At 35.5% G+C, this 144179-nt stretch overlaps 6 protein-coding genes, 1 non-coding gene and 7 pseudogenes across 8 annotated transcripts; 9 read left to right on the forward strand and 5 right to left on the reverse strand.

Annotated features, from left to right (window-relative positions):
* Window positions 1-257: 257 nt before the first annotated feature.
* On the forward strand, window positions 258-2707 carry LOC116139010 (60S ribosomal protein L18a-2). The gene is made up of 4 exons (XM_031424688.1): window positions 258-314; window positions 406-521; window positions 1056-1119; window positions 2186-2707. Exons 1-4 carry the CDS (start codon window positions 300-302, stop codon window positions 2525-2527), a joined length of 537 nt encoding a protein of 178 aa, XP_031280548.1. The 5' UTR covers window positions 258-299; the 3' UTR covers window positions 2528-2707.
* Window positions 2708-5169: 2462 nt separating this feature from the next.
* On the forward strand, window positions 5170-7727 carry LOC116139017 (cytochrome P450 CYP72A219-like). Its single transcript, XM_031424697.1, has 5 exons — window positions 5170-5443; window positions 5753-5970; window positions 6385-6629; window positions 6765-7152; window positions 7236-7727. Exons 1-5 carry the CDS (start codon window positions 5170-5172, stop codon window positions 7659-7661), a joined length of 1551 nt encoding a protein of 516 aa, XP_031280557.1. The 3' UTR covers window positions 7662-7727.
* A 2566-nt stretch (window positions 7728-10293) lies between these two features.
* Window positions 10294-12459, forward strand: LOC116139033 (annotated as a pseudogene).
* Window positions 12460-18075: 5616 nt separating this feature from the next.
* LOC116139042 lies at window positions 18076-20177 on the reverse strand (annotated as a pseudogene).
* Window positions 20178-20351: 174 nt separating this feature from the next.
* LOC116139003 lies at window positions 20352-22770 on the forward strand (annotated as a pseudogene).
* A 2829-nt stretch (window positions 22771-25599) lies between these two features.
* On the forward strand, window positions 25600-28390 carry LOC116139004 (cytochrome P450 CYP72A219-like). Its single transcript, XM_031424682.1, has 5 exons — window positions 25600-25950; window positions 26260-26477; window positions 26892-27136; window positions 27272-27659; window positions 27743-28390. The coding sequence occupies exons 1-5, from the start codon at window positions 25677-25679 to the stop codon at window positions 28166-28168; spliced, it is 1551 nt and encodes a 516-aa protein (XP_031280542.1). The 5' UTR covers window positions 25600-25676; the 3' UTR covers window positions 28169-28390.
* Window positions 28391-43837: 15447 nt separating this feature from the next.
* LOC116139052 lies at window positions 43838-47046 on the forward strand (annotated as a pseudogene).
* A 3389-nt stretch (window positions 47047-50435) lies between these two features.
* LOC116139053 (cytochrome P450 CYP72A219-like) lies at window positions 50436-52940 on the forward strand. Of its 2 annotated transcripts, XM_031424730.1 has the most exons (5): window positions 50436-50944; window positions 51014-51234; window positions 51331-51575; window positions 51922-52312; window positions 52387-52940. In XM_031424730.1, the coding sequence occupies exons 3-5, from the start codon at window positions 51334-51336 to the stop codon at window positions 52813-52815; spliced, it is 1062 nt and encodes a 353-aa protein (XP_031280590.1). In that variant the 5' UTR covers window positions 50436-50944; window positions 51014-51234; window positions 51331-51333; the 3' UTR covers window positions 52816-52940. The 2 variants fall into 2 exon arrangements, with proteins under 2 accessions (XP_031280590.1, XP_031280589.1); XM_031424729.1 differs by lacking the exon at window positions 50436-50944 and having other exon boundaries at window positions 50955-51234.
* A 19051-nt stretch (window positions 52941-71991) lies between these two features.
* Window positions 71992-74620, forward strand: LOC116139019 (cytochrome P450 72A15-like). The gene is made up of 5 exons (XM_031424701.1): window positions 71992-72360; window positions 72961-73181; window positions 73266-73510; window positions 73607-73994; window positions 74080-74620. Exons 1-5 carry the CDS (start codon window positions 72081-72083, stop codon window positions 74503-74505), a joined length of 1560 nt encoding a protein of 519 aa, XP_031280561.1. The 5' UTR covers window positions 71992-72080; the 3' UTR covers window positions 74506-74620.
* Window positions 74621-77459: 2839 nt separating this feature from the next.
* Window positions 77460-79604, reverse strand: LOC116139009 (annotated as a pseudogene).
* A 6413-nt stretch (window positions 79605-86017) lies between these two features.
* On the reverse strand, window positions 86018-87611 carry LOC116139008 (annotated as a pseudogene).
* Window positions 87612-98013: 10402 nt separating this feature from the next.
* Window positions 98014-100287, reverse strand: LOC116139007 (cytochrome P450 CYP72A219-like). Its single transcript, XM_031424686.1, has 5 exons — window positions 99908-100287; window positions 99568-99785; window positions 99209-99453; window positions 98651-99038; window positions 98014-98567 (listed from the first exon to the last, which is right to left on the reverse strand). The coding sequence occupies exons 1-5, from the start codon at window positions 100218-100220 to the stop codon at window positions 98142-98144; spliced, it is 1590 nt and encodes a 529-aa protein (XP_031280546.1). The 5' UTR covers window positions 100221-100287; the 3' UTR covers window positions 98014-98141.
* Window positions 100288-103563: 3276 nt separating this feature from the next.
* Window positions 103564-105497, reverse strand: LOC116139043 (annotated as a pseudogene).
* Window positions 105498-133262: 27765 nt separating this feature from the next.
* On the forward strand, window positions 133263-133369 carry LOC116139057. Its single transcript, XR_004129380.1, has one exon. It is a non-coding gene; the product is annotated as a small nucleolar RNA R71 (small nucleolar RNA).
* Window positions 133370-144179: the final 10810 nt, after the last annotated feature.

Below are 144179 nucleotides of genomic sequence, written 5' to 3' on the forward strand. Positions count from 1 at the left end.
TTGGGTCGGAAAATTACTTCCATTTTTATTTCTCCTTTCAAGGATACCGGGCCAGCTTCTCCTTTGACGGGTTTACGTTGGCCCAATAAATCTTTTGATGGGTTTACTTTGGCCCAATAAATCACCGAGCCAGTACATAAAAAATCCAACAAACAAAGCCCAAATATTACAAATAAACCAAACACAGCCTAGGGTTTTGGCATCAATCACACAAGACGCCGCATATAAACCCTCTTGTTTCTTCCTCCTTATTCCTGTATAGAGTCAGAGATCCTTCTCATTTCATCTGCAGAATCAAAATGGTTACTTTCAGGGTAAGTATATTTTTATCTATTTTTTCTCTCTACACTTATTTGGACTGTTGAAAGGTTGATGTTTTGATGTGGGTTTTGTTTGGAATTGCAGTTTCACCAGTACCAGGTGGTGGGAAGAGCTTTGCCTACAGAAAGTGATGCGCAGCCCAAGATCTACAGAATGAAGCTCTGGGCCACCAATGAAGTTCGTGCCAAATCCAAGTTTTGGTCTGTAATATTCAATTTCATATTTTTCTTTACTTATTTCTTACTTTAATTTAGAATTTAGAATATATATCATTTACAATACATGTCATTTGTATTATGAATCCTGTATGTTATGTCAAGTGTTTTAAAATGAGAATGAATTATAATTTTCAATCCCAAACATGGACATATATGCAGAATTGCTGTGTTGGGTTCTCGCGTTAATCTTATGATGTATAACTGTGCACGTGATACAAGCATGAAGTGTCGTGTGATTGAGTTTTAGAATTGCTTATAATGAGTGACGTTGTCTCTAAATAGTGTGATTTTCTTGGCATGATGCCTAAAGTTTAATTTTATGACATTGCATAGACATGTCTTACGTGTACAGTTATGCATCATAAGGTGGACAATGGTGTCCATCATAGCAGTCTAATTAGATAATGGTGTCCATCATATCGTATATTTGCTAGTGATTTGACAAGAATTATCTGGCTGATTGAATGTTTTCTGGTAATGACATTGCCTTTTTTTTTTTTTTCATATTCTGTCTAGGTATTTCTTGAGGAAGTTGAAGAAAGTTAAGAAGAGCAACGGGCAGATGTTAGCAATCAATGAGGTATGTATAAGTATATTTTGAAATGAAATATATAATGTTTTGCTTTGATGGTGTCTAGTGCATTATAGTATTTTATACACGGCTCACAATTAGCGAACATGTAACTGTTACTTTCAATGGGCCACTTTGAATATTGGTTCTTTTGAAAACCTCTATATGTATATCGATGGACACCTCCTAAACATGTGGTATACGCTATTAGAGAATTATAGTATCCAAAAGACTTGAAATGAAATTTTTATCATGCTAACTTTGTCATAACTTCTTTTCTCTTGTTTTTATGCAAATGAAGACTTGAGTGTATCTATAGGCATTTTTACGGTTTATTGTTGGTTATTTTTTAATTCCAAGGTTTGGGTTCTGTGGTTAAGACCTTTGGTTTCAACCAAGAGCTCCTTGGTCTTTGACTTTAGCTTGGCTTCTGCTAGAATTTTTAACTGCCTTAATGGGAGAAGTTATGGTTTTAAAGGCTTTAATTTTAGTGTTGTGCCAGCGAAAGTAGAGTTGTTTATATGTATTCTTTAGTAGTGAATAAGATGGCATGATTTTTGGAAAGAAGTTCAGGAAGGGAACCAATACATATGAACAGTAGCATTTTCACATCATTTGAAATGATTGGTGGAAAATGTTTTTCACTTTCTAAAATGAAAGGCTTTTGAAGCATTTCTTAGTAGGGACCAGATATAGATGATCATTCTGTTTTGTACCATTCCTAGAATTATTGATGGCTTTTCTGATCTCCATTGTCTATTGGAATTGAATAGCCTTTGTATCCTGTTATATATTTGTTTGGTCTTCAAATCATGATTAGTAATTTATGTACCATATGTCAGCTTCCGGAAATTATACGAATGAATGTAACTGATATGTCGACATGTTATACGGATTTCAATAATAGCATTTAATCCTGAAAGGATGTTTACCATGTAGTCTATCCTTAAAGAGTGAATGTGAATCTCAAAAACTTAAAACATTTTTTTTTTTTTTATTATTATTTTTTGAAGGTGAAAGGCTTTATTTTTGTATGAAAATATTGTATCTAAAACTTATGGTACTTATACTGCAGATCTTTGAGAAGAATCCTACCAAAGTTAAGAACTATGGTATCTGGTTGCGATATCAAAGCCGAACTGGGTATCACAATATGTACAAGGAATACCGAGACACAACTCTTAACGGTGCTGTAGAACAAATGTACACTGAGATGGCTTCTCGTCACCGAGTGAGGCATCCATGCATTCAGATTATTAAGACAGCCACCATACCCGCAAAGCTTTGCAAGAGGGAAAGCACCAAGCAGTTCCACAACTCCAAAATCAAGTTCCCTCTGGTTTTCAAGAAAGTCAGGCCACCTACGAGGAAGCTCAAGACTACATACAAGGCAACAAGGCCTAACTTGTTTATGTAACTGCCCTGTGTTTCTTACTTCCTCCTATTGCCTGTTTGGGGCTATATGCTATGGATTAATGTTCGTCTTTGCATTTTTGCCCTGCTCATATTGGTTCTATTAGATGTGACTTCAGAAGATGATTATGAACCTTCTTTGGGAAAAATTAAGTTGTTCTTATGAAGGTATTTAGCTTTGACATGATTTTGGCCATGTAAAACTTTTACAATTTTATCATTCTCTTTGTTCTTTCTTTTTTGGGATGAAATGACACAGTGTAGCATTAACAGCCTTGTTTCTAGGCCAATACAAGGAGTAATTGGCATGCTTTCAACTTGGAAATTATAGTTTGAATCCATATCAAATACTGTGGTGCTACAATTGGAGTATGGGATTATAGGATATAAGATTTAATTCAATTGTTATGTCATTTGGGATTGGGATAAACATTATCACTTCCGCTGGACCATTGTGTTGAATTTTATTAATGTGTTTGTATGGGATCCAATGGTCCCAAAGCCTTCTGAGTATGAGAGAATGGTGAGTAAAATCAGCAGTAGCATTGTATTTGTAGGAGTAGGCTTGCAAACGAACAGAACATGAACGAACACCTTCGTTCGAAACTCGTTCGATCGGCACCAAGGAGTGTTCAAAATTGTGTTTGAACTTGAACGAACACAGAATGATTGTTCGAGTTCGTTCGATTAGCAAAAAGATCTGTTCGTGATAGTTCGATTAATTCGTAAATACTTGTTCGAATAACTCGTTCAAATACTTGTTCGAATTAAAAATATGCACCAATTTTCCAATTCATGCTCTAAAAAACAAATATACACCCATATAATTTAGCATTTGAAGAAAATGTAGCTCGAGCTAAAGATAACTAAAACTGAATTTTTCTGTATTTAATGAATAAATGTACAAAAATAGAACAATCCGTTCTTTTATGACAAATACAAAACTCACCGTTTAGTCACCACTTTTAGACTTTACAAAATTATATATATATAATGAGTAATTATGTATATACAAAATTATTATCATACATATATTAATCATAGATTAAATATGTTTAATATGTTATTAAATTATCAAAATTATAGGTTATCATATATATATTATCATTACTGTTTACATATATATTTTATATTAACACCCATAAATTCATAATGGTATGAGGGTCTATTGTAATATATGATCAATATAAATGTGTGATTAATTTTGGTTTAATTAAACTATTATGTTATTAAATTTGTTATGCTATATATCACTTGATTATACAATATGTTATGTTCATAAATTTGACATATTGTATTTAATTAAACTATTATATTATTAAAATTGTCATACTATATATCACTTGAATATACAATATGTTATATTTATCAATTTACAACACTATATTTAATTAAGCTATTATGTTATTAAATTTGTCAAGTTAAATATCACTTGATTATACAATATGTTATGTTCATCAATTTACTATATTATATTTATTATTTATTAGTTGAAATGTTATCTCATAATATTTAATTATTGATTACATTTGAAAAAATATGAAGCTATTATATTATTAGATTTATTATGTTATATATCACTTGATTATACAGTCTATTATGTTATTAAATTTGTGATGCTATGTATCATAATAATTTATTATTTTTTAATTAAAATACTATATAGTTATATATTTAATTATTGATGACATTTGAAAAAAAAAATCCAAACATATTATATATATAAGAAAAACAAAAGTATCATAATATTTTATTATTGATTACCATTAAAAAAAATTCATCTAAATTAAACCAAACATAATATAAAAAAGAAAAAAAATATAAATATATATAATAATGTATAACATGTTTTTCAAACATAAACGAACGAATAATCAAACAGATTGTTCACGAACGGATGGATCGGTTAGTCAAACGTATTATATTCGTGAACATAATCGAACGAACATCCTATATTTGAACTCGAATCAAACATATTATACGAATATAATCGAACAAATATCCTATATTTGAACTAGAATCGAACATATTATCAAACGAGTATTAAACTATTTGTAAATAGTTTCTTATGGAGTAGGGGCAAATAGTTATCGAACAAACATCGTTCACGAACAGTTTGCAGCCCTACGTAGGAGTGATGAGAAAAGGTAGCCACTGATACGTGTGCTACTGAACAATTGGCATTCCAGAAACTCTCACGGGATCTTCACTTCTCAAATGTCAGTCTCCTATTCTGACATCATTGATAACGTTAAGCCCTTCTCAGTTACAATTCCAAAATGAAAAAGATAAAAAAACGTTTTAATGAACTGTCTTCTCAAATTTGACCGAGGTAGATACATAGAATATAACTGAGATTCGAGACTGATATTTTCGTTGGAATTTTGGACATATTTGTTGATGAATACACGCCGGTAGAATCGATCAGTCATCATCAGAATTCGAAGACCACACACGTCTTTATCAATTACTTCTTCATCAAGGGATGCTTCCGAAAGGATTATGTTCCGCATTCCATTTATTTTTCTAATCTCCACTTGTTTTCCACCATAACTTAAGATGGCTTTATCTGTTTTTTTTTTTCTTTCTTATTTCATCACTCTTGCACAGACACATCCTGCTTCAAGGGGTCTCTCTCTTTGAGAAATGAAATATTTATTATCCGTTGCAGTCTCCGTTGTTTTGGTTACAGTAGTAACGTTGGCATGGAGAATTCTGAACTGGGTATGGTGGAGGCCAAAGAAGCTGGAGAGATATCTGAGACAGCAAGGTCTCTCGGGTAAACCTTACAGGCTTCTGTATGGGGACTTGAAGACGACCTCAATTATGCTAAAACAAGCAAAATCCAGACCCATCAATCTCGGTGATGATATTACACCACGTCTTGTTCCATTCCTCCATAAACTGGTTAAAGATTATGGTATGCCAATCTCCATTTTCTCTTATAACTTTAATTTTCTCTTTCAGGTTTGCAATTATCTATAGTGCATTGAAGTTAATATTTGTATGTTATATATGTGTGGTCAAAATTTATTCTTTTCTTGTATTTCTTTTTTTCAGCAAAAACTAAATGAAATTTGTGTTTAGGAGAAAATCCTGATCCTAATTTGATACTCAGCATACTTCTTGTACATGCCATATGTTTTTTAATAACTTTAGAATTAGATTATGAACACTGATGAACTGTATCTTCTACTAAGATTTGTGCATATTTTGAAAAAAAATGCAGGTAAGAATTCTTTTATGTGGATAGGGCCTGTACCGAGGGTGAACATCATGAATCCTGATCAAATAAAAGAGGTATTTACAAGGACCAGTGATTTTCAGAAAACCAGGTTGAATCCACTGGCCAGGTTGCTGGCAAAAGGACTTGCAACCTATGAGGGTGAGAAGTGGACTAAACATAGAAGGATTATCAATCCAGCTTTCCATCAAGAGAAGCTGAAGGTCAATGTCTTTACAATATATATAAATATTTTTCTATCTGCTCATCTCATTTATTGTAAAATTTTACGATTATATTTGTTGACGGTTGTTTTTCTATTGAAATTGAGAATGCATACTTCCACTGCCGTCTATCGCTTAGAACTAAGTAACAAGGTTGTTGAGAATATCTTAACTTCAAAGTGTGAATGCCAGTGTGCGCTCAGTGCTTTCTTACAGAACATAATGAAGATTTTTTCGACAACTTTGTTACCAAATTCCAAGTGACAAGTCCTTTCACTTTCAATCAAAAAACAACATTAATAGTACAGAATTCACTGTTTTCTTGCTAGTATAAACTTGACAGGACAAAAAATGTAAATATTTGACAAACGATGCTTAGTGCTTACTATTTTATTTTCTGTGTACATGGTACAGCTTATGTTACCTGCATTCTATGAAAGTTGTAATGAGATGATTTGTAAGTGGGAGAATTTGGTCTCGGGGGAGGGATCCTGTGAATTGGATGTATGGCCATATCTTGTTAATTTAACTGGCGATGTTATTTCAAGAACTGCATTTGGAAGCAATTATGAAGAAGGAAAGAAAATATTTCAACTCCAAACTGAACTTGCGGAACTCACAGTGCAAGTTATGCGGTCGGTTTACATTCCAGGATGGAGGTACTTATATATATAGACCATAGTTATTTGCTTTAGCTCAAAGTGTTACATAATTTAACATGATCGTGTTTTAATATTATAATTTTGTAAGAAAACTAATATTTCAGATAATTGATACTGCTTATATATATGTAGATTTTTGCCTACTAAAAGGAACAAAAGAATGAAGGAAATTGACAAGGAAATTCGAGCTTCACTCCTTGGCATCATAAAGAACAGAGAGAAGGCAATGAAAGCAGGAGAAGCTGCGAAAGATGATTTATTAGGCATACTTCTGGAATCCAATTTCAGAGAGATTGAAGAACATGGAAACAACAAAAATACTGGAATCGCTATCAATGATGTGATTGAAGAATGCAAGCTATTTTACTTCGCCGGGCAAGAGACCACCTCAGTTTTGCTTGTTTGGACTCTGGTTTTGTTGAGTATGCATCAAGATTGGCAAGCTCGCGCAAGAGAAGAGGTTTGCCGAGTCTTTGGCAATAACAAGCCTAACTATGATGGGTTAAATCACTTAAAAATTGTACGTACCACGAAAGATTTAACAAAAATTTTCCTTCCTTTAATTTATTCTTTAATATGTTAATTTTGATTTTAAATGCTCAGGTTCCGATGATATTTTACGAGGTTCTTAGATTATACCCACCAGCAGTTGTTCTTACTCGAGCTGTTCACAAAGAAACCAAACTTGGAAACTTTTCGCTGCCTGCTGGATCGGAGGTGTTATTGCCGATCATCCTGGTTCATCATGATAAGGAATTTTGGGGTGATGATACAATGGAGTTCAAACCAGAGAGGTTTTCGGAAGGAATTTCAAAGGCGACGAAGCATCAAGTTTCTTTTTTCCCTTTCGCTTGGGGTCCTAGAATATGCATTGGACAGAACTTTGCTTTGATGGAGGCAAAAATGGCTTTGGCATTACTTCTACAGAAGTTCTCGTTTGAGTTATCTCCATCCTATATTCATGCTCCTCGTCTTGTTCTCACTGTTCATCCCGAATATGGTGCCCGCTTGATTTTGAAGAAACTATAGAATATGAAAGCTGTCTATTGTGACAAATAACAGTTGGTATAAAAATATTAAAACACATTTGCATAATCCTGAATATGTAGAATACTTTCCAATATGCCATGGATTTGTGCTTGGACTTGGCATTTTTGTTCTGCTTATATCGTTTTCTATTGTGTGATTTCGAAAGATAATCAAAATCCTTCTTTGGGAAAATGAAGTTGTTTTTGTGAAGATATTTAGCTTTGACATATTATAATATGGAATGCAAAAGTTTTACAATCATCTTTTCATAAAATTACTTGATCAAAACAGGAAAAATTAATTAAAATGCTATTTCAAGTTTGGAATAAATTAAATAGTTGAGAAGTTTTGAAACTTTTTACTAAATGATAATTTAAGCTTAAATGATCTTTTAAGCAATAAAATTCATGACTATTTAATTAATTCCAAACTTGATCATTGTAAACCTTTTTAGAAAAAGAAAAATTGGTGTTTCTAAGTTTCAATCTTAGGCAACATAGGAATTTAGTTGCCAAATTGTGGTGGTGAAGAGATGAAAATCTAACGGTTCCTTGGGATATTTTGGCGATATTCCAGTGGAGGTAGGAGTTTAGTTGCCCGATTTTGTAATTGAATTTTGTGATGGTGAAGGGATGAAAATTCTAATAGTTCTTTGGGAGATTCTGGCAATATCCCGGTGAGATTTTGTATCAGCGGAGGCAAAACTTTTTCAAATTCCAGCAATATTGTCATTGGAATAGTGTTCTATCGTGGATTAGTTTTGACTTTTACGGAATCAATGTGTTAAATTAATTTGATTTTTTATTTGAAAAAATCTATTAAATTATGACTGAATAAGCGCAATGAGATCATCCTGGAGTGTGCTCCTGCATGCAAGGCGGTAATGATTTAAATTACTCGTAGCCGGTTAAAAATTTATTTAATATTCAACATTGTATTGTGTTGGAAAAAATTTTGGATTCCGACCTGACATTTGCGTTGATAGAAAACGGATTGGAAAAACACATTTTTTCTCACAATGCTCTTTCCTGAGAGTGTAACATCTTCATTTTGTGTGGCCCTTGTTTGCGAAGCTTTGAGTTGGTGATTTACAGTGATTATGGCGGGAGCCATATTGGTTTTCCTCGGAGGCTAGAGAAACTCTGCCGTTTCTTCTTCCAGCAGGAACATCAGCTAAACCCCCAGTCTGCATAAAAATATAGATCAGTTTATTTATTAACCACACAAGATCTTTCATACAACAGTGTATAAACTACAATACAATAAGCTAGCGAAAGAGCAAGTGTTTCTAATTTCTACTCGTTGGTGCTACAAATCTGTTGTTACAAAAATTCGCAACACCCAGTGAGACTCGATTGACCTGGTTAAGATTGAATAAATGAGTGCATGATTACATCACCCAGTAAGTGAGACGAACAAGTTGAAAATGAAAGATGAACAGATCGAAAATAAGTAGAAACAAAAGAGGATTTTTAAAGAGGTTCGACGGGTTAACTCTTAGCCTCCGTCCTCTTTTACTTTATTGCTTAATACTAGTCTTACATCCAGGACAATTACAGCGGAAATGGTATCAAATGGGTGACATCGAGGTGACCCTAAGCTGTTCCCTGTCTTTGTCTCTCTAGACTAAATATTTTCTTCTGTAATGGTGTGATTGAATGAATTGTCCTCTGTTTGAAATGGAAGTGGCTTCCCTTTTAAAGGAGAGTCTTTCTGTGCTGTGTTTGGGGAGTAGAATCCAGCAAAACAGATGCAGCACAAACCTATAAAAACATAACAAATCCATTAATGATATATTATTATTATAAATATAATATTAGTTAATGATAACCAAAGATTAATTGCATTACTAATTTACTTACTCCTACAAAGCAGTCATAAAAATGGATTCTCAAAAGACAGCAGCCACACCTCTATCCTTGAACAATCCTTTTCTATCTTCATCTCTAACAATTAATGACTCAGCAAATCAAAACCCAACTTGAAGCTGAGAACTAACACTTGTATAAATATAACGACAAACAAAGTTAAAATAACTTGAACGTTTAACAAATCGGACTCATTTCTCTACAAGTTATTTTAATGATGTTTATAACATCTATAAGCCATGCATATTTAGAGAATAAAATAAATTTTTTTAAGAAAATAATTCATCATATTAATTTTGCATGTGGATTGAATTATGGTTTATGTTACGACTCTTGTAATAATGAAATCACTAATGAGCTTGCATTGTATTTAATTTAGGATTCCTGTATCTGGTGTCATCGTGTTAAAATATCACAATTATGAATACTGTATAAACATCACGTTTTGGTTTATTTTATTTATTTTATTACGTTTTATTTGGTCGGAAATTTACTTCCTTTGTTTCTCCTTTCAAGGATACCGGGCCAGCTCTCCTTTGACGGTTTACGTTGGCCCAATAATCTTTTGATGGGTTTACTTGGCCCAATAATCACCGACCAGTACAGAAAAGCCCAACAAACAAAGCCCAAATATTACAAATAAACCAAACACGGCCTAGGTTTTTGGCATCAATCACACAAGACGCCGCATATAAACCCTCGTTTCTTCCTCCTTCTTCCTGTATAGAGTCAGAGATCCTTCTCATTTCATCTGCAGAATCAAAATGGTTACTTTCAGGGTAAGTATATTTTATCTATTTTTTCTCTCTACACTTATTTGGACTGTTGAAGGTTGATGTTTTGATGTGGTTTTTGTTTGGAATTGCAGTTTCACCAGTACCAGTGGTGGGAAAGCTTTGCCTACAGAAAGTGATGCGCAGCCAAGATCTACAGAATGAAGCTCTGGGCCACCAATGAAGTTCGTGCCAATCCAGTTTTGGTCTGTAATATTATTTCATATTTTCTTTACTTATTTCTTACTTTAATTTAGAATTTAGAATATATATCATTTATAATACATGTCATTTGTATTATGAACCTGTATGTTATGTCAAGTGTTTTAAAATGAGAATGAATTATTTTTCAATCCCAACGGGCATATATGCAGAATTGCTGTGTTGGGTTCTCGCGTTAATCTTATGATGTATAACTGTGCACGATACAAGCATGAAGTGTCGTGTGATTGAGTTTTAGAATTGCTTATAATGAGTGACGTTGTCTCTAAATAGTGTGATTTTCTTGGCATGATGCCTAAATTTATTTTATGACATTGCATAGACATGTCTTACGTGTACAGTTATGCACTAAGGTGGACAATGGTGTCCATCATAGCAGTCTAATTAGATAATGGTGTCCATCATATCGTAATTTGCTAGTGATTTGACAAGAATTATCTGGCTGATTGAGTTTCTGGTAATGACATTGCTTTTTTTTTTTTTTCATATTCTGTCTAGGTATTTCTTGAGGAAGTTGAAAGTAAGAAGAAGAGCAACGGGCAGATGTTAGCAATCAATGAGGTAGCATAGTATATGTTGAAATGAAATATATAATGTTTGCTTTGATGGTGTCTAGTGCATGATAGTATTTATACACGCTCACAATTAGCGAACTGTACTGTTACTTTCAATGGGCCACTTTGAATATTGGTTCTTTTGAAAACCTCTATATGTATATCGATGGACACCTCCTAAACATGTGGTATATGCATTAGAGAATTATAGTATCCAAAGACTTGAAATGAAATTTTATCATGCTGACTTTGTCATAACTTCTTTTCTCTTGTTTTTATGCAAATGAAGACTGAGTGTATCATAGGCATTTTTACGGTTTATTGTTGGTTATTTTTTAATTCCAAGGTTGGGTTCTGTGGTTAAGACCTTTGGTTTCAACCAAAGCTCCTGGTCTTTGACTTTAGCTTGGCTTCTGCTAGAATTTTTAACTGCCTTAATGGGAGAAGTTATGGTTTTAAAGGCTTTAATTTTAGTGTTGTGCCAGCGAAAGTAGAGTCATAATATTGTATTCTTTAGAGTGAATAAGATGGCATGATTTTGGAAAGAAGTTCAGGAAGGAACCAATACATATGAACAGTAGCATTTTCACATCATTTGAAATGATTGGTGGAAAAATTTTTTCACTTTCTAAAATAAAGGCTTTTGAAGCATTTCTTAAGTAGGGACCAATATAGATATCATTCTGTTTTGTACCATTCCTAGAATTTTTGATGGCTTTTCTGATCTCCATTGTCTATTGGAATTGAATAGCCTTTGTATCCTGTTTATATTTGTTTGGTCTTCAAATCATGATTAGTAATTTATGTACCATATGTCAGCTTCCGGAAATTATACGAATGAATGTAACTGTATGTCGACATGTTATATGGATTTCAATAATAGCATTTAATCCTGAAGGATGTTTACCATGTATGTCTATCCTTAAGAGTGAATGTGAATCTCAAAACTTAAAACATTTTTTTTTTTTTTATTTTTTTTTTGAAGGTGAAAGGCTTTATTTTTATGAAATATTGTATCTAAAACTTATGGTACTTATACTGCAGATCTTTGAGAAGAATCCTACCAAAGTTAAGAACTATGGTATCTGGTTGCGATATCAAAGCCGAACTGGGTATCACAATATGTACAAGGAATACCGAGACACAACTCTTAACGTGCTGTCGAACAAATGTACACTGAGATGGCTTCTCGTCACCGAGTGAGGCATCCATGCTTCAGATTATTAAGACAGCGACCATACCCCAAAGCTTTGCAAGAGGAAAGCACCAAGCATTTCCACAACTCCAAAATCAAGTTCCCTCTGGTTTTCAAGAAAGTCAGGCCACCTACGAGGAAGCTCAAGACTAATACAAGGCAACAAGGCCTAACTTGTTTATGTAACCCCTGTGTTTCTCACTTCCTCCTATTGCTGTTTGGGGCTATTGCTTATGGATTAATGTTCGTCTTTGCTTTTTGCCCTGCTCATATTGATTCTATTATATGTGACTTCAGAAGATGATTATGAACCTTCTTTGGGAAAAATTAAGTCGTTCTTATGAAGGTATTTAGCTTTGACATGATTTTGGCCATGCAAACCTTTTACAATTTTATCATTCTCTTTGTTCTTTCTTTTTTGGGATGAAATGACACAGTTTAGCATTATCAGCCTTGTTTCTAGGCCAATAGCAATTGGCATGCTTTCAACTTGGAAATTATAGTTTGAATTCATATCAATACTGTGGTGCTACAATTGGAGTATGGGATTATTGGATATAAGATTTAATTCAATTGTTATGTCATTTGGGATTGGGATAACATTATCACTTCCGCTGGACCATTGTGTTGAATTTTTTTAATGTTTTTTGTATGGATCCAATGGTCCCAAAGCCTTCTGAGTGTGAGAGAATGGTGAATAAAATCAGTAGTAGCATTGTATTTGTAGGTAGGCTTGCAAACGAACCGAACACGAATGAACACTCCTGTTGAAACTCGTTCGATAAGCACCAAGGAGTGTTCAAAATTGTGTCAAACTTAACGACACACAGAATGGTTTGTTCGAGTTCGTTCGATTAGCAAACGATCTGTTCGTGATCGTTCGATTAACTCATTCAATTATTTGTAAATACTGTTCGAATAAAAATATACACTAACTTCTAATTCATGCTCTAAAAAACAAATATAACTCATTTAATCACATTTGAAGAAAATATAACTCAAGCTGAAATAACTAAACACTGAATTTTTTCTATATTGAATGATAATGTACAAAATAGAACAATCTGTTCTTTTATGACAAATACAAACTCCACCGTTTAGTCAATCCTTTTAGACTTCATATATATATATATATATATTATAATTATATATAAATGATTCATAAATATTTTAAATGTGTACTATATTTGTATCAACTCATAAATTCATAGTGAAATGAAGGTCTATGTAATAATGATCATACATAGGTGTGATTAATTTGTTTTATATATATATATATGTTCATTATGTTATACAAAATTATTATCATACATATATTAATCATAGATTAATATGTTTATATGTTATAAATTATTAAATTATAGGTTATCATATATATACATTACTGTCTACAATATTTTTGTACCACACTTATAAATTCATAGTGTATCGAGAGTCTATTGTAATGTATGATCAATACGTACGTGTGATCAATTTGTTTATATATATATTTATACAAAATTATTATCATACGTATATTAATCATTGATAAATATGTTTAATAATTTAAATTACAAAATTATAAATTTTATATATATATATTATCATTATGTCTACATATATATTTTATATCAACACCCATAAATTTATAGTGGTATGAGAGTCTATTGTAATAAATTATCAATACAAATATGTGATTAATTTAGTTTAATTAAACTATTATGTTTTTAATTTGTCATGCTATATATCACTTATTATACATATGATATGTTCATAAATTGTCATATTATTTTAATTAAACTTTATATTATTAAAATTGTCATGTTATATATCCTTGATTATACAATATGTTATATTCATCAATTACCATACATATTTAATTAAGTTATTAAATTGTCATGTTATATATCACTTTATTATACAATATGTTATGTTGATCATTTATCATATTATTTTATTATTTATTAATTGAAATTTATCTCATATATTTAATTATTAATTATATTTAAAAAAATATAAGTTATTATGTTATTAGATTTATTATGTTATATATATTTGATTATACAATCTATTTATTATTAAATTTGTGATTTATGTATATAATAATTATTATTTTTAATTAAAATGCTATATAGCTATATATTAATTATTGATGGCATTTGAAAAAAAAATCTGAATATATTATGTATATAAAAAATAAAAATCATAATATTTTATTATGATTATCACTAAAAAAATTCACCCAAATTAACCAAATTATATAAAAATATATATATATATATTATATAATAATATTACTATGTTTTTTTATTAACAAACAAATAATCAAATAGATTGTTATGAATTAGTTACCTAAACATATATTATGTTATAACATAATCGATCCAACATCTTATATTCGAACTCAAATATTATCATGATAGAAAAGGTGGCCATCGATACTCAGATCGCTGAAACAGAGTTGAGTTGCGTGTTGAGTTGGTTTGCAGCCCTATGTAGGAGTGATGAGAACAGGTGGCCACCGATACGTCAGATGCATGAAAACAGAGTTGAGTGCTGTGCTACTGAACAATGGTATTCCAAAACTCCACGGGATCTTCACTTCTCAAATGTCAGTCTCCTATTCTGACATCATTGATAACGTAAGCCCTTCTCAGTTACAATTCCAAAATGAAAAAGATAAAAAACGTTTTAATGAACTGCCTTCTCAAATTTGACCGAGGTAGATACATAGATATAACTGATTCGAGACTGATATTTTCGATGGATTTTGGACATATTTGTTGATGAATACACGCCGGTAAATCGATCAGTCATCATCAGAATTCGAAGACCACACACGTCTTTATCTATTACTTTCATCAAGGGATGCTTCCAAAGGATTATCTTCCGCATTCCATTTTTTTCTAATCTCTTCACTTGTTTTCCACCATAACTTAAGATGGCTTTATCTGTTTTTTTTTTCTTATTTCATCACTCTTGCACAGACACATCCAGCTTCAAGGGGTCTCTCTCTTTGAGAAATGAAATATTTATTATCCGTTGCAGTCTCCATTGTTTTGGTTACAGTAGTAACGTTGGCATGGAGAATTCTGAACTGGGTATGGTTGAGCCAAAGAAGCTGGAGAGATATCTGAGACAGCAAGGTCCTCGGGTAAACCGTACAGGCTTCTGTATGGGGACTTGAAGACGACCTCAATTATGCTAAAACAAGCAAATCAAGACCCATCAATCTCGCTGATGATATTACACCACGTCTTGTTCCATTCCTCCAAAACTGGTTAAAGATTATGTTATGCCATCTCCATTTTCTCTTATAACTTTAATTCTTTCTTTCAGGTTTGCAATTATCTATAGTGCATTGAGTTAATATTTGTATGTTATGTATGTGTGTCAAAATTTATTCTTTTCTTGTATTTCTTTTTTCAGCAAAAACTAAATGAATTTGTGTTTAGGAGAAAATCCTGATCCAAATTTGATACTCAGCATACTTCTTGTACATGCCATATTTTTTTTAATGACTTTAGAATTAGATTATGAACACTGATGAACTGTATCTTCTACTAAATTTGTGCATATTTAAAAATGCGGTAAGAATTTTTATGTGGATAGGGCGTACCGAGGGTGAACATCATGAATCCTGATCAAATAAAAGAGGTATTTACAAGGACCAGTGATTTTCAGAAAACCACGTTGAATCCACTGGCCAGGTTGCTGGCAAAAGGACTTGCAACCTATGAGGGTGAGAAGTGGACTAACATGAAGGATTATCAATCCAGCTTTCCATCAAGAAAGCTGAAGGTCAATGTCTTTACAATATATATAATATTTTTCTAGCTTAATACTGAACTGCTAGAATTCTGTTTCCATTGTTTGTTGGGTGCTTCTTGTTTTACATTTTGGTGTCCAAAATTTCTTTGTAACTTTTTAATTATGATTGTTTTATACAATTGAAGAGGGGGCAGGCAGGAGAATACAGAGGGGGAGGGGGAGGGGGAGGGGGAGGGATTGAGTGAAGCATATTGCTCACTACCAAGTTTGCTTTCATTTTATTAATCTCTTCTTATCAAACAAATAATACTACGGTTACCAAGACTTTTATGGTAGATGCATTCGCTGCTTTTCACATCATTTTCTACCAATCTGGTGAAGAAGTATTGCTACCCATATTGTTACCAAGTTCCTGAGTTATTCCACCTTTTTGTTTGGCAGTTTTTGTGTTGCACACTGCTTAGACTAAAAAAATTCTGTTCATAAGTTTCTGCAAGCATGTTGATGATTTAATTTAAGGATGTTCCATGCCGGCTTCTTACCTTTAGCATTTTTCTTTGTGGTATGCAAATCGTCAAACATTATATTCTTTTAGATCGGCATTAGCTCTACCTTGATCACTATCAATAGATTCCGATTATAAGCCTTTGTTTTATGCTCTTTCAATATTTGCTTGTATTGTTACTATAAATGCTAATTGTTGGCCTAGCTTGCATTTTAACCTATCATTGAATTCAATAATTTGAATTGTTTTGCCCGTACTGGAAATGTAAACACAATGTTTTCTTTAAATTTTGTTTGCGAGATTCTCATTTATTTCTCTGGTTGTATGTGCAGGCTGTTCTTGCTACCATTGCAATTATTCTTGGTGTATCGAAGGGAGCTGATGACTGGTAGCTGTATAGGTATATAGCCGTGACCGAACTTCTGAACTCGATCTGGATTTTGAACATGGTCTGAATTTGTGAAGACAATCAGTAGTCCTTTTGAGTGTTAATAATATAGTTAATGGTACTGCCTTGTGCAATGCAATTTGTTAGTATTGATCTTGTTTATTAATATATATATATATATATATATATGTTCCACGGATTATGTGAAAATGAATAATCAGTTGCACAGAAAATTGAGTTCTTCAGGCTTCCCGCAATAAAACCCAATATTTTAAAACTAGGCCCGGCTGGTTTAACCGGTTCAATCGAGACTCGGAAACTTCAACGGAATAGGTTTATATTTTTCTTATTCCCCAAAACCCTAGGATTTGGGATGATGATCGGCGAACAATTGACAGTCGGGATGTTGGGGTTTTTTGAAGAGAAAGTGTCGGTGAATGCAATGGTGGTGACGGAGTTGATTTTCGGTGAGTAAATCGACTGGAAATCAAACAAAACTGGTAGTGGCAACAATTGGCTTTTGCCAGCGATTGGCGAGGCTAATGGGGGTGGGGTGAGGTGGGTTTTGGTCGAGAGGAAGAGGGGAGTAATTTCTAGGTGATGGGGAGGGTTGTCGACATCGACATCGATGAGATCTGGCCTGGAATGTCGACACTGGAGTTGGTGAGAGCGGACAGAAATCGAACCTATTTTGGCCAGATCTTAGGTATATTTTAAGGGGAATGAGCTCAAAGGACGATTGGGGTTGCATCTGGGGTGTCGTCGTGGGTCGATTTGTATTTGGGGTGTGTTTGCCAAATTTCAAACTTATAGGAACTTAACATAATTTTTAGGGGTATATTTATTGAATTTTAAAAGTTTTTATCAATCAGTTTGACCGCCAGTCAAACCGGTTAAATCGGTTAATCTGGGACCCAGCAACTTTGTCAAGTTTCACCCAAGTTGGGTTTTAAAACATTGATAAAACCAATTAGTTCAAGAAACGAGTACACACTTGGTCGTTAATTTTACGAGGAAACAATAAAAAAATTATAAAAAAAATAAACATAAACGAACAAACATTTTATATTTTATGAGGAAAAATGAAAATAAAAAATAGAAACAGACACGTAATGGAACTGGGCGTTAATTTTCAACCTGTAATGTACACACCTGCAGATTAATCAATAAAATTATTCTTCCAAAGGAGAGATCTCCTCGCATTTTGATTCAGTTGGCTTGCTGTTTCTGGGTTTGTAAGCAAAGTTTTTATTTTTTTTTTTTTTAACCGAGGGTATCCGAGTTATCTTGCGTGTATTTTAACTAGTCTCTCGACTCCGAATAAGGCTTCTGATACAGGGCAAATCTTACTGTTCATGACCAATAATTTTAGTAACTGTTCTTGTGATTCAAATCTGAGACCACAAGGAGAGCAAATCTCTTGACCCCAAGCCTTTTAACACTCGGCTATTGTTGGTTTTTGTAAGCAAAGTCTGGTCTGATGTGAACAAGCCTCGGTTGTTTAGAATATCAACATAGCATCTATCATCCATTGCGTTCGGACTCGAAGGGTTGATTGGAGCAAACAAAATAGGATCGGTGCTGCCTAGTGGGCACTGTCTCTTCAACTGAGCTGCGCACAGGGAGTCTAAGTTGGGTCCTGAGTATTTCTTCCATTAAAATTGTATAATCTGTCACTGAATGAAGCGCAATGAGATCATCCAATGGAGTGTGCTCCTGCATGCAAGGCGGTAATGATTTAAATTACGTCGTAGCCGGTTAAAAAGTTAATTTAATATTCAAACATTGTATTGTGTTGGAAAAAAGTTTTGGATTCCGACGCTGACATTTGCGTTGATAGAAAACTGATTGGAAAAACACATTTTTTCTACAATGCTCTTTCCTGAGAGTGTAACTATTTCTTCATGTGTGAAGCCCTTGTTTGCGAAGCTTTGAGTTGGTTGATTTACAGTGATTATGGCGGGAGGCATATTGGTTAATTACTCGGAGGCTAGAGAAACTCTGCCGTTTCTTCTTCCAGCAGGAACATCATAGCTAAACCCTCCAGTCTGCATAAAAATATAGATCAGTTTATTTTATTAACCACACAAGATCTTTCATACAACAGGATATAAACTACAATACAATAAGCTAGCGAAAGAGCAAGTGTTTTCTAATTTCTACTCGTGTTGGTGCTACAAATCTGTTGTTACAAAAATTCGCAACAACCAGTGAGACTCGATTGACCTGGTTAAGATTGAATTAAATGAGTGCATGATTACAATCAACCAGTAAAGTGAGACGAACAAGTTGAAAATGAAAGATGAACAGATCGAAAATAAGTAGAAACAAAAGAGGATTTTTAAAGAGGTTCGACGGGTTAACTTCTTAGCCTCCGTCCTCTTTTACTTTATTGCTTAATACTAGTCTTACATCCAGGACAATTACAGCGGAAATGGTATCAAATGGGTGCACATCGAGGTGACCCTAAGGCTGTTCCCTGTCTTTGTCTCTCTAGACTAAATATTTTCTTCTGTAAGTGTGTGATTGAATGAATTGTCCTCTGTTTGAAATGGAAGTGGCTTCCCTTTTAAAGGAGAGTCTTTCTGTGCTGTGTTTGGGGGAGTAGAATCCAGCAAAACAGATGCAGCACAAACCTATAAAAACATATAACAAATCCATTAATGATATATTATTATTATGAAAATATTAATATTAGTTAATGATAACCAAAGATTAATTGCATTACTAATTTACTTACTCCTACAAAGCAGTCATAAAAATGGATTCTCAAAAGACCAGCAGCCACACCTCTATCCTTGAACAATCCTTTTCTATCTTCATCTCTAACAATTAATGGACTCAGCAAATCATAAAACCCAACTTGAAGCTGAGAACTAACACTTGTATAAATATAACGACAAACAAAGTTAAAATAACTTGAACGTTTAACAAAATCGGACTCATTTCTCTACAAGTTATTTTAATGATGTTTATAACATCTATAGAGCCATGCATATTTAGAGAATAAAAATAAATTTTTTTAAGAAAATAATTCATCAATATTAATTTTGCATGTGGATTGAATTATGGTTTATTGTTACGACTCTTGTAATAATGAAATCACTAATGAGCTTGCATTGTATTTGTAATTTAGGATTCCTGTATCTTGGTGTCATCGTGTTAAAATATCACAATTATGAATACTGTATAAAACATACGTTTTGGTTTATTTATTTATTTTATTACAGTTTTATTATTGGGTCGGAAAATTACTTCCATTTTTGTTTCTCCTTTCAAGGATACCGGGCCAGCTTCTCCTTTGACGGGTTTACGTTGGCCCAATAAATCTTTTGATGGGTTTACTTTGGCCCAATAAATCACCGAGCCAGTACAGAAAAAGCCCAACAAACAAAGCCCAAATATTACAAATAAACCAAACACGGCCTAGGGTTTTGGCATCAATCACACAAGACGCCGCATATAAACCCTCTTGTTTCTTCCTCCTTCTTCCTGTATAGAGTCAGAGATCCTTCTCATTTCATCTGCAGAATCAAAATGGTTACTTTCAGGGTAAGTATATTTTTATCTATTTTTTCTCTCTACACTTATTTGGACTGTTGAAAGGTTGATGTTTTGATGTGGGTTTTGTTTGGAATTGCAGTTTCACCAGTACCAGGTGGTGGGAAGAGCTTTGCCTACAGAAAGTGATGCGCAGCCCAAGATCTACAGAATGAAGCTCTGGGCCACCAATGAAGTTCGTGCCAAATCCAAGTTTTGGTCTGTAATATTCAATTTCATATTTTTCTTTACTTATTTCTTACTTTAATTTAGAATTTAGAATATATATCATTTATAATACATGTCATTTGTATTATGAATCCTGTATGTTATGTCAAGTGTTTTAAAATGATAATGATTTAATTTCATATTCTGACTAATCAAAAGATCTTAGAAAAAAGGACTAAAGATAAATTAAACAAAAAAAAAAAAAAAAAAAAACTGCAATATGAATCTGAAAAAAAAAAAAAAACAAAAAAAAAAAAAAAAAAAAAAAAATAATTTTCAATCCCAAACATGGACATATATGCAATTGCTGTGTTGGGTTCTCGCGTTAATCTTATGATGTATAACTGTGCACGTGATACAACATGAAGTGTCGTGTGATGGAGTTTTAGAATTGCTTATAATGAGTGACGTTGTCTCTAAATAGTTGTGTTTCTTGGCATGATGCCTAAAGTTTAATTTTATGACATTGCATAGACATGTCTTACGTGTACAGTTATGCATCATAAGGTGGACAATGGTGTCCATCATAGCAGTCTAATTAGATAATGGGTCCATCATATCGTATATTTGCTATTGATTTGACAAGAATTATCTGGCTGATTGAATGTTTTCTGGTAATGACATTGCTTTTTTTTTTTTTTCATATTCTGTCTAGGTATTTCTTGAGGAAGTTGAAGAAAGTTAAGAAGAGCAAGGCAGATGTTAGCAATCAATGAGGTATGCATAAGTATATGTTGAAATGAAATATATAATGTTTGCTTTGATGGTGTCTTTGCATGATAGTATTTATACACGGCTCACAATTAGCGAACATGTAACTGTTACTTCAATGGGCCACTTTGAATATTGGTTCTTTTGAAAACCTCTATATGTAATCGAGGCACCTCCTAAACATGTGGTATATGCTATTAGAGAATTATAGTATCCAAAAGACTGAAATGAAATTTTATCAGGCTGACTTTGTCATAACTTCTTTTCTCTTGTTTTTATGCAAATGAAGACTTGAGTGTATCTATAGGCATTTTTACGTTTTATTGTTGTTGTATTTTTAATTCCAAGTTTGGGTTCTGTGGTTAAGACCTTTGGTTTCAACCAAGAGCTCCTTGGTCTTTGACTTTAGCTGGCTTCTGCTAGAATTTTTACTGCCTTAATGGGAGAAGTTATGGTTTAAAGGCTTTAATTTAGTGTTGTGCCAGCGAACGTTAGAGTCATAATATATGTATTCTTTAGAAGTGAATAAGATGGCATGATTTTGGGAAGAAGTTCAGGAAGGGAACCAATCATAGAACAGTAGCATTTTCACATCATTTGAAATGATTGGTGGAAATGTTTTTCACTTTCTAAAATGAAGCTTTTGAAGCATTCTTAGTAGGGACCAGATATAGATGATCATTCGTTTTGTACCATTCCTAGAATTTTTGATGGCTTTTCTGATCTCCATTGTCTATTGGAATTGAATAGCCTTTGTATCCTGTTATATATTTGTTTGGTCTTCAAATCATGATTAGTAATTTATGTACCATATGTCAGCTTCCGGAATTATACGAATGAATGTAACTGATATGTCGACATGTTAGTTTTCAATAATAGCATTTAATCCTGAAAGGATGTTTACCATGTAGTCTATCCTTAAGAGTGAATGTGAATCTCAAAAACTTAAAACATTTTTTTTTTTTTTATTATTATTTTTTGAAGGTGAAAGGCTTTATTTTTGTATGAATATTGTATCTAAACTTATGGTACTTATACTGCAATCTTTGAGAAAATCCTACCAAAGTTAGAACTATGGTATCTGTTGCGTATCAAAGCCGAACTGGGTATCACAATATGTAAGGAATACCGAGACACAACTCTTAACGGTGCTGTCGAACAAATTACACTGAGATGGCTTCTCGTCACCGTGAGGAGGCATCCATGCATTCAGATTATTAAGACAGCGACCATACCCCAAAGCTTTGCAAGAGGGAAAGCACCAAGCAGTTCCACAACTCCAAAATCAGTTCCCTCTGGTTTTCAAGAAAGTCAGGCCACCTACGAGGAAGCTCAAGACTACATACAAGCAACAAGGCCTAACTTGTTTATGTAACTGCCCTGTGTTTCTCACTTCCTCCTATTGCTTGTTTGGGCTAATGCTATGGATTAATGTTCGTCTTTGCATTTTTGCCCTGCTCTATTGATCTATTATATGTGACTTCAGAAGATGATTATGAACCTTCTTTGGAAAAAAAGTCGTTCTTATGAAGGTATTTAGCTTTGACATGATTTTGGCCATGCAAAACTTTTACAATTTTATCATTCTCTTTTCTTTCTTTTTGGGATGAAATGACCCAGTTTAGCATTATCAGCCTTGTTTCTAGGCCAATAGCAATTGGCATGCTTTCAACTTGGAAATTATAGTTTGAATTCATATCAAATACTGTTGTCTACAATTGGAGTATGGGATTATTGGATATAAGATTTAATTCAATTGTTATTTCATTTGGGATTGGGAAAACATTATCACTTCCGCTGGACCATTGTGTGAATTTTTTAATGTTTTTGTATGGGTCCAATGGTCACAAGCCTTCTGAGTGTGAGAGAATGGTGAATAAAATCAGTAGTAGCATGTAGATTGTAGGTAGGCTTGCAAACGAACCGAACACGAATGAACACTCCTGTTTGAAACTCGTTCGATAAGCACCAAGAGTGTTCAAAATTGTGTTCAACTTAAACGAACACAGAATGGTTGTTCGAGTTCGTTCGATTAGCAAAACGATCTTTCGTGATCGTTCGATTAACTCATTCAATTAATTTGTAAATATCTGTTCGAATAAATATACACTAACTTTCTATTCATGCTCTAAAAACAAATATATACTCATTTAATTCAGCATTTGAAGAAATATAACTCAGAGCTGAAAATAACTAAAACTGAATTTTTCTATATTGAATGAATAAATGTACAAAAATAGAACAATCTGTTTCTTTATGACAAATACAAACTCACCGTTTAGTCAATACTTTTAGACTTCATATATAATATATATATATATATAAATATTATATAAATGATTATCATAAATATTTTAAATGTGTACATTATTTTTGTATCAAACTCATAAATTCATAGTGAAATGAAGGTCTATTGTAATAAATGATCAATACATAGGTGTGATTAATTTGTTTTATATATATATATAATGTGTCATTATGTATATACAAAATTATTATCATACATATATTAATCATAGATTAAATATGTTTAATATGTTATTAAATTATTAAAATTATAGGTTATCATATATATAATCATTACTGTCTACATATATATTTTGTACCAACACTTATAAATTCATAGTGATACGAGAGTCTATTGTAATGTATGATCAATACGTACGTGTGATCAATTTGTTTTATATATATATATATATACAAAATTATTATCATACGTATATTAATCATTGATTAAATATGTTTAATATATTATTAAATTATCAAAATTATAAATTTTATATATATATATTATCATTATTGTCTACATATATATTTTATATCAACACCCATAAATTTATAGTGGTATGAGAGTCTATTGTAATAAATTATCAATACAAATATGTGATTAATTTAGGTTTAATTAAACTATTATGTTTTTAAATTTGTCATGCTATATATCACTTTATTATACAATATGATATGTTCATAAATTTGTCATATTATATTTAATTAAACTATTATATTATTAAAATTGTCATGTTATATATCACTTGATTATACAATATGTTATATTCATCAATTTACCATACTATATTTAATTAAGTTATTAAATTTGTCATGTTATATATCACTTTATTATACAATATGTTATGTTGATCAATTTATCATATTATATTTATTATTTATTAATTGAAATGTTATCTCATAATATTTAATTATTAATTATATTTAAAAAAAATATAAAGTTATTATGTTATTAGATTTATTATGTTATATATAATTTGATTATACAATCTATTATATTATTAAATTTGTGATGTTATGTAATATAATAATTTATTATTTTTAAATTAAAATGCTATATAGCTATATATTTAATTATTGATGGCATTTGAAAAAAAAAATCTGAATATATTATGTATATAAAAAAATAAAAAATCATAATATTTTATTATTGATTATCACTAAAAAAAAGTTCACCCAAATTAAACCAAATATAATATAAAAAATATATATATATATAAATATATATAATAATATATACTATGTTTTTTTAATATAAACAAACAAATAATCAAATAGATTGTTATGAATTAGTTACCTAAACATATATTATGTTTATTAACATAATCGATCCAACATCTTATATTCGAACTCAAATATATATCATGATGAGAAAAGGTGGCCATCGATACGTCAGATGCATGAAAAGCAGAGTTGAGTTGCGTGTTGAGTTGGTTTGCAGCCCTATGTAGGAGTGATGAGAACAGGTGGCCACCGATACGTCAGATGCATGAAAAGCAGAGTTGAGTGCGTGTGCTACTGAACAATTGGTATTCCAGAAACTCTCACGGGATCTTCACTTCTCAAATGTCAGTCTCCTATTCTGACATCATTGATAACGTTAAGCCCTTCTCAGTTACAATTCCAAAATGAAAAAGATAAAAAACGTTTTAATGAACTGCCTTCTCAAATTTGACCGAGGTAGATACATAGAATATAACTGAGATTCGAGACTGATATTTTCGATGGAATTTTGGACATATTTGTTGATGAATACACGCCGGTAGAATCGATCAGTCATCATCAGAATTCGAAGACCACACACGTCTTTATCTATTACTTCTTCATCAAGGGATGCTTCCAAAAGGATTATCTTCCGCATTCCATTTATTTTCTAATCTCTTCACTTGTTTTCCACCATAACTTAAGATGGCTTTATCTGTTTTTTTTTTTCTTTCTTATTTCATCACTCTTGCACAGACACATCCAGCTTCAAGGGGTCTCTCTCTTTGAGAAATGAAATATTTATTATCCGTTGCAGTCTCCATTGTTTTGGTTACAGTAGTAACGTTGGCATGGAGAATTCTGAACTGGGTATGGTTGAGGCCAAAGAAGCTGGAGAGATATCTGAGACAGCAAGGTCTCTCGGGTAAACCGTACAAGCTTCTGTATGGGGACTTGAAGACGACCTCAATTATGCTAAAACAAGCAAAATCAAGACCCATCAATCTCGCTGATGATATTACACCACGTCTTGTTCCATTCCTCCATAAACTGGTTAAAGATTATGGTATGCCAATCTCCATTTTCTCTTATAACTTTAATTCTTTCTTTCAGGTTTGCAATTATCTATAGTGCATTGAAGTTAATATTTGTATGTTATGTATGTGTGGTCAAAATTTATTCTTTTCTTGTATTTCTTTTTTTCAGCAAAAACTAAATGAAATTTGTGTTTAGGAGAAAATCCTGATCCAAATTTGATACTCAGCATACTTCTTGTACATGCCATATGTTTTTTAATGACTTTAGAATTAGATTATGAACACTGATGAACTGTATCTTCTACTAAGATTTGTGCATATTTTGAAAAAAAATGCAGGTAAGAATTCTTTTATGTGGATAGGGCCTGTACCGAGGGTGAACATCATGAATCCTGATCAAATAAAAGAGGTATTTACAAGGACCAGTGATTTTCAGAAAACCAGGTTGAATCCACTGGCCAGGTTGCTGGCAAAAGGACTTGCAACCTATGAGGGTGAGAAGTGGACTAAACATAGAAGGATTATCAATCCAGCTTTCCATCAAGAGAAGCTGAAGGTCAATGTCTTTACAATATATATAAATATTTTTCTATCTGCTCATCTCATTTATTGTAAAATTTTACGATTATATTTGTTGACGGTTGTTTTTCGATTGAAATTGAGAATGCATACTTCCACTGCCGTCTATCGCTTAGAACTAAGTAACAAGGTTGTTGAGAATATCTTCACTTCAAAGTGTGAATGCCAGTGTGCGCTCAGTGCTTTCTTATAGAACATAATGAAGATTTTTTCGACAACTTTGTTACCAAATTCCAAGTGACAAGTCCTTTCACTTTCAATCAAAAAACAACATTAATAGTACAGAATTCACTGTTTTCTTGCTAGTATAAACTTGACAGGACAAAAAATGTAAATATTTGACAAACGATGCTTAGTGCTTACTATTTTATTTTCTGTGTACTTGGTACAGCTTATGTTACCTGCATTCTATGAAAGTTGTAATGAGATGATTTGTAAGTGGGAGAATTTGGTCTCGGGGGAGGGATCCTGTAAATTGGATGTATGGCCATATCTTGTTAATTTAACTGGCGATGTTATTTCAAGAACTGCATTTGGAAGCAATTATGAAGAAGGAAAGAAAATATTTCAACTCCAAACTGAACTTGCTGAACTCACAGTGCAAGTTATGCGGTCGGTTTACATTCCAGGATGGAGGTACTTATATCTATAGACCATAGTTATTTGCTTTAGCTCAAAATGTTACATAATTTAACATGATCGTGTTTTAATACTATAATTTTGTAAGAAAACTAATATTTCAGATAATTGATACTGCTTATATATATGTAGATTTTTGCCTACTAAAAGGAACAAAAGAATGAAGGAAATTGACAAGGAAATTCGAGCTTCACTCCTTGGCATCATAAAGAACAGAGAGAAGGCAATGAAAGCAGGAGAAGCTGCGAATGATGATTTATTAGGCATACTTCTGGAATCCAATTTCAGAGAGATTGAAGAACATGGAAACAACAAAAATACTGGAATCGCTATCAATGATGTGATTGAAGAATGCAAGCTATTTTACTTCGCCGGGCAAGAGACCACCTCAGTTTTGCTTGTTTGGACTCTGGTTTTATTGAGTATGCATCAAGATTGGCAAGCTCGCGCAAGGGAAGAGGTTTTCCGAGTCTTTGGCAATAACAAGCCTAACTATGATGGGTTAAATCACTTAAAAATTGTACGTACCACGAAAGATTCAACAAAAAATTTCCTTCCTTTAATTTATTCTTTAATATGTTAATTTTGATTTTAAATGCTCAGGTTCCGATAATATTTTACGAGGTTCTTAGATTATACCCACCAGCAGTTGTTCTTACTCGAGCTGTTCACAAAGAAACCAAACTTGGAAACTTTTCGCTGCCTGCTGGATCGGAGGTGTTATTGCCGATCATCCTGGTTCATCATGATAAGGAATTTTGGGGTGATGATGCAATGGAGTTCAAACCAGAGAGGTTTTCGGAAGGAATTTCAAAGGCGACGAAGCATCAAGTGTCTTTTTTCCCTTTCGCTTGGGGTCCTAGAATATGTATTGGACAGAACTTTGCTTTGATGGAGGCAAAAATGGCTTTGGCATTACTTCTACAGAAGTTCTCGTTTGAGTTATCTCCATCCTATATTCATGCTCCTCGTCTTGTTCTCACTGTTCATCCCGAATATGGTGCCCGCTTGATTTTGAAGAAACTATAGAATATGAAAGCTGTCTATTGTGACAAATAACAGTTGGTATAAAAATATTAAAACACATTTGCATAATCCTGAATATGTAGAATACTTGCCAATATGCCATGGGTTTGTGCTTGGACTTGGTATTTTTGTTCTGCTTATATCGTTTTCTATTGTGTGATTTCGAAAGATAATCAAAATCCTTCTTTGGGAAAATGAAGTTGTTTTTGTGGAGATATTTAGCTTTGACATATTGTAATATGGAATGCAAAAGTTTTACGATCATCTTTTCATAAAATTACTTGATCAAAACACAAAAACTAATTAAAATATTATTTTAAGTTTGAAATAAATTAAACAGTCGTAAAGTTTTAAACTTTTTACTAAATGATAATTTGTTTAAATGATCTTTTAAGCGATAAAGTTCATGACTATTTAATTAATTCCAAACTTGATGGTTGTCAACCTCTTTAGAAAAAGAAAAATTGGTGTTTCTAAGTTTCAATCTTAGGCAATATAGGAATTTAGTTGTCGGATTGTGGAGGTGAAGAGATGAAAATATAATGGTTCCTTGGGATATTTTGGCGATTCCAGTGGATGTAGGAGTTTAGCTGCCGGATTTTGTAATTGAATTTTGTGGTGGTGAAGGGATGAAAATTCTAATAGTTCTTTGGGAGATTCTAGCAATATCCCAGTGAGATTTTGTATCAGCGGAGGCAAAACTTTTTCAGATTCCAGCAATATTGTCATTGGAATGGTGTTCTATCGTGGATTAGTTTCGATTTTTACGGAATCAATGTGTTAAATTAATTTGATTTTCTATTTGAAAAAATCTATTAAATTATGAGCAATATTCTACTTACAACTTACAAATGAGTTATATATCCGAATCATACAAATAAACAAAAAATAAAAGACAGAGTAATTATTTTACATAAATTTTACATATTTTTTATTAATTTATGAATAAAACATTATTGTTAGAGTTATTATTGTGCTGTGATACTAATTTCATGGATAACAATATTCCAGGAGGTGAGGTTGAGGCAGACTCTGTAAAAATGTCTAAATAGACTTTGGTCTCTGTACAAAGACAAACAGTTGTTTTCTCATTTGAGTAAATAGAGAATGAATGAATCAATGAGTGTCTTTCAAGGGTCTATGTCCATCAAAGTTAACGTCGTTTGACATTTGGATTTTGTCATTATATCATCACCAAGATTCTACTTAATCTTTGAACTTAAGACACCACAGAAAGTTAACATATATAATCGGTTGACATTTGGATTTGTCATTATATCATGACCAAGATTGTACTTCATCTTTGAACTTACTTAAAGACACCAGAGAAAAGCTGAAGCAAAAGAAATAGACATTTGATTAATTTATAAAATCTTGAACCAGAGAGAGTTGCGTAAGTCATTTAATTAAATTTATAAAATACAGCAGGACGTAATTAACAAGACAATACACACGCAATCTGCTATGGCACTTCCACATCGACCTTTTAAATTTTCACACGAAACTCAATGATAACGTTAGAATGTCAATTATTGCTATTGCGTACTATATACAGCCTCTCGGCTCACTTGTTCTTATCAATAATATTATTTAATTTTGGACTAGTTACAGACACTGCTAATATGCACAGACTAGTTAATTTTGGAGAGTTGAAAATATTTTCATTTTTTAAAGTATAAATAATTGATCCGTCAATGTCATATGGAGTTATGGACATCTATAACGTGGCCCCTGGACGGCACTACCCTACAAAATTGTAAACAAAAAATTGATACTACCAATATATGAAATGACATTTTAATCATTTTATCTTTCCAATTACTTCATTGAATAAATAAAATTGCCTCTTTCGAAAGTCAATGATATCTATAATTAAGATCACTAATTGCCCCTCATTTCACTCGATGCACAATATGTGAGTTATTGTGTGGATTAATGGAGTTGTATGATCTGAAATCAATTGCCGTCTCCATAGTTTTGGTTACAGTAGTAACATTGGCATGGAGGCTACTGAACTGGGTATGGTTTAGGCCGAATTAGTTTGAGAAATATCTGAGACAACAAAGTTGTTGATGCAACGATTTGCACCAAAAAGAAGTACATAGGATTTTAGGTGAATCTACGCAAGAGCTTGTTTAAGACCTAAAGGTTTGATGTAGAATCAATGAATGTAAAGACAGATCAAAGAATAAAATGACAAAAAAGATTTTTAAAGTGATTCGGATGCTGAAAATAAATCATACGTCCACTGTTATGTTGTTGCACTTGTTGTCTAACAAGCTTATTACAATGTGTTTCTTTTGAGTATTTTGTGACCTAATTTTGTCCCTCCGCCCCAAGATTGATTAGTATGGGTTTATATAGGGCCAATTACATGTTTGAATTGAAAATAAACACTGAAACTTTCAAAACAAGAGAACAACTCGATCTTCAACTCTTATTCGAGAATCTAAATGTTGTAATTGAAGTAGGAATTATCCTCTTTTGACTTATTGCACTATGAATTGGAAATAAAATCAAACTTCAATAAATCAGGAAAGCGATGCGATATTCGGTCTCGATTCCGGAAAGATATCTTTGTTCTAAATTGGGATTTATCCTTTCCAAATTGCTCGCACATCATTAAATGTCATGACATGTGGCGCAAATCTATGCCTTGTTTCGATTCATGCCACATGGAAACGAACAATAGTTGGGATTGAATTCTTTCCCGCTCACGATTACTTCACTATAAATCGAGACCCAGACTGTTCTTCTTCATTCTTGGCTGATACTTTGTGTTTTTCATTCCTTGCGATTTTCTTTGAAACAAAGTTAAAAACTTTTGCAATCACCTTGGTGGTTTTTCTCAGCCAATCAACCCTTTACAAGGTTTGTCACCATTCCCGCACTGTTGATGGTATAATGGTCGGTGTTACATAAATTGTATCATACGCTCTTTCGTGTCTTCTGTAGATGTCTATCGATAGCCGTGGTTCTGATGGGGTTAGTGACTATAGTGATGGCTTGCATTTGTCTTCTTCAAGTTCCCAAAGTAGTCGCCATGTTCGTTTTGCCCCTTTCCCTATTCATTATGCCCTTCGATTTCTTACCAACAAAACTTCACCTAGGAGGCTTTCGATGACAATAGTGATGGCCTTGAAGATAAGGCCAACTCAATTGCTGTGCCCCGTGATTCGCCTAGGTGAGGCCTCGACATCCTTGTTGCTGGCACATCCCTCATCCGGCAAGTGACGGGGGTAAGAAGACACTTTGATGACCGAGGGAAGGCTCCAGTGAGCTGTCCCCCTCAAAAAGAGAAAAAGGACAAGTCCTCCTGCCTCCGAAGGGAGGCTTGTCTTTGAAGGCATTGATAGGCCTTCTCATGGCTCTAAGAGAAAGACTTCTTAGGATGCTATCACAGTGCTTCCGAGATACTTGAGTGTTCCGACATTTGCCTTACTTGAATGTGTCTTGGGGGCATCTTAGGATTGCTTGCCCTGTTGTAGAAGGTGGCTGACATGAAGGCTCAAGTATGCTTGCTTTTGACTGCTATTTCTTCTAAACTTACTCCTAACCTTGGTGTAAAGCTTCTTTGCGATGGCGCTCCTTTTCCAAGAGATTTATTCTTCTCTCCTGGGCCAGAATACCTTTAGCGAGTAGCTCTCAAAGTCCAGGGAGAAGCTCAAGAGGTCAAGGAGTGCGTTGGCCTTACTGTAGTCCCAACTTGTAACGAAGAAGTACCATATGCTTCTCGAAGTAGATGACAAGGACATGCAAATATTTTCCCTTGTTAGGGATGCAGTGCTTCCAGTCGGGGTTGTAATCAATATAGAAGGCAATGGATGATCTTACTCTGCAACTGCGTATGCTTTCTAACAAATAGAAGATTTCTGAGCAGTATGCAGTAGAAGCTTTGGCTACCAAGGATCGGCTTTTAGAGGAGAAGAGCAAATCCTTGGAAGAGAAATCTGTAGCCCTTCAAGAAGCTTTGAAGGCAAGGACATAGGCATTGAAAGAAGTCACAACTCTAAAGAACAAGTTAAGGGGAGCAGAATCTAGTGCCTCGTCCCCCTTTAGTGGGAGATATCGAGTTTTTTGCATCGAGCTGAATAGCTCATATTGCACTATGTTTTCCTTCTAGGAAAGCCGCTTTTTTTGTTTTGTTTTGTTTTTTTTTTTTTTTTTCCCTTTCTACAACAATATCTCAAAAAAGGAAAATGTACTTTTATTAATTGATAGAAACTTACCATCTTTGGTAGGTGCCCTAGAGCCAATCTAACTATGGTAATTAACTACTAGTAAAAACATGTTGATATTAATAGAAGACAATTTGACTATATTTTGTAAATCATATTTCACATTTGTTATGATATATGCCATTTGAATGGTAGAATCGTAATGAGGGTATCAAGTGCTTTAAATCTTGATTGTAAGAACCCGATGATCATATTAGATGATCATTCTAGAAATCGTTCATAGCCCCAAATTATCCTGAAGTAAAGACACATATAATACGGTAAGACTATCATAACGTTGAACAACCCTATTGAAAGATAGTAACAGATCTTGTTTGTTAAAGTTGTTTGGTCACAACTTGGTGCAACACATGCATGGGTGCTTGTAGTTGGCAAATTCAATGGATTGACCAACCAGAGGATTCCATATAGATGATAACCCTAATATCTATGGAGTATATCCTCTAATGGATGGTGATGCATATGATCCTTAGACTTGAGATCACCAGAACGTCGTGTGTAAATATTAATGTAGCTTGACGCTGGCCTAACGTAGTCTTATTTAGGGTTATCAGTACAGGAGTGATTGACTACATTGTGTAGTACACTATGGCTATGGTGGATCAACACAAGATTCATCACTCTTAGGTACAAGAGAATTTATCTTGTTGAGTAATTCGGTAAATAACAAAACTGTGACCATAGTGAAATTGAGTTGGTGTTCAAGTTCGATTAAATCGTTAACTTAATTACTGAATACGAACATATCAAGGTAGTATATTTGAAGTTGACATTATTTTTGTACTTCAAACCTTAATGAGATAATAGTTGATGAAAGGATTCGATTGCATGGTAACCATACCGTTGACAAGTAGCTGATATGTTGAATCCGAATCTATCGGGTGGCCACGATTTCTGGCCAAAGGCCAATCTGGGTCGGTGTGTAGTGAGACAATTGATTGAGTGTCAATTGCTATATTACCCACTGCCGATATGATAAGGAGTCTGCAGGTCACACACTTAAAAGACAAATCAAAGAAGACTTAGAATAAGGGCAATTTCATCATTTCAAGGTGAATGGGTATTTTGGTAATTCTTATAGTGCAATTAAATTTGTTGAAGGTTGTCGCCTATGTCCAATTTTAATATTGGATTTTAATCTATAAGATTACATATTTATTTTAAATACATATATTGGTGTATATATATTTTAAATGAATAAATAATCATTATTTAAATTTATATATTGGTGTATATACTTTTTTAAATAGTGAATTGTTATTGAATAATTAATCAATAATAATAAAATACCAAACCGATTTTTTCTTGCACATTAAGCAAAGTCTAATTATTTAGTTATAAATAATGGATATTAATGGAGAATATTCTTGAAATATGCCAAAAGAATATTAAGGTTAGGGTTTCCCTGTAAGATGGGGCCTTCACCCTTATTTCCATGATTAGATAGTCTTGCCTCCCAAGTAAAAGTTGTAAAAAGAAAATTTTTTAGAAAATTTTCTTATCTTTTTCTTATTTGAACCTTCACTCTCAAACTAGCAAATTGATCGTGTGGATGTTTTTGTCTTTTTGTGGATTACCATTCGTTCACTTCTCCTCTTGCAGCGGTAACGTTTTTGTACAATCAAAATCGAAGGAACCTCCAATCAAAGGTTTGATTATAATGATTCCTTAATCTTTTATAAATGTTTGTTTTGAATGAGTTATTAACATCAATCTATGATCCAAAATTAAATGGGTTTCAAATAAAATTTTTGTTTATTATTCTGTACTTTATTCAATTAAATCCCTACATCTTTGACATGATTTGGCCACAAGAGGCCTTGACCGCTTTATATAGCAGCAAACTATTTGGACTAGCTTTGAGCTTTAGATGAGCTTGTGCAATTACTGATAGTAGTAGCGTAAATGTTTGGCATTCAAGCCTGAGGGATCTTTGTTCCGTTGAGTCGCTTTATTCGAACTCCTAAACTAGGAGGACATAAAGTTTTACTAGGATTCAAGCCTACTAGGCTCACTATATAAACATGGGTCAAGCCTCTTATTATTCATTTAGATATAACCCATAGCTTTAGCTCTCAAAGTTCTTATTCTCAAGAATCGCCTCCTTTTCCTGCCGTAAAGCTTAGCTCCGACTAACTTTACTTCCCTTAGCCGCCGTAAAGTCGTGCTCCAACCATTTTACGATAGCCTTGCCTTAGCCACATTATTATGGTAAACCTTTTCCTGCTCTCAGCCCTAACTAAATTGCCTTCAACTGTGTAGACTTAAGCATCTGAGTGCCAACAATAGACAGTACGGCGGTGTCCTCTGAGCCTTCACTTTCGTTCTCTTTGTCTTTGCAGGTCTATACGATTGTTAGTGGCTCATTCCTCACAAGATCTTTCACTTCCGAATCAACCGTAGATTTTACCGTCTACAACTAGCAGGATGATTATCCCTTGGGGGAAAACTTACTAATTTTAATTTAGTATCTTAATTCGTTGTTTGTTAGACAAATTAGAGCTAGCAGGAATGAATTATGATGTTGCAGACACAAATTAGAACTTACTAATTTTAATTTAGTATCTTTATTCCCGTCATCTTTGTTACTTTCTTCTTCTTGCCAACGGATTTTGATGTTAGAGGTGAGCAAAAAGCTCGGGCCCAAAAGGGTTGGTCCCAAGGCTCGGTTGGGCCCTAGGGAGGAGTGATCGGGCCTAGGCCCGATTATACTAAATTAACAGGCCTGCATAGGACCAGTCCTAGGACCGTTCCTATACAAGCCACACTCATGTTTGGGATTGATTTGAGCCCTCACAAAAGTGACAGGCCCAGGATCAGTCCTAGCCAATTTGGGCGAGGTCCTCGTTTGCCCACCTTTATTTCATGTTGTGGCTTAGTAATTCTTTTTCAATATTTCTTATAATTCAACAAAAATATAGAGAAAGAAATATAAGAATAGTGTGTTTATGTGGATCAAAAACTTAAATAATGATAAATATTTTACAAATATGTACGTATATATGCATTTTAGCCAACCTATAACAATTAATTAATGGTCATATGTTTAATTGAAATTGCGATTTTCTCAATATTTATTTTTTCTTAATTAATATATAATTTATTAATTTTCTTCTTACTTAAGTATGTAAGGCCTAGAGTAGTTGTTTGATTATTATTTAGAAAAGAAAATAGAAAACTCTGAAATCAGTATTTGATTAGAAATTATTGGTGTTTAGACACGTATATTAACTTTACTAATATCTTTAAACAATAAAAAATAATTATTTTGCATATAATTTATAACTTCACCCCAACACCACCTACCGTGAAATTACACCACCACTAACAAAATTCAAACAAAAACAAATTTCTATCTTTTCAATTACGCCTCACCCGCCACCATCGACACCCACGGATAACAAAATAAATTAAAACCCACACATTCATCAGCATCAAAATCCAAAATATATATATATTAGAGATGAGCTTTTTACCCGTCTCGTCAAGGCCCTACCCCAAATAGGTCGAGGATTCCCCAAACATCTCAGGGATAAGGTCGGGGATAGGAAGAAGAAAATTCTCTGGGGGCGACAAGTTTGGGGATGAGTGTGGCCTTACCCTGACTCGTAAAATACTCACCCTGCCTTGAAAATATATAATTAATTAATTAATTATATGTTTTATAAAATTTTGTGTTAAATGATCATATTATGAATCATGTGATGCAACCAAATTTTGTAATTATTATCTTAAATTTATTATTGAATATTTTAATTTATGTAATAAAGTTAACTATAAGACATAAAGTGAATATATTTTGACGTTGGATTAAATATTAATAATTTATTATGTTTTATAAAGATACTTACTACTTTTGAGTAAAAATTAATAATTCAGAATGATCTTAGTAATATATTCCTCTCTTAGTCTCTCTCTAACTAGCAGTTTAAATAATTTATTTATCTGTTATAAGATGTGTTTGAGTAATTTATTTATCTGTTATAAGATGTGTTTGCGTTTGCATATGTTATGTGATTGATTTCCCTTATTATTTAGTGCCAAATATAATTACCATAATTGTGCAATTTGAAAAAAAAAAAGTAATAAAATATGTAAATGTTAATCTATATGGTATGTTAATATATATTAGATAAATTATAAATATTTTATATATTCTTGTAAATAAAAAAAAAAATAATCAAGGGAAGGAAATAAAATTTCATTATATTTTAATTACTCCCATTTTGGGGGAATTCCCCTTTCGGGGATTAATCCCAGCCCCGGGGGAAAAAATCCCCCGTGGGTACCATTACCCTAAAATCCCTGCTCTTCGGGTCGGGGTGGGTTATTCTCCAACACCCAACTCGGCGATGGGTGCTCCCCCAAGGGTTCGCGGGAACCATCCCCTAGCCCTGACCGCCCTCACGCCCATCTCTGACCACTGGATAAACTCAGCCACTGCATTTCTCAATTTTAAACCTGGGTAGTGGAGTTTCAGTTCCATCACCATTCAAATCATTGAAAAAAAATAACTTGCACTTGATGGAGTTTTGTTTAGATAAAGATTCGAATAAGAGATTTTTTTCTTCATTATAAAGACAGATTGCAGAAATAGAAAAGAAAGAGAGAGTGATTGAGAAGGGAAAAAGAGGGATAAAAAAAAGAGTTTTCTTCCTGGAAAATAGTTCTTTTTTTTTTTTTAGAAAATAGGTTTAGTCACTTTCGATAATATAAGTTGGTGTCAAATTACGCATGTACCCTTCATCAATATCATTTGACAGTTAGAAAACGGTGACCAGGTGAGTTAGTTGAGAAAGTAGAAGCCTGAAGGGAGGTTTTTGAGAATTTCTGAGATGTATGGTGGTACTTGGGGGAGATGAAACCTGAAGGGAGGTTTTTAATAAGCTCTATTTATATAAATAAATACAAACATTAAGGCTGAGCAGAGTTGTGTAAGACAAAAAAAATACACACGTAATCTGCCAATTCCCCATCAAACTTTCGAACTTTCAAATTTTCACACGAAAAAGGAAGCACGTATTGGGTTACAATATTATCCGATGTTTATTCCAATATATACTAAAAATTTTATCTATTTAAAATATGAATGATATAATATTATCTATTTAAAATATAAATGATATATTATTAAAAAATTGTTTAAAAACAATTAAATTTTGTCTCATGATTTTATATTTGTTTTAAAAATCTAAATCGAGAATTGATTTTGAAAACATTCTAATTTATTTCAATTCAACATCACTTTTTATTATTTATTATTTATTATTTTTCAAAATAAAATAATATATAATTATTTTATGTCTAACAGCTTTTACATTTTATATGCAGTTTTCTTAAATAAATTTTATCAATAATAATATTTAATAGTTAATACTCCATATTTATTGTTGAAGTATAGATAATTGATCAGTCGATGTCATCGATCTAGACAACAATATTATAAGGTGGCCCCTGCACTGCACTACCTAAAAAATTGTAAATAAGAAATTGATACTACAGAGATAAGATATGAAATATCATTTGCTGTATAGAGTGTGTTTGGTCAGAACTAGAGGGTGTGTTTGGTTGGTGCTAGTGAGAGATTACTAAGGTAATGTCATCTTATATTACTTAATTACTATATTTGATTGTCAAGTAATAGAGTATTTCGGTAATCTTCTAAAACCAATAATAATTACTGTTGGTTACATAAAAGGTAATCTGATTACCTCTATTTTCTTAGGTTTTTTAAGATTACTTGATAATTTTAATTTTGCTATAATTTTATCCTTTAGGGGCCGTTTGGATCGGGGGTGAATAATATAACAAGGGTAATATTTGTTTATTTTGCAAGATTCATGTATTTGGTTTGCAAGTAATAAAATATTACGGTAATCTTTTGTTACAAATAGTGATTATTGTTGGTAATGTAGAGGATAATCATATTACCTTTCTAGAGGCTATTATTAAAACATTATCGGAATAATATGATTTTTCTTCTCATTTTGCCCTTAATTAAAAACCATTTCGGACATAATTGCCCTCAAATGTCTACCAAATAACAATTATCCAGCCCCCATATATTTGAGAAATTAGCTAAAATATCCCAACCACAAAAAGTTTAAAAGTTAACAAAATACCCTAAACCACCCAAGACCATTGCCGGTCGTGACTCACCACTGTCAGCCGCCAGCGTTAGTAGCTATAATGGTGCACAACTAGCGGGATCTAGCCGGTCATGCTCCGGTACGGCCTTTTTGGGCTATTGATTACAGATCCATGGCCGAAAACGGCCAAATCTAGCGTTTCTATGGTTGTGAAAAGGCCAGATCTTTGGTTGTGACATTTCACTGCCAACAATCTGGCCTTTGCACTGCTAGATCTATGGCCGTTTCACAGCCACGTCTTTGGTCATGAAAAGGCCATGGATTTGTGATCCGTCGGCGATATATGGCTAGTCGTGCACCATTCCATCGACTGTCGGCGATGGTGGCTAGCTGTCGACACTAGCTTGGGGTAAGTGCGGGTGATTTTGCTACAAATTAAAGTTTTATATGGCTGGAGTGTTTTAGCAAAATTTCAAATGTAGAGGGTTAAAAGAATTATTCAAAAGATAATAATAAAAAATACTATTATATTAATATTTAAAAAGGAGGACAATTTAGTAATCTATATAACATACTCATCCATTTATCCTCCCAACCAAACATATTATTCACCAATTTATTCGAACTAACCAAACACATTTTCTAAACATTCACAGTAATCTTCAAGGTGATCTTTGTTTCCGTTAATATAATATAACACTATAATAAAACATTATATGATCCAAACACCCCTTTATTATTAAATTTTTTGGACAATAGTACCCTTATTTTGAAATTAATTTACAAGAACCCTACCATTATAATTTTACCCCTAAATAATTAAAGTTCTGGACAGTAATGCCCTTGTTTTAAAACAATTTACAAGCCACCCAAGAGAACTGCTGGTAGTCAGCCACCATCGACCAATGTCGTCGAAATGGCACACGATCAGTCGGATCATGCTATTTTTGACCAAATGGCCATGGATCTGGGATTTTTTAGGTTGGGCAGCTGCCAGTATTAAGCCCGATCTAGCCTGATTTCGGCATTACCATAGGTCCCAACCACCACCATCTTACACCTCTGGTTTTCCTCTTCAAATCACACCAAACCCCATCACCAAAGCTGCCTCTAATCACTGGCAAAGTCCATTGTTTTTCAACGTGACTTCCCTTTTTCTCAGTGCTTTTCCGATCGTGTTTTCTACCAGAAATCACCCCTACTTGCACCAATCGACTCCCCTTCACCTCCTCTTCAAAACCCCTCAAAGAACATCTCTGTTGCATTTCCTGATCGATGGCTGGCGGTGGTTTAGGTGACCAGCAGTGGCTTGGGTGGGTGGGGGTGTTTTTGTTAAAAAATAAACTTTTATGTTGCTGAGGTGTTTTAGCAAAATCTCAAATATAGGAGGTTAAAATAAATGTTTCAAAAAATAATAATAAAAATAATATTATATTAGTATTTTAAAGGGAGGGTAATTTAGTAATCCATATAACATATGATACCCACCAATTTATTCCTCCCAACTAAACATATCCATTAATTTATTCCAACCAACAAAACACATTTTCCTAAACATTCCTAGTAATCTTCAAGGTAATCTATTTTTTCATTAATATAACATTCTCAGTAATACAACATTCCCTAAACTAAACGCGCCCAAAATGTTATATTAAAGAGAAGATAGATTACCTTAAAAGATTACTGAGAATGTTATATTAATGTGTTTGGTTGAGAGGAATAAATTGGTGGGCATGTTATGTTTATATGTTTGGTTGAAAGGAATAAATTGATTGGTATGTTATTTAAATTACTCAATTGCCCTCTTTTAAATATTATTATTTAGATTATTGTTTATAACACCCTACATTTAAAAATTTAGCTAAACCACCCTCATAATAAAAGTTTAAAAATCAAATAAGACGCCCCGACTCACCCAGCCACTACCGACTGTCCTTTGGAAATCAATTTATTATTTATTATTTTTCAAAATAAAATAATATATAATTATTTTATGTCTAACAGCTTTTACATTTTATATGCAGTTTTCTTAAATAAATTTTATCAATAATAATATTTAATAGTTAATACTCCATATTTATTGTTGAAGTATAGATAATTGATCAGTCCATGTCATCGATCTAGACAACAATATTATAAGGTGGCCCCTGCACTGCACTACCTAAAAAATTGTAAATAAGAAATTGATACTACGGAGATAAGATATGAAATATAATTTACTGTATAGAGTGTGTTTGGTCAGAACTCTGGGTGTGTTTGGTTGGGCTAGTGCGAGATTATTAAGGTAATGTCATCTTATATTACTTGATTATTACGTTTGATTATCAAGTAATAGAGTATTTCGGTAATCTTTTAAAACCAATAATAATTACTGTTGGTTATATAGGAGATAATTTGATTACCTCCATTTTCTTAGGTTTTTTAAGATTACTTAGTAATCTTAATTTTGTTATAATTTTATCCTTTAGGGGCAGTTTGGATCGGGGGTGAATAATATAATAAGGGTAATATTTGTTTATTTTGCAAGATTCATGTATTTGGTTTGCAAGTAATAAAATATTACGGTAATCTTTTATTACAAATAGTGATTGCTGTTGGTAATGTGGAGGGTAATCATATTACCTTGCTAGAGGCTATTATTAAAACATTATCGGAATAACATGATTTTTCTTCCTATTTTGCCCTTAATTAAAAACCATTTCGGACATAATTGTCCTCAAATGTCTACTAAATAATAATTACCCAGCCCCCATATATTTGATAAATTAGCTAAAATACCTCAGTCACAAAAAGTTTAAAAGTTAACAAAATACCCCCAACCACCCAAGACCATTGCCGGCTGTGACTCACCACTGTCGACCGCCAGCGTCAGTAGCCGTAATGGTGCACGACTAGTAGGATCTGGCCGATCATGCTTCGGTAAGGCTTTTTTCGACTATTGATCACAGATCCATGGTCGGAAACGGCCAGATCTGACGTTTCTATGGCCGTGAAAAGGCCAGATCTTTGGTTGTGACATTTCACGGCCAACGATCTGGCCTTTTCACTGCCAGATCTATGGCCGTTTCACAACCACGTCTTTGGTCATGAAAAGGCCATGGATTTGTGATCCATGACCATTTTCGGCTTTGCCGAAGCACGATCGGCCATATATGGCCAGTCGTGCACCATTCCATCGACTGTCGGCGATGGTGGCTAGCTGCCGACACTGGCTTGGGGTAAGTGGGGGTGATTTTGCTACAAATTAAAGTTTTATATGGCTGGAGTGTTTTAGCAAAATTTCAAATGTAGAGGGTTAAAAGAATTATTCAAAAGATAATAATAAAAAATACTATTATATTAATATTTAAAAAGGAGGACAATTTAGTAATCTATATAACATACCCATCCATTTATCCTCCCAACCAAACATATTATTCACGAATTTATTGGAACTAACCAAACATATTTTCTAAACATTCACAGTAATTTTCAAGGTGATCTTTGTTTCCGTTAATATAATATAACCCTATAATAAAACATTATATGATCCAAACGCCCCCTTATTATTAAATTTTTTGGACAATAATACCCTTATTTTGAAATTAATTTACATGAACCCTACCATTATAATTTTACCCCTAAATAATTAAAGTTCTGGACAGTAACGCCCTTGTTTTAAAACAATTTACAAGCTACTCAAGAGAACTGCTGGTAGTCGGCCACCATCGAGCAATGTCATCGAAATGACACACGATCAGTCGGATCAGGCTATTTTTGACCAAATGGCCATGGATTTGGAATTTTTTGGGTTGGGCAGCTGCCAATATTAAGCCCGATCTGGGCTGATTTCGGCATCACCATAGGTCCCAACCACCACCATCTTACACCTCTGGTTTTCCTCTTCAAATCCCACCAAACCCCAGCACCAAAGCTGCCTCCAATCGCTAGCGAAGCCCATTGTTTTTCAACGTGACTTCCCTTTTTCTCAATGCTTTTCCGATCATGTTTTCTACCAGAAATCACCCCTACTTGCACCAATCGACTCCCCTTCACCTCCTCTTCAAAACCCCTCAAAGAACATCTATGTTGCATTTCCTGATCGATGGCTGGCGGTGGTTTAGGCGACCAGCAGTGGCTTGGGTGGGTGGGGGTGTTTTTGTTAAAAAATAAACTTTCATGTTGCTGAGGTGTTTTAGCAAAATCTCAAATATAGGGGGTTAAAATAAATGTTTCAAAAAATAATAATAAAAATAATATTATATTAGTATTTTAAAGGGAGGGCAATTTAGTAATCTATATAACATACCCACCAATTTATTCCTCCCAACTAAACATATCCACTAATTTATTCCAACCAACAAAACACATTTTCCTAAACATTCCTAGTAATCTTCAAGGTAATCTATTTTTTCATTAATATAACATTCTCAATAATACAACATTCCCTGAACTAAACACACCCAAAATGTTATATTAAAGAGAAGATAGATTACCTTGAAAGATTACTGAGAATGTTATATTAATGTGTTTGGTTGGGAGGAATAAATTGGTGGGCATGTTATGTTTATATGTTTGGTTGGAAGGAATAAATTGATTGGTATGTTATTTAAATTACTCAATTGCCCTCTTTTAAATATTATTATTTAGATTATTATTTATAACACCCTACATTTAAAAATTTAGCTAAACCACCCCTATAATAAAAGTTTAAAAATCAAATAAGACGCCCCACTCACCTAGTCACTGCCGACTGTCCTTTGGAAATCAAATGACGTAATGGCCAGATCGATGGCCGTTAACAGCCACAAATCTGGCAGTTTCCAGCCAGATTTAATCTCGTCGAAAATGTCCAGAAGTAATCTGGTCGTTTTTTGACAGATTTAATGATCTGGCCGAAAACGACCATAATAGATACGGCCGTTTTTCGACCAGATCGGCGTCGGCCGCCAACGGAGATGGTCGGCGATGGTAGTTTTGGTGGGTTGGAATTTGTTTCAAATAAAAGGGCATTAATGTCCAAAAACTTAATTAATTAGGAGTAGAATTGTAATGACAGATTCATGTAAATTAATATAAGAATAAGGGTATTTTTGTCCAAAATTTTTATTAATAAAATATAAAATTCTAATAAAAATAAAATTACCAAGTAATCTTAAAATATCTAAAAAAATAGAAGTAATCAGATTTTTTAAAAATTAGAGAAATCTTATGTTATTTGATAGCCAAACATAATAATCAAATAATATAAATTATAAAATGGCTAATCTATCGTTAGCCCCAGCCGAACACACCCGACCTTTCCAGAGTGTCTAAAACGACTTTTTAATTTATTTTATATACTTTATTAAGTAAATAAAATTGGTTCTTTCCAAACTCAAGGATATCTAATTAAGGTCATAAATGCCCCTCGTTTCATTCTATGCTTCTGTGAATTAATGGAGACGTATGATCTGAAATCAGTTGCAGTCTCCATAGTTTTGGTTACAGTAGTAACATGGGCATGGAGACTACTGAACTGGGTATGGTTTAGGCCTAAGAAGTTTGAGAAATATCTGAGACAGCAAGGTCTTAAAGGCAAACCTTACAGGCTTCTTTATGGAGACTTGAAAGAGAACTTAATGATGATAAAAGAAGCTAAATCCAGACCCCTCAATCTCTCAGATGACGTTGTACCACTTGTTCTTCCATTCATCGATAAACTGGTCAAAGAATATGGTATGTAATCAATCTTCTTTTCTTTAACTTTGTTTCTCTCTTTCTTTCATGTCGCAGATTCCAAGTCGCCTGAGTGAGAAGGTGAGTTTTTCGTCCTTATTTGATTGGAAAATGATAGATATGATAAAACTTACTAATTTTAATTTAGTATCTTAATTCGTTGTTTGTTGGACAAGTTAGAGCTAGCGGGAATGAAAATGAGGCTCAAGATCTGAAATCTTTAGTTAAAGAACAAAGTAGAACTAAGTAGAAGAATTTGTGGAAAGTTGTTCAGCTTTCTTTACTGAATATGTTTGTATTTGTGTTGATTTTCTTTGTTGAAGCTTTTCTCTCTTTTCTTCTTTTTGTTTTCTGGTTGTTTTACTGTGCCGACTTTATCTTGACTCGGGTTCACACAATACTCACTTGTTTCCAGTTGCATGTACCACTAACTCGAATCAAGTTCATAGACAAGGTAATATGACCGAAGACTAACTGCAGTAGCTGGTACAACACATTGACATTTACAGTTTCTGACTCAGCTGGTTTCAAGGAAGTGAAGGATGGGGAGCATTTGCTCCCTCTAGGATTTTACCTGGTTCACCAGTGATTAATACCTTATTATTGCTTAATGTTTTTGAAATTTTAAAGCACATTTAATGCTTTTAATTTCTTTTAACAGTGTGTACATATATCACTATAAGTTATTATATATGGTGGTCTTCTTCTCTTTTGGTTACAAAAGTGCTGGATAGAATTAATCCTTTGATTTATGGTTGTTAACTTCAATATGAACAATGCGATCTGTCTTACTTTATGCATTATGTTTGTCAAGTTTAATATGAACAACGATGATCTTTCTTCTACTAATCATTTCTACTGTTCTACAACTTTGTTAAAAATGCAGGCGACAATTCTTTTACATGGTTTGGCACAGTACCCAGGGTGGTCATCATGAATCCTAATCAATTAAAGGAGATATTTACCAAGATAAACCATTTTCAGAAATCCAAGGCCACAAATCCACTTGTTAAATCAGTAGCAACTGGGCTTGCGGAGTATGAGGGTGAAAAGTGGACTAAACATAGAAGGATTATCAACCCAGCGTTCCATCAAGAGAAGTTAAAGGTCAATTCATAAGTATTAATGAATATGACATTGTTTATTTGCAAGCAAGAAAAAGAAATCAGATATATGGTAAAATTAATGATGCTAACAAATTTTTATTTTGATGATTATTTTTGCAGCTTATGTTACCTGCTTTCTCTAAAGTTTGTTGGGAGCTGATTAGCAAATGGGAAAAGTTGGCTTCTAAAGAAGGGTCATGTGAATTCGATGTATGGCCTGAGCTTCAAAAATTGACTGGTGATGTGATTTCTCAAACTGCTTTTGGAAGCAACTATGAAGAAGGAAGGAGAATATCTCAACTCCAAATAGAACTAGTTGATCTTGCAATGCAAGCTGCACAGTCACCTTACATTCCAGGATTGAGGTATACATATACATGATGCCAAAATGCGAAAAATTCTATGATACTCTGATGTGTTTGATATTGGGTACTTAACTTTGGAGAGGGAGTTGTTTTAAATGTTATTGGGAATTTACAAATACGCTGGCGCCAGAGTTTTGTCGGCTCTGTTGAGTGGGCAGGTAATTTCTGCTGCCGTCCCGATGAAAGCAGGTGGCATTGGTGAACGCCTCCCCTGACACAATCTATGTCGGGTTGCACGTCGGTGTATTGTTTAAGGTTTGGCGCCGGTCCTCGGTGTCAGGGCACTGCAAGTTTGCTGTAGTTTTTTAAATTTCTATCAATTTGCCGGTTTAATAAATATTATTAATGAATTTTTATTGCTTTTCTATATATATGTAGGTTTTTACCTACTAAGAGGAATAAGAGAATGAAGGAAATCGACAATGAAGTGCGGGCTTTACTCATGGGTATCATTAAGAATAGAGAGAAAGCAATGAAAGCAAGTGAAGGTGCAACAAATAATGACTTATTAGAAATACTTATGGAATCCAATTTTAGAGAAATTAAAGAACATGGGAGCAACAAAAATGTTGGTATGACTATCCATGATGTGATTGAAGAGTGTAGGGTATTTTACTTAGCCGGACAAGAGACCACCTCAGTTTTGCTTGTTTGGACTCTGCTTTTATTAAGTAAGCATCAAGATTGGCAAGCTCGTGCAAGAGAAGAGGTTTTTCAAGTCTTTGGAGAGAACAAGCCTAATCAAGATGGGTTGAATCGCTTGAAAGTTGTAAGTGCCTTAATATATAATATCACACAAAAGGTGTCACATTATATCATACGAAATTCTCGCCATTCATTTTACATATTAATTAATACTAATTTTCAATGCAGGTCTCGATGATATTGTACGAGGTGCTCAGGTTATATCCACCATTAGTTACTCTTCCTCGAGCTGTTTACAAAGATGTCAAACTTGGAAACTTATCGTTACCGGCTGGAGTAGAGATCTTCTTGCCAGTTATCCTTCTTCACCATGATCAGGAACTTTGGGGGGATGATGCAAAGGAGTTTAAACCAGAGAGGTTTTCGGAAGGCATTTCAAAGGCGACAAAGAATCAAACTTCATTTATCCCATTCGGATGGGGTCCTAGGATATGCATTGGCCAAAATTTTGCTCTGATGGAGGCAGAAATAGCTTTGGCGATGATTATCTCCATCCTATGTTCATTCTCCCAACAAAATCCTTACTATTCATCCACAGTACGGTGCCCAGTTGATTTTGAAGAAAGTTGCGTGAAAGTTTTTAATTATTGTAAAATAAGATTGGCGTCAAAATGATAATTATCATGCTGTTGTAACTTAAATTAGTTTAAATAAATAGATGGATGATTGAGTTCGAGTTTACTTGTGGATGAAGTAATTAATTCATATAAATTTTACATATATGAATTTTCTGACACGAACAAAAACTGATTGCGTTATTATATCATGACCAGGATTCTACTTCATCTCTGAACTTACAAAAATGCTATGACTATAACATCTTTTCATAAACTTTCTCACATAATTTTGATATGATAGTTTGTGATTAGTAAATTTGTAAATTAATAAGTATGACTCATAGCAAATAGATCGGATCTATTTGCGAGCCGATTAATCGTGAACTGTCAGATTAAAATTATGAGAGAAAGTTTGTGAAAAGAGATTGTAAACGTAATATTACCGGTGAACTTAAAGCACAGTCAAAAATTAAAGTTGAGGCATATTCAAAGAGATAACTAGAATGGAGCAGTTGAACAACTATCATATTAATTATTAATTATAGGCTAGAACCTAGAAGGGAACAGTTGAACAACTATCATATTAATAATTAATTATAGGCTTATTTCAAGTTCCTCCCCTTAGGTTTCATTGTTTCATTACCACCCAAAATTTACAGAAATCATAAACCGCCCCTATGTTACCACTTTTCTCCACTATCTCCCTGGGCACCATTTTCTTAAGGAGCATTCCAACTGAAAACGTCAAAAGTCAATAATAACCCTAATTTAAAGTTGTTCTATCCCATTATTCTTTTTCAATATTCCTTATAATTCAACAAAAATAAAGAGAAAGAAATATAAAAATAGTGTGTTTATGTGAAGATCAAAAACTGACAATAATGATAAATATTTTGCAAATATGTATGTATGCATTAGCAACCTATAAAATAATTAATAGTCATATGTTTAGTGAAACTGCAATTTTGTGAATATTTATTTTTTCTAATTAATATATATTTTAGTAATTTTTTTTTTTTAAATATGTACAGCCTAGAGTAGATTGTTTGATTATTATTTAAAAAAGAAATAAGAAAACTCTTAAATGAGCATTTGATTGAATCGGGTGTATATATATAAAATAGTAATCAAAGCCCCATGTCCATCATCACCCAATGACCAAAAAAAAAAAAAAAAAAAAAAAAAATCCTAGAGATCATGATTAACTAGGGAAATAAAACAAGCAACATAGAGATCAAAATTAACTAAGAAAATCAAATAATTCATCATAGTCAAGCGGATCCAAAAATTTTTTTAGGATGGGTCAAAAAAAAACTAATTATATATTAATATTTTTGTTAGGATAGGCAAAAATTAAAAATTATTATTAATATTTTAAAAAAAAAAAATTGAGGTGGCCCACCCAAAAGTGGGCTGGATCGCCTCTGACCACAGTTGCAATTTTCCTCTGCCGCTAACCACTAGATAACTCGACCACCGCTTTCTCAATTTGAAACCAGGAAGTGGAGTTTCGGTTCCAACCATTCAAATCATTGAAAAAAATAACTTAAAGAAATAATGCACTTGACAGAGTTTGTAGAGATAAAAATTCGAAGACGAAATTTTTTTTTCATTTAAGACGTACTGCAGAGGTAGAGAATAAATAAGAGGTGATTGAGAAGGGAAAATGAGGGAATAAAAAAAAAAAAGTTTTCTTCATGTAAAATAGGTTTAGTCACTTTGATAATATAAGTTTGTGTCAAATTACGCAGTACCCTTGGTCAATATCATTTGACTGTTTGAAAACGGTGTCTAGGCGAGTTAGTTGAGAAAGTAGAAACCTGAAGGGAGGGTTTTGAGAATTTCTGAGATGATGGTGGTACTTCAGATAAGATGAAAACTGAAGGGAGGTGTTAATAAGCCTTACATATACATAAATACAAACGTTGAGGGGAGCAGAGTTGCGTAAGACAAAAAAAATACACATGTAATCTGCCACTCCCATCGAACTTTCAATTTTCAGTCGAAAAAGAAGCACATATTGGGTTACATATTATCCGACGTTATTTCTATATAAGCAAGCGACAACTTCCACCCAAAGTTTAGTCAAATTCCAAGTTCACCTGGTTCTACGCTTCATTTTTATTTCATCCACCCAACCACCACCATCCACCAAACCCACTCGATCATGTTTATACCCAATTTGGCTTGATTCAATGCCGATTGACAAACCTAACACAACCATTAGGATTCTCTCATCTCTATATATATAATTTAAAATTAACTTACTAGTTATATAAAAGTGAGAATATAGAATAAATAGAACTAGAGATATGAAGTTAAGATTTGGTTAACATATATATATATATATGAGAGAAATTTTTTTATCTATTTAAAAATGAATGAATAATATTAAAAATTATATTAAAATAACTAAATTTTGTATATGATTTTATACTTGTTTAAAAATCTAAGTCGAAAATGATTTTGAAAACATTCTACTTTATTTCAACCAGACATCACTTTTATGATTTTTTATCTTTTTTTTTTTTTTCAAAATAAAATAATATACAATTATTTTTTGTCTAACAGCTTTACATTATATGCCGTTTTCTTAAATAAATTTATCAATAATGAGTTATAAACTGCACAGAGAAGTAAACATTTAAATGTGGAGAGTCGGAAAATTATATTTATCGTTAAAGTATGGATAATTGATCAGTCGATGTCATTTATGTCATCGATTTAGAAAACAATATTATAAGGTGGCCCCTAAAAAATTGTAAATAAGAATTGCTACTACAACTACAAAGATAAGATATGAAATATAATATAGTGTATAATGTATACAAGTAACTTCCACACCGTTGAAAGTGACTTTAATTTATTTTCAATACTTTATTAAGTAATAAAAATTGGTGCTTTTCAAACTCAAGGAATCAATTAAGATCACTAATTGCCCCTCATTATTCTATGCTTGTGTGAATTAAGGAGATGTATGATCTGAAATCAATTGCAGTCTCCATAGTTTTGGTTACAGTAGTAACAGGGCAGGAGACTACTGAACTGGGTATGGTTTAGGCCTAAGAAGTTTGAGAAATATCTTAGACAGCAAGGTCTCAAAGGCAAACCTTAGGTTCTTTATGGAGACTGAAAGAGAACTTAATGATGATAAAAGAGCTAAATCCAGACCCCTAATCTCTCAGATGACGTTGTGCCACTTGTTCTTCCATTCATCGATAAACTGGTCAAGAAGTACGGTATTGTGATCAATTCTCTTCTTTAACTTCTTTTTTCCTCTTTCATGTTGCAAATTCCAAGTCGCCTGAATGAGAGGTGTGGCACTATTAGTTTTTTTTTTTTTTTTTTTTTTTTGTGGAAAACAGAGAAATTCTAATTTTAATTTTATTGTGTTATTGTATCTTAATTCGTTGTTTGCTGGACAAATTATAGCTAGAGTTATGTAGTCCTAGCTATCTCCTTGATGATTTTGACACAACTGGGTTTATTGGGATTTTTTTTTTTTTAATTTTGGGTTAAAAGCAATAAAAGAATAATTTATAACAGCAAACAGAGAAGAGTCCTACTCTTGAATATTTGGTTTCAATGAAGAGAAGGGTGGGGGGAGCATTCATCCCCCCACGGGGGGATATTTACCTGTTGAACCAGTGATTATTCTTGCTTAATGATTTTTCAAATTCTAAAGCACGTACATTTAATGCTTTTAGTTTTTTATTTTTTTCTTTTAATTTTGTGTAGATGAATAAGTTATTGTGGTGGTCTTCTTGTCTTCTGGTTACAAAAGCGAGGGATGGAATTAATCCTTCGATTTGTGGCTGTGAACAATGCGATCTGTCTTACTTTATGCATTAAATTATTATGGTGACCAATTTCAATATGTTGATATTATTCCGACGTTATGTGCCTGCGTTGGAGGAATTCCAGTACTACCCTGATGACGGTGGCGTTGGGGCATTCCAACTACATCGATGCCAGGTTCAGTCTTCGGGCTTGGCGTTGGTGTAGGCAGGTTTTCCTATAATGTAAGTTTAATATGAACAATGATGATCTATCTTCTACTAATCATTCCTAAAATATTGTTAAAAATGCAGGTGACAATTCTTTTACGTGGTTTGGCACAGTACCCCGGGTGATTATCACGAATCCTAATCAACTAAAGGAGATATTTACCAAGATCAACCATTTTCAGAAATCCAAGGCCAGAAATCCACTTGTTAACTTAATAGCAACTGGACTTCTAGAATACGAGGGTGAGAAATGGACTAAACATAGAAGGATTATAAACCCAGCATTCCATCAGGAGAAATTGAAGGTAAATTTACAAGTATTCATATAAAACAGAAATTATGTATATGTGCATACATAATGAATGATGCTAACAATTTTACTTGAACAATATCTGTTACAGCTTATGTTACCAGCATTCTCTAAAGTTTGTAGTGAGCTGATTAGCGAATGGAAGAAGTTGGTTTCTGTAGAAGGATCATGTGAAATTGATGTATGGCCGGAGCTTCAAAGATTGACTGGTGATATGATTTCTCAAACAGCATTTGGAAGCAACTATGAAGAAGGAAGGAGAATATTTCAACTCCAAACAGAACTAGTTGATCTTGCAATGCAAGCTGCACAGTCATTTTACATTCCAGGATTGAGGTATACATATATGACGGTAAAAAAATGTGACTTGTCTGATATTAGTACTTATGTTTGGATAGCAGTTATTTTAAATCTTATTGGCAATTTACGTAAATATGCCGGTACCGCAATGATGCATCAGCTCTGTTGAGTGGGCATGTAATTTCGGCAGCTTTTACCGACGCAAGCAGTTGGTGTCGGTGAATGCCTACCCCAACGCAAAAAATGTTGGGATAAGGAAACTGTATGCTGATACGGTTGTGTGTCGGTCAAGGCATTGCAAGTTTCCGATGACCGATATTCTATCAATTGGTCGGCTTCATAATTGTTATTTAACTTTTATTGCTTTTCTACATATATGTAGGCTTTTACCAACTAAGAGGAATAAGAGAATCAAGGAAATTGACAATGAAATGCGAGCTTTACTCATGGATATTATTAAGAATAGAGAGAAAGCAATGAAAGCAAGTGAAGCTGCAACAAATAATGACTTACTAGGTATTCTTATGGAATCCAATGTTAGAGAAATTAAAGAACATGGAAACAACAAAAATGTTGGGATGACTATTAATGAGGTGATTGAAGAGTGTAAGGTATTTTACTTAGCCGGGCAAGAAACTACCACAGTTTTGCTTGTTTGGACTCTGCTTTTATTGAGTAAGCATCAGGATTGGCAAGCTCGCGCAAGAGAAGAGGTGTTTCAAGTCTTCGGAGATAACAAGCCTAACAACGATGGGTTGAGTCACTTAAAAGTTGTAAGTGTCACAATATTTTTTCTGCTGCGATATTTGCTATATATTTTACATATTATAATTAATTTTCATCGCAGGTCTCGATGATATTGTACGAGGTACTGAGGTTATATCCACCAATTGCAACTCTTCCTCGAGCTGTTTACAAAGACATCAAACTTGGGAGCTTATCGTTACCCCCTGGAGTAGAGATCTTCTTGCCAGTTATCCTTGTTCACCATGATAAGGGACTTTGGGGTGATGATGCAAAGGAGTTTAAACCAGAGAGATTTTCGGAAGGAATTTCAAAGGCGACAAAGAATCAAGCTTCATTTTTCCCTTTTGGATGGGGTCCTAGGATATGCATTGGACAAAACTTCGCTTTGATAGAGGCAAAAATAGCTTTGGCGATGATTCTACAAAAGTTCACGTTGGAGTTATCTCCATCCTATGTTCATTCTCCTCACAGAATAATTACTATTCATCCAGAGAACGGTGCCCAATTGATTCTGAAGAAAATTGCTTGAAAACTTTCAGTTATTGTCAAATAAGATTGGTGTCGAAATGATGGAACATTAATTAGCATGCTGTTGTAATTAATTAATAGCCATAAATAATATTTTAATAGATGGATGATTTGAGTTTGAGTTTATTTGTGGATTATCCATTTAACGCAAATAGAGTTTCATGTTTTCTAGGCCTAATTATTTTTAACTAGTGAGTATAATCATCAACTTTCCAAATTGCTTCCAAATGGATTTGCAAAGTGTTGGTGAAAATGAAATAAATAACAATTTTATTTTAAAGAGATACAATGATGAATAAAGAAGATTACATGAAAACTAATACTAACAGGTTGTGGCGTGGATATCTCGTTTTCTTTAAGGAAATTCGAGCTCTTTACATTTAGCAAAACTTAAAAAACCGATGTAGTAAAGAAACATTTTGACTTGTCCCCTTCGAGATACAACATCCTAATAGTCTCGTTGTTTGGTTGACAACAACTCTACACAAATTGCTCCATCCAAGCTCCTCCAAAAGGAACACTTTTCTCTAGCTAGTATTTTCTCTAAACATAATGGATGAAGGTAGAAAAAATGTGTGTGATGAATAAATATAAGAGACATTTATATACAGCTCTTTACGTACTCCATCTTTTCATATTCATAACTCATCCTTTAATTCAATTAAAAACACCATAACCACCTCCGATTCAATGACTTACTCCCATCATCTTTAGTCTTCCAAGCTCTCATCATCTTTAATCTCCCGCCTTCCATCTTCCATCATCCATCTTCCAACCTTCCATAATAATAAATATAGATAAAAATAAAAAATGTAAGTCAACGTTTGAAACATAACCAGTAGTAAGAAGAACACATGATAAATGTGTTCCATATTATCACAATACCTTCAAGTAAAGCAGGATATTTTTTATGAAAAAAGCCATAATTTTTAGTAGCAGATAAATATTTCATAATCCTTTCCACCATCTATAGCGAAAGAAGCGGCTTGTAGCATACTTCTTTGCACCTGCTTGCTCGGTATCATATTAAGTTGCAAAGCCTTCCAAATCTTTTTGGCAGAAGGGTAAGTATTTTCATAGTATCCTAAAACTGATCAAAAGACAATTCAAAAGATGATAACGACAATTATACTAATCTATCTCATTATTGGCAAATCTTTCCACGTGCTCAACTTGCTCTTCCTCGGTCATGCCTCCGACATTCTCTTTGTGTGGGTTCTTTTCGGTGAGAACATAAGTACATTAGGGGGTTGAGATAGAATAACACCTTGCCTTCCACCTCTTGAAATGGGCACCATGAAACTTAAAAAGGCTTGATCTCCTTTGATTGACGAGTTTGTCTTGTGCACCCTCCATATTGATCGAATAACCTTAAAATCGTTGATGAAAATAAAATAAATATAATTTCATTTCAAAGAGAGAGATATATGAGATTGCAGAAACAAATTACAGGGTGTTGTTATGATTTTACGTAACAACTAGTGAAACCCAATTGATCTTGGTGAATCAGATTAGATGTATGCATGATTAATGAAAATGCAAAGGGAACAAGCAAAGAACACAACAAGCACTTTTTTAAGGGTGCGTTTGGTTTAGTATTTTGGATAGGATTTTAAGGGTAGTATTGGGTTATTGGATATGGGAGTATTACGAGGTAAATTTTAAAAAATTTATAAAAACGCCCTTAGGTTTACTATTTACTAAAGACCCTAACATGTAAATGACAAAACACCCCACCACACTGCAGTGTTCAATTCCGGCCACCACCGCCAATCTGACCGAAAATTTCGTTACGGCACAGACTTGTCGGATCTGTGCCGTAACACATCGTTATGGCCTTTTCCGGCTAGATCCTATGTAGATCTGGCCGGAAAAGGCCAGATCTATGTTGTTTTTTTTGGCCGTCGACGGCCGGCAAAGGCCAAACGACGGCCATCTTTGCCGTCAGCGACGGCCAAAGATGTGGCCGTCGTTTGTTTCGATCGACACGGCCAAGATTTGGCCGTCGTTGACCGTCAACGACGGCCATTTCTTTGGCCGTCGCTGACGGCCAGATCTGGCCTTTTCCGGCCAGATCCGTTTGGGATCTGGTCGGAAAAGGCACATCGGTGAACTTCCGGCCATTTCTGGTCGGAAGTTTGGCCGTTGTACAGATTCCGGCTATCACCGACGGTGGTTGCCGGAATCTGACAAGTTGGGTTGATGGGGGTGTTTTTGTTAATTTTAAACTTTTTTTTCAGGGGGTATTTAGTGAAATTAATAACCTTATGGGGTTAAAATGTAATTAAAAAAAATAGGGTAATATTTTGAGAATATTGTACCAAACGCGATTTGAAAAATAGGATCCAGAATAGGGATAAAAATATTAAACCAAACGCATACTAAGTGATTCGACAAGTTATAAATTCTTAGGCCTACATCTACTATTCTCTTATTGATGCTTTGAATACAAGAATAAGTTTTATTTCTCTCTAGAATTACTAACCCCTTATAATGAATTTTTTGGGGTTATTTATACAAGAAGTTGGTGATGGTAAGTGAGTGATTTTAGGGATCATCGCTCAATCATAATCATGGGAAGTTAATCCCATGATTGGCGTGATCACGTCAAATATGGGATTGGATGATAAAATTCTGAAATCCTCTCATTGATATTAGGGGATAAGGCTTATCAATAATCCATGAGTCAACTGTCCATTCAGCTTGCTCCTACGAGCTTAGCTAGTAGCATTAAGCTTCGTTTTCCCCGAGCTGCCATTACTTCCAAGCTTGGCAAAAACTCTTGCACAACATTTGCCCCCAGTTTTTGGAGTTGTGTCAAGCTTCTAAAACTAAGGGTGCTCAAAGACATGCTATCTAGGTGCTAGCTATTGACTAGAGGCCTCTAATTGGCGAGCTGTTGATGCCCAGTAGATGATATGGGGCGAGCTTTGACATGCAAAGAACATATTTCACCAAGTGATGTAGCCTAGACTTGAGAAATAAAACCCTACTGACTTTAGTTTGATTTGGTCTTCGTGGGCAAGAATGTAATTTTTGAGAAAACACATCATGCATTTAATGCGGCTGCAGGTGAACAGTCGCCCTGGCTACGCATTTAATGTGATAGGCACGTGCACTATCAAATACAAAGTTTAATCTTTCATAAGTGCACGAGTTGCAATCGCAGTATAGTGCATGAGTAAGGGGCGATCCCACAGAGACTGGAAGTGCTCTCGTGATCCTAGTAATATGCCTTGTGAAAACAACAAAAATTGAATAAAGAAAACATATAAACAACATTAAAGTAAATCTAAATGTAACTATCTACAAAGGGTCCTAGGGCTTTAGCTCCATCATAATCATCAGACTACGTGTTCATCATCAAACTATAGTTCTCTCCACTCCATTCTAGAGTTCGTACATCATCGGGTTCAACCTAGTGCTTTCATCATCTAAACTAGCTAGTGGCGTACAGCCTAGTCTAAATAACAAATGAACCAATTCGCACAAACACAAATCATCCATTCATAGAGCTAACCAAGATAGGCACGACGTCTTTCATTTCTAAGGTATTACCACAGCCATTTAGAATAATTTAGTGTTTCCATCAACTAAACTAGCTAGTGGCGTATAGCCTAGTCTAGTAACGAAAATCCAATAAGCGCAAGACAGTCTTAAAGACAACAACCAATCTATACCCAGGCAGAGCTACAAATCAATCATTCCACACACAATCTTGTCTCATACAATCAATTAACTAACATCAAGGTTGATCAAGCCCTAATATCAACTAAAGATTGAATTAAACACAATGAATGAATTTGGAACATAATCAAATGGTTCAAACAAATAGATTAACAATAAAACACAAGCCTTCAATTAGATTACATCAAACTCCTAGAATAAAAACTAACTACATGAAAGAAAATTAAAGATTACACTTGGAAGCCATGAAAGTCTATGAAGAACAAAGGAGAGGAAGAGAGGGAGAACCTCCCCTTCTTTCCAAGCTATTTCCAAGCCCCCCATTTTCCTCTCTTCAAGTTAATTGATATAATAAAACCCTAACTGACTAAAATATTGGTAAGGACCTTTATTTATAGTAGTAAGGCCATGAAAGTATTATGGTAACAAGTCACTTCAATTAAAATCACATAAAACACATATGCTTGTCTTCCATGCACTGACGTAACTTTCAGATCCATTTTTAACAAATTTACAGTCAAACTGAGCCACAATTAAAAAATAAGAGTTGTAGCTCTGTCTCTTCGCTTTGAAATGCCTCAAGAATCGGGTCAATCAAAGTTGTGTAGCTTAAGTTATGCTCATTTTAGTGCAGCATATTTTGGCAGAAAAATTCCCAAACATAAAATTCACGAATTGCGTCGCGGTGCCAATCTTCTGCCAAATCTCCTCGGCTAAAAGTCCTAATCATGCTGTAGCACAATTTTTTGGTGCTATGGCACAATTTATAGTTCTACTGCGGTGAACAATCTTAAAAAAATCATGACTTCTTTGTTTGAGCTCCGACTCATGAACCATTTGTTTCCACATGATTCTAATTCTTTGCTCTTCAATACACATATATGAGATCCTCGTTTTTAGCACCTAAATACCTAAAAATTCACAAAACATACCCGTGATTCTAGAAAACAAAAGAGATATAGAAATTTAAGTAAATTAACCAATTAAACTTAATTCCCACACAAAAAACCTTTAAAATCACTAAGTATGAGTGCACTTCCAAGCACTCATCATGCACATAATGATTGAAATGAGGGGATGCAATGTTTCTTTTCCGAAATAGTGGTACCTACCTTCACAGATCGCTGCCACGTGGCCAAAATGATCGGATAAAACCACTGGAGGGACTAAATGGCAGAGATCATTTATGACAAAAAAAAGGGCCATGATCGACTCCGGCTCGAAGTGACTTGCTATAAAAGAGACCCTTGGCCAAAAGCTAAAAAACCCTTATGAAATCCTTTCCTCTTTACTCAGCGAAATTTTGCTTCAGTCTTGATTTTCACAGCAGTTTTTCGAGTGACTCCTTTTAGTTTCTATCCTCAAGTAAGTTTCTATTTTTCTCAACTCTTTTCTTTCTTGTTTTTGTTTAGCATTGTTGTGGTTGTGATGTTTGTAATGAAGTGAGTTGAATGGGAATTAATGCTTGGTGAGTTTTTGATTAGGAAAGCTATATAAGGTAACCAGAGTTTGCTGTTGGAACTTGGGTTGGTTGTGATGGGTCATCATTGGCTGTTCACTCTAGTGCACCCCAGAAACTTGGGACTAAAGGCAAGTGTAGTTACGCTAGTGGTCTCGGCTTGTCCTTTCATGTTTCAAGTATTTGAAGACGAGTATATCATCATGGCCTCTAACAATCGGAATACTGGAAAAGCTATATAGGAAACCTCCTTGGCACGCCGTACTCAGTATGATGAGAGAACTCTGGTTGATGTTCTCGTTGTCGAAGTGATTGAAATTAGGACAATGGTGTTGAAGTGGACCCATTGACCATTGATTATGAGTTCGACAAGGAACCGGAACCTGAAAATATGGAGCTTGTCTCCACAGTTAAAACTAAGAAAAAGCCTACTTCCGCAATCTCTTAGGAAAACTTAGATCGCATTAGGGATGAACACGTAATCACCTACCCCCTTTGCCTCACTGGGGGTTACTCGTCTAGGACTCCACTCTTTGGCTGGGTGGTGACCTCCGAGGTGCTCTTCAAATGTGGAGCATTAGTGCCACCTTATCTTTTCATCGCTAAAGTCTTGGAGTGCTGTAATATCACCCCACTTCAGCTTATGATGAACTCATACTTTTACGTAATTGGCATGTAATCGCTTACATGAAAGGTGGCTTAGGCGAGCTTTCAATGGATGAGCTCATTCACTTATATTGCCTGAAAATGTCCCAAGGAAGAGACACTTAATATCTTTCCAAGGCAAAAAGGGCAATGTCAAAGGCTGGGAAGGAATCTCGAACAAAGCTGAGGGTTGGGATTCCAGCCAGTAAACCCATCCACTTAATCAAAGTAAATATAATCCTTAGAAAAACCCAATCACTTTCATTCTTCATTTCAATGCCTGATTCTCTATAATCCCTAACATTGCAAAATCCCCAATTTACCTCTTATTCTTCACTCTAAACCAAGGTTTTGAAACTTGCTCGAAATTGAAGTTCTTTAAAAAAAGCAACTTCAACATCGAGCGAATCCAGTTCAACTTCAACGTGAGTAAAAAGGAGATCAAAATTGAATCTAGTTCAACTTCAACGTTGAGCGAAATAGTACTTTGATAATGCTTTTCTTCCTTCTCTTATCTGGCTTCTGAACTTTGATAATACTTTTATTCCTTCTCTTTTTTTGGCTTCTGAACATTGATAATGCTAATGTAGTGGTGATTTTAGGGGTGGGATGTGGTGTGGTTGCAGTGTAGATGGACAATGATTTGGGTGAACTTTGGGAGTTATTGGTGGGGGTTGACGGAGGAAAGGTTACAAAAATGAAAGAATAGGCAGAGGTGATTTAAAGAATGGTGGTTGGTGGTGATGGTCCACTAGACTGTGATTTGGGTGAACTTTGGGAGCTATTGGTGGGGGTTGAGAGAGGTAAGGCCGCAGAAATGAAAGAATAGGCAAAGGTGATTTAAACAATGGAGGTTGCCGGTGATGGGTAAAGGGGTAGGCTATGAGTGGATTGCTGTGATTTTATGGGTTAACATTGTGTCAGGGAAGTGGGTAGGGGGCAAGGTAGTGGTTTTAGGTTGTTGTGTTAAGTTTTTTCTTAAACTTGTATATATATATATATATATTTTTTTTTTGTTTTCTTCTAAATAAACTTTGGGCCTAGGGTGACATTACTGGTCCAACTGGCTGATCAAATTGATTCGACTGCTCGGCCTGAGACCCGATCACCTACTGAGTCACTACCTAGGCCGGGTTTCAAAACCTTGCTTATTTGTTTAAATATTATCTCCTTTTCCTTCACATCGTCATTTTAACTCTTATTATATTGTGTGTAATCACTCAAGTGTCAATAAAATTTTGTGTTTTTTGAGAGCTTTGCACATATAATATTATAATTGTTGTGTGTGATTTTTTCATTAAGCTTGGAGAAATTAGTGTTCTACGAGGTTATCGTCCGACCTAAAATCAGTTCGGCTCAAGCAATTGTCCAACCCCACATAAGCTCGTCGAGACATAACTCAACCCAGCATAAGCCAGTTGCGACCAATCTCGGCAGTTGTTCAAGCAGATCACAAATAAGCTTAGATCTCAGATATTTTGGAAGGGATTAGATCAACAGCAATAATGGCATGATCTTAGCACTTAATCGCGAGAATATCGGAATTGCATTTCAATGTTAATTGTAATTCCTTTAATTTCGCTATTTCCTTTGTAAAAAAAACTTGTATATAAACTCCTTCCAACGATGGAAAACAGGTTAGCAAATTGTTCTAGGAATTATACTATTTACTTGTAAGCTCTTTTAGTAAATAAGAAAAACAGTGGATGTAGGCTCAAGATCTAAACTTGCCAAACCACTTTAAAAATCCTCTATGTTCTTTACATTATTACAAATTTTTTTACATTCAATTGCTGGTTACCTTTAATTACACACACACACACCTTTTCGATTCCACCAAGGAATTAGATCACTTTGGTTAGTGTAAATTTTGCATCAACATTTTTGTGCTAGAAGGAGGGCCCCAACCTACTTTCAAAATTTATGACAAACAATCTCAATGACCCGATCACTCAAGGCTTACAATGGTTCATACCTGATCAAAAACCACCACCGAAAACTACAACAATGTGGAATCCACCCACCATAAGGGACATCAAGACGTTGCTGGGCATCGACCACCAATACTGCCAACACAACAAGACTCAAATCAGTTAGGGGCAGGGACATCTAATCTTGAGAATGGCTAGTTGATGGAAATGATAAGGATGATGGTTGCACAGGCAGTGCAATAGAATGTGGCTGAGATAAGAAATGAGCAACAGACCAACCAGAACCTCGATTAGCCATGCTTCATAGAAGGTACTCCTTGGGGAGGGAACAACTCTACTGACAACCAATCAAGTTCGTTGGCACCGAGGAATAACAAAACCCCTAACATTGCCTAGCACCCTCTAGTTAGGAGCGTGAGTCCCATGAGCAAACTAACCCTAGAAGGCAACTAGGCAAACAACCTATGGGGGAGAATGAAGGCAATGGTCGCCCAAGGGATGGTCGACCATATCTCCAACTTCGGTGTGCTGGTTTTGACCCATGCCAAGGACGAGCTCAAGCCTTGCAAACTTGCAAGGTTAGCCATGCACATAAATCTGGCAATAATTAATATTCCAATTTTAACCAACGTCACGAGCAACGTACCGAGGAGAATGATAGCACTTACTATCCTAGCCATCATGACTCCACCTCGTACATTGATGCACACGATAAAGCAAGCTCACAAGCAACTGATCTCCGAGCTCACTTGCTCGAGGTAAGGCTAAACAAGGCTCATAACCAAAATGCTCCTCATGGAGAAGATATAGATCAAGTTTAGAAAATGCTTGACGATCTAAGAGCCTGCCAAAATAACTCGGTAGAAGAGATAGTAGCTTCTCCGTTCATAGAGGAAGTTCGCTAAGCCTTGCTTTCCTAGGGATTCAAGGTACCATAGAGCAAGTTTGACAGGAAAAGAGATCCTAAAGACCGCCTGGACTCTTTCAACGACCTGATGGAGCTACATCAAGTCTCTGACTTAGCAAAATGTTGATGCTTTACGGTCACTTTAGTAGAGGATGCCAAGAGGTGGTATAAGAGTCTCAAGGCAAACTCAATATAGTCTTGGTAATAGTTCTCCTTGTTGTACTTACAACAATTCCAGCGAGGAGACAGTTCGCAATACTGTTTAGCTATCTAAGCAATATTCATCAGGAAAGAGACAAAACCTTGATCTCGTACATATCGAGGTTCCAGAATGAACAAGCAAAGGTTGCGGATGCACTTAAGGAATCAATCCGAACTTTGCTAATAGTGGGAATAAGGCTGCAAACAGAGTTATGGAAAGAGCTCTAGAGCAAAGACCATGTGAGCCTGGCCAAGTTCTATCAAATGGTCGCTAAACATCAGTGAGTGGAAAGATCTTTGGCGGCCTTAGCTAGAAGCTTGCCAAGAAGAGCCCTTGATAGGCGAGAAGATCACCCAACAGACAAACAGAGGGGCTAAGATTGCAATGATAGAGACCAAAATAGGTTCCAAAAGAGATAGAAAATAGAGAATCACAGAGAAATGCAGCCTTTTTTGTGATATGCATAGTACACCCCCTTGACTTAAGATGTAGCCCACATCTATGAAGTCTCTTGCGAGGCTAAGAGACTGCTGGCTATGCCAAAAAGAATGAGGAAGGGGGGAGGGACCAGGCATAAGAGATTGCCAGAAATACTGTCGATACCACTGAGACATTGAGCACAACACCAATGAGTGTTGGGCTCTAAAGGATGCCATTGAAGATCTGATCAGAAGAGGCCACTTGAAATAATTTGTCAAAGAGGCACCCGCTCACGAAAATCTAAACGAGTAGAATAATCAAGTACAACAAGCTCCGTCGAACAGCGATCTATTGGTGGGTATGATCTACGGGGGGCCTGACATTGTAGAGAGCTCAAGACACTATCATGGGCAATATATGCGGAAGGCCAAGACAGACTCGATCCCTTGAGTAATGAGCTATGAGCAAAAGCCGCTAAAACATTCCAAACAAGAAGGCGAGGTGATAGGATTTACCAAGGGAGAGTGTGACCAATCTTCTTACCATAACCATGATGCGATTGTAATCACAGCGAGGATCGGTAATGTCTGAGTGCTTAGGGTGAGGATCAATAATGGAAATGCAACAAACATCATCTTCTTAGGTGCTTTCCAATAGATGAGATTCACCGAACAAGACTTGAGTGCATGTCTGTCACCCCTGCATGGATTCACTGGGGATAGCTTAGTCCCAAAGGAAACAATCGAGTTACTCGTGACTATTGGGGAAGAACCTTGGATAAGGATAGTGATGATTGAGCTTTTAGTGGTGGACTACTCAACCACTTATAATGTCATTTTGGGAAGGTTGATCCTGGATGACCTAAGTGTAGTCACCTTAGTGCACTACCAAGCAAAGAGATTGCTAACTCTAAATGGGGCCATAATAATCAGAAGTTATAGAAAAGATTCTTGGGAGTGTAACAATCAGGTTATTCATGCTGCACAAAAATAGTCACTTTTGAGAACCATGGTCATTGTTAAGTTCGAGCAAAAGTTCGGACCATTAGAAGACACCATAGATCCCCATATCCATAAAGAAGAGCCTACAGTATGGCCCACTGAAGAGTTGCGAGATCTATCAGCGAGGAAGATCCCACTTGCATGCTGAAAATTGGAAGCATTCTAAGCGACGAGATGGCAAACAGTCTAGTGGGGTTCTTAAAGAAAAACCTCAACGTGTTCGTTTGGGTAAGTGTGGACATGGTGGGGATCAACCCCAAAGCAATGTGTCATAGATAGAACTTTGACTTAGGAGCTCGACCAATAAGACCGAAGATAAAATCTATGGATGCTGAGTGATCCAGAGCACTCAAGGATGAACTTGATAAGCTCTTAAACATCAACTTCATCTAGGAAGTAAAGTACCCAAACTGGCTCGCCAACTCGATCTTGGTGAAGAAGTTGAATGGCAAGTGGTCGACTTACATTGACTTCACTAATCTGAACAAGGGTTGTCCTAAAGACAGCTTTCCACTACCTCAGATTGATCAACTAGTAGATGCGATAGTTGGGAACACACTACTAAGCTTTGTGGATGTATACTCGGATATAAACAAATCCCAATGTATCAGCCCGATGAATAACATACCTCCTTTATTACTGACTAAGGTATTTATTGTTAGAAGGTTATGCCATTTGGCTAGAAGAACGTTGGAACGACCTTTTGACATTTGGTGAATCAAATGTTTGCCCAACAAATTGGTAAAACAATAGAGGTTTACTTTGATGACATGCTCGTTAAGTAAAAGATTGTTGAAAGCGACATCAAGCACCTCGGGGAAATGTTCAACATTCTCAAAAAATATCGAATGAGATTAAATCCTCTGAATGTGCTTTCGAGGTAAGCTGGGGAAGTTCTTGGGTTTCCTAGTAAATCAACGAGATATTGAAACCAACCTAAACAAGATTCAAGCTCTCTTGAACATGAAGAGCATGGCTAGTATAAAATAAGTTCAGAGTTTAACAAGGCGAGTGGCCGCACTAAGCAGTTTCATTTCCCGAGCTATAGATAGGTGCTTACCTTTCTTCCAAACCCTGAAAGGTAACAAGAGTTTCAAGTGGACAGAGGAGTGCGAGAAAGCATTCCAATAGTTGAAGAAACACTTGGGGTAGCTTCCTTTGCTATCAAAGCCCATCCTAGGCGAGCTCCTACTATCATAGTTATCAGTATTTAAGTCTAAGATCAGCACAACTTTGGTACGTGAAGAAGGGGGAGTACAGTGGCCAATGTACTATATGAACAAGAGATTGCTTGATGACAAAACAAGGCATCCCGAGATGGAGAAGCTAGCCTATGCACTCATCATAGCTGCTTAGAAATTACGGCCCTATTTTTAGGCACATTCTATACATGTCTTGACAAATTTTCCACTGAGAAAGATAACGCAGAAGCCCGAGGCATTGGGTAGATTAATTCAGTGGACCATGGAAATGAGCTAGCACGACATCACGTACATTTTAAGAACCACAATTAAGGGACAAGCTTTAGCTGATTTCATTTTAGAATTCTTCTATCAACCCGAGGGGGAAGTAAGCCTGCCAGAAGCGAGCACCTCGAAAGAAAACAAGCCAATGAAACCAAAGCTTGACAGTCTATGGTAGTGGACCTTGTACATAGATGAGTCTTCAAATGAAAATGAGGCCCTTTGCCTCAAGGAAAAGGAGGTCTCAAATTTGTGGTGGAGTTGATTACTTTACCAAGTGGGCAGAAACCGATCCTTTAGCCAGCACCACTTCGAACAAGCTGAAGGATTTCATCTACAAGAACATCATTTATAGATTCAGGATCTCCCATACCATCATAATCGACAATGGGAAATAGTTCAATTGCGAAGACTTTCAATCATTCTGTGACAGGCTCGAAATCAAGAAAAGCTTCTCTGTTGTCTGCCAACCCTAAGCCAACGGTCAAGTAGAAGCTATTAATAAAGTAATCAAGCACACTATTAAAAAGAAGCTTGACTCTCTCAGGAGAAGATGGGTTGATAAATTGCTCGAGGCCTTATGGTCTTACAAAACAACAGCAAGAAGCTCGACAAGAGAAAGCCTTTTCTCACTTTTGTATGGATGCGAAGTAATGGCCTCGGTGGAAGTGAAGATTAGTTTGTTTTGGAGAGAAGTTTTCAATAAAGAAACAAACGAAGATCTTCTCTACTTAAGGTTGGATCTTATCGAAGAACACCGGGCCAAGTCTCAACTAAGACTTGCTTCCTATCAACAACAAACCAAAAGGTACTTCAACTCAAGGGTTAAGAACTGAGACTTTAGGGTGGGCAACTTAGTTCTCAGAAAGATTATCTCGGGCGCACAGAACCTGATGTTCGGTGCACTTTGGCCCAAATAAGAAGGACCTTTTAGGATCTCTGAAAAGCTCGCACTAGGAACTTTCCACCTGGAACACCTTAATGGTGAAGCTGTATTACGAGTATAGAATGCTGAGCATTTGTGAAGGTACTACCAATAAGCAGCTTGATTTTCAGTTTTGTTCTATTTTGTTACCCTAATCAGTGTAAGGTCTCTTACAACCAAATTCCATTTATCAAAAAAGAGGTATTACTTAGAATTGTTTATCTTTGTTTATAATTGATTAACTGTTGTTCCAAAATCATGACTAAAGCGATCAGATCTAAATAACTCAAAGTCAAGAGTTTGAAAAAAGGCAAGATAACTTTTTAAGCCACGCCAAAATTCAACTCATTAAGGGAGAAATTCCCTGAATCGATGAAGTTAAAACTCGGAGAACACTCGAGTAAAACACATTGAAGGAAAATCGATCATAAATCGACGACCAAAAACTCGAGACAGACAATTGGTCCACACTTGACGTTGTCGCATGAAAGATTTTCTTTTTTGTTTGAAAATTTCTCAAAGAAGCAAGCTATGCATAACTTGTGGCCAATTCGTTCCTAAAGAAGCGGGTTATGCATAACATTGAGCAAATTCGAATTTTCTATGTTAAGTTCGATCAGAACAATTAAAATGACTTTGCAGAAATGAAAATGTTGCTCGACAAAAATGGGAAAACCAAACTTCCATTAATTGATGTAGTTTAGTTACAACCTAAACTAAAATATAAAAAATCTAAATAGTGGGAGTAGGAGCATCGTTGATAGCAGGAGTGTGAGCAGCTTCCTCGGGGGCAAATACTAGGACATCTTTGGGAGGCTCGGCTAAGGGAACATCATCGACAACAACCGAGAGCGAGGCCAGATGAGTCGGGTCTTCAACCTCTTGTTTGACCTCATCTTGTTCTTCCTCTTCCTCGATCACCTTCTCATCCTCGCTGTCAGACTCATAGTTGTCTAAATAAACAAACTCCAAGCCCTGTGCCTCATCTTTCTTCCTTTCAATCTGTTTTTGATAGACCGTAGGAAGGTAGGAAAAGTCAAGTGAGGGATAGGCTTCCCATATCTACTAAACAAGGTAGACTGAGGTGTCTTAAATATGGCTCGTGATTATTGATCTCAGCTCCTTAGCATTGATCTTGAGTCGGACGGCCATTGACTCAACCTCTTTGTGATCTTCCTTCTCTTTGAAGAGATTGCCTGAAGTCTCCATATACTTGGCTTCCCATTCCGACATAGCCTTTTGAGCTATGGCGAGCTCAGAATTCAACTTGTTATTGACACCCCACTATTGTGCTAGACTCTTCTCCATCTTGACCAAGTTCATCTCAGCCTTTGCTAAATTGACCTCATTCCCCTTGAGTTTGTCAATAAACTCTCTTTCCTTAACCATGAGGGCCTCAACCTCTTTCTTCAGCTACTCAAGCTTAGCCTGTGGCAAGTCCCTTTCCTTCTTTGCCACCTTGGCCCTAACCAAGGTGTCCTCTTTCATCTTTTCTACTTCTTGCCACCCTATGTGGTTACCCTCCAAGGTAAGATAACTCTCATCAAGGAGGAGTTTGGTCGCCACGCAAGACTGAAAAGAAAGAAGCAATTAACAAAATAATAAAGGGGAAAACCCTTGAGTAAAGAAAGAAAGGCAAACTATCAATACCTTGGTAACATAATTGCAGGAGTGAGCAAGCTGCTCGTGATAAGGGGCGTCTCTGAGCGTCTCATAGGTCTATGGTGAGATGGCCTCCTTGGCTGTTGAGGCCCCAACACCTATGTGTTTTATGAGTCCGTCAATTCTCACGTCGAGCGTAGCCCAAGCTACCTTATCTACTTGCCCTTTGCCACGTCATAGAGGCGAGCTAGACAAACTTCCAATGAGGATAATGACTTCACTCCTTGGAATGGACTTCTTTTTTGCGAAACCTTTGGCCGAGGTATCCTTTGGGCCACCAGCTTGTCCGACGACCTTCTTGCCCAAGCCTCCCTAATGCTCGGTGATCTTTTGCTTTCTTGAGCTTCCCTGCTGCTTGGTCAACTTTTTCTTGCCTAAGCCCTCCTATTGCCTAAGCATCTTCTTCTTGCCATATCCCTCTTGTTGCTCGAACATTTTTTTCTTCCCTGAGCCTTTAGCTTGCTTAGAGATTTTCTTTGTTGAGCCCTTTGGGGGCTCGGGAACGCTCTTCTGCTCGATTGCCTTGGAAGTAGTCACGGGCTTTTTTGCACTTGGGCCTTCCCCAAGTTTGCCACTCTTGTACTTGAGGGACAAGCGCGAGGAGCCTTGCTCAACTGCCTTGGCAGTGTTTGTGGGCTATTTCTTCATTAGGAAAATTGGCGCCTTTTTGGTAGCTCTGTGGGCTAGTGCTTTTTTCTTCAAGCCGTTTGGTTTTTTGGCCCACATATCTACAAAGAAAAGGAAAACAAGTTGTTAGCGACCTAATGAAGCAAGATTAAAACAACGAGCTATCAAGCACTTGCCTTTTTAAAAAATGATGCAAAACTTGGCTTAGTTGACGTAGAAGTATACGCTTTAAATCGAGAAAGTGTGATGAGCTGGATAACGTTACGCTCACTGTTAGGGAGATTGCTAAGAAGCTGAAGCCACTCTAAGCTCGCTTCAAGGAGGAAGTTCTACTCGACCTTTACTGCAAAACAAAAGGAATATAAAGTTAGTTCGCTTGCTGAACTAGTAAATATTCTTTAGTCACATGAAGAGCGGAGTCTTACTAGCTTTTAAGGCGAAAGTACCGATCTCCCCAAACTTATTGAAAAAATATTTTGAGTCCCAGTTTGGAATTTTCTTTGGGACTTCGGCTAAACCGTTACAATGTACTTTCCTTGCCTTTGAGAGATAGTACGTTTGGTCCTCACTCTTCTTCAGTCTATATAAGTGGACGAGCTCCTCTACAAATGGCTCGCCCAGATTAGCTATCATGTACGCTATGTAAATGCCTACTATTATTATATATAAGTTCCCCATTAATTGAAGGGAAGCAATGCCAAACCTATTTAGGACATTGGTGATGAAAAAATGAGGGGGAACAAACATCCCACACCTCAAGAGGGTATCTAAAATTGGTCCAACCTTCGGGGGATTTTTTCTTGAGATTTCTCTCGAAGCCCTCAAGGGACGTTGAGTTGTATAAACATTTGTTATGCGTTTAATATCTTCGGCCCCAATCAAGGAACTTGGTTCCTTTCGAGGCCTATGTACCAGAGACTTATTTGGTGGATGGGTCTCCGTGGAAGCATGATCTAAAGAGCTCGCAGCGTTGCTGTCCAAGCTCCTCAATATGAAATCCTTAGAAACCTCTCAGACTACTTCTCCACAAATAGCCGAGGTCGTAGGGGAATCGGACAATCGATCTAAGCTATAAGTGCTGGAAGAAGACATGATGGAAGTTCACCTCTGGGTACCTGAAATGAAAGCGACCAAGTGTTAGAGCTTGAAAATTCAATGATCAATCCACACTTTGCTTTCAGTTTAGGCACCCAGGGTAGCTCGCATCGATCTATAGATGCAAGCAAGCTACCAGAATTTTGGCAGCCACCTCCTTAAACCTTTCTAAAACCCAAAACCGACGGAAATACTCAAAAACCCAAAAAAAAATGATAATGTGGCCACAACAATGGCCACCCTCAACGAAAAAGAATTTTAAAGTAAGAGAGGAGAAAAGAGCCTTATTGGAGTCGGAGCGTAGAAGTGGTGGGAGTTCATCGTGAAATTGAGAGAACAATGACGGAGCAAAAACAACAAATAAAGCTCTGAAAATATTTCAAGTGTATGTTCTGATGAAGAATGTCTGCTTTTATAATAGTGTGCATGGGAGACGAAGAGGCCGGATTCGACCATAACCGTTGATCTACAACAAATCTCAGCCCCCCTTCGTCTAGCAATCTTGATCGTTCTACGTGGCCACGTGTCGATCATCCACAAGGGACAATCAACCTTTAGAGTACTACAATCATAACCGTCATCATATGTCGCCTCAATTTTGAGCGTGGACAACTATAAATGCCCATGGTTGACGAAAAATAACTGCATTTAATGCTACATGACTGTGTAAAAATTACTCGCATGCCCCTCGATTCAAATTCCAAGTTTATCGAGAATGTCACAACAAAGAAAAGACCAAGTCTTGTTCAACTCGACAAAAATGAAGTTCGACTCAGGAAGCTTGACAAAATATGCATTTAACACACAACCTATAAAGTTCAAGCTTGGCATGAAATCGAGCAATTAGTCTTCGAAGCTCGAAACACTATAGGCAGATGTTGTGTGTGATTTTTCCATCAAGCTCGAAGAAGTCAGAGTTCTATGAGGTTATAGTACGACCCAAAATCAGTTCGGCTCAAACAATTGTGCAACCCGGCGTAAGCTCGTCGAGAAATAACTACACCTAGCATAAGCTAGTGGTCACCAATCTCGGTAGTTGTTCAAGAATATCACAAATAAGCTCAGATCCCGGATATTTTGGAAGGGATCAGATCAACAGCAATAATGATGCGATCTTAGCGCTCAATTGCGAGAATATCAGAATTGCATTTCAATCTTAATTGTAATTCCTTTAATTTCGCTCTTTCTTTTGTAAAAAACTTGTATATAAACCCATTCCAATGATGGAAAACGGGTTAGCAAATTATTCTAAGAATTATACTATTTTCTTGTTAGCTCTTTAAGCAAATAAGAAAAAAAGTGGATGTAGGCTCAAGATCTAAACTTGCCAAACTACTTTAAAAATCCTTTGTGCTCTCTACATTATTATGCATTTTTTTTTTTTATATTCAATTGCTGGTTACCTTTAATCATACACACACTTGTTCTGATTCCACCAAGGTCAATCAGATCACTCTGGTTAGTGTAAATTTTGCATCAACAATAATAAATGAAGGAGAGCAAAGTTGCATTGAGTTATTTAAATTAGTGCACAAGCACAACTTTAGTAGGCACTTCAATTGCCAATCCCTCTTTTTAGTCTTGTTTTCTAGAAAAGGAATTAATTGTTTTCATCTCATTGAAGGGAAAGTTACTAACACCCTCAAATATCCTTAAATGGAAGCTTAGGGTCTGTTTGTTTTATTATTTTAGATAGGATTTTTGAAAAAGTAAGAGTTGAGTGGTTATTACGAGGTAGGATTTATAAATTAACAAAAACACCCCATAGGTTTGTTAATTTAACTAAACACCCCTGCAATAAAACATTAAAAATTAACAAAAACACCCCTATTCACCCATTAAATGCTAGCAATTGGCCACCACCACTTGAGGGTGGCCAGAGTCGCCGTATCGGTGCATGACCGATGGGATGTAGTCATTTGTGTGCCGATTCTGGCCAGATCCACAGTGGATCTGGTCGAAACAGGCCAAATCTATGGCCAGATCTGGCCACTTGACGACGACCAAAGGTATGGTCATTGTTGATGACCAGCTACGGCCAAAGATGTGGCTGTCAACGACCAAATCTTTGGCCGTAAATTTGGCCTTTTTTGACTAGATCTACGGTGGATTTGGCCGGAAAATGCTAAATCGGCACACTACTGGCCAAATCTAGTCGGTTGTGCGCCATTATACCAGATTCCGACCATCTTTCAACGGTGGTGGCCTGAATATGACAAATGTGGGTGGGTGGGGGTTTTTTTTCTTAAATTTCTAAACTTTTTTTTGGGTGTTTAATTAAATTATTAAACTTAGAGAGTTTAAAATAATTGAATAAAATATAATATGATTTTCAGAATAGAGAAACAAGCGTGTATTTTGGGTTGGATAGGAATAGGATAGTGCAAAAATAGTTAAATAAATAGGCCCTAATTATTACAAAAATTTAGTAAGTGCTTCTCGATTAACCCCTTAACTGAATCTATTCCGGATCAATCTTTGGCTCTGATTCATGTCTCTTAGCTTCCCATGACTCTTAAAATCCAAGTGATTTGAAATGCTATGGCATCTTTATCTACAACTCAATAAAATTGTTGAATTTGTTGCTAATTGGTTTGGTTTGGATTGGGGTATAAAAGTTGCACATTTTAGTTTACCCTAGTGTAAACTAAAATGTCATATATATTTGTTTTCAATGCATCAGTCCATATATATATATAGAGGAACAAAAAATTGTATGGACAATTATTAAGTTGGGTAAAGATATTTGTAAACTTTTAGTATAAGGAGAGTTTGTACAAACTAACATAATATATCATATAAGTATCACATAATAGGAGAGTTTACATAACATTAATATGATATTAAGTTATGTGGGTCTCAGAATTATATGACATACTTTATTATATATCGCATTAATTTCTACAAAATTAAGAGTTTGCAATAATAGGATTATCGTATTAAGTCGGTGTCACATGAACCTCCGGAAGGTCGGTTGGGCTTGGACCACACACCATCTGCATTATCTGCAGATAATTCAAAGATCCGAAATATTAAAATGATATAATTCCCGTATACCTCCAAAATGAATATTAAATTCATTTTATCTGCCCAAAAATTTAGATAGACAGAAGTCAAAAAACATCACTTTCTCAGCCACGAGAGACGACTCTTCTTTCAACTATAAATTAATCAATGATCCCTTGCTCTTGTAGCAAAATTTCATTCTCAACACAAACTTAGCTCTGTTTCACTGTCATGAAATGGAATTTTATGATCTGAAATCGATTGCAGTCTCCATAGTTTTGGTTACAGTTGTAACATGGGCATGGAGTGTGCTGAACGAGGTCTGGTTTAGGCCAAAGAAGCTGGAGAGGTATCTGAGACAACAAGGTCTTAAAGGCAGACCTTACAGGTTTATGTATGGAGACATTAAAGAGAACGCCATGATGTTAAAAGAAGCTAAATCCAAACCCCTCAGTATCTCAGATGACATTTCACCAGTCGTTCTTCCATTCCTGCATAAATTGGTCAAAGATTATGGTATGTAATCAATCCCCTTTTCATATAACTTCCTTTCATGTCTGCAAATTCCAAGATGTGTGAGTGAGATGCTGAGCACTAAACTTTTCTTTTTTCTCCTTTTAATTACTTTTTAAGGAAGCTCTAGATAAGGGAGCCTTATCTATAGGTAAATCTCATTAAGAATCAAGACTCAGCGCAATTAATCAAGAGAAAAAATAAGTCAACCAAGAGGTGAAACATCAAGAAATTAAGAACAGTATTAAGTGAAATGATAGGCAGGAATTTCACAACTATCTTTAAAAATGATCCGAGCAATGTTCGTAGGGGGAGCACCGGCAACACAGTTGCCTTCAGAAAAAAAAATGTGTAATTTTGAAATTAAATTGGATTGCTGTCAAGCAATTGTACCACATAATTAAGTAGAGTTTTTTTTTTTTTTTTCTTTTCAAATGATAGATGATGATGAAATTTACCAAGTTTCTTTACTGCAAACAGAATTTATTGTTTTCAATGGACAAAGTAATTATTATAATTATAAGTAGGAGAGATTGTTTTCCATATTTGAGATCTTAATTATGAGACTATCGTAATTGATCATGTTTGTTAACTAAAATGCAGGCCAGAATTCTTTTATGTGGTTTGGTCCAGTACCCAGAGTGACCATCATGGATCCTGATCAAATCAAAGAAATATTTACCAGGATCAATGAATTTCCGAAACCGAAGGCCATAAACCCTATTTCCAAGTTGCTGGCAACTGGACTTGCAAACTATGGTGGTGAGAAGTGGACTAAACATAGAAGGATTATCAACCCAGCATTCCATCTTGACAAGTTGAAGGTCAACTTTTTATTATTATTTTTTTAATTTTCTCATATTTCTAATGATATTGACAATTTGACTCTCGATGTATGATTGTTACAGCTGATGTTACCAGAATTCTACAAAGTATGCAGTGAGATGATTTGCAAATGGGAGAAGTTGGCGTCTAAAGAAGGATCATGTGAATTGGATGTATGGCCCTATCTTGTAAAATTGACTGGTGATGTGATTTCTCGAACAGCATTTGGAAGCAATTTTGAAGAAGGAAGGAGGATTTTCCAACTCCAAACAGAATTAGCTGATCTCACATTACAAGCTATTCAGTCTGCTTACATTCCAGGATCCAGGTTTGATGTTGGGAATGTAAAATTCTATAATCCTCTGATGTGTTTGTCACTGAGTGATAAAATTTTATTTTGTTTTATTTTTTTCCTCTCATATAGGTTTTTGCCTAGTGAGAGTAACAAGAGAATGAAGGAATTGGAGAAGGAAATACGCGCTTTACTGATGGGTATTATCAAGAACAGAGAGAAGGCAATGAAAGCAGGTGAAGCTACAAAGAATGATTTATTAGGCATACTTATGGAATCCAATATTACAGAAATCAGAGAAAATGGAAACAACAAAAATGTTGGAATGACTATCAATGATGTGATTGAAGAGTGCAAACTATTTTACTTTGCCGGGCAAGAGACCACCTCAGTTTTGCTCGTTTGGACTTTGGTTTTATTGAGTAAGCATCAAAATTGGCAAGCTGGTGCAAGGGAAGAGGTTTTGCGAGTCTTTGGCCATAACAAGCCTAACTATGATGAGTTGAATCACTTGAAAATTGTAAGTACCCGCAACATAGTGTCGGAAAATTCTCTTTCTTTTGTTTTGAAGAAATTGATTTTACCTAATAATTTTCAATGTTCAGGTGTCGATGATATTGTATGAGGTACTAAGGCTATATCCGTCAGTAGTTATGGCTCCTAGAGCTATTGACCGAGAAACAAAGCTTGGAAACTTGTCATTACCGGCTGGCGTGGAGATAACATTGCCGATTGTCCTTGTTCACCATGATCAGGAACTTTGGGGTGATGATGCATTGGAGTTTAAACCAGAGAGGTTTTTGGAAGGTATTTCTAAGGCGACAAAGAACCAAGTTTCATATTTCCCGTTCGGATGGGGTCCTCGGATATGCATTGGACAAAATTTTGCTCTGATGGAGGCAAAAATGGCTTTGGCGTTGATTCTGAAAAACTTTACATTCGAGTTATCTCCATCCTATGTTCATGCTCCTCGTAAGATTTTTACTGTGCATCCAGAACACGGTGCCCATTTGATTTTGAAGAAACTATAGAGCGAAAACTGTCAATTATTGTTAAATAAGATTGGCTGAACTCTTAGAACATTATATATGATACTCTGTACCAAAAATATATAGTATAACTTTAATTCAGCCTACAGTGTGCATACATTTGAGACTCCAAGCAAGTGTCGAAGACAAAATTATGCTGACTTACAAACCATGAATATATAAACTGTTTGTTATTGTTTGCAGTAATTTCAGCTTCGATTCATACACACAGTATACAAGGAAATGAGAGTGAAAGTGTTTAAGAATTCTCTGCTCTAAACAGAGGAATAACATCTGACACAACTAATAGTTCATTCCTGTTCAACCTAATCTAATACATAAACCATCCGAGTCCCATAAAATTAATCCATAAAACAACTTAAAGAAAATTATGCTGCTTCAGAATTCCAAATAGCTGATTTTCAGGTGGTGTTGATGATATCAATCAGTGTGATGCAGCCTCAACTTTGAAAATCAGTTACAACTTGTTTGTTTCAGCTTACTTTACATTCTCTCTTAATTTTTCTTCCAAACGGTTCAAACTATAGCCGGCACTTCAACCCCCAATCACTCTTTTTTATTTTGGTCAGTGTCACATGATGAACAAGGTCGGTTGGACCACACGCTATCTGCATAAAAATTGTAAGTAGATAGTAAAAACGATCCGAAATGTTAAAATGATGTAATTCTATATAGTATAGTCCAAAATGACTTTTAAATTCATTTTATCTGCCCAACAAACATGTCTTTCTCAGTCATAATTCTCGTTTCTAGTATAAATTTATTAGTATTGTTAGCTCGATCTTCTAGCTAAATTTTACTGCCTTGAAATGGAATTGTATGACCTGAAATCAATCTCAGTCTCCATAGTTTTGGTTGCAGTAGTAACATGGGCCTGGAATGCTCTGAACGGGGTCTGGTTTAGGCCGAAGAAGCTGGAGAAAGCTACGCCATGATGTTAAAAGAAGCTAAATCCAAACCCCCTCAGTCTCTCTGATGACATTTCATTCATCCACGAGGCACGAATACACCACATGGCTTGTCCATGTAGGAAGCCAAATACAACCTGACACCCTCCATGTGGCTGGTCCACGTGGCCCTTCCAAGTAGATGCCAACAATTTACGTGGCTAGCCCACATAGGCAGCTAGGTACAATATGGTACCCTCCACGTGGCAGTTTCAACTCACATTTCAATCCACGTATATGTCATATATGCATACACGTAGATGCCCAATGCCAGGTGCGGCATATCCATGTGGCCCAGAGAATCCGCGTGGCAATGTCAACAGTCAACATGGGCATACTATCCATCTGGCGCGAGGATGCGGGGCAACCATCAACGTGGTTACCCTTCCACCTCATCCCCGACCTGCCCCTCTGATACAACTTCTTTACAGGTTTGTACTAATTGATTATGTTTGCTAACTTTAATGCGCGCAATAATTGTTTTATGTGGTTTGGCCCAGAACCCTGGGTGAATATAATGGATCCTGATCAAATTACCAGGATCAATGTTTCCAAAAATCCACTTTGGCCCTTTCCCAGTTGTTGGCAAAAACACTTGCAAACCATGAGGACATACAAGGATTATCAACCCAGCATTCCATCTTCACAAATTGAAGGTCAATGTATTCATTTTCTTTGCTTATACTTCTAATGATATTAACGATTTGACTTTCGATGTCTTTCTTTTGTTTTTAAAAATTTGATTTTACAGAATACTTTTCAATGCACAGGTGTCCATGCATGATATTGTCTAGGGCTGTTATCCGAGAAACAAAGCTTGGAAACTNCATAATTCTCGTTTCTAGTATAAATTTATTAGTATTGTTAGCTCGATCTTCTAGCTAAATTTTACTGCCTTGAAATGGAATTGTATGACCTGAAATCAATCTCAGTCTCCATAGTTTTGGTTGCAGTAGTAACATGGGCCTGGAGTGCTCTGAACGGGGTCTGGTTTAGGCCGAAGAAGCTGGAGAAAGCTACGCCATGATGTTAAAAGAAGCTAAATCCAAACCCCCTCAGTCTCTCTGATGACATTTCATTCATCCACGAGGCACGAATACACCACATGGCTTGTCCATGTAGGAAGCCAAATACAACCTGACACCCTCCATGTGGCTGGTCCACGTGGCCCTTCCAAGTAGATGCCAACAATTTACGTGGCTAGCCCACATAGGCAGCTAGGTACAATATGGTACCCTCCACGTGGCAGTTTCAACTCACATTTCAATCCACGTATATGTCATATATGCATACACGTAGATGCCCAATGCCAGGTGCGGCATATCCATGTGGCCCAGAGAATCCGCGTGGCAATGTCAACAGTCAACATGGGCATACTATCCATCTGGCGCGAGGATGCGGGGCAACCATCAACGTGGTTACCCTTCCACCTCATCCCCGACCTGCCCCTCTGATACAACTTCTTTACAGGTTTGTACTAATTGATTATGTTTGCTAACTTTAATGCGCGCAATAATTGTTTTATGTGGTTTGGCCCAGAACCCTGGGTGAATATAATGGATCCTGATCAAATTACCAGGATCAATGTTTCCAAAAATCCACTTTGGCCCTTTCCCAGTTGTTGGCAAAAACACTTGCAAACCATGAGGACATACAAGGATTATCAACCCAGCATTCCATCTTGACAAATTGAAGGTCAATGTATTCATTTTCTTTGCTTATACTTCTAATGATATTAACGATTTGACTTTCGATGTCTTTCTTTTGTTTTTAAAAATTTGATTTTACAGAATACTTTTCAATGCTCAGGTGTCCATGCATGATATTGTCTAGAGCTGTTATCCGAGAAACAAAGCTTGGAAACTTGTCGTTTCCGGCTGGAGTGGAGATCACCTTGCCGATGGTCGTTGTTCACCATGCTTTTGTATGTATTGTATTACTAAAAAAATATATATATTGTTCTAAAACAAAATAATTGAGGAGCCATAATTAAATAAATAAAGTAAGTGTTACCCTTTATTCAAATATCTCTAACAAACACAATTATAGCTTATTTTTCATACCAACAGAATCACACTAATGTTTAACAGTTTAATGCCTATTTTATTAGTCTACAATTGACAGTTTCACACTATAGTTTCTTCAAAATCAAGTGGGCACCATGTTCCGGATGAACAGTAATAACCATATCAGGAGCATGAACATAAGATGAAGATAACTCAAATGCGAAGTTTTGCAAAATTAAAGCCAAAGCCATTTTTGCCTCCATAAGAGCAAAGTTTTGTCCAATGCATACTCTAGGACCCCATCCAAAAGGGAAGAACGAAACGGCTTGACTCTTCGTGGCTTTTGAAATTCCTTCAGAAAACCTCTCCGGTTTAAACTCCTCAGCGTCATCCCCCCAAAGTTCTTGATCATGGTGAACCAGGATAATTGGCGTTCTGAGCTCAATTCCAGCAGGCAGAGACAAGTCTCCAAGTTTTATCTCTTCGTCAACAACTCGATCAAGAGTAACTATTGGAGGGTACAACCTGAGCACCTCATATAGTATCATTAAGACCTGAGCAACCAAAATTAAAGTTAATATATTAAAAATCGAATTCGAAAGAACAAAAGAGAGAATTTTTGTACTATATATTATGACACTTACAACTTTCAAGTGATTCAATTCATCATAGCTAGGCTTCTTATCACGAAATACTTGGAAAACCTCTTCTCTTGCACGAGCTTGCCAATCTTGATGCTTACTCAATAAAACCAAAGTCCAGACGAGCAAAACTGAGGTAGTCTCTTGACCAGCAAAGTAAAACAGCTTACACTCTTCAATCACTTCATCTATAGTCATTCCAACATTTTTGTTGTTTCCATGCTCTTCAGTTTCTCTAAAATTGGATTCCATGAGTATACCAAGTAAGTCATTCTTTGTAGCTTCACCTCTTTTCTTCTCTTTCTCTCTATTCTTAATGATACTCATAAGTAAGGCGCGTATTTCAACGTCCATCTCTTTTAATCTCTTATTCCTCTTTGTAGGTAAAAACCTACATATATTTAAGCAATAAAAGTAAATTAAGATATTATTGAAATAATATTCTAGTTTCAACATTAGATATTGTTTTACCTCCATCCGGGAATGTAAACGGATCGTAGAACATCTTGTGAAATATAACCTAATTCTGTGAGGAGTTGGAATATCTTTCTTCCTTCTTCAAAATTGCTTCCAAATGCTGTTTTAGAAATCACATCACCTGTCAAATTAACAAGATAGGGCCATACATCCAATTCACATGATCCTTCTACAGAGACCAACTTCTCCCATTTGCTAATCATCTCACTACAAAACTTGATAGAATTCAGGTAACATAAGCTGTACCAAGTTATGAAATCAAAATTAATTGTCATTATAACATTAGGCATGTATCTAAGATAAAAAAAAATGTCACATACAAGTTTACAATACATATTAGTAAATGGAAAAAATAAATGAATTATTGACCTTCAACTATCGAGATGGAATGCTGGGTTGATAATCCTTCTATGTTTAGTCCACTTCTTCCCTCATACACTGCAAGTCCACTTGCAAGATACTAAAAGTGGGTTTGGCCGAGGTTATGAAAATCTTAAGTCTGGAAAATATTTCTTTTAGTTGTTCAGGATTCATGATGGTCACCCTGGGTACTGGACCAACCCATACAAAAGAATTTTACCTGCATTTTTGACAAAACGTACAATGTTAGAAGAAGATAGAGATCATCAGTCTCACATTAAGTTAACGCCATAAGAAATATGGAAGAAGTCTCCAAGAATTGCAGATATGCACGAAAAAATTATTAAAGTTTATAAGAAGATTGGGGCTTGACATACCTAATCCTTTACCATTTTACGGAGGAACGGAACAAGACGTGGAGTAATGTCATCAGAGACATTGAAGGATCTGGATTTTGCTTGCTTTAGCATCATTGAGGCCTCCGTCATGTCTCCATACAGAAGCCTGTAGGTTTTCCAGAGAGACCTTGCGTCTCAGGTATCTCTCTAACTTCTTTGGCCTCAACCATACCCAGTTCAGCACTCTCATGAGAGTGTTACTAACTGTAACCAAAACAATGGAGGCGTAATGGAATTCAGTGATAATTCCATTTCAGAATGAGTGAAATAAGACTATTGCGACAACTGTACGTGCTTCGAATGAAATGACAGAGAACCTAATGCTCTTATTTATGTACTAAAAAGAGACAATGAAAGAGCATGAAAAATCTTTTGACTTTCCTGAGATTTTCTATTGTAGCCTTTCTAGTTTAGATTTTTCAAACAGGATTCAAAGACTTTTGTGGTCGTTTAATAGTCAAGAGTCACTATCTAGATGGCTAAATATATATAATAATTTAGTGGTTTTTGTATATAATTTTTATTAAAGGATTGTTGCTACAACATTATTTGTAAGGCGCAATTTGATAATGAACTTTAAAATAAAATATAAGATTTTTTTTCTTCTAAAAAGTAAAATAAAAATCAGCCACCTCTGCCCTTTTAGGCTGCTACTTGATCACCAAGGATTTAACTTGGTCTCCAAGAATTCTCTTAGAATGATCCTAGTAAACCTCACCATCAAGCTAAACACACCATAGTTTTTTAATATTCTTTATAATCACAATATTACCCTATAATAAATGCCAAATTTTAACAAATTTATTTTTTATCAATATTTTTTGCACCCATATCATAATAATTATATATATATATTTATATATAATATATATATATGAACCCTAATTTCTCATATTTAAAGATTTCTATAAGGTTTTCTTTTATTCTTTTTTAATAAATAGAATCCATTTATACTGAAATTCGTAACATATGGAGTGGTGGTAGGATTTGGGTCCCAAGATAACTGAGTGTGGACAAAAAAAAAAAAAAAAAAAAGAAGAATGGTAGTAAGAAACAATACAAGAGTGAAGGTTATGGAATCCGCCATGACTCAATGGGTGTTCCGAAAAAATGTTGGCCGCCAATGTTTGTGGTGAAATCCAATGGTAAAACAAAAATCAATGAGTTTGTGATTTTGAAACGGTTACTTTGACTGTTTCTCCTTTTTCTTCTCTCCTTCATGCATTCCTTCAAATGCTAACACTTCATCTGGGTCATGTGGGTCTCTTACATGTGTCCCATTCATTCTCTTTTAACGTACTATATTGTCTGGATAAAGGTAGAAAAGTAACCCGTCCGGCCCGGCCGCGGCGGGTTATGAAGTTTGGCGGGCTAGGCCTATCCGCCTGCCTGTTAGGTCGCCATTTTGGAGAAAATGGCTGGCCCAGCCCGACCCGCGAACCCTAACCCACCGGGTTAGGCGGCGGTCCAGGCCGGGTTAGCTTGATTTTCTTATTTTTTTTGTTTTTTTAATTTAACTTTTCAAATAAATAATTATAAATATAATTTTTTTTAGTAACTTTTCAAATATCAATACAATTCAATTTCATTTTTTTTTTTTAACATTTCAATATTATTCAATTTTAATAATAAAATGTAATATAAGAAAAATTAGACTATTATTTATCAAAAAATAAAATAAGAATTACAACAATTATTGCCTCGTTAAAAAACCTCACCAAGAAAAACCCAATGGGAGAAAAACCCGGTAAAAAAAAAAGAGTGCAATAATTGACAATATTTACAAATTACATTTTACAAAACAACTAATTGGGGGTGGTTCACTAGGACCTCCCTCATCTATATCCTCTATATTCACAAATTGAATGATTTCTACTAAAGTATTGTCGATAACCTCGTATTGATCTTGATGGCACGATCGTTCCCAATCTCGAAGAAATGTAAGGACTCAATCATTTTGGAGCAAGTTAGTCTCATTATTTATTTAAAATCCTTCCATTGCACTAAATATTTGTTCGGATGAGACGTTGAGACAGGAACAGCGAAAACATCCAAGGCAAGCTTGATAATACGGAAAAATACATATTCTGGCTTCCCAATACTCTGATATCAAAGTGACCTGCTGAAAACATTTCGGGGGTCGCCAAATATTGTTGAAGTTCATTACTCTGCGACTCCCTAGAGGAAAGTATATTAGTTATTGTTGTTGGTGCTTCTGAAGAGGAGGCTGTGCTTCGATTCAGGTCCTCTTCGGCCTATTCAGTGCATCCAAGAGTAAAGTCTTTATTTGTTTGTTTCTTCTGATACAGCTTCTCTGGATATTGTCGCCCTTTGCGACTGCAGGTTCCCATCCTGTTTCATATTGGAAATATACTTCGAAAAGACTATTTTTACCTCTCCTATTTGATTGACATATGATTCGGTTTGTAAATTTTCACTTAAATTGTCAAAACATTTTCTAAACGTGCTAATTAATTCTAAGATCAAATATAGCACCTAAACAATAAAAAAAGGAATGGGTTCCCAATATTTCAAAAAAATATTTCCATTGCCTTTATTGGTGCATGTAAAATTTCATTGTCTTTGTTTTTTGTAAATAATTCGGAAATTTTTATAATTGTATGTATTACCAAGGACTAGTAGGATAATACACACCAGAAAGTTGTAAAGTGGGATTGGTAAAACGTTTGAGAAAAGAATAAAAACTTTAGCTATCTTCCAATCATTTTCTACCAAATAATGAGGACCTCTATATTGCTACAAAATAACTAATTATATTAGACATAAGGTAAACATGAATAAAACATTAAATAATACTATCCATCTAACAGGCATATCTAATGCAAAAGTTCTAGGAGACATATTTGATTTTTACAAGATTCTGAAATTCAGCATTTCTTTTATTATACCAGTAATCCAAGCTAAAGATTCCCTAATTCTATCAATTTTTTTAATTGTTTTCATACCACTTTTCACAATTAAATTAATAACATGACATGCACAACGTTGGTGAAAAAACTTCAAATTGTATATAAAGGATAATTATTTTGAAAAAATATTAACTTTACATTAGAACTTGCATTATCTAAAGTAAACTTATCACTTTATCAATAATATCATAATTTTCTAAAACTTCAAACAATTTATTATAGATTTCTAAACCACTATGATCCACATCATTAATCTAAATCCTAATAAAGATTTATTTAATTTAAATTCATTATCAAATAATGACTAGTCACACAAATATAATCTTGTTTTAGCTCACCTCTCTAAATATCGGCAGTTAGAGCCACACTAATATGACGAGTATGAAATTTATTTTTTATTCTAATTTCATTTTTTAAACAATTTTATTAAATCATTTCTAGTTGCAGTTTAGAATAACTTTAAATCTTGGAAAAAATGAATTTTGAACAAATCTTTCAAAATATTTATCTTCTGCCATATTAATAGGTTGATCAGATGCTGCAATATATAAAGCTAACTGTTCCCTATATGCCCAGAATTGTAACGCCAAGTAGTACCCATATTAGTTATTTGAGTTTGATTGCTCTCTCTTTTCCATGTTGATTAATATGTTTATCAGCATGCCTTTTTAAAGTACTAGTACATATACCTGAATCAGCTTTAAAACATTTGCACAATATTTGCATCTTGCTTTCTTGACTTAAACGCTATTTTCTGTCTCGTAAACTTGTGAAATGCGCCCAAACGTCTGATGTGTGCCTGTCTTCGGTTTCGACGGCAGTTGAGAACTTGTCTCAATGAGATGAAGTTGGACGAGGACGACTTCTAGAACCACCGGGAGCTGTTGGAATCGCGACATATTTTGAGGTGTATTGGATTCTGAGACTGGGATGGGATAGCGGGACTATTTGAATCTCCGTGATTCATAGTAAAATCAGCGGAACTAGGACTAGGATAGTAGTTTTCTTCATCATTGAAATTGATGGGAGAGAAATATCTATCCATTGTAGACTTGTAGTTGAAAAAAAAATTGATGTAGAAGAAATAAAATTAAAGAAAGAGAATTGGGATATGGAATTGGAATTGAAAATTGGAAATATGAATTGAAAATTGCAAAAACTAATAAAAATTAAAATAGAGCAAATTGATAACAAAAGATTAAGAGAATAAATGAATAATTGAGAGAATGAGAAATTAGAGAATATGAGAGAATTTGAGTTGTGAGAAAATATGAGAGTTTAGGGCCAATTATATGAAAAAAATGGGAAAGAAATGACGAAAAAGACCCTCCAAGGCTATAATTTCAAGGGTAAAAGGGTAATTTAAAAAAATAAATTAATTTATATTTTTTTAATTTATTTTTGGCCAACCCGGCGGGTTGGCCGTTGCTAATAGCCACCCGCATGCAACCCGCGGCGTTGGCGGGTCCTCCTGCAGAGAGGACAAAATAGCAACCCGCGGGCGCCGGGTTGCCATTTTGCAACCCGGCCTGCGGGGGTTGCTGGCAGGTTGAAACTCTCTTCATACAGGCCGAGTTAGCGTTGGACTCGCCTACCCGGCCCATTTGTTATACCTCTAGTCTTGGATTCAATAGCCTACCACTCAATTGGTCAATTTTATGCTATAAGAAATATGAGCGAGTCATATTACGAGTAATGTGAGGTTCACAATCTAATTTTACAATCTTCTCTCACAATCCTAATGTGACAGTTCATTAGTTAGTTTGTCATTAGGGGGTGTTCGAGCTAGTTTACGTGCAATCAACTAATTCATCGGGCTTTGAAACTATCGATCGTGTAAGAATCCTATAGTCATCCTTATTAGTGCCTAAGGACTCAAACTCAAGAGTTCATGAAAACTTATTTTGGTCTTTTACTACCCAATGGTGGTTTGGTATATCTATGTCACTAACATAGTAAGAAGTAGCTCTTGATATTTTGTTCTGATTCGATACCTCAATTAGCATACCCTATTTCAATAACACAAAAGGGTGTTTGGATTGGGGGTAAATGAGATAACGAGGGTAATCTTTGTTTATTTTAAGATTCTTGTGTTTGTTGCAAGTAATAAAATATTATGAGAATTTTATTGTAAATAGTAGTTATTTGTTAATGTGGGGGATAATCTTATTACCTTACTAGGGGGTGTTATTAAAACATTACCAGGTAATTTATTTCAACCCATTTTGCCCTTAATTAAAAACTATTTGGACACAATTGCCCTCAAATGTCTACCAAATAACAATTACCCAACTCCTACATTGAAAAATTAGCTAAAATACCCAACTAAAAAGTTTAAAAGTTAACAAAATACCCAAACCATTCAAGACCACCTAGCCATGGGCATCAGTCGCGTGTCCAGCCATAGATCACAGATCCAGCACAAACGACTAGAGATCATAGATCCATGGCCGAAAATGACCAGATTTGGCATTTCTATGGCCGTGAAAAGGCCAAATTTGGCTGTGCCATTTTACGGCCAAAGATCTGCCTTTTCACAACCAGATTGTGGCCGTTTTCCAATCATGGCCATGTTTCGGCTTTGTTAGTGCATGGCCAATCGTGCGCTATTTTGTCAACTGTCGACAGTGGCTTGGGGGGGTGGGGTGATGATTTGCTATAAATTAAAGTTTTAATAGTGTGGTGTTTTAGCAAATTTAAATGTATAGGGTTAAAAGAAATAATTCAAAAAATAATATAAAAAAATACTATTATATTAATATTTAAAAAGGAGAAATTTTAATATATATAATATATCTACCAATTAATCTTCTAACCAAAAATATTATTCATCAATTTATTGATCAATAAAACAATTTTCTAAAATTCTCAATAATTTTCAAGATAATCTTTTTTTTATTAATATATATAATCTTATAATAAAATATTATATGATTTAAAAGTCTTAAGAGGGAAAGATTATTCCACAAGTTTTAGTTTTTTGGTTCTTTCCGAGCAGAAAATAATCTCTAAAATTTGAGAAAAACTTGCGTGAGCCTGTCTCACCATGTTATTATCTTGATAGGTGAGACATCCAATAAAAATTTGCCACGTGTTCACTTACTGTGAATTATAAAATAAATAAAATTTTAATTTTTTTAATACTATTTATTTTCCTTTCGCTTTAGCTAAACAAACAAAGTTTCTCTCTCTCCTCGCCAATGTTATCTGCCACAAATCGCCATTAATATTTTTTCGTCAGGTTGTCATCCTCCTAAACTTGCCAGTCAACTCACAACAATTCCCCCACCCCCCCGCCCCCTTTTTGTTCCGACATTTGTTTTGATTGTTGGAGCCTATCAGGTAAGATATCAAGTGTTTAATATACAAAAATCCAGATGATTAATGGCAGTTCTAAATTTATATTTTATTTACAGATCTGAGGGTTATAGCCATGGGCTTGGTGAGTGGTAATAGGCTTTGCATCAGATACTTTAGTACAAGGAAAATGAAAATGCGTTTCTTCGGAGAGAAAGAGAAAGAGGAAAGAGAGAATATCAAGCCGAAAGATAATTACGGAAGCAAAAATTAAAATTAATAGTCGTTGTTTATTTCTAATCGCTAACAATGGAGAGGAAGATAAATGAAAATATTCTTTATTCAAACAATCACAATAACTACCACATCATGCTAACAATTAACAGTTGGTGCAATATTCTTATTCAAACAATCACAACATTAACACAATTTTTTTTCCTATAGTTTCTTCAAGATTAAGTGGGCACCATGTCCGGATGAAGAGTAATAACTGAACGAGGAGCATGAACATAAGATGGAGATAACTCCAAGCGAAGTTTTGCAGAATTAAAGCCAAAGCCATTTTTGCCTCCAGAGAGCAAAGTTTTGTCCAATGCATATCTAGGACCCATCCAAAAGGGAAGAACGAAACTTGACTCTTCGCGGCCTTTGAAATTCCTTCAGAAAACTCTCCGATTAAACTCCTCCGCGTCATCACCCCAAAGTTCTTGATCATGATGAACAGGATAATTGGCGTTGTGACTTCAACTCCAGCAGGCAGTGACAAGTCTCAAGTTTTATTCTTCGTGAACAGCTCGATCAAGACCAAGCACTGGAGGGTATAACCTGAGTACCTCATAAGTTCATTGAGACCTGAGAAAATGACATTAAAAATTATCTACAAAATTCCAAAGAACAAAAGAAATACTATTTTTTCCAACATATTTATACTTACAACTTTCAAGTGATTCAATTCATATAGTTGGCTTCTTATCACCAAATACTTGGAAAACCTCTTCTCTTGCACGAGGCTTGCCAATCTTGATGCTTACTCAATAAAATCATAGTCCAGACGAGCAAAACGGAGGTAGTCTCTGACCAGCAAAGTAAAACAACTTGCACTTTCATCACATCATTGATGGTCATTCCAACTTTTTGTTGTTCCATGTTCTTCAATCTCTCTGAAATTGGATTCCATGAGTATACCCATAAGTCCTTCTTTGAGCTTCTCTGCTTTCCTAACCTTCTCTCTATTTTAATGATACCAACAAGTAAGGCTTGTATTTCCGCGTCAATTTTCTTTAATCTCTATTCCTTTAGTAGGTAAAAACCTCATAATATAAATAAACAATAAAAGTTAATTCAAGAATGAAATGAACTACTATTTGTGTTTGAATGGACGGTGATTATCCAAAGGATTTCAAGCATTCAGTATATCAAACACAGTCCAATATCAATGAAATAGTTTCTATTTCTAACACTAGATATTGCTTTACCTCAATCCGGGAATGTAAACGAATGTAAAACTTCTGTCATAAATCAGCTAATTCTGTCAGGAGTTCAAATATCTTTCTTCCTTCTTCGAAGTTGCTTCCAAATGCTGTTTTAGAAATCACATCCCGTCAAATTTGCAAGGGAGGGCCAATCATCCATTCACATGATCCTTCTTCAGAGACCAATTTCTCCCATTGCTAAGCATCTACTACAAACTTTAAGAAGGCTGGTAACATCAGCTGTAGCAAGTTATGAAATCAAAATTAATTGTTAGTATATTAGGCATGTAATTAATGTCAACAAAAAAGTTACATAAATAAATAAATGGAAAAAAATAAATGAATTGACCTTCAACTTTCGAGATGGAATGCTGGGTTGATAAGCTTCTGTGTTTACTCCTTGTCCCCCTCATAGTCTACAAGTCCAGATGCAAGATACTTCAAAAGAGGGTTCGCCTTAGGTTTATGAAAATCATTATGTCTGGAAAATATTTCTTTTAGTTGATCAGGATTCATGATGATCACCCTGGGTATTGGACCAATCCATGTAAATGAATTTTTCCGATTTTTGACAAATATGTACAAATGTTAGTAGAAGATTATTCGATTGTGTTCAAAAGGAATATATCTAACATGGATGAAAGAATTATGATTATGAAAGAAGATTTGGATTGACATACCATAATCCTTGACCACTTTATGTTGGGAATGGAACCAGACGTGGTTTAACATCATCAGAGACATTGAAGGATCTGGATTTTGCTTGTTTTAGCATCACTCTGGTCTCCTTCAAATCTCCATAAGAAGCCTGTAAGGTTTGCCAGAGAGACCTTGCTGTCTCAGGTATCTCTCCGCTTCTTTGGCCTCAACCATACCCAGTTCAGAATTTCCATGCCAATGTACTACTGTAACCAAAACTATGGAGACTGCAATGGATATCAATGATAATTCCATTCAGAATGACTATGAAATTTCAAAGAATCGTTAATGATACCAAGTACGTGGTTAATGCTCTCAATTATATAGTACTGAAAAAAGTGACTCTGACTGGAGCATGAAAAATAAAATCTTCTTGGATTTTGCTGATAATTTTGATTTTTTTTTTTTTTTTTTTTATTATTCAAAAGATTATGAAAAAAGTTGTGGTGTCCACCGTTAGAGTCTTTTTTATTATAATTAATGTGTTTTTTTTTTTTTATATATTATTAAAAATATTATTTTATAAAGATTCTATGAAGAAAATTATTAAAATGACGTCATTTAAAGAAAAAAAAAAAAAGAGCTGAGATAAAATCTATAAAAAATTCAGGTAAAATTTTGTACTTCTCTTTATATGTGATATTTCTAAAACGTTGTTTGTTATTTATATAAAGATTGCTGCTGCATGAGATGCAATTCCATCATGTTTCAAGCGGTCAAAAAACTTTTAGTAAACTGTTACAATTCATTGGTGAAGAATTTTGATAGTGAAATAAAAATTTATTTCTCCTCTTAGCCGCTGCTCACTTGATCACCAACGATCTATTTGGACTCAGGAGCTTTCTTCACCTCCAAGCAAAACAATTAATATATTATAACACTTACATTGAATAGTAAGTAAACCAAAATTGTATTTTATTCAACAATTGTGGAAAAAAAAAAATGGATGTACCACTAAGGACTTTTCCTCTAGTTCTTTCTCTTTCTAATTATAAACTCTGAATACCTTTTATTTAGAGTATAAATACGTAAGAGATAATATTATTGTTAAAAGATTGATTAACTTATAACCTAAAAAGACATGTGGTAAAAGTATTCTCTATCAAAGAGTTTCGATATTTATTCTCTCAAACTTATAAATTTGAAACAAACAACTTCTCCTTATTAAGTAAAAACTAATCCTCTAGTTTGTTGCCAAACGAGATAATATTTTGCCAAAAATATAAAATTTTTATTTTTAAAAACATCTATATATATACAATAAAACTCTTTATAGTGATACATATATAAGAATAAACTCTAATAGTATAAAAATTTTTCTCAATTTGGGATAGTTATAAATAGAATAAAACTCACATTGATAACTTATAATTTTTCTATTCTCGTCTTAAGAGTTGCTCCAATAGTAATAATTATGGTATATTGCAAAAAAAAAAAAAAAAAAAAAAAAAAATATTTGGTACATTAAAGGTTTAAGATGGATAAAATATTTATCTAAAGTGTTGGAAGAAGATTTATGCTTTAGAGTTGTTACTACATCTTTAACTTGTGGGTTATATACTCGTTAGCATGATCTCTATTGAAGCCAAAATATTATAGTTCTCAAGCATGTTTAGAGCTTCTTAGCACGGAATTTTTGTATTTTCGTACTATCATCCTCATGATTTTCCTTCTCTCTTGTGTAATTGTAGTAATGATTCTTCTTCAGCTCAAAACATACATGACTGTTATCATTGAATGATTGAGGAGGACATTAATATCCTCGATTAGTATAGTGAAGTTATCAAATGGTCACTCAATTCTACAATGACTCTGATTCTTCTTTACTTTATTTATAACTTGATTCATCGACATCAAGGGTCCTATTTATAATGCTTAAAACAAATGTGCAATGTTGTGGTTTCACATCAATTTAACCATGCAATAACTGTATTTACAATTATCAAGGACATTATCTTTGTTGGTTCCAAGACACGATCTTTTATTGTTTTAAAAAGTAGCAATTGAAGCTGAATGAAATCCTATACTATTAAAACATGAATTGAAATCCTAATGTGTACTCTAAAACATTAATTATAAAATAAGAAATTTTATAATTACATCTCTATTAAAATATAACCTTTCATAATAATAAAAATAATTGTCTCACCATTATGACTATAGAGAGGATTTACTCTCTGTGTGTATATAGTGTGTATATTATATATATATAAAAGGATAAATGTTTTTGGTTAGAAACAGTAGAATTTATAATAATATTATTGTAATGCTTATTTCTCTTTACTCTAGAAAATACATTTCAATTTAATTGGACGAGTGGTAAACAAATTCCAATTGGATTCAGAAGATTTTGACACCACTGTAATGCAAAGAGAGGCGTGAAAGGCTTTTGTTTGAATGACAACTTATAATTGCATTGATTGAAAACACTAACTCTTTGCCGATTGCATTATTTGAAGTGGCATAAAATTCTGTCAAGCAGGAGGTACACGTGTTGTCACGGACTGTTCATATAGTTTGCTCTTCTAGAATGCCTACTGTGTGTCTGGACTAGCTTGTTCTTCTAGAGAAAAGGATTGGTTTTTGTGACTCATGGCTGAGCTCATCTCTCCTGTCTTGTTGCTGAGGAGTTGGTTGGACTTATCCATGGCTTTAGGCTCACTGGTCCAAGTCTTGTGACCGTACTTTGCTCAGCTGGAATGTCTACTGTGTCTGGATTAAGCTTATTCTTCTAGAGAAAAGGATTGGTTTTTGTGATCATGGCTGCAGCCCGGGTCAGCATGGAACGGGTAGTTGTTACATTCAATTTTTGAATAGATTTTTAGTTGAATAAGATAGCCATGTATTTAGGATTTTTTACTTGGGGTTGAATGCGTATTTTGATTTGTTTAGATTTGTTTAGATTGTTGAACGTGTTTTACTATTTAGTAGGGAAGTATGGTTGTAAGATACTATAGACTTCGTTTGGCACATTATTATTAACATATCCTATTCCACTATCATATCCTAAAAACCAAAAAATACATTTGTTTTAGCATTTTAAAAATCCAATCCTATTATATTCTACTCAAAATATTTAGATTATTTTTAACCCCCAATGTTTGTTAACTTAACTAAACACCTACAACAATAAAAGTTTATAAATTAACAAAAACACCCCTACCCACCCACATATTGCCGGTAGCCCGCCATCACTGTCGGAAGGTGGTCGAAATCTGTTGGAATGGCGCACGACTGATTGGATCTGGTCAGACACAGATATGGCTGTCGTTTAGCTGTCATCGATGACCTCTTGGCCGTTGTCAACGGCCAGATGTGGCGACGGCCAGATCTTTTCCAGCCAAATCCACAAGGGATCTGGCGTGTAGATTTGGCCAGAAAAGGTCAGATCAGTGCACGACCGGCTAGATCCATTCCAACAGACTCTGGCAGTGGTGGTCGACTGTCGGCAATATGTGGGTGGGTGTGGGTGTGCGTGTTTTAGTCCATTTATAAACTTTTATTGTGGGGGGTGTTTAGTTAAATTAACAAACCTAAGGAGTTAAAAGTAATCTACATATTTTCAAAAAATACTATTAAAAATGTACCAAAAACTTCTCAGAATTCGATCCTATTTTCCAAAAATGCGATTTTCCAAAAATGCTATTGTAAATAATGAACCAAACAGACCCATATATTTCCTAGATTTCTATTGGAATGGATATGATGATTATTTGCATAAAGGTTCTATTGAACTCGGGAGGTTTCTAGCTCCCTTAAATGAGCAATAATTGCTTTCTTCTATATTTAATTTCAAAATAGGTCAAGGAAATAAAACTTCTTTAAGCATGTCTGTACCAAAGTGGCATCAAAGCATAGGCATGGATCAGAGAGTGGATCAATTGGAAAAAGGAAGTGGAGTCTTTATCAAGGGGACAACAAACCATTACCAATCAACTAAAAGAATTATTTTCCTAACTCAACACACGAATTGATCAAATTTCAAGGCAAGAAGGAGAAAGTTCCGCAGCAAAGACCCGCTTCAAGGCGGCTCATGGTAGTAGTAGTGGGGATGGCTCTCACTCCACGTACACACCAAAGTTAGTCAAATTGACTTTCCCTCGCATTAACAGCCAAGAGGATCTTACCAACAGGGTATGTTGAGTTGAGAAAGTTTTTTCAATTTCATGAAACTCCATCAACTGATAAAGTGTTGCTTGCATCATATGACTCAGAAGGGGATGCCCAATTATGGTATCAACTCTCGAAGCAGGAAGCACTGATTATTACTTGGGAAGAATTCAAACATGGGCTTCACTCTTGTTATGGTCCAAATCAATATTTTGATTTCTTTGGTGAACTCACCAAATTGCAGCAACAAGGATCCATTGAGGAATATCAATCTAAGTTCGAAAAATTGCTTTCCAAAATTGGATATTTGGCACTCGAAAGGCAGGTCAATTGTTTCATCAATAGATTAAAACAATCTACAAAATTCCAAAGAACAAAAGAAATACTATTTTTATCCACATATTAACTTACAACTTTCAAGTGATTCAATTCATCATAGTTTGGCTTCTTATCACTAATACTTGGAAAACCTCTTCTCTTGCACGAGCTTGCCAATCTTGATGCTTACTCAATAAATCATAGTCCAGACAGCAAAACGGAGGTAGTCTCTGACCAGCAAAGTAAAACAACTTGCACTCTTCAATCACTCATTGATGGTCATTCCAACTTTTTTGTTGTTCCATGTTCTTCAATCTCTCTGAAATTGGATTCCATGAGTATACCCAATAAGTCCTTCTTTGAAGCTTCTCCTGCTCTCCTAACCTTCTCTCATTTCTTAATGATACCAACAAGTAAGGCTTGTATTTCCGCGTCAATTTTCTTTAATCTCCTATTCCTTTTAGTAGGTAAAAACCTCCATAATTATAAACAATAAAAGTTAATTCAAGAATGAAATGAACTACTATTTGTGTTTTTGAATGGACGGTGATTATCCAAAGGATTTCAAGCATTCAGTTATATCAAACACAGTCCATATCAATGATAGTTTCTATTTTCTCAACACTAGTATTGCTTTACTCAATCCGAAATGTAAACCGAATGTAAACTTCTGTCATAATATCAGCTAATTCTGTCAGGAGTTCAAATATCTTCTTCCTTCTTCGAAGTTGCTTCCAAATGCTGTTTTAGAAATCACATCACCTGTCAAATTTGCAAGGGAGGGCCATACATCCAATTCACATGTCCTTCTCAAGACCATTTCTCCCATTTGCTAAGCATCTCACTACAAAACTTTATAGAGGGCTGGTAACATCAGCTGTAGCAAGTTATGAATCAAAATTAATTGTTATTATAATTAGGCATGTAATTAATGTCAACAAAAAGTTCATAATACATTAAATAATGGAAAAAATAAATGAATTGACCTTCAACTTATCGAGATGGAATGCTGGGTTATAAGCTTCTGTTTTTACTCCACTTGTCCCCCTCATAGTCTACAAGTCCAGATGCAAGATACTTAAAGAGGGTTCGCCTTAGGTTTATGAAAATCATTATGTCTGGAAAATATTTCTTTTAGTTGATCAGGATTCATGATGATCACCCTGGATGGACCAATCCATGTAATGAATTTTTTCCTGCATTTTGACAAATATGTACAAATGTTAGTAGAAGATTATTCGTTGTTGTTCAAAAGGATATATCTAACATGGATGAAAAATTATGATTATGAAAAGATTTGGGATTGACATACCATAATCCTTGACCACTTTATGTTGGAATGGAACCAGACGTGGTTTAACATCATCAGAGACATTGAAGGATCTGGATTTTGCTTGTTTTAGCATCACTCTGGTCTCCTTCAAATCTCCATAAAGAAGCCTGTAAGGTTTGCCAGAGAGACCTTGCTGTCTCGTATCTCTCCAGCTTCTTTGCCCAACCATACCCAGTTCAGAATTCTCCATGCCAATGTTACTACTGTAACCAAAACTATGGAGACTGCAATGGATATCACTGATATTCCATTTCAGATGACTATGAAATTTCAAAGACTCGTTCATTGATACGATAGTACGTGGTTATGCTCTCAATTTATAGTACTGAAAAAAGTGACTCTGACTGGAGCATGAAAAATCATCTTGGATTTTGCTGATAATTTTGTTTATTTTTTTTTATATATTCAAAAATTATGAAAAGACTTTTGGGGTGTCCACCATCTAGAATGTCTTTTATATTAATTTAATGGTTTTTTATATTATTTATAAAAAATATTTCTTATAAAGACCGATATAAAGAAGACTATAAATAACATCATTAAGAAAAAAAAGAAAAAGAGAAAATAAAATCATAAAAAAGGATAGAAATTTTTTGTATACCTTTTTGTATGTATTTTGTAAAACTAACATTCCTCTCATTATTATATATATATAATATTATAAGCTAAGTTTACCAGTTGAACGCTTGTTCCCATTTGATGATGTGATTCATAACCAACCACCGCGCTGCTTGTCTGCTTGTTCTGCCCTCGCTTCCACATCTACTTAGCAAGTCTACTTAGCTTCGTTGCCTGCTCTCCTCTATCGAGAATGGGTCTCTCACACTGTCCTGTGGAAACGGATGCCGCTCTTCTGGTAACGTTCTTTGCTTCATCGCTTTCAGTATCCTTTGCTTGGTTAATTTCTTCCCGCTTACTGACCTTGATTACTTGAATAACTAATAAGGCCCTCTTTTCTTATTAGCACGATAGGGGGGTAATCCTTCTGTTATGAGTGAATCTATATGATGATTGTTACTGCAGGATGCAATTTCCATCATGTTTCAACGTCAACAACTTTTAGTAACTTGTTACAATGTCATTGTGAATGAATTTTGTAGGTATAAAATATTATTTCTCCTCTTAGCCGCTGCTCACTGATCACCAACGATCTAGTTTGGACTCAGGAGCTTTCCTTCACCTCCAAGCAAAACAATTAATTATTATAACACTTCTTGTAATAGTAAGTAAACCAAAAATGTATTTATTCAACAATTGTGGAAAAAAAAAATGGATGTACCACTAAGGACTCTTCCTCTAGTTTTCTTCTTTTCTAATTATAAACCTAAATCATACTAAATACGTCGTAATTTTACTTTTATTTAGAGTATAAAATACGTAAGATATATATTATTGTTAAAAGATTGATTAACTTATAACCTAAAAAGACATGTGGTTAAAAGTATTCTCTTATCAAAGAGTTTCGATATTTATTCTCTCAAACTTATAAATTTGAACCAAACAACTTCTCATCTTATTTAAGTAAAAACTAATCCTCTAGTTTGTTGCCAAACGAGATAAATTTTGCCAAAAAATAAAATTTTTATTTTTAATGAACATCTATATATATACAATAAACCTCTTTATAGTGATACACTATATAAGAATAAACTACATGTTATAAAAAATTTTATTCCAATTTGGGATAGTTATAATAAGAATAAACTCACATTGTAATAACTTTAATTTTTCTAATTCTCGTCTTAAGAAAAGTTGTCTCCACATAGTAATAATTATGTGTATATTGCAAAAAAAAAAAAAAAAATTATGGTACATTAAAGGTTTAAGATGAAATAAATATTATCTAAAGTTGTTTGAAAGAATGATTTATGCTTTAGAGTTGTTACTACATCTTTTAACTGTGGGATATTACTCGTTAGCATGATCTTCTTATTGAAGCCAAAATATTTATGCTTCTCAAGCATGTTTGAGCTTCTTAGCACGAATTTTTTTTTTTTCGTACTATCATCCTCATGATTATTTCCTTCTCTTCTTGTGTAATTGTAGTAATGATTCTTCTTCAGCTAAAACATACATGACTTGTTGCTCATTTGAATGATTGAGGAGGACATTAATATCCATTCGATTAGTATAGTGAAGTTATCAAATCTGGTCCTCAATTCTACAATGACTATTTGATTCTTCTATCTACTTTATTTATAACTTGTAATTCATCGACATCAAGGGTCCTAATTTTTAATGCTTAAAAAATTGCAATTGTTTGTGGTTTCACATCAATTTAACCATGCAAAATGTATTTACAATTCTCAAGGACATTTATCTTTTTGTGGCCAAGACAGATCTTTTTTTCGTTTAAAAAGTAGACAATTGAAGTGCTGAATTGAAATCCTAATACTATAAAACATGAATTGAAATCCTAATGTTGTACTACTAAAACATTAATTATAAAATAAGAAATTTTATAATACTCTCTATTAAATTATACCTTTCATAATAATAAAATTAATTGTCCCACTTTATGACTATAGAGAGGATTTACTCTCTTCTCTTTTATATATATATATATATATATATATTTAAGGTGTTCGAGCTAGTTTACGTGCAACTCAACTAATTCATCGGGGCTTTGAAACTATCGATCGTGTAAGAATCCTAGTAGTCATCCTTATTAGTGCCTGGAATGACTCAAACTCAAGAGTTCATGAAAACTTATTTTGGTCTTTTACTACCCAATGGTGGTTTAGGGTATATCATGTCACTAACATAGTAAGAAGTAGACTCTTGATATTTTGATTCTGATTCGATACCTCTAATTAGCATTACCCTATTTCAATAACACAAAGAGGCTGTTTGGATTGGGGGTAAATGAGATAACGAGGGTAATCTTTGTTTATTTTATAAGATTCTTGTGTTTAGTTTGCAAGTAATAAAATATTATGAGAATTTTTTATTGTAAATAGTAGTTACTATTGTTAATGTGGGGGATAATCTTATTACCTTACTAGGGGGTGTTATTAAAACATTACCACGGTAATTTGATTTTTCAACCCATTTTGCCCTTAATTAAAAACCATTTTGGACACAATTGCCCTCAAATGTCTACCAAATAACAATTACCCAACTCTCCTACACTTGAAAAATTAGCTAAAATACCCCAACAATAAAAAAGTTTAAAAGTTAACAAAATACCCCAAACCATTCAAGACCACCGCTGGCCACCAGCGTCCGTCGTCGTTCCAGCCATAGATCACAGATCCATGGCACAAAACGACTAGAGATCATAGATCCATGGCCGAAAATGACCAGATTTGGCATTTCTATGGCCGTGAAAAGGCCAGATCTTTGGCTGTGCCATTTCACGGCCAAAGATCTGCCTTTTCACAACCAGATTTGTGGCCGTTTTCCAAATCCATGGCCATTTTCGGCTTTGTTAGTGCATGGCCAATCGTGCGCTATTTTGTCAACTGTCGACAGTGGCTTGGGGTGGGTAGGGGTGATTTTGCTACAAATTAAAGTTTTAAATAGCTGTGGTGTTTTAGCAAAATTTTAAATGTAAGGGGTTAAAAGAAATAATTCAAAAAATAATAATAAAAAATACTATTATATTAATATTTAAAAAGGAGGATAATTTAATAATATATATAATATATCTACCAATTAATCTTCTCAACCACACATATTATTCATCAATTTATTTGAGTCAATTAAACACATTTTCTAAACATTCTCAATAATTTTCAGGATAATCTTTCTTTTTATTAATATAATATAATCTTATAATAAAATATTATATGATTTAAAAGTCTCTTAAGAGGGAAAGATTAATTCCACAAGTTTTAGTTTTTTTGGTTCTTTCCGAGCAGAAAATAACTCTCTAAAATTTGAGAAAAACTTGCGTGAGCCTGTCTCACCATGTTATTATCTTGATATGGTGAGACATCCAATAAAATTTTGCCACGTGTTCACTTACTGTGAATTATAAAATAAATAAAATTTTAATTTTTTTTAATACTATTTATTTTCCTTTCGCTTTCTTAGCTAAACAAAACAAAGTTTCTCTCTCTCCTCGCCACTGTTATCTGCCACAAATCGCCATTAATATTTTTTCGTCAGGTTGTCATCCTCCGTAAACTTGCCAGTCAACTCACAACAATTCCCCCCACCCCCCCGCCACCCTTTTTTGTTCCGACATTTGTTTTGATTGTTGGAGCCTATCAGGTAAGATATCAAGTGTTTAATATACAAAAATCCAGATGATTAATGGCAGTTCTAAATTTTACTATTTATTTATTTACAAATCTGATGGGTTATAGCCATGGGCTTGGTGAGTGGTAATAGGCTTTGCATCAGATACTTTAGTACAAGGAAAATGAAAATGCGTTTCTTCGGAGAGAAAGAGAAAGAGGAAAGAGAGAATATCAAGCCGAAAGATAATTACGGAAGCAAAAATTAAAATTAATAGTCGTTGTTTATTTACTAATCGCTAACAATGGAGAGGAAGATAAATGAAAATATTCTTTATTCAAACAATCACAATACAGGCTACTTACACCATCATGCTAACAAATTAACAGTTGGTGCAATATTCTTTATTCAAACAATCACAATACATTAACACAATTTTTTTTTCCTATAGTTTCTTCAAGATTAAGTGGGCACCATGTTCCGGATGAAGAGTAATAACTGAACGAGGAGCATGAACATAAGATGGAGATAACTCCAACGCGAAGTTTTGCAGAATTAAAGCCAAAGCCATTTTTGCCTCCAAGAGAGCAAAGTTTTGTCCAATGCATATTCTAGGACCCCATCCAAAAGGGAAGAACGAAACTTGACTCTTCGCGGCCTTTGAAATTCCTTCAGAAAACCTCTCCGGATTAAACTCCTCCGCGTCATCACCCCAAAGTTCTTGATCATGATGAACCAGGATAATTGGCGTTGTGACTTCAACTCCAGCAGGCAGTGACAAGTCTCCAAGTTTTATTTCTTCGTGAACAGCTCGATCAAGACCAAGCACTGGAGGGTATAACCTGAGTACCTCATACAGTATCATTGAGACCTGAGAAATTAACATTAAAATTAATCTACAAAATTCCAAAGAACAAAAGAAATACTATTTTTATCCAACATATTTATACTTACAACTTTCAAGTGATTCAATTCATCATAGCTTGGCTTCTTATCACCAAATACTTGGAAAACCTCTTCTCTTGCACGAGCTTGCCAATCTTGATGCTTACTCAATAAAATCATAGTCCAGACGAGCAAAACGGAGGTAGTCTCTTGACCAGCAAAGTAAAACAACTTGCACTCTTCAATCACATCATTGATGGTCATTCCAACTTTTTTGTTGTTTCCATGTTCTTCAATCTCTCTGAAATTGGATTCCATGAGTATACCCAATAAGTCCTTCTTTGAAGCTTCTCCTGCTCTCCTAACCTTCTCTCTATTATTAATGATACCAACAAGTAAGGCTTGTATTTCCGCGTCAATTTTCTTTAATCTCCTATTCCTTTTAGTAGGTAAAAACCTCCATAATATAAATAAACAATAAAAGTTAATTCAAGAATGAAATGAACTACTATTTGTGTTTTTGAATGGACGGTGATTATCCAAAGGATTTCAAGCATTCAGTATATCAAACACAGTCCAATATCAATGAAATAGTTTCTATTTTCTCAACACTAGATATTGCTTTACCTCAATCCGGGAATGTAAACCGAATGTAAAACTTCTGTCATAATATCAGCTAATTCTGTCAGGAGTTCAAATATCTTTCTTCCTTCTTCGAAGTTGCTTCCAAATGCTGTTTTAGAAATCACATCACCTGTCAAATTTGCAAGGGAGGGCCATACATCCAATTCACATGATCCTTCTTCAGAGACCAATTTCTCCCATTTGCTAATCATCTCACTACAAACTTTATAGAAGGCTGGTAACATCAGCTGTAGCAAGTTATGAAATCAAAATTAATTGTTAGTATAATTAGGCATGTAATTAATGTCAACAAAAAAGTTCACAATACATATAAATAAATGGAAAAAAATAAATGAATTGACCTTCAACTTATCGAGATGGAATGCTGGGTTGATAAGCTTTCTGTGTTTACTCCACTTGTCCCCCTCATAGTCTACAAGTCCAGATGCAAGATACTTCAAAAGAGGGTTCGCCTTAGGTTTATGAAAATCATTATGTCTGGAAAATATTTCTTTTAGTTGATCAGGATTCATGATGATCACCCTGGGTATTGGACCAATCCATGTAAATGAATTTTTTCCTGCATTTTTGACAAATATGTACAAATGTTAGTAGAAGATTATTCGATTGTTGTTCAAAAGGAATATATCTAACATGGATGAAAGAATTATGATTATGAAAGAAGATTTGGGATTGACATACCATAATCCTTGACCACTTTATGTTGGAATGGAACCAGACGTGGTTTAACATCATCAGAGACATTGAAGGATCTGGATTTTGCTTGTTTTAGCATCACTCTGGTCTCCTTCAAATCTCCATAAAGAAGCCTGTAAGGTTTGCCAGAGAGACCTTGCTGTCTCAGGTATCTCTCCAGCTTCTTTGGCCTCAACCATACCCAGTTCAGAATTCTCCATGCCAATGTTACTACTGTAACCAAAACTATGGAGACTGCAATGGATATCACTGATAATTCCATTTCAGAATGACTATGAAATTTCAAAGACTCGTTCATTGATACGATAGTACGTGGTTAATGCTCTCAATTTATAGTACTGAAAAAAGTGACTCTGACTGGAGCATGAAAAATCATCTTGGATTTTGCTGATAATTTTGATTTTTTTTTATATTATTCAAAAATTATGAAAAGACTTTTGTGGTGTCCACCATCTAGAAGTCTTTTTATATATTAATTTAATGGTTTTTTATATTATTTATAAAAAATATTATCTTTATAAAGACCGATATAAAGAAGACTATAAAATAACATCATTAAGAAAAAAAAGAAAAAAGAAAATAAAATCATAAAAATTAAGGATAGAAATTATTTTTGTATACCTTTTTGTATGTATTTTTGTAAAACTAACATTCCTCTCATTATATATATATATATATATATATAAGCTTAAGTTTACCAGTTGAAGCGCTTGATTCCCATTTGATGATGTGATTCATAACCAACCACCCGCGCTGCTTGTCTGCTTGTTCTGCCCTCGCTTCCACATCTACTTAGCAAGTCTACTTAGCTTCGTTGCCTGCTCTCCTCTATCGAGAATGGGTCTCTCGACACTGTCCTGTGGAAAACGGATGCCGCTCTTCTGGTAGACGTTCTTTGCTTCATCGCTTTCAGTATCCTTTGCTTGGTTAATTTCTTCCCGCTTTACTGACCTTGATTACTTGAATAACTAATAAGGCCCTCTTTTTCTTATTAGCACGATAGGGGGGTAATCCCTTCTGTTATGAGTGAATCTATATGAATGATTGTTACTGCATGAGATGCAATTTCCATCATGTTTCAAGCGTCAACAACTTTTAGTAACTTGTTACAATGTCATTGGTGAATGAATTTTGATAGTGAAATAAAATATTATTTCTCCTCTTAGCCGCTGCTCACTTGATCACCAACGATCTAGTTTGGACTCAGGAGCTTTCCTTCACCTCCAAGCAAAACAATTAATATATTATAACACTTACATTGTAATAGTAAGTAAACCAAAAATTGTATTTTATTCAACAATTGTGGAAAAAAAAAATGGATGTACCACTAAGGACTCTTTCCTCTAGTTTCTTTCTTTTCTAATTATAAACCTGAAATCATTACTAAATTACAGTCGTAATTTTTACTTTTTATTTAGAGTATAAAATACGTAAGAGATATATATTATTGTTAAAAGATTGATTAACTTATAACCTAAAAAGACATGTGGTTAAAAGTATTCTCTTATCAAAGAGTTTCGATATTTATTCTCTCAAACTTATAAATTTGAACCAAACAACTTCTCATCCTTATTTAAGTAAAAACTAATCCTCTAGTTTGTTGCCAAACGAGATAATATTTTGCCAAAAATATAAAATTTTTATTTTTAATGAACATCTATATATATACAATAAAACCTCTTTATAGTGATACACTATATAAGAATAAACTCTACATAGTTATAAAAAATTTTATTCTCAATTTGGGATAGTTATAAATAAGAATAAACTCCACATTGTAATAACTTATAATTTTTCTAATTCTCGTCTTAAGAAAAGTTGTCTCCACATAGTAATAATTATGTGTATATTGCAAAAAAAAAAAAAAAATTATTTGGTACATTAAAGGTTTAAGATGAAATAAAATATTTATCTAAAGTTGTTTGAAAGAATGATTTATGCTTTAGAGTTGTTACTACATCTTTTAACTTGTGGGTATATTACTCGTTAGCATGATCTTCTTATTGAAGCCAAAATATTTATAGCTTCTCAAGCATGTTTAGAGCTTCTTAGCACGGAATTTTTTGTATTTTCGTACTATCATCCTCATGATTATTTCCTTCTCTTCTTGTGTAATTGTAGTAATGATTTCTTCTTCAGCTAAAACATACATGACTTGTTGCTCATTTGAATGATTGAGGAGGACATTAATATCCATTCGATTAGTATAGTGAAGTTATCAAATCTGGTCACTCAATTCTACAATGACTCTTTGATTCTTCTTATCTACTTTATTTATAACTTGCAATTCATCGACATCAAGGGTCCTAATTTTATAATGCTTAAAACAATTGGCAATTGTTTGTGGTTTCACATCAATTTAACCATGCAATAATTGTATTTACAATTTATCAAGGACATTTATCTTTGTTGGTTCCAAGACACGATCTTTTATTCGTTTAAAAAGTAGGCAATTGAAACGCTGAATTGAAATCCTAATACTATTAAAACATGAATTGAAATCCTAATGTTGTACTGCTAAAACATTAATTATAAAATAAGAAATTTTTATAATTACATCTCTATTAAATTATAACCTTTTCATAATAATAAAATTAATTAGTCTCACCATTATGACTATAGAGAGGATTTACTCTCTGTGTGTATATATGTGTGTATATATATATATATATATATAAAGACTAAACTTGTTTTTGGTTAGAAACAGTAGAATTTATAATAATATTATTGTAATGCTTATTTCTCTTTACTCTAGAAAATACATTTCAATTTAATTGGACGAGTGGTAAACAAATTCCAATTGGATTCAGAAGATTTTGACACCACTGTAATGCAAAGAGAGGCGTGAAAGGCTTTTGTTTGAATGACAACTTATAATTGCATTGATTGAAAACACTAACTCTTTGCCGATTGCATTATTTGAAGTGGCATAAAATTCTGTCAAGCAGGAGGTACACGTGTTGTCACGGACTGCTCATATAGTTTGCTCTTCTAGAATGCCTACTGTGTGTCTGGACTAGCTTGTTCTTCTAGAGAAAAGGATTGGTTTTTGTGACTCATGGCTGAGCTCATCTCTCCTGTCTTGTTGCTGAGGAGTTGGTTGGACTTATCCATGGCTTTAGGCTCACTGGTCCAAGTCTTGTGACCGTACTTTGCTCAGCTGGAATGTCTACTGTGTCTGGATTAAGCTTATTCTTCTAGAGAAAAGGATTGGTTTTTGTGATCATGGCTGCAGCCCGGGTCAGCATGGAACGGGTAGTTGTTACATTCAATTTTTGAATAGATTTTTAGTTGAATAAGATAGCCATGTATTTAGGATTTTTTACTTGGGGTTGAATGCGTATTTTGATTTGTTTAGATTTGTTTAGATTGTTGAACGTGTTTTACTATTTAGTAGGGAAGTATGGTTGTAAGATACTATAGACTTCGTTTGGCACATTATTATTAACATATCCGAAAAGAGAGAATATCAAGCCGAAAGATATTCGGAAGCAAAATTAATTAATAGTCGTTGTTTATTACTAATCGCTAACAATGGAGAGGAAGATAAATGAAAATATTCTTTTTTCAAACAATCACATACACCATCAGCTAACAATTAACAGTTGGTGCAAATTCTTTATTCAAACAATCACAATACATTAACACAATTTTTTTTTCCTTAGTTTCTTCAAGATTAAGTGGGCACCATGTTCCGGATGAAGAGTAATAACTGAACGAGGAGAGAACATAAGATGGAGATAACTCCACGCGAAGTTTTGCAGAATTAAAGCCAAAGCCATTTTTGCCTCCAAGAGAGCAAAGTTTTGTCCAATGCATATTCTAGGACCCCTCCAAAAGGGAAGAACGAAACTTGACTCTTCGCGGCCTTTGAAATTCCTTCAGAAAACCTCTCCGGATTAACTCCCTCCGCGTCATCACCCCAAAGTTCTTGATCAGATGAACCAGGATAATGCGTTGTGACTTCAACTCCAGCAGGCAGTGACAGTCTCCAGTTTTATTTCTTCGTGAACAGCTCGTCAAGACCAAGCACTGGAGGGTATACCTGAGTACCTCATAAGTACATTGAGACCTGAGAAATTAACATTAAAATTAATCTACAAAATTCCAAAGAACAAAAGAAATACTATTTTTTCCAACATATTTATACTTACAACTTTCAAGTGATTCAATCATCATAGTTGGCTTCTATCACAAATACTTGGAAAACCTCTTCTCTTGCACGATCTGCCAATCTTGATGCTTACTCAATAAAATCATAGTCCAGACGAGCAAACGGAGGTAGTCTCTTGACCAGCAAAGTAAAACTTGCACTCTTCAATCACATCATTGATGGTCATTCCAACTTTTTTGTTGTTTCCATGTTCTTCAATTCTCCTGAAATTGGATTCCATGAGTATACCCAATAAGTCCTTCTTTGAGCTTCTCCTGCTTTCCTAACCTTCTCTCTATTTTAATGATACCAACGTAAGGCTTGTATTTCCGCGTCAATTTTCTTTAATCTCCTATTCCTTTTGTAGGTAAAAACCTCATAATATAAATAAACAATAAAAGTTAATTCAAGAATGAAATGAACTACTATTTGTGTTTTGAATGGACGGTTATTACCAAAGGATTTCAAGCATTCAGTATATCAAACACAGTCCAATATCATGAAATAGTTTCTATTTTCTCAACACTAGATATTGCTTACCTCATCCGGAATGTAAACCGATGTAAACTTCTGTCATAATATCACTAATTCTGTCAGAGTTCAAATATCTTTCTTCCTTCTTCGAAGTTGCTTCCAAATGCTGTTTTAGAAATCACATCTCCGTCAAATTTGCAAGGGAGGGCCATACATCCAATTCACATGATCCTTCTTCAGAGACCAATTTCTCCATTTGCTAACATCTCACTACAAACTTTATAGAAGGCGGGTAACATCAGCTGTAGCAAGTTAAGAATCAAAATTAATTGTTAGTATAATTAGGCATGTAATTAATGTCAACAAAAGTTCAAATACATATAAATAATGGAAAAAATAAATGAATTGACCTTCAACTTATCGAGATGGAATGCTGGGTTGATAAGCTTTCTGTTTTACTCCACTTGTCCCCCTCATAGTCTACAAGTCCAGATGCAAGATACTTCAAAAGAGGGTTCGCCTTAGGTTTATAAAATCATTATGTCTGGAAAATATTTCTTTTAGTTGATCAGGATTCATGATGATCACCCTGGGTATGGACCAATCCTGTAAATGAATTTTTTCTGCATTTTTGACAAATATGTACAAATGTTAGTAGAAGTTATTCGATTGTTGTTCAAAGGATATATCTAACATGGATGAAAGAATTATGATTATGAAAGAAGATTTGGGATTGACATCCATAATCCTTGACCACTTTATGTTGGAATGGAACCAACGTGTTTACATCACAGAGACATTGAAGGATCTGGATTTTGCTTGTTTTAGCATCACTCTGTCTCCTTCAAATCTCCTAGAAGACCTGTAAGGTTTGCCAGAGAGACCTTGCTGTCTCAGGTATCTCTCCAGCTTCTTTGGCCTCAACCATACCCGTTCAGAATTCTCCATGCCAATGTTACTACGTAACCAAAACTATGGAGACTGCAATGGATATCACTGATAATTCCATTTCAGAATGACTATGAAATTTCAAAACTCTTAATTGATACAAAGTACGTGGTTAATGCTCTCAATTTATAGTACTGAAAAAAGTGACTCTGACTGGAGCATGAAAATCTTCTTGGATTTTGCTGATAATTTTGATTTTTTTTTTTTTTATATTATTCGATTATGAAAAACTTTTGTGTGTGCCACCTCTAGAAGTCTTTTTATATTTAATTTAATGTTTTTTTTTATTATTTATAAAAAATATTATTTTATAAAGATCGTATAAAGAAAATTAAAAAATGACGTCATTAAGAAAAAAAAAAGAGAGAATAAAATCATAAAATTAGAGTAAAAATTTTGTACGCTCTTTATATGTATCTTTCTAAAACTTGTTTTTATTTAATAAATGATTGGCTGCACCTTATTAGTGCCTGGAATGACTCAAACTCAAGAGTTCATGAAAACTTATTTTGGTCTTTTACTACCCAATGGTGGTTTAGGGTATATTATGTCACTAACCTAGTAAGAAGTAGTCTCTTGATATTTTGATTCTGATTCGATACCTCTAATTAGCATTACCCTATTTCAATAACACAAAGGGGTTGTTTGGATTGGGGGTAAATAAGATAACGAGGGTAATCTTTGTTTATTTTGCAAGATTCTTGTGTTTGGGTTGCAAGTAATAAAATATTATGAGAATCTTTTATTGTAAATAGTAGTTACTGTTGTTAATGTGGGGGATAATCTTATTACCTTACTAGGGGGTGTTATTAAAATATTACCAGGGTAATTTAATTTTTCAACCCATTTTGCCCTTAATTAAAAACTATTTTGGATACAATTGCCCTCAAATGTCTACCAAATAACAATTACCCAACTCCTTTACATTTGAAAAATTAGCTAAAATACCCTAACTATGAAAAGTTTAAAAGTTAACAAAATACCTCAAACCATTCAAGACCACCTCTAGCCACTGGCATCAGTCGCTGTTCCAGCCATAGATCACAGATCCATCGCACAAAACGATTAGAGATCATAGATCCATGGCCGAAAATGACCAGATTTGGCGTTTCTATGGCCATGAAAAGGCCAAATTTTTGGCTGTGTTATTTTACGGCCAAAGATCTGCTTTTTCACAACCAGATTTGTGGCTGTTTTCTGGCCATGGATTTGTGATCCATGGCTATTTCCGGCTTTGTTAGTGCACGGCCAATCGTGCGCCATTTTGTCAACTGTCGACAGTGGCTTGGGGTGGGTGTGGATGATTTTGCTATAAATTAAAGTTTTAAATAGTTGTGGTGTTTTAGCGAAATTTCAAATATAGAGAGTTAAAAGAAATAATTAAAAAATAATAATAAAAAATACTATTATATTAATATTTAAAAAGGATGACAATTTAGTAATATATATAATATATCTACCAATTAATCTTCCTAACCAAATATATTATTCATCAATTTATTCGAACCAACCAAACATATTTTTTAAATATTCTCAATAATTTTCAAGATAATCTTTATTTTTGTTAATATAATATAATCTTATAATAAAATATTATATGATTTAAAAGTCTATAAAGAGGGAAAGATTTATTCCACAAGTTTTAGTTCTTTTGGTTCTTTCCGAGCAGAAAATAACTCTCTAAAATTTGAGAAAAACTTACGTGAGCCTGTCTCACCATGTTATTATCTTGATACGGTGAGACATCCAATAAAATTCTGCCACGTGTTCACTTACTGTGAATTATAAAATAAATAAAATTTTAATTTTTTTTAATACTATTTATTTTCCTTTCGCTTTCTTAGCTAAACAAAACAAAGTTTCTCTCTCTCCTCGCCACTGTTATCTGCCACAAATCGCCATTAATATTTTTTCGTCAGGTTGTCATCCTCCGTAAACTTGCCAGTCAACTCACAACAATTCCCCCACCCCCCCGCCCCCCTTTTTTGTTCCGACATTTGTTTTGATTGTTGGAGCCTATCAGGTAAGATATCAAGTGTTTAATATACAAAAATCCAGATGATTAATGGCAGTTCTAAATTTTATTTATTTATTTACAGATCTGATGGGTTATAGCCATGGGCTTGGTGAGTGGTAATAGGCTTTGCATCAGATACTTTAGTACAAGGAAAATGAAAATGCGTTTCTTCGGAGAGAAAGAGANGCCCTGTATGGGTAAACTCTTGTAACTATGAAAGGTTCGGACCATCTAGACTTAAGTTTTCCAAGAAAAAGCCTAAGTCTAGAATTATACAACAAAACTTTCTGACCTAATTCAAAGTTCTTCTCTTGATATGCTTGTCATGCCACTTCTTGGTCTTTTCCTTGTAAATCCGAGCATTCTCATACGTTTCATGACGGAATCCATCAAGTTCATTCAAATTCAACATCCTTTCCTCCCCAGCAGCTCGTAAATCCATGTTTAGTTACTTAACTGCCCAGTATGCCTTATGCTCAAGTTCCACCGGCAAGTGACATACCTTCGCATAAACTAACCTAAATAGAGACATACCAATTGGAGTCTTGAATGTAGTGCGGTATGCCCATAATGCATCATCTAACTTCCGTGACCAATCCTTCCTAGATGCATTGACTGTCTTCTCTAAAATTCCCTTAAGTTCTCTGTTCGACAATTCTACTTGCCTGCTAGTCTGAGGGTGGTATGGTGTAGCCACTCTATGTTTCACTCCATATTTTCCCAACAGCGCATCTAACTGCCTATTGCAAAAATGTGACCCCCCATCACTGATGATTGCCTGTGGTACCCCAAATATTGAGAAAATGTTCTTTCTCACAAAGTTAACCACCACCCTGGCATTATTGGATGGCAATGCAACTGCTTCCACCCATTTTGAAACATAGTCCACAGCTACCAAAATGTACACGTTTCCAAAAGAATTTGGGAAAGGACCCATGAAGTCAATTCCCCACACATCAAACAGCTCAACAACTAGGATATTATTCAATGACATCTCATCTCTCTTTGAAATATTTCTACTCTATTAACATTGGTCACATTCCTGAACCATCCGGAAGGCATCCTTGAACAGGATTGGCTAATAAAATCCAGATTGAAGGACCTTGGCTGTTGTCCTATTTCCTCCAAAATGGCCACCCACTTCCCTCTTGTGGCAATGCCGTAGAATACTCTCCATTTCCTCTTCCAGGACACACCTATGTATCATCTGATCAGTACAGTATCTATACAGAAATGGTTCTTCCTAAAAATAATACTTCAAGTCTGAGAAAAACTTTCTCTTTTGTTGGAAGGTCATGCCAATTGGGAGCACTCTCGATGACAAGTAGTTTGCAATATCTACATACCAAGGTGCTTCCTCAATTCTCATCAATTTCTCATTTGGGAAGGTTTCCTTGATTTGGGTTTCCGCTTCACTTCCCTAGGTTGGTCGTTCAATCCTTGACAAATGACCTGCCACTACATTTTCTAACCCCTTTTCATCTCGGATCTCTAACTCAAACTCTTGTAGTAATAGGATCCATCTTATCACCCTCGGTTTTGCTTCTTGCTTTGCCAAAAGATGCTTGAGTGCCAAATGATCCGTGTAGACTATCACCTTAGCGCCTAGCAAATATGAACGAAATTTTTCAAATGCAAAAACCACAACTAACAATTCTTTTTCAGTGGTGGTGTAATTCAACTATGCATCAGTTAGTGTTTTGCTAGCATACTGAATTACATGCAACACTTTGTTCTTTCTTTGTCCTAACACTACTCCTAGTGCAAAATCACTAGCATCACACATCAATTCAAACGGTAGTCCCCAATCGGGAACTACAATAATAGGTGCAGACACTAACAATTTCTTAAGAGTTTGAAAAGCATGCATGCATTCACTATTAAAATCAAAAGGAACATACTTAATCAGTAAATTGCAAAAGGGTTTAGAGATTTTAGAGAAATCCTTGATAAACCATCTATAGAACCCCGCATGCCCCAAGAAACTCCGAACTGCCTTAACATTTACAAGTGGTGGTAGCTTCTCAATCACTTCTGTTTTTGCTTGATCTATTTCTATGCCGTCCTTTGAAATTTTGTGAATGAGCACTATTCCTTCCTGTAACATGAAGTGACATTTCTCCCGGTTGAGCACCAAGTTCATCTCCTAACATCACTGCAAAACAAATGAAAGATTAGATAAGCAATTGTCAAAAGACAAACTAATAACAGAGAAGTCATCCATGAAGACTTCTATAAACCGCTCCACCATGTCACCAAAGATCGACATCATGCATCTCTAAAATGTGGCTGGTGCATTGCACAACTCGAAAGGCATCCTTCTGTAAGTAAAGGTGCCATAGGGACAAGTGAATGTCATCTTCTCTTGATCTTCAGGAGCAATGACAATCTAATTATATCTTGAAAATCCATCCAAGAAACAATAGTAAGCATGCCTTGCCAATCTCTCTAACATTTGATCAATGAAAGGAAGTGAGAAATGATCCTTCCTTGTCACTTCATTCAATTTCTGGTAGTCAATGCACTCTCTCCAACTCGTGACTGTCCTGGTTGGTATCAATTAATTGCTTTCATTCTTTAACACTGTGATACCCCCTTTCTTTGGAACCACTTGCATCGGGCTCACCCATGGACTATCAGAAATAGGATAAATTATGCCCACATCTAGAAGTTTCACCACTTCCTTCATCGAAAGATTCAATCTCCGTTGTGGTTGTACCCTAGGCTTGACATCATCTTCCATAAGTATCTTATGCATACAAAACGATGGAGAGATGCCTCTAATATCTGAAATAGTCCATCCAATTGTTGATCTTTGTTCCCTTAACAACTGAACAAACCACTATTCTTCCACTTTACTTATCCTTGAATTGATAATCACTGGGAAGGTTTCTGCTTCACCAAGATACACATATTTGAGGTCGGAAGGTAAAGGCTTCAGTTCAAGTTTTGGAGGTTCTTCCTTTCTTTCCTTTTCCTTCTCTTTCTCAAAATCAAATTCCTCAAATTCTAGATCTTGGCTCTCATTAATCAGCTCAAGTGCTTCCAAAAATCTAGCACACTCATTCTTCACCGGTTCATCTACCTCTATTATTTTTTATTGGGCAATACATGCTTCCAGAGGTAGTTGAGGGGTGTTCTCTTCAATAGCCTTTGCTACTAGTTTATCCACCATGTCTACACTAAAGCACGAATCCGAATTCTTGAAAGGAAACTTCGTAGACCTGCACAAACATGGACAGATTCACTATTTCATTTGAACTCTTAACAGTACTTTTCCTTACTTGCACATCGTGACAGCTCTTCCGTGGCCAGAATGTTCTTCCCAAAATGAGAGGACATTCCTTGGTCTCTTCCATATCAAAAACAACAAAGGTTCCGGTCAGAAGATAATCTTGTCACACCTTCACCACAATCCTTCAACTAACCCTCAGTATGTTTGATGGATCGATATTGCAAAACCACCTGCATGATAGTCGGGTTGCTTTACTTGCACCAATTCCCAATCTCCGAAAACAGAAAAAAGGCATATTGATGCTGCACCAAACAACAAAACTCTATAACAAGTTTTATATCTCCTATAATACAAGGAATAGTAACAAAACGTCCCTAGATCTTTGAGTTGGAGGGGCAACATTGTTCCGTTGTAATATACCTACTTTCTACTAGATATACTTTAAAGCATAATAAACCATACATAATTAGTATATAAAATAGTTGGGGCCCAAATTTTTCTTACTTACAAAAACATATTCTTTACATATATCAAATAACAGTACAAAACTAGCAACATGGACAATAATGCCAATCCCTCCCCCTTGTCGACGCCTACTCTTCCGACCGCTGCTGTGGAATCATATTTCCACTATGATTTTGCATTGAATTTTTGATAGAATTAGGATACTTTTTCATACATTTGGGCCATAATTGCTACCTAATTCTATTAATTTGTCTTTTGTAGGCCTAAACGATGATTTTGATCATAAATGACAATTTTAAGCATAAATTATTGTACTTGAGCTTGAAAACTCGGAATGACCTGAATTTATAACCTTGGAAAAGCTAGAAGAAGCTACAACACTTTCATGTTTTGGGTTTTTCCCTAATTCGGACTGGGAACAAGGGTGGTAAACTGTGCTTGAAGTCATGAAAATTAGCTGCGAACTAAAGAAAAACGTCTTTGATGTGCCTTCAGTATTACTTGCTCTGCATAAACTTGAGCTGTAGACTCTCATATGTGCTGACTTTTGAACTCCTAGAAATATAATTGAAAGGGATAATTTTCATATGTTTACACTTTTCCAGATTCAGACTCTATCACTGCCAAATTTGGCCTGAAGTTCCTCGCCGCGGCAAAACTTGTGTCAATGTACAAATAAAACGGCACATTTTGTTTGCAAGGGATTCATCCTAGTGAGAGAGGTATATATTAGAGGAAAAATGAGAGAAAAGGGGGCTTGGTTCTTCATTTGGAGGCAACTCTTGGGAGAGAGAGTATTGAAGATTTTGGCTTCAAATTAGAGAAGATTCTCCCATCTTTTGCTTGTTTTTCAATGATGAATCTTGATTCAGTTTACTTTTGTTATTTTATTGATTCATTTGTTGAGTATGAACTGAGTTGTTTGCTAGGGTTGATATGTAATCTTTCTAGCAACTATTCAATATTAGACATTATATTTACTTTGAGTTTTAATTCCTGATTAGTGTTTATCTCTTTGCTTAATAACTTTTGGATGCTTGATCACCATTTCAAATTTGTGGTTACAATGAGACTGAGAAGTGATTTTGTGATTGTGCCTTTTGGGATAAATACCGTTAGATTAAGCAAACCGCTTGAGTAGGTTTGGATCGACATCACAATCTAAATAGATTTCCATAAGCTTAAAAGCTTGAACTTAATCTCATTTTTTTGGGTGCAGAAACTTAATAGGGATGAGTAAGGAATGTAGCTGAGAATGTATGTTTTACAACTTAGGAAATCGATTTTCAATCAAGGAATTAGAACGTGGGTTATGCAGAATTGGGGGGTTAGCGTATCTAGGTGAAATCAAACCCTAGCATTTTTTGGCATGTTTAGTTATTAAGTTGTTGGGTTTTGCTTTAATTTCATTATCATTCATTTATATTTGTAATTTTTATTTAGTTTTTTAATTTTCCATCAATCCGATTTTGTTCTTCAATTGGGACCTAAACAGAGAAATCGTGCTTAGTAACACATCTCGTGGGACGATACTCCATCATCACTTTATTACTTGTTGTGACGAGTGCACTTGCTAATTTGCATGTTTATGAAAACAGCGCATCACTGCTCACCTATTTCCTGCAAAAATAAAGAAAAACAACGGGGTGGACATAAAATGCTCAATAAGTAAATCCTTAACTCTTCTCCTTCTTAGGTTCTTCCTTACTTAGTGCCTTCTCTTCCTCTTTCTCTGTTTCTTACTCTCACGTTCTTTTCCTTCTTTCTACTTCTCTTGTTCTTTCTGTCTTGTCTTTCTATTCTTTCTATTCTTCCTAACCATATGAAATCATGCAATACATGAATAAAATGCATATGCAATAATGCAATATGCTTTTTCTTTCTATTTCTATTTTCTTGTTCTATTTGCTTTCTTTTTCTTTTTCTTTCTATTCTTTTCTTTCGTTTTGTTTTTCTTTTCTTTCTCTCTCCTTGGCTTGTTCAGCCTTCCATTCCTGTTTCCTTAGGTCCATTTTTTCTCATTCTGTTCTTTTTTCTGTACTCTTTCCTCTTCTTTCTTTTCCTACTCTTTTCTTTTCTATTCTTTTCTTTTCTTATATTCTTGCCCGTCGCGGGTACTGATGTATGGATTTGTGGAACTTGGTCGTGTGAGTGGTACAGTTCCTCATCTACATGCACTCTTGCAGACGTAAACTTCTTCTTTTCTTCTAGCCACTCATTAAGGTGCGGTGCATGTAGGAACTTCTTCTTGGTACAACCCATCCACCCATACACTCTTACAGGCTACATATCTATTCTTCTTCGTAGCCTCATTAGGTGGATGTATGGTGGAAGTTTCTGTTTTTACGCACCGTCACGGTTCCCCATACAGCTATTCACAACTATCGCTTATTCTTCCTTTTATACATCTTTCTTTATATCTCCTTGTAGTTAAAGTTTTATCTTTATTCGTTAAGCTTCTTCTAATCTTGTGTTTCTACACATACACAATTATAGCATATGGGTGGCTCAGCTAAATTTCTTACTTACATGCACTATGAAATGCACATATGCAATGTTGCATAAAATTAAGGTTTTCATACCCAACTCATACTTCACTATAGCTTTCATCAAACAATAATTGGCATGAACAAACCCTAATTTAATTTATCATTCTATTGGTTTGTTAAACCACCCAAATTGAGAGAAGAACTCTCTTATATCATCACCATACCTACAGGCGAACAAACACTCCCAAAGATTCTCCAATTCTTCCAATTTCAACCCATCATCAACCACACTACACTCCCTCATATTCAATATATCATCACAACAACAAGCAAAAATCACAATCTCATCTCAATTCTCAATAATCATAACATATACATATTTAAGGAATCTCTACTCACATGATTTTCTTAAACTTTAACTTGGTTGGATTTTGGAGTGGAATTTACTTACCTATGCTTGAGTAGTCTCTCCTAGCTCTCTAACCTTGTTGGATTCAAATCTTCTCTTAACCCAAATATAACTTCATAAGAACTCAACTTTTACACAAATAACATAGATAAAGCAGAATTCTTACCTTTTGATGCTAGAATCAAAACCCTATGAAAATCTACTCAAAAGCCCTCAAATTCCTTGGAGAAGTGAATGAAAATTGAGAGAAAATGGAGGAGAGAGCGGTGGTGGAATGAAGGAATTAAGGGTTACAACCATTATCTCTTATTTTATAAATATCTTTCCCTTTTGCCCTTACACTTTTTGCAGAATTCCATCCTTGGTCCCGCTTAATTCTACCATAATGCCCTCATTTTTTTGTATTCTTTATGAAATTCTATCTCTTTTCACTCCGCCAATTTTAACTAATTTGAGTGAAAAGACTAGTTTTTACTCTTAATACAAGTTTAGGCATTTTCTTCATTCTCTTAAAAGTAATTCAACAAAAATACTAAGGGCTATAAAACGTAATATTAAATCATGTACCTCCATGTTGCATCATCCACCACACCCCCCCCCCCCCCAAAAAAAAAGAATTTCGCCCCAAATTCAAATGAACAACTCGGTTAACAGTTCTGCATACTTGCTCTATCTCCCATGTAGCTTCTTCAACTTTATGATTTCTCCAAGGACTTTCTACTAAAATACTCTTGTTCTGGAGCTCTTAATTTTCTGTCCAAAATCTGTCTAGTTCCTCCTCTATACACAAGATTTCTTCTAAGTCTACGTCCTCTATGCCAGAATATGGAGGGTGACTTATATACTTTCGAAGCATCGAGAATGAAATACATTGTGAACTCTCGCCATATTGGGTGGTTAGTGCTAATCTGTAGGCCACCTTTCCTACTGGCTATAACACGTCAAATGGACCAATGAATCTCGGTGTTAACTTTCCTTATTCCAAATGCATCACCCTTTGTAGGGGGAAACTTTCAGGAAAGCTTTGTCATGCACTTTGAACTCAACTTTTTCTTTTCAGATCAGCATACTTTTCTGCTTGTCTGGGCTTGTTTCATTCTACTTCTGATGCGATCTTACATCTTATATCATTTTCTAAGTCATTTTGGCCCAGAGCTATATTCAACTCATCTCTCTCGCCCTCTCATCCCAATGTAGTGGAGATCTACACGTCTACCATACAAAGCCTTATAGGAGCCATCTAATTGTAGACTGGTAGCTGTTATTATAGCAAACTCCACCAAGGGTAACATCTCATGCCAGGATACTTTATATCCATACAGCTGCTCTCAACATTCCTCAAGCACTTGATTTGTTCTCTCTTCTGGTCATCTGTTTGAGGATGATAGTAGACTAAAAGCCAATCTGTACCCAAATTCCTCTGTAACCATCTATAAACTGAGACAATCTAATCTCTGTCGATCACTTGTGGCTCTAGTGTATAGTACATGAAGTCTCACTATCTCTTTAATCTATCATCTGGCCAATTGATCAAGTGGTACTTCTCCTTTACTGGAAGAAAATTGGCTGATTTCGTTATCTGTCTACTATCACCCATATAGCATTATATCCTTTCTGCACTCTAAGAACCTGTAATAAAATCCATCAAGATACTCTCCCATTTCATTCAAGGAATACTAAGTGCTGAAGCCCTGATGGCCTTTGGTGTTCTGCTTTCACTTGCTGACAAGTCAGGCATTAGCTACGAACTCTGTAATATCTTTCTTCATCCCGCCACCAATAGCCTTTCTTTAATCTTGATACATCTTGGTTGCTCCAAGATAGCAGTATATGGTGTTATCAGGAGCCTCTATAAGGATTCTTCCTCAAATCATCATCCTGGGGAATACACAACTGACTCCTAAAATAGAGAACATCATCCAACAATCGAAAATCTGATATCTTGCCTTCATGCCTTACTGAATTGTTTTCTGACACCACTGATCAATTAGCTGCTTTCTTTAATTTCTTCCAGTAAGGTAGACTGAACCTCTAACCTGACAATCCGTCCTGGTATGACCTCATATTTCTCTTTACACAACTCTTCTATTAACTCTTTCTCTTCTTGAGTCGGGACAAATAAGCTTTCCTGCTTAAAGCATCGGCTACTACAATTAGCTTTCCCCTGATACTTAATCTCACACTCATAATCTTTAACCAGCTATAACCATCTTCTCTTTCTCATTTCAACTCCTCTGAGTCAAGAAATACTTTAAACGCTTATGGTCGGTGCAGATATTACTCTTGGCACCATAAAGGTAATGCCCATCCAATCTTCAAGGCAAAGACTACACTGCCAACCTTTAAATCATGTGTAGGGTATCTTGTCTCGTACTCTTTCAATTGACGAGAAGCATAAGCTATACCCACCTACTGCATCAATACAGCGCCAAGTCCCTGCAGTGAGGCATCTGTATAAATGTCTATCTACACCCTCCGGGGGGTACACTAACTGAGGCTGTTGTTTAATCTTTCTTCAACTCTTGAAAACTCTCCTCACAGGCATTGTCCCATATAAAAACTCTCTGTTTGGTAAGAGCGTCAATGGCTTAGCTACTGGGCAAACCCTGCCATGAACCGGCAGTATAACCTGCTAGTCCTAAGAAACTCCTCACTTTTTTTACCGTTTTGGCCTTTGCCATTCTGATTGCCTTTACTTTACTAGGATCCACGATAATTCCCTCCTAGAAACAGCATGGCCCAAAATCACCTGATCAAGCCAGAAAAACTTGCATACAACTTCTTTCTCTCAATCGCTGCAGCACAATCTTAAGTGTTCCTCATGCTCTTCCTCGACTTCGAATAAACCAGATGTCATCAATAACTACCCTAAAAACTGATCCAGACAATCATGAACACCTTGTTCATTAGTCCATAAAAACTGCTGGGGCATTAGTTAACCCAAAACCATCACCACAAATTCATAATGCCCATATCTTATCCGAAGGCAGTCTTAGTACATCTTGTTCTGCCTACTTACCTGATGATAACTGACCTCAAATCAATCTTGGAAAATACTGGTGCACCTTTTAACTGATCAAAGGTCATCTATTAGAGGTAATGGCTATCTATTCTTCATTGTCACTTTATTCATTCTCTGTAATCATACACATCTGTAATGACCCATCTTTCTTATTTACAAACAAAATTGGAGCTCCCCAGGGAGAATGACTTGGTCGGATAAAACCTTTATCTAAGAGCTCTTGGAGTTCTTTTTCAATTCTTGAAGCTCGCTGGGGCCATTCGGTAAGGGGCTTTAGAAATCGACGCTGTCCCTGATGCCGTTCAATACTAAACTCTATTCTCTTTCCGGAGGCAAACCCGATAAGTGTCCACAAATACTTCTGGAAATTCCGACTACTGGCCGCTCTGCAATTCTAGTTGTGGGCATCTCTACTTTGCACCACATAGCTATATACCCCAACACCCTTTTCTTAACCTTTCTAGCCTTTATACTACTACCAATCACATCTCAATTGGGCCCTCTCTGCAAACTACTTTATCCACTATCATATAATCTCGCTTCTTCTCCGACATCAATTTCTACCCATACCTCCCTAGAAATCTATACCCAAAATCACATCAAAGTGGGGCATATCAAACACTATTAAATCAACTGCTAACTCCCGACCATGGATCACCATGGACTCTCCTAACAGCATCTCATGGGTCACAACACTAACCCCATCAGGTAACTCTATCTAATAGGTTGGCTCACTCTAATAGTTTTCAAACCTAATCTTTCTATCACCTATAAGATATGAATAATGGCTCTAGATCAATTAAAGCATAAGAGGAACGCATAATAATAATAACTGACCCGTCAGTTGATGGAATGACTTTGCTTCACCTTGTCTGCTGAATACCCTGGCATTATGCCTCTGGAGGTCTGTGCTACAATGGAAGGCAAGCTTTACAATCTTTCATCAAATGCCCTACCTGCCAACATCGATAACATACATTATGGCCTAACTCTCTTAGACACCCCCTGGTGAGTCTTCCCACTTTAGGACATGGGGGAAACTCCGCTGTTCTCGATCGTTTATTCTGCCAATCTTTCTTGTCTCTTTGACTGAAACTTCTTCTTATTTTTTTCACTTCTCTGTTTCTTGCACTTTCAAATCTTTCTCTCTGTGGGGCGGGAGATGTTCATTTGATCCTTCTATCGGGACCTACTGGGTGATTTTGTTTCTCAAATATTTTCGCCCCAATGCTCGCTGTAAGGCCTTACATAGGTTTGAGGGGTCAGCACCGTCATTATATCACAGCTATCTCCGGCTTCAACCTATGGACAAACTTATCTCTCTCAATTCTAGAGTACTGACCATTCCGGTGCAAACCTGGCAAGGAATTAAATCTTATTGAAAACCTTTCACTATACTAGACCCCTGTTGTAACTGATAAATTCTTGGACCTTCATCAGAACTCGTCCTCTGTTCATACTCAGCTTCAAATAATCCTCTAAACTCACCCCGATCATCACTGAAACATCATGAGTGTTCATCATTCCCACAATTCGGGCATATCACCTCGAAACCAGAAACTGGCATACACGAATCTTTCCTGTTTGTCATATCCTAACACACGTGCCGTTCGTTTGCACGTTTAAAAGTAGACATCACTGAGGTGGCTTGTCTTTGGTGGGAAGCCCAAAATCGGCGCAATCTGTCAGTACGTGTGGGGGTACGACCTTTTCTTCTCTCTAGTAGGCGGTACTTGAACGGGTTTTCAATTCTTTCTAGTTTGACTCTCCCCTGTCTTTCTCCTAAGACTTGCTAACATCCCCTGAATTCTAGCTTCATCAAGGGGAGGGGTAGGTTCTGTGGGTGGAAGGTTCCCCCGTATCCATTGTTTTCTTACTACTTGCTTGGGTTCTACGCCTCATCTACAAAACAGCCACATTTAATTAATTCATGCAATACTTTAACTAAGAAGATTAATTACAACAGTCAACAACGACACGCGGTGATGAGAATGGCACACTATCAAACACCAAAATCTTTGCTCTATACCAAAAATGTAATAACTGCTTCTACAGTATGCTTTAGTAAAAAAATTCATACAATATTAGTATATGAAAATAGTTGGGCCCAAATTTTCTTTACTTAAAAAACATATTCTTACATATCAAAATACAAGTACAAAAACTTAGCGATAGTGGACAGTAATGCCAATCCTCCCGCTTGTCGATGTCTCCGACCGGCTCACCTATTTCCTGCAAAATCTGGAAAAACAATGGGGTGAGCATAAAATTGCCAGTAAGTAAATCCCTAACTCTTCTCCTTAGGTTCTTTCCTTACTTAATCCTCTCTTCTTCCTGTTTCCACCTCACTGTTCTTTCCTTTCTTCTACTTCTCTATGTTCTTTCTTTCTATTCTTTCTATTCTTCCTAACCATGATGAAATTCATGGCAGTATGCATGAATAAAACGCATATGCAATAATGCATAAAATGCTTTTTCTTTCTTATTCTACTTCTGTTCTATTTCTTTTCTTTACTTTTTCTTTCTATTCTTTCTTGGCTTGTTCAGCCTCTCATTCTTTCTTTTCTTACTCTTTCATTCTTTCTTATTCTTATTCTTTCTTTTCTATTCTTTGCCGATCAAAATCAGTTGATTATGGATTGGAACCTTGGCCATGTAAGTGAGTACAGTCCTCATCTACATGCACTCTTGCGGACCGTACAACTTGTTCTTTCTTCTAGGCCACTCAATTAAGGTGGCGTGCATGTAGGAATTCTTCTCGGTACAACCCTCATCAACATACACTCTTACGGGCCGTACAATTCTCTTCTTATGCCTCAATTAAGGTGGCGTGTATGTGGGAATTTCTTCTTAGCACCATGGTTCCCACACAACAACCTATTCTTTTCTCTTCTTTAACACTCTTTATTTCTTATAATCTTATTCTGCCTTTCTCTTTATCTTAGAGTGTTTTATTCTTTATTCTTCATTCTTTATTCTTCTTAGCTTCTACACATACACATTATGCATATGGATGGCTCATGCTTAAATTTCTTACTTACATGCACTTATGAAATGCACATATGCAATGTTGCATAAATTAGGTTTCTACCCAACTCAACTTCACTTAGGCATTTCATCAAACAATAATTGTGCATGAACAAACCCTAATTTATATCATCTATTGGTTTGTTAAACCACCAAATTGAAAGAAAACTCTCTTATATCTCACCATACCGACACAGCACAAACCACTCCCAAAGATTTCTCCCTCCATCCCCTTTCAACCTACATCGAACCATCACATACACATACCTTCATATTCAATAATCCACAACACATAAATAATCATCAATCTCATCTCAATTCTCATAATCATAACATATACAATTTAAAGGAAATCTTACTCACATGTTTCTTAAACTTTAACTTGAGTTGGATTTTGAGTGGAATTTACTTACCTTATGCTTGAGTAGTCTCTCAAGCTCTCTACTCTTGTTGGATTCAATCTTCTCTTAACCCTAAGCATAAACTTCATAAGAACTCCTTTTACACAAATAAATCATAGATAAGAGCATGAATTCTTACTTTGATGCCTAGAATCAAAACCCTATGAAAATCTACTCAAAAGCCCTCAAATTCCTTGGAGAAGTGAATGAAAATTTGAGAAAAAATGGAGGAGAGGAGTGGTGGTGGAAATGAAAAATGGTTACAAACCCTTATCATCTTATTTTTAAATACTTTCCCTTTTGCCCTTAACTTTTTATAGAAATTCCATCCTTGTCCCTATTCAATTCCCATAATGCCCTCATTTTTATTGTATTCTTTATGAAATTCTATCTCTTTTCACTCCGCACAATTTTAACAATTTTGAATGAAAAGACTATTTTACCCTTAATACAAGTTTAAGGCATTTTCTTCATATTCTCTTAAAATAATTCTAACAAAAATAACTAAGGGTTGTAAACATAATTTAAATCATGTACCTGCATGTTGGACGTTACATCTGTAGAATTCACTACACTCCTCCATGAGCATCACTGTTTCCTCATCTCTAACTTCCTTTTGTTGATAAATCTCCTTAAGAATTCGCATAGCTCGGCATATGTTGCAATGCATCTGCAAAAGGAATGTTAATATGCAGTTTTTAAATATTTCAATAAATTTAGAAAACTGCTTTCCTGATCTTTTTCTTGAGTCTCTAAGGAAAAGGCACGAGGGGTGTGTAACTCTCCATTCTTTTAAAAACATGCATAGTAAAAGTACATGTAAAAATACAAAAGTTGGGCCCAGAATTTTCTTTTATCAAACATATGTATTCTTTATACAAATTATACAGGATTTGTAACATATGTGAAACTATCAAAATAGGGTGGACAGTGTAGCCATTCTCTTCTGTCTGTGCCGATGTCCATCCGACTGTGTCCTCATCTAGAACCTGCAAACATAGGGACAACTGGATGACACAAAACAATGCTCAGTAAGTAAACCCATCTACTCAATTATCCCCGTAACTCTCCCTCTAATTCTTTCCCTACCATTTATTGACTCTTCTCTTATGCAACTCTCATTTCCTCTTTCACTAACTCTTTTATACTAACTCTCTTTCTAGTAAGTCACGCCCCATTGACCGGAGGCAAGCTGGGACTCGCTCCCACTCCCTATGACTTCTACTCATTCTAGCCGATCGGACTTGGTTTTGCATGGATTCGGAACCTTTGGCCATGTGAGTGCATAGAATCTCTCGGTAAACTCGGGTATAGCCCCATCCGCATGTACTCTACAGGGCTACACCACTTCTCTTTCTGATACTTTGCCGCTCTCTCTATGTGGCGTACATGCGGGAATACTCTACCCGTACTCCAGGTTCCCCATCGCACAACCTACTTGATAATCCGTAAATTATACAGTTTTTATATATCTTTTTGTCGGATTTCAGGTATTTCTAGTGCATTTTTACCTGAATTGGTGCGTAATTCTTTACTTTTCGTGTTTCAGGTTAAAATGGACTCTTTGAGCGAATAAGAACAAAATTTGTAGTTTTGACTCAGAATTGAAGGATTTCAGAAGATAGGAGAGTTCCGGAGTAGGACAACGCCCGATGAAGCTTGTTTCCAAGGTGAGAGTCGAAATCGAAGAATCGGACGAAGAGGCAAGCAGAGTGGAAGTTCTGTAAATTTCAGAACCTTTGAAGGAGCTTCGCCCGGCGAAGAAATTGTCTTCGCCGCGCGAAGTTAGGCAGATTCGAATTGGGATTTTTCATTCTTCGCCGCGGCGACGAATTCTTCTCGCCACGGCGAAAGTCAAAGTTTTCAGTTTTGTAAACGCACAGTTTCGTGTGTGCGTGTTTTTGACGGGTTTTTAGGACTAGGTATAAAGAAAAACAGGAACTTTTTACAAGGGGTCCCAGCAGTTAGGTTAGCCGCAGTTTTTACATTTTTTTAGAGAAAAAGCTTGCATTTTTCGGATTGTTAAGGGAAATTCAGATTAACACAGAGAAGATTTTCTTTTGGGAGATTTCTATTCTTTCATCTTAGTTTCAATATGTTTAATCTGATTACTTTTTATTTTCCATTTTATTCTGTTAATTTAGCTATGAACTAATCTTCTATGGGTTAGGGTTTTGATTGTAGTTTGGATTTGGAATGGGTTGGTTTGTGTTTGTGCAATTTCCATGTGATAATCTGTGGTCGTGTGTTCCTCGGAAATTAATTGTTGTATGTGATGAACATGATGAGATTGAGAAATAATTCATGTTAAGCTTCATGGGTAATAACCATTATGTATTGAATGCTAGAGATAGATTCAAGAATTAATGAAATCAATTTAGGATTCTTGTGCTTCATGATTTAGAATTATTAACCTTCAATTTGTTGGGTCGGAATGTTAATAAGGATGAATAGGAAAAACATAGCCCGAAGGGTATGTTATCATGTAGTGAATCCGATTTACAACCTGCACGTGAATGTGAAAATAGTGTAACTCTTAGGTTTACCCATAAATAATCCAAACGAAATCAAAACCCTACCGTTTTACTTAAATTGAATTCTGTGTTTCATTTGCTTTCCTTTTAAGAATTATTCTTTGTTAAATTTTATTTTGTTTTCATTTAATTGCAAATTGCTCCCACAAATCCAAGATTTTCGGTTGCTTCACTTGTTAACGTTAGGGAACTTAGTGCTTTGCTACCAGTCCTCGTGGGAACGATATCCTACCCATCACTCTATTACTTGAGCGACTAGTGCACTTGCTAGTTTTGCATGTTGTAGTAAACACGCATCAAGTTTTTGCGCCTTGCCGGGGACTGTTTTTAAGTTAACATTGAGTTTTCCTTGAGTTTAACTAGATTAAGTTTTTGTTTTTGTTTTTAATTTTTGTTTGAGTTGTAATTTCACTTTCTTTCACTTGTGTTCTTTCAGTTTATGCGAAAGCAAGACGTCAACCAGTGGTTCCTGTTGACCTTGAGCTTGAGAGGACTGTAAGAAACTAAACGAGAGAAGAGAAAGAGATACACTTACTACAGGAACGGAAGAAGTTTTAGTTGAAATGGCTGAACAGAAAATAGACACTGAGGGATTTTCAGTTCCCACAGTGAACGGAAGTGGGTCAGTATTACGAGACCCACATTACAAGCTAACAACTCGAGATCAAGCCAGCAATCTCCATGATCCCGCATGTAAGATTAACGGTGATTTGAAAGAGGATCCGAATCAGCACATTGCAAATTTCCTGGAAATGTGACACCTTCAAGTCGAATGGAGTGTCGATGATGCTATTAGCTGCGTTTATTCCCATTCTCATGGGAGATAAAGCAAAGGGTTGGTTAATGGCATTGCCACCGGGAACGATTACAACATGGAATGATTTGGCACAAAAATTCTTGACCAAGTTCTTTCCTCCGCTAATCAGCGAAGTTGAGAAATGATACACATCATTTATACAAGATGATGCCGAGTCGTTGTACGAGGCTTGGGAAGTACAGGAATTGATGAGGAAGTCCCCACACAGTTTTGCCAGTTTGGCTGCAAGTCCAAAATTTTATAATGGGTTGATGGTAATGTGCAAACCATGGTGGATGCAGCTTCAGGAGGAGCTTGGCAGAATAAGACACCTAAAGAGGCTATGAGTTCTTGAGGTTGTGGCAAGCAACAACTATCAAGAGACCGAATAAGAGAGTAACAACGAGGAAATCTTCGTTTCATGAAGTAGATGCTTTCACAGCCATCTCACCCAACTCACTGCACTTCAAAAATAGTTGGGAACTATGCAGGTAAATTCTATACAAGCACCTCAACTAACATGTGATTTTTGTGCAGGAAACCTGTGAGCAGCGAGTGCCAAGTCAAAAACACTTTGCACCGTCGTCTTCATCAACGGAGCAAGTAAATTACTTGGCAGGAAATCAAAGACAGCTGAAACATCCGTTCTCCAAACACTACAATCCAGGGTGGAGACATCATCCGAATCTGGCTTGGGAAATCAAAACCAACAGGGTAACCAATGGAACCAGAGGCAAGTTCCAATAACCACGCCAGGGTGACCAATCAACCGGGAGATCCAAGAGTGTCGAAGTTGGAGGATTTGTCGGTAAATTCTGCAAGAGTCTACAGGGTTCATGAATGAGACGAGGACACTTTAGAAACCAAGGGGCATCCATTCGGAATCTTGAGGTACAGATGGGCCAATTGGCCGAGAAGTTGAATGAGACCACAGGGTTCTCTACCTAGCAACACAGTGACCAACCCACGTGAACAAGCAAAGCCATCATTTTGAGAGTGGGACAGTTTTGGAAGAAGTAGGCCAGTCTATGAAAAAAGGGGAGCAACCCGAAAAGGAGAGTTTGAGAGAAATTGATAAGAGATGAATTGTGAAGAGAATTCGGGGTGATAGGGGAAGAGAACAAGAAAGAGGATGAAAAGCAAAGAAGAAGGAGAAATTGCCATTCCCCGGATACCACCAGAATTAGCTCATCACACTCCACCCGTGCCTTTTCCTCTCAGAGATTGAAGAAGAGAATCAGGATAAGCAATTTTCGAAATTCATTGAAATTTTTAAAAAATTGCATATTACATTCCTTTTTGCAGATGCAATACAGCAAATGCCGAGCTATGCGAAGTTCCTGAAGGAGATACTTCGAACAAGAGGAAATTAGAAGATGAGAAACGGTGATGCTAACGGAAGAGTTGTAGTGCAATCCTCCAAAGAAATACCCCCCCAAAGCTCAAAGATCCAGGGAGTTTTACTATTCCTTGTGTTATAGGGGATATTATTTGATCGTGTGCTTTGTGATTTAGGAGCTAGTATAAATTTGATGCCTTTCTCTGTTTTCAGGAGATTAGGGATGGTGAAGTAGCCAACGACAATGTCGTTGCAACTACGGATCGGTCGATAAAGCACCCGGGGGGATAGTTGAAGATGTTTTAGTAAAGGTGGGGAAAATATATTTCCAGCGGACTTTGTAGTGCTGGACATGGAAGAGGATAAGGAGATTCCTCTCATTTTTGGCCGACCATTCTTGGCCACTGGGAGAGCACTGATGGATGTACAGAAGGAAAGTTGCTGTTAAGGGTTCAGGATGAAACAGTAACTTTTAATGTGTTTGATGCGATGATTTCCGTCGAAGCGGATTCATGTTTTAGTGTGAGTGTGGTGGATGAACTTGTTGTGGAGTCCATGAAGAAAACATCCCAGAATTACCTCTAGAAGCGTGTATAGCCAAATCGAAAAACGTGGAGGTAGAAGAATCGCAGGAACGTTGTGCTAGAATGTTAGAAGCACTCCACCAATTGAGGAGGGTCAAGACGCAGAATTTGAGGAATTTGACTTTGACAAAGAGAAGGCAAAGGAAATAATAAGAAGCTCCAAGGCTTTGAACTGAAACCTTTACCGCCTCACCTCACCTCAAATATGTATCTTGGAGATTAGATACTTTTCCGGTAATTATTAGTGCACTTTGAGTGCCTTAGAGGAAGAGAATTGATTAGAGTGTTGAGAACATAGACTGGCGATTGGATGGACCATCACGGACATTAGAGGTATCTCACCCTCATTTTGCATGCATAAGATTCTCATGGGGATGATTTTAGCCGAGGTACAACCCAACGGAGATTGATCTCTTCAATGAGGAAGTGGTGAGAAAGGAGGTGGTGAAACTCTTAGATGCGGGGATCATCTATCCGATTTCCGACAGTCCATGGGTGAGCCCGGTACAAGTTGTTCCAAAGAAAGGAGGGATTACCGTTGTGAAGAATGAGAGTAATGAGTTGATTCCAACGAGGACGGTACAGGGTTGGAGAGTGTGCATTGATTACCGTAAACTGAACGAGGCGACGGAAGGATCATTTTCCATTGCCTTCATCGATCAATGTTGAGAGGTTGGCAGGACATGCATATTACTGTTTCCTGGATGGCTATTCAGGATATAACCAAATTGCCATTGCCCGGAGGATCAAGAGAAAACAACCTTCACTTGCCCCTACGCACCTTTGCTTACCGAAGAATGCCATTTGGGTTATGCAACGCACCAGCAACATTCCAAAGATGCATGATGTCAATCTTTGGAGACATGGTGGAAAGATTCAGAAGTCTTCATGGATGACTTCTCAGTTTTTGGGTCATCATTTGACAATTGTCTAACAAATTTGTCTCTTGTTTGCAGCGATGCATGGAAACGAATTTGGTGCTGAATTGGAGAAATGTCACTTCATGGTCGGAATTGTGCTCGGCATAGAATTTCCAAGGATGGGATTGAAGTTTGATCGGCGAAGACAGAAGTAATTGAGAAGCTACCACCGCCATCAAATGTCAAAGCAGTCCGAAGCTTTTTGGGGCATGCGGGGTTTTACAGACGCTTCATAAAGATTTTTCTAAGATCTCTAAACCCCTTGCAATCTATTAAATAAAGATGTTGTTTTTGATTTTGATGATGATTGCATGCATCTTTCCTAACTTTAAAGAAATTGCTAGTTTCTGCACCCATTTTGCAGTTCTGATTGGGGACTGCCATTTGAACTATGTGTGATGCTAGTGATTTTGCTTTAGGGGTAGTATTAGGTCAAAGAAAAAATAAAGTGTTGTATGTAATTCAGTATGCTAGCAAGACACTTGTTGATGCACAACTGAATTACACCACCACTGAAAAAGAATTATTGGCTGTGGTGTTTGCTTTTGACAAGTTTCTTTCTTATTTATTAGGTGCGAAGGTGATTGTTTACACAGACCATTCAGCACTCAGACATCTACTGGCGAAGCAAGAGCAAAGCCTCGGTTGATAAGATGGATTCTACTACTTCAAGAGTTTGAGTTGGAGATTCGAGACAAAGGGTCGGAAAATGTAGTAGCTGATCATTTGTCAAGATTGAGACCAATCAAGGGAAATGAGTGGAAATGCCAATTTCAGAAACATTTCCGGATGAAAAGCTTGAGATGGACGAAGCACCATGGTATGCGGACTTTGCAAATTATCTATCATCAAGGTGCTCCAAGTGGTATGACATTTCAACAGAAGAGAAAATTTTTCTCTGATTTAAAATACTATTTTTGGGAAGAGCCATTTCTGTACAGACCTGTACTGACCAAATACGAGATCGTCCCGGAGGAAGAAATGGAGAGCATTCTAAGACATTTTCATGAGAAGGAATGGGTGGTGCCATTTCGGGGGAGCTAGAGCAGCAGCGAAGGTGCTTCAATCTGGTTTTATTGGCCAACCCTCTTAAAGATTCATTCCGAGGATCCAGGAGTGTGACCAATGTCAACGATGGGGAGTATTTCAAAAAGAGATCGATGCCGTTGACAACATCCTGGTGGTTGAAATTTTTGACGTTTGGGGGATTGATTTCAGGGTCCTTTCCCAAGTTCTTATGGGAACACGTTTATATTGGTAGCTGTGGACTATGTGTCGAAATGGTTGAGGTAGTTGCATTGCCAACTAATGATGCTAGTGGTGATTAATTTTGTGAGGAGAATATTTTCTCAAGGTTTGGAGTACCACGCAATTATTAGTGATGGAGGAACGCATTTTTGCAATAGCAAATGGATGCACTGCTAAGTAAGTACGGAGTGACACATAGGTGCAACACCCTACCATCCACAAACGAGGCGACAGTGGAACTGTCGAATAGAGAACTGAGGGGATTTTAGAAAAGACAGTCAATCTCGAGGAAGGATTGGTCACGAAGTTGGACGATGCGTTATGGCTTACCGCACTGCATTCAAAACCCCAATTGGTAGCTCCGTTCAGATTGGTTATGGGAAAGCATGCCACTTGCCGGTGGAACTTGAACATAGGCAATTGGGCCGTCAAGCAGTTGAATATGTATTAAAAGCCGCGGGAGAGGAAAATCTGATTTTGAACGAGCTTGATGAGTTTCGTCTGGAAGAATATGAAAATGCCCGAAATTATAGAGAAAACAAAAAGATGCACGACAAGCACATCCGAGTCAAGGCTTTTGAAGTTGGCAGAAAGTATTGTTGTTCACTCTAGACTTAGGCTTTTCCCCAAAACTTAAGTCTGATGGTCCGACCGTTCACTATAACGAGATACATCATCCGGAGCAGTGGAAGCACAGATGAGGAAAAGGGCACTTTCACGGTTAATGGATAGAGGTTAAGCCATACGTTGAGGGGGTGATGATTGCGTTCATCCAATCCGGCTGACGTCCCAACCTAAGGATGAAAAGAGTCAAGCTTCCGACTATAAACAAGCGCTTCTTGGGAGGCACCAAAGTGTTTCTAACTTTTTGATTTTTAAATTTTTGTTGTTTGAATTTTTCTTATTTCATTAGAGTATGTATAAATTTGATGTTTTTCTGTTTCAGGTGTTTCAGGTGAAGTCTAAGCCAAAAGAGGTATGGAAATTTTCCAGACTTCGCCGCGCGAAGAGACATGAAGAATGACAGGTTCGCTACTGGAGTGTTCGCCGCGGCGAGTGATTGTTGTCGCCCGGCGAAGTAAAGGAATCAAATTGTGAAAAATTGGCTAAGGCATTTCGCCGCGACGAAGAAATTTTCTTCGCCTAGGCGAAGTTGGCCTTGAACTCTCGAGAGTTTTCGCCCCCGAAGAAATTTTCTTCGCCGCGGCGAAACCTGGGAAATTTTTAGGGTTTATGCGTGATGAACTTCGCTGCGGCAAGAGACTTTTCTATAAATATCAACTTTTCTTCCTTCATTTTTCACGCCGCCTTGCTTCTTGAGTTGAGAGCAAAATTTTTCCACCTTCAATTTTTCACTTCTATTTTGTTTTTCCAACCAAAATAATCACTCCACATCATTCCTAAACACCAAATAAACCCATTTCAACAACAATTTTCACAAATTTCACAAATTTTGGATCAAAAATTTGGGGTTTTCGTGTTTGGATGTTTCTGGGTCAATTGGTGGTGCAAACGTCTTCATATTGGTAAGATCTCGAAAACCCAAAGCTTATTTTGGAAAATTTTTAGTCTATAATCGTAGATCTAAAAAAAATTCGTGAACTTTTAACTTGAAAAATTTTGGGTTTATTGTGTGATTGTGATGCATGTTGAGAAGTTTGTAAGCCAATTGATTGTTGAAGTGTGGGTTTTTGATTATTGGGAGTGTTTGTGTTGAATTGAAATATCGGAGTTTGGGGGTTGATTGCGAAATTTTAGAAGTGGATTGTTTTTGAATTTTGATGTGGAATTTATTTTAAGGGTATATTGGCTGGAAACCAGAACCCGCCTATAAAACTGCCTGGCAGTACTTGGCAACCTCTGGTATAACAACGCCGCGTACCCTTAAAATAGAAAAATCGTAGTTTGGGGTTGAATTGAAAATTTTTGGAAGTGTGAATGTTTTTTGCAGTTTGACATGGCTATGTTTTTATAGGGCTAATTCATTGAGGTTAACAGTTTGGATTGAATTTCAGTGAATCAATGCCTCCGAAAATTAGCATACAGCAAGGGGAAGAAAGTAGACAACCGTTTGTGAACGAGGCAGCCCGTCAACGTTATGAGGAATTATCACACAAAGGATAGAGGTTTCATTCCTGAACGTGGATTGACCGCAAAACAATCTATGGAATGGAGTAGAGGTAGACAGTGAACATGTTCATGAGTGCTCCTGAAAAGCTGGCAGTAGAACCGTTGGTGAGAGGTTCTATGCCAACTTCCCCGAATCAGGATGTGCCATTTTCAGCACAAGAGATCAACAAATTCTTCACTTGCCTGAAATTTTCACTGATCATATGTGGAGTTCAAAAGAACAAGCCGTGATGATAATATTATCTTGCCGATCATTGCAAACCAGGGGTAGAATGGAAGTGTTGAGAAAACAGAAAAAGACACTCAGGGAACACAGTTGACACCAATGGCTCGGCTGTGGCAGTACTTTGTCTGTGCTAAACTAATGCCGAGGACGCATTACAGCACAGTGACTCTTGAGAAGGCGGATTGCTCTACTCTATTGCCACAAGAAAAAGTATGGATGTGGAAGCATAATTTATGAAAGTATCAGGATAGCATCCACAAAGGGACGATCAGCTACGTTTTCCGCATCTCATCACTGCCATGTGCCAAAAAGCGGGGGTCAAGGTTCAGATGATGAGCCGCGTATTCATCCGGCTCCAACTCTAGATGACGACTATTTCAGAAACATCTTGACCGAACGGCAGCTGCCTAACCAACAGCAGGCGAAGAGGCATGGATTCGGAACCTTTGGCCATGTGAGGTATAGAATCTCTCGGGTAAACTCAGGTATAGCCCTCATCCGTATGTACTCTACGGGCTACACCACTTCTCTTTCTAATACTCTTGCCCTCTCTCTATGCGGCGTACATGCGGGAATACTCTACCCGTACTCACAGGTTCCCCTCGCACAACCTACTCTTCTCTTATAAGCACTACTCTAGCTTTTACTCTATAGTGCTCATTCTCTCCTTTTCTTTACTCTTAAGTAGTCTAAACTCAAAAGTCTCTACTCTTTCTCTACTCTCTTTCTAGTGCATAGTAAAGCATAGTTAATGCACATAAATGACCATACTCTTAATGCATTTATAAAAAGTACTAGGAGATGTACAACAATTAAGGCTTTCTACCTTACTTATGACTCTCTTGAGCATTTCATCATACAACTCATGTGCATAAACAACTCTACTCTAACTCTAGCTTTTCTCTTTTCTTAACAACCAAATGGGAGAAAACTCCCTCATAAACTCTAAATTTCCTGTCAAAAGAGAAACACTTCATAAGCTTGCTCAAAACTTCCTCCAACTTCTATCAAACACAACCTCACATCAAGCAAATAAAACACTTCTCTAACTCATCATAACTACTAATCTCATTCAACAATTTAATGAAACACATATATGTATATAACTCTACTCAAAAGAGTTCTTAAATCTCAACTTAGTTGAGTTTACTTACCTTATGAGAAATAGCTTCTTTAACACTTCTCTTTTCCTTGGGAGCTTGCCTTTTCTCTACACTTAACCAACAACCACAACATGAGACTCTAAACAAAACTAATAAAACTCTCATCTAAAGCAACAATCCTTACCTTAGGATGCTTTATTAAAACCCTACTAAAAGTTACTCAAAAAGGCTCTTGGAAATCCCTGGAAGATTCAAGGAATTTGAGAGAGTTTGGAAAATAAGGAGGCGGTGCATGGGAAAATGAGAGTTCTAAAGCCTAAACCCCTTTAATATCTCTAACACTCATTCTTCCCATTTTGCCCTTGCTCTTTCATGGAAATTCCATCCATATCCTTTGATTCCTTACAAACACACCCCCATACTAACATATTCTCCATGAAATTTCCTTACATTTTACTCCACACTTTTCCTGCTAATTAGGGGTAGAATGGTCAAATTGCCCTTAGGGAAGAGAATATCTAAAACTTAACAAACATTTTGGTCAGACTGTCGCCGCAGCGAGGAAGCTTCTGTTGCCGCGGTGAAACTGTCCAGAACATTTCCCCATGGATTCAACACCTCTTTGCTGCGGCGAAGATTCTTCTTCACCCCGGCGAAGCTTGGCACACTAAACTTCTTCTATTTCAACCAATTTCAAGGCAAGTATTCAACACAACACTCAAACAAAGGTCAACCAAACAATATTACCAAGAGACCAACTCAAATAAGAGCAAAAGAAGGAACAATAACTATGTACCTCAAGTGGGGCGTTACAGGGTGTGATGTGCCAAATCTGGTGGTATCTCGGGAAATGGCAATTCCTCTTTCTTTTGTCTTTGCCTCTCTTCCTGCTTTTGTTCATCTTCCCTAGAATGGTTGGTTTCACTTCAGCAACTATCTCTTCATCTACTTTCTCATTAGAATCTTCATTTTCCTTTGATGGACTTCCTTCTTTCCGTGATTGTTCCACTTCTTCCAAAACTATCCCACTCCTCAGAGTTATTGCATTTGCTTGCTGACATGGGTTAGTCATTATGTTGCTTGGCAGGGAACCCTATGGTCTCTTATTTAGCTTTTCAGCCAATTGCCCCACCTGTACCTCCAAGTTTCGAATGGACGCCCCTTGATTTCTAAAATTCATGCTTGTCTCATTTATGAAACCTGTGATCTCTTGCATAAATTTTCCAAACATATCCTCCAGTTTTGTCACTTTCTGCTCTCCTTGTTGATTATTCATACCTGCTTGGTTGTTTGGCATTGCTCTTTGGTTCCATTGATTGTTCTACTAATTCTGTTGATTCTGATTGCCCCAAGATAGGTTCAGATGATTCCTCCAACCAGGATTATATGTGTTGGAGTACGGATTGTTCAGTTGCCTTTGATTTCCTGCCAAGTAGTTAACTTGTTATGACGATGAAGATGTTGAAGCAAACGTGTTCCCCACTTGGCATTCACTGCTCACATGACTACCTACATAAAATTCATAAATTAGTTGAGGAGTTTGAATAGAATTTACCTGCATACTTTCCAACTGCTTCTGAAGTGCTGTGAGTTGGGCTGAAATGGCCGTGTATGCATCAACTTCATGAAGACCCATATATTTCTTCGGTTGCACCCTTTCATTAGGTCTTTGATAGTTGTTACTTGCCAAAACTTCAAGGAACTCATGAGTTTCTTCCGGTGTCGTATTTTGCAGTGCTCCTCCCGATGTTGCATCCACCATAGTTTGCACATTAACCATCAATCCATTGTAAAACGTTTGGACTTGCATCCAAACTGGCAACCCATGGTGTGGACATCTCCTCAGTAATTCCTTGTATCTTTTCCAAGCCTCATACAATGATTTAGACTTTTCCTGTAGAAATGATGTGATATCATTTCTCAGTTTTACCGATTATGCTGGAGGAAAGAATTTGGTCAGGAACTTTTGTGCTAAATTATTCCATGTTGTGATCGTTCCTAATGGTAGTGCCATTAACCATCCCTTAGTTTTATCCCTCAAAAAAAAAGGGAACAATCTCAATCTGATGGCGTCATCTAACACTCCGTTTGACTTGAAAGTATCACAAATCTCTAAAAAATTGGCACTGTATAGATTTGGATCTTCCTTCAAATCTCCCTTAAACTGTACCGACTACTGAATCATCTAGATGATTGTTGGCTTTATCTCAAAGTAGTTGGCTTGTACCGCTGGTCTAGTTATGCTTGATCCACTGCCTTCAACTGTGGGAACTGAGAATTCCCTTAATGTTCTATTTTCTACCATCTCAACTACTATGACCTCTGGTTCAACTATAGCCTCTCATTCTCTTCTCTCTCTGTTAAGTCTTCTAGTGGTTCTCTCAATCTCTGGATCAACAGGAACCACTAGCTGACATCTTGCTCTTCACATAAACTACACAGAAAGAGAGAAAAAAAAATGAGATAAAAAACCAACAGAAAAGAACAACAAAAAGTAAACTAACAAACAAAGAAAAACAAAAATAAAACTCCAATCTCGCTAACACAAGAAAGACTCAATGTTAGCACAAAAATCAATCCCCGATAACGGCGCCAAAAACTTGATGCATTGTAGCTACAACATGCAATGATAGCAAGTGCACTGGTCACACAAAGTAATAAAGTGATGAGTGAGTATCATTCCCACGAGGATTGGTTGTTAAGCACTAAATTCCCTATCAGTTTTCAAGTTAGAGAAACCGAATATTGTTTGGATTTATGGGAGAATATAAGACTAAACTGAAAGCAAAATTTGCTAAATGTAAAAACAACTAAATTATGAAAGCAAGGTTTAACACAAGTGTAATATCAATTAAAACAAATGGTTAGGGTTTGACTTCATTTGGACTCTATGGATTAATTCTGTGGATTATGCTACTGTTACACTCACATGCACGGATTGTAAACCAAATTCCCTAAGTTGAAAAACATACATTCTCAAGCTATGAATTCCTAATTTTCCCTATTAATCTTCCGTACCCAACAAATTGAACTAACAAATCCAAGTTCATTAAGCTAATGGAATCCTAGATTGGTTTCATTGTCTCTCAAATCTATCTCTAGCATTCAAAATAACAATGGTGATTATCCAAGAAGCTCAACATGACTCATTTCTCAATCTCATCATGTTCAAAAAGTAAAATCAATAAAATTCGGATAATCACACAATCTATGCAATAGAATATAAAAGCAACAATAATCAATTGATTAATCCATAAAAATCCGAATTACATCAAAACTGTAACCCAAAATTGGTTAGTTCATAAATAGATTAACACAAACAGCAAGAAAAACAATAAACCCATAAATCAACATATTGAAATACAGAGAAAAGAGTAGAGATCTCCCCTAGTTGAAGATTCCACAAGATTCAAGCTCAAATCTTCTCCCAAATGTAAAAGCTATTCAAAACTCAATGAAACCCAGACGAACCTAGACGACCCCTCTCAAAATGGCAAGGTTTTTCTTATATAGCTCGCTCAAAAGACCTAAAACTTTCCTAAAATGAAACTATACGTTTTGGAGAAACAAAAATTCGCAGACTTCACCGCGGCGACGAAGTAAAGCTAAATCTCATTCTTAGCTGCTTTCGCTGCAGCGAACCTTCCTGGAAAATTCTGAAATTATAGAATTGCCCTCTGCTTGATTTCTCCTTGAATCTTCGATCTTCGATTCTTTCTCATGGAAAAAGCTTCATAGTGCTTCGGAACTTTCCCCAATTCGGAGATCTGCTTACCTCTAAGTCTAGAAACTCCAATTCGCTCATTATTTGCTAAAAATGCACGTTTAGGCCTGAAACATAAAATATATAGAATTAAGTAGCAATTCAGGCATAAACGAGCTAAGAAGTATCTAAAATCCGGCCAAAAAGCCTAAATAAAATAGTATAATTCTCGGATTATCAATTAGCAACAACAAGATCACTCTAGGTTTGATGCAAGGGAAATCTCACTCTTTTACCCTCCTTACTTTTCGAAAAAACACAATCTGAGACATTTTTATTGCTAACTGAAGGGGTTTGGAGGATGATAGCAAGGAAAGCCTCTCTAAACTCATCGGACCAACTTAGAATACCATTAATCAGGACATCACTTACCTTAGCTGAAAAACTGAACGGTGGCTGGTAAAAGAATCTTGATGGAATAATATCTTCCAGTGGGCCAAGGGGGTGCCAGGTGTCAAACCACAATGAAGTCTTCTGACCATTACGAAGATAAATACCAATATGCCTTCGCACATCCCTTCTTAAATTAAGAATTTCGCACTAACTCCAGCTGGCATCCCAAGGTATTCGAATGTTGCAAATATTGCAACCTCTCAACCTTACTGTGTGAATCCACTTGACCCACAGAGAATTCCTTTCTGACATTTTGCTCCATAGGTGATAGATCATTAAGGAGGAGTTCCATTAGCTAAGTGGTTGAATACCCATGCCACCTTCAGATTTCGAAACACAAAGATTTTTCCAAGCAACTTTGACTTTCCCTTTTACCAAATCATTGCTTGACCAAAGGAACAATCTCATCAACCTCTTAATAACATGGAAACCTTTTTAGGGCGAATGAAGACTAATGCCCAATAGACTTGTAAGGAGGATAAAACATAAATGACCAATTAAAGATGCCCCGCAAACATAAGGGTCTTATTTTTCTAGGCCTTTAATCTGTTTTCCACTTTCTCAACTAGAGGTAAAAATCATTAAAACAAAGCCTAGAAGTAATAAGGGGAACCCCTGGTATCTCACCGGGAGCTGACCATTAGAAAAGCCCATGATGCTCATAAAAATAACCTTATACTCATGGCTAACACAACAAGTGAAGATAGAACTTTTAGTTAAATTAGGGCACAAACCAGAAAACTTAGTAAATTCCACTAAGATATCCTTCAAATGCTGAACAGAACTCAGGACACCATAGCAAAAAAGAAAAAGATCATTAGTGAAATTCAAATGGGTGATCTTTTGGGCTGAACACCTAAGGTGGAACTTGAAGCCTCCAGAATCTGTAATTCTTTTCCTAACAAGAAGAGAGAAAACTTTCATTATAAGAATGAAAAGGTAGGGGGAAATTGGATTCCCTTGCTAAAAGCCCCTACGACCTTTGGAAAAAACCATTCAACTCCCCATTGACAAAAACAAAAAAAGGAGTTGTTACACATTCTTTAATCCAGTCAATCATTAAAGAGGGAAAACCAAATAACCTCAAGGCATCGAATAAAAAATCCTATTCAACACAATCATAAGCACTTTGAATGTCGACTTTAAATGCACACCTAGGAGTTTAACCTCTTAATGATAATTGATGTAACGCCCCACTTGAGGTACGTAGTTATTGTTTCTTCTTTTGCTCTTATTTGAGTTGGTCTCTTGGTAATATTGTTTGGTTGACCTTTGATTGAGTGTTGTGTTGAATACTTGCCTTGAAATTGGTTGAAAATAGAAGAAGTTCAGTGTGCCAAGCTTCGCCGAGGCGAAGAAGAATCTTCGCCGCGGCGAAGAGGTGTTGAAGCCACGGGGAAACATTCTGGACAGTTTCGCCGCGGCGACAATCCAACTAAAATGTTTGTTAAGTTTTAGATGTTCTCTTCCCTAAGGGCAATTTGACCATTCTACCCCTAATTAGCAGGAAAAGTGGGGAGTAAAATGTAAGGAATTTTCATGGAGAATATGTTGACATGGGGGTGTGTTTGTAATGAATCAAAGGATATAGATAGAATTCCCAAAGAAGAGTAAGGGAAAAATGGGAATGGTTGTGTATAAATTTCATTAAAAGGAATTAAGACATTGCAAACCCCTCATTCTTCTTCTCCAACGCCACTCTCCTCTCTTGCTTCCTCTCAATTTCTCTTTCTTTTGATCAAGGAGTTTTAAAGGGCTTTTGGAGTGATTTGGGGTAGAAAATCAACCTAAGGCATCCTAAGGTAAGGATTCTTGCTTTGGTTGTGAAGCTTTGTGAGTTTTAGTATATATTGAATATTGAGGGTTTTTGTTCTTTTGTTTAAGAGTAGAGAAAAAGTCAAGCAAACCAAGTGAAAGGAAGAGTTAGTGAAGTCTCTCCATAACAAGGTAAGTAAACCCCAACCCAAGTTGAGATTTGGGAATTTTCTTGATTAGGGTTTTGATAGCACTTATGTATGTATGTGATATACATGTTATATGCCATGTTATTGAGGCTTAAATAGAGATTTCTAGTGCTTTGTGATTGTTTATACCTTTCAAATATAAGAAGTGAGTTGTGGGTTGGAAAGGTAGTTTGAGATGGAATTGAAGGGTATTGAGGAAGCCTTTTGGAAGTGTCTTTCTTTGGCAGGATTTGTGGCTATGTGAGGGGGTTTCTCCCCATTTTGGATGGTTAGAGAAAGATTTAGAATTATTGTTATAGTAGAGTTTTATTATGCACTTGAGTTGTTTGATGAAATGCCTAATAGAGGTTTGAGTATGAGTAGTGAACCTTAATTCTTGCAACATTGCATGTTGGCATTTCATAAGTGCATTAGTGGAGATGAACCATCCATAGGCATTAATTGTGCATTGAGAAGTGACCTAAGAAAGAGTAGGAAACTTTGTGTATGCACTTACTCTATGAGTAGAGAACTTGGTGGATGCAACTACTCTAAGGGTAGAGAGAATGAGAAGTGCTAGAGTAGAGTGAATGAGAAGAGTAGTAGAAATGGGTTGATGCTTTGTGATCATCACCCGACAGTTATGAGAATTGGGTTGATGCTTTGTGATCACCACCCGAATAGCTATTAGAAATGGGTTGATGCTTTGTGATCATCACCCGATAAGTATTAGAAACGGGTGGATGCTTTGTGACCACCACCCGGTTAGTTAGTAGAGAAGGGGTTGATGCTTTGTGATCATCATCTGACATTTATTAGAAGTGGGTTGATGCTTTGTGATCATCACCTGACAGTGATTAGAGACGGGTTAATGCTTTGTGATCACCACCCAAAAGTCATGAGAAACGGGTAGGTGCTAGGTGGTCTCCACCCGATAGTTATGAAAATCGAGTAGGTGCTTCGTGATCCCTACTCGGTAGTCATTAAGAACGGGTTGGTATTGTGTGAATTCCACCCGATAGTCATGGAGAGTGAGATGGCACTGTGTGAACACCATCCGGCCGTACCTCCGGTAAGATGAGGCCATGACGTTTAGTAGAAACAGAAATAGAAACAAAAATAGTATAAGGAAAGAATTAAGAGTATTATATACGGGGACAGACAGATAGAGGGTTTTACTTACTGAGCATTATTTTGTGCTCACCCCGTTATTTTTCCTTTGTGGATGCAGGATCTAGGTGTTGATGCAGTCGGAGGGGCGTCGGCAAGCGAGGAGCAATAGCTACACTGTTTCCCCTGTTTTGTCTTTTAAAATGAATTTTTGTAAACAATCCTCTTTGTGTATAAAAGACATATGACTTATAATGAAAAGAAAGTTTTTGGGCCCAATTTTCTATTGTTATTATGCATGCATTGTATTAGTTTACAGCAGTTGTTACAATTGAGGAACAATTCCTGGGCGAGCAACACATTATCACCGATTCTCCTCCTAGGCACAAAGGCAGATTGGGTTTCATCTACCAAATCTTTGAGACACCCTTTAATTCTATTAGCAAATATTTTGGATATGCACTTATATAAGACATTACAACATGCTATGGGTCTAAAATCACCAACCAACGAGGGAATCTTAGTTTTAGGAACATGGGCTAAAATGGTCACATTAAGCTCCACAAGTAGACAACTATGCTTGAAAAATTCAATAATGATATGGCTAACATCTTCACTAATAATCTCCCAAGCAGCCTTGAAAAACTTAGAAGAAAAACCATTTAGACCAGGGGATTTATCATCACCAATTCCAAACATAGCTTGTTTAATTTCATTAGCAGTAATCAGCCTAACCATAGAGATCTTCTGAGCTTCAAAGACTTGGGTTGAAAACATTTCTTCCAACCCTAAAAGATCACACACAGACTGATTAGTACCCAAGAGATTTTTGTAATAATCCATAAAAGCCTTTTTAGGATAGGTTCACTAGAGCCAATAATATTAGACCCTTGTAATTTTACACTGAATATCAACAAAGGCACAAATTCTGTATCATAGCAATAGTGTATATATATATAAGTCCTTAGAAAGGTTGAACCGTGACGAGGGAATTAAGTATTTTAAATCTTAATTGTGAGGACATTATGATCACATATAGTGGTCATTATAGAACTGTCTGTAGCGCCAATATTAATCTGACCAAGGACGCAGATTATACGGTAAGGCTATAAAGTGATCAAACAATTACATATTTGATATCTAACTTAGCAGTAGATTGCAACAAATAGTAAACTAGTAGGCCTCCTAGTAATTAAACACAACAATCATGACAATATGCATAGAAGAACATCCAATACTGAAAACATAAATTGACACTACTTTTGTACTTCAAACCTTGATGAGATAAATGATGATGAAGAGATTTGAATTGCATGGTAACCATATTGTTGAAAGGTAGCAACTTCATTAAATCTTTATTTGCTGGGTAATCATGATGCCTTACTAGAGGCCAATCTTGATTAGTGTACGGAACACTAATTAGTTGATGCTTAATTATGAATCCAGTCACTTCCAACATAATAAAGAGCCTACAAGTCACATACATTAAAAGCAATTTAAGAAGAAAAATGAAATGAAGGGTAATTTTGTCTTTTGGATGAAATGGACGTTTTGGTAATTTTTTTGTGTGCTTAAATTTGCTCGGGTCATTCCCAACATTCAATATTTCTATTGAAGTTAATTTAGCAAAATTGTAATTATCTTGATGTTAACATAAAACATTAATATTAATATGGAATATATTTAATTAATTTAAATATATTTAAATCCCATAATTAAATATATGAATAAATATATATTTATATATTTATTTGGATTATATTTTAATTGGAAAGCTATTCCAAATAGGAATAGTAATATTCCTATTCCTATATAAAGAAAGGAATAGGAGATACTAAATAAATAAATAAAACTAATTTATATTTTTTCTCTCCAAAACCCTAGCCGCCAACCCCTTTGAAAGAGAAATATTTTCTTTTTCAATTTTGTGTTCTCTCTTAGGGAAAACAAAATAATCTAGCAATTGATTCATTTGTGATTCCCGTCCTACTTTTGTGTGGATACTGTTTTGCTCGATTATGCGGTTGAATTGATTTGCGAAGTCCAAATCCGAATCCGGTTGAAGGAGCCACCAATGCAGGTATTAAAATTAAACCTTGCACGTTTAATTAGGGTTCTTAAATAGGTTGTACTATATCAATCCTCAACTTGGAATTGGGTTTATTGAATAAAATTTTTATATTTATTCCGCGTTTATTCAATGAAAAACACTACAAACCCTAACAAGTTACCTACCATCAATAACAGCACCATCATTCAAAAACAGCCAGTCAACCCCCCTCCTACTTTGATAGGCCTTAAGAGATTTGTGAAAGAATGAAGAATTATGATAACCCACACTAAGCCAACGGATCTTCGATTTTTATTTAAAAAAACACTCTTCATCAAGCAAGGCAGTTTTGAGGGCGCTTGAAAAAATAGCTCATCAGCCTGCAGATCACTATTACGGGGATCCACATCAATAGCCTGTTGGATAATTTCCACCTTCTTTCTCAAAACAAAAACTCTATGCTCCAAATCACCTTGTTACCTATTAAGCTTTCTGAAAGAAGGTTTAAGAGCTTTAAGCTTTTGAACAATAAGAAACATAGGATTCCATGAACACTCCATCCCTCAAACCTCTTTGACAATCAAATGGAAAATCGTAAGATAGTTAAAGAATTTAAAAGGTTTCAGCTTGGCAGAGAAACGCTAAGGAAAAGAGGTAATAGAAGGGGAGTGATTACTAACACCAAGGGGAAGGAACATGGAATACAGATGGGGGAAAGAAGAGATCAATCAAGCATTTCCCATAACCCTGTCCAACTTCTTAAGGACCCCATCTTCCCCGTGAGGCTTCCTATTCCAAGTGAAAGACATATCTTGATTAAGATTATCAACCTCTAAGACTTCCACACAATCATGAAAATCCCGTATAAATGTAAGATAGCTATAAGTCCACCAAGAGTTTCATTACAATTTAGAACTACATTGAAATCACAAACGAGAATCCAGGGAACATCATTAATTTCATATTTGAACCGCCAAAGATTTTAGTGTATGCCCTAAGAACCAATCGTGTTGTTGGTTTCAAAACATTATATCTTATAAATATTTTATTAATAAAAGAAAAAGTTCTTATTTCGCATGTTAATTTGCTACTTCATATATGTATATACATATATAATGTATGTGAAATGTTTGGATGATACGGATCTTCAAAAGATTGAATCATCAAAGCATTCCCAACGTAAATAATGTTAATTGAGAAATAATATTGCATAGTAGGCATGTTGGATTTAACATGAGATGTATGTGCTTCATATGATGTATAAGCACGAGACTAGTCATGTCTTGTGAGAAAAGCCGGTTTGGTCATATGTTATTCATGTGTAAGGACAAGTGATGGTCAAGATGGGATCTATTAACTCGAAATAGTATGATCTTGAGTTCCCAGTCGAATCTCAATAAACATTGGAAAAAGGAAATCTTTGGCTAGAGTATAAAGTTTCCACATAAAAAATGTAACTGATCTATAATGCATAGCGGAAAAATAAAATTAAACAAAATTGATCAATTACCTTATGCCAAGATCTGGGTGTAGATTACATTGTTTACATGCTTAAAATGAAAATCAATATAATAAATCCATACAAGGATTTAGAATACAATATCTACGTTTGGAGGCTCCTTCAAAACTTTGATTTCACTATCGATTCAAGAATAGAATCACACGAATGCTGATCCACACAAAGACAATCCGAAGAACCAAGAGTTGATTTGCTAGAACAACTCGATGGCTTCAAGAATCGAAAGGCAAAATTTTGTTCACCAAAATTGATGAACACATGAGAGGGAATATTGGGCAGCTAGGGTTTTTCACTTATTTGTAATTGTTTATTGTGTTATTATGTTTTAATTTAGTTGCACCTATATAGTGCAACTAATTAAAACCCTATTCCATTTAGGATTGTATTATTAATCCATCATTGTAACCAAACAAGCCATATTGGTATTTTAATAAATAAATTATTATTATTATTAAAATCTACAAATACTAATATATTAAAAATAGATTAACATCAAATAATAATAATAATCCATTTAAATATATGCACACATATATTTTAATAATCTCACCAATTTTAATTTCACTATTAAAATTGAATACAGGCAACAACCTCAATAAATTTAATTGCACTTTAAGATTATAAAAATACTATTTTGTCTTAAAAGACAAAAATACCCCTTTCACATATTGATTCATAAATTATCTTGTAAGTGTATGACTCATAGGCTCTTTACCATATTGGCACTGAGTAGTATTGCAATTAACATTAATTAATCATCTCACTACACACAAACCAAGATTGACCTTTAATAAGGCATCATGACCACCTGATAGACTCGGATTCAGCGAAACAGCTACCTATCAACGATACGGTGATTGTGCAATCAAATCATCATACATTATCTCATCAAGGTCGAGGTACAGAAGTAGTGTCAACATCAAATATCCTCGATCTCTTTGTATTTGGTTATTTAGCCAGCGACTAGATAGATTGGGTTGAGAAACAACTCAATCCCACAGTGGCCATAAATTTAGTGTCGTTGTCATTTACCAAATTGATCAGTGAGATAATTTCTCCCATACCAGGAAGTGATGAATCCTTTGTCAATCCACCATAGTCTTGATACACTTCTCGATGTAGCCAATCACTATTGTTCTCATAGCTCTTAATAGAGCTACGTTAGGCTAGTGTTAAACTACACCAATTGGTGCATAAGGCACTCTGGTGATCTCAAGTCTAAGCATCACATGCACTGTAATGACTGCTTTATACTATAGAAATATATCAAGTAGAATATATTTATATTAGCAAAAATAAATGGGCCCAAATTTTTTTTTTTTTTTATCACATATAAACATTATTTATCCAAAACAGAGTATCATTTACAAAATGGTGTTAAAACAGTGGACAATGTAGCTATCACTCTTCGCTTCCTGACGCCCATCCAACCGCTTTCTCACCTAGATCCTGCAACCACAAAGAAAAACAACGGGGTGAGCACAAAATAATGCTCAGTAAGTAAATCCTCTAGTCGACTGTCCCCGTAACTCTCTCTCTCTAATTCTTTCCTTATAGTACTCATCTTTCACATAGCTCTCTTTACTTAATTGTTGTTGTATGTCACGGCCTCATCTTACCGGAGGCACGGCTGGGTAGAGTTCACACAGCACCATCCCACTCTTTGTGACTTCGTGACTTTCGGGTGGAGATCACAAAGCACCAACCCGTTTTTCACAACTTTCGAGTGGAGATCACAAAGCACCAACCCGTTTCTCATACCTATCGGGTGGAGATCACAAAGCACCTACCCGTTTTTAGTGCTCTTCTCATTCACTCTCTTCTAGCACTAACACTTCTCATTCTCTGTACTCTTTGATTAGTTCATTCACAAAGTTTTCTACTCTTTCTTAAGTCATTCCTCAATGCACAATTAATGCATATGGATGGTTCATTTTCCCTAATGCACTTATGAGATGC

The sequence above is a fragment of the Pistacia vera genome, unplaced genomic scaffold (assembly GCF_008641045.1).
Source record: "Pistacia vera cultivar Batoury unplaced genomic scaffold, PisVer_v2 Contig346, whole genome shotgun sequence".
NCBI classification, from domain to species: Eukaryota; Viridiplantae; Streptophyta; class Magnoliopsida; order Sapindales; family Anacardiaceae; genus Pistacia; species Pistacia vera.

What these genes read in the sequence shown, in the direction of transcription:
- LOC116139010 (XM_031424688.1), top strand. An exon ending in CGTGCCAAATCCAAGTTTTG is followed by an intron (nt 522 to 1,055) that starts GTCTGTAATATT and finishes TATTCTGTCTAG; the next exon opens with GTATTTCTTGAGGAAGTTGA. An exon ending in AGATGTTAGCAATCAATGAG is followed by an intron (nt 1,120 to 2,185) that starts GTATGTATAAGT and finishes CTTATACTGCAG; the next exon opens with ATCTTTGAGAAGAATCCTAC.
- LOC116139017 (XM_031424697.1), top strand. Translation starts at nt 5,170, where the DNA reads ATGAAATATTTATTATCCGTTGCAGTCTCCGTTGTTTTGGTTACAGTA. An exon ending in TAAACTGGTTAAAGATTATG is followed by an intron (nt 5,444 to 5,752) that starts GTATGCCAATCT and finishes AAAAAAATGCAG; the next exon opens with GTAAGAATTCTTTTATGTGG. An exon ending in TCCATCAAGAGAAGCTGAAG is followed by an intron (nt 5,971 to 6,384) that starts GTCAATGTCTTT and finishes TACATGGTACAG; the next exon opens with CTTATGTTACCTGCATTCTA.
- LOC116139004 (XM_031424682.1), top strand. Translation starts at nt 25,677, where the DNA reads ATGAAATATTTATTATCCGTTGCAGTCTCCATTGTTTTGGTTACAGTA. An exon ending in TCCATCAAGAGAAGCTGAAG is followed by an intron (nt 26,478 to 26,891) that starts GTCAATGTCTTT and finishes TACTTGGTACAG; the next exon opens with CTTATGTTACCTGCATTCTA. An exon ending in GGTTAAATCACTTAAAAATT is followed by an intron (nt 27,660 to 27,742) that starts GTACGTACCACG and finishes TTAAATGCTCAG; the next exon opens with GTTCCGATAATATTTTACGA.
- LOC116139053 (XM_031424730.1), top strand. Translation starts at nt 51,334, where the DNA reads ATGTTACCAGCATTCTCTAAAGTTTGTAGTGAGCTGATTAGCGAATGG. An exon ending in TTTTACATTCCAGGATTGAG is followed by an intron (nt 51,576 to 51,921) that starts GTATACATATAT and finishes ACATATATGTAG; the next exon opens with GCTTTTACCAACTAAGAGGA. An exon ending in GGTTGAGTCACTTAAAAGTT is followed by an intron (nt 52,313 to 52,386) that starts GTAAGTGTCACA and finishes TTTTCATCGCAG; the next exon opens with GTCTCGATGATATTGTACGA.
- LOC116139019 (XM_031424701.1), top strand. Translation starts at nt 72,081, where the DNA reads ATGGAATTTTATGATCTGAAATCGATTGCAGTCTCCATAGTTTTGGTT. An exon ending in TAAATTGGTCAAAGATTATG is followed by an intron (nt 72,361 to 72,960) that starts GTATGTAATCAA and finishes ACTAAAATGCAG; the next exon opens with GCCAGAATTCTTTTATGTGG. An exon ending in GCTTACATTCCAGGATCCAG is followed by an intron (nt 73,511 to 73,606) that starts GTTTGATGTTGG and finishes CCTCTCATATAG; the next exon opens with GTTTTTGCCTAGTGAGAGTA.
- LOC116139007 (XM_031424686.1), bottom strand. Translation starts at nt 100,220, where the DNA reads ATGAACGAGTCTTTGAAATTTCATAGTCATTCTGAAATGGAATTATCA. An exon ending in TAAAGTGGTCAAGGATTATG is followed by an intron (nt 99,786 to 99,907) that starts GTATGTCAATCC and finishes TCAAAAATGCAG; the next exon opens with GAAAAAATTCATTTACATGG. An exon ending in GTTTACATTCCCGGATTGAG is followed by an intron (nt 99,039 to 99,208) that starts GTAAAGCAATAT and finishes TATATTATGGAG; the next exon opens with GTTTTTACCTACTAAAAGGA.